This window comes from Ranitomeya imitator, chromosome 3 (assembly GCF_032444005.1).
Source record: "Ranitomeya imitator isolate aRanImi1 chromosome 3, aRanImi1.pri, whole genome shotgun sequence".
NCBI lineage: Eukaryota > Metazoa > Chordata > Amphibia > Anura > Dendrobatidae > Ranitomeya > Ranitomeya imitator.
Window position 1 is genome coordinate 357,233,885 of NC_091284.1, and position 144,179 is coordinate 357,378,063.

Consider the following 144,179-nt stretch of genomic DNA (forward strand, 5'->3'; position numbering starts at 1 on the left):
TAAGATGGCGGTCGGCGGGAACGCCCCTTTATAGCCCCTGTGACGCCGCAGACAGCAAGCCAATCACTGCAATGCCCTTCTCTAAGATGGTGGGGACCAGGACCTATGTCATCACGCTGCCCACACTCTGCGTTCACCTTCATTGGCTGAGAAATGGCGCTTTTCACGTCATTGAAACGCGACTTTGGCGTGAAAGTCGCGTACCGCATGGCCGACAGGGGTCGGATCGGGTTTCATGAAACCCGACTTTGCCAAAAGTCGGCGACTTTTGAAAATGAATGACCCGTTTCGCTCAACCCTAGCAATGACCTCTCTCTAGCAGGTCAATAAAACATAGCTTTTATTGTACTACATTAAAATAGTTATTTTATGGAGTAATGAACTAAAATGATCATCCTAATTTGCCTTAAATAGACAAGATTATACTGATATATTGAATAATCTATTTATGGCAAATTAGGATTATCATTTTAGTTCATTACTCCATAAAATAACTATTTTAATGTAGTACAATAAAAGCTACGTTTTATTGACCTGCGAGAGAGAGGCCATTTCTAGTGGGGCTTGGCACCTGTAGGCCTTTTTGGATTAGACAACATACCCTCCCCAGGTCCTTTATCTCCATTTGGGGCTATTTAAACCTATATTAAATGATGTCATGATTGCAGCGGCTCAGTAGCAGACCTGTGCCCGGCCTGTGGAGGAGATAGTGGGCAGTAGATGCTGGGCACCCTGAGATGTATGGGAGAGCACATGGGGAGTGCGCACTGATGTAGGGAGAAGAGGAGTTAGCTTCTGGCTCAGGTGAATGCCAATCAGGACGTGTGACATAACAGGAGAGACATTACTATGGGGTGTGTTGGAAACAGCCTTGTAGTAACCAAGGAGCGTGCCGGAGAGGAAAGGCAGGATTTCTAGTATTAGTGGTGTATGCACTGTCTATCGGAGGGCCAGCTCCAGCAGACATTTGGTATTTTCAGGCAAGACTAATATAATTACACTTAGGGCCAGAGTTTGCCATTTATGCTCTAGCAAGAGAGCTAATTTGCATAGCTATGTAGGACTGGATATAGACTGTTCTAACATGGTGACTTAGGCTTCTTTCACACTTGCGTCGGTACGGGTCCGTCGCTAAGCGTCGGCGCGACGTACCGACGCACGTTGTGAAAATTTGGCACAACGTGGGCAGCGGATGCAGTTTTTCAATGCATCCACTGCCCATTGTAATGTCCCGGGGAGGAGGGGGCAGAGTTCCTCTGCGCATGCGCGGTAGGAAATGGTGGACCCGACGTACGAAAAAACGTTCCCTTGAACGTTTTTTCGTGCCGACGGTCCGCCAAAACACGACTCATCCAGTGCACGACGTACGCGACGTATGGCTATACAAGTCTATGGGGAAAAAAATGCATCCTGTGGGCACATTTGCAGGATGCGTTTTTTTCCCAAAACGACGCATTGCGACGGATTCCAAACAACGCAAGTGTGAAAGAAGCCTTAGTCTGTATTTACAGCCTATTGTAGCTAATGTAGTCTTGTTTCTCTCCTCTGCTTCCAGTTGTGCATATAGCGAATATATATAGATTGTGGTAATTGCCTTTCTGCCCTTTTATAGTATGGAACATACAGATGTGGCTGTTTCTTCCCTACTACAAGCAGGAGCCATGAATAGGTCTATATAGTACAACAGCGCCACCTAGTGGCAGAGAAAGCAAGCTTCAGGGAGATATATCAGTGCTGTTATTTTTGCCCTCTTGTGGTGGAAAGCTGAACAGCAAGGTGAGTAGAAATGAACCGACTCCGCCTTATTAGTGCAGGGTAGGAAGCAGCTGACTAGGGGAAGTCACAGTCTGGCTATGTGACTGTCGGCGGAGGCTGTTTGGCTCATCTTCCGTAGAGTTGTGAGTAATCATTTTTAGATTATGTTCCTTTGCATCTATGGACATGCTAATCCTGACATACTGGTGCCCCCTTCCGTTCAATCAGGTCAAGTGTCAACACATGTATAGCAAGACAAGCAAAGTATAACACTAGAGTCTTAGGTGCAGAAGTCATTGCACAATGCTAGGATAATCCAGAAAGTGGCTGATCAGTCTGTATCTGACCCCCAGTGATCATTGCAGTGAGGGGGCTGCAGTGCCAGTGATGCACAGTGCCGGTGCTGGGTCATTCCCTCTGCCACCCCACATTGCCTATTACCCTGCACTACCCACTGTGGACCTTAAGGGAGTAATGGACACTGTAACACCAGCCATTGTGCTCTGCATAATACAGAATATTTACTATTTGTTGTGACCACTTATTAGAATATTTAATTCAGTCCTTTCAAGTGATGTATAATGCAGATGACTGAGGAAGAGATTTAGCAGGATCTATAAAGTGGTCTCTGTAGGAGTGTAAAATGCACATACACAGTGTGTATTTGATATGTTCCATCAGTGCAACTGCACAAGGGTTCAATGGCTGTGGGGGGCTCTGTCATTAATATCTATTAGATTGCACATAAGCTGACAAACTGCATAGCTCTGAAATACTGGTGAATTAGGTGCTATATTATGAATTGCTTATATAGCGGCAGCATATTCCACAGCGCCTTACACACATTATCATCGCTGTCCCCATTGGGGCTCACAATCTAAATTCCCTATCAGTATGTCTTTGGAGTATGGAAGGAAACCGGAGAACCCGGAGGAAACTCACGCAAAGATCATACAAACTCCTTACAGATGTTCTCAGTGGGATTTGAACCAAGGACCCCAGCACTGCAACTGCAGTGCTAACCACTGAGCCACCATACTGCCCAAGGAGGACAAACAGTTCTGCACTGATGCCCTCTCCAGGCTGTGTCTGTGTGTATATATATATATATATATATCTAGCAAAAATGAAGAGACCACCACATCGAAACCCTGTCAAGGGCAGCCCAATCTCCAGACCTGAACCCCATTGGAAACCTCTGGAATTTAATCAAGAGGATGATGGATAGTCACTAGCCATGAAACAAAGAAGAACTGCTTACATGTTTGCGCCAGAAGCAGTGTGAAAGACTGGTGGAAAGCATGCCAAGACACATGAAAGCTGTGATTAAAAATCATGGTTATTCCACAAAATATTGATTTCTGAACTCCTCCTGAGTGAAAACATTAGTATTGTTGTTTCTAAATGATTATGAACTTGTTTTCTTTGCATTATTTGAAGGCTGAAAGCAATGTTTTGTTTTGTTTTTATTTTGCCATTTTTCTTTGTCAGAAACAACAAATTCTAAATGTATTGCTTGGAACTTTGGAGACATGTTGTCAGAAGTTTATAGAATAAAAGAACAATTTACATTTTACTCAAAAATATACCTATAAACAGAAAAATCAGACAAACTGGACATTTTGCAGTGGTCTCTTAATTTTTCCCAGAGCTGTATATTCTGCTCTGGTGTATAGATATTGATGGCAGGGGTGGACATATCATGGGTGAAACCTGTGCAGCACAGGAGGTAAGAGAGTCCCATTTCCACCTCTAATACAGGTTAAAATGTGTATTGTGATGAGTTATTGGACTGCAAGGGGCCCATATGCTGTTCTTGCACAGGGGCCCTTTTCTTTCTGTGTCTGCCAATGATTGATAGTATCACATCTAAACGGTGCTAAGTGTGCATAGAATATTTTATTTATTGTGTGAACGTGAAGATGCAGAATGTTTGGTGTGAACATGTTTGAGACACTGTGTGACTTTACCTGTAATTTTAATGACTTTTTTTTTTGTTCCTCATTGCAGACGACAAAATAAAACATCAAATAGGATTTCCTCTTTTCAGCTCATGACTGCTGATAATAGTGAAACTTTACATTTCATCTTCCTTAAAGTCTACCCTTGTATAAGAACTATAAGGCATTATCTATGGCTAAGGCCGACATTGTGTCTCTGGCCATACTTTTCCTACAACTCTCAGCTTGTCTGGGACAGGATTATCCCTTCAGGAATCCCTCACTGTCGTGGGATGTACGTGTGAAGGACCTGATTGATCGGCTTAGCCTTGAAGAAATGGTGCTACAGGTAATGCTTCCTGGTTCTGAGTAAATATATTCTGGACATGTTCTTTTTCTACCATTTAATCCTATAAGAATCAGTGAATTTGTGGCAGACCTGGAAACATTCTGTAGGCTTCGGGCTGTGATGGAAGAAGCGTCATGCAGCATTTCGAAGAGCCTTATGTACTTTGCGTTACCATACATGATGCCGTATTTGGTCTTATTATTTATACTGTTGCAGGTTTCATTTTAATTCTTTTGATCACTCACAGATGGCGAGGGGCGGTGCAATGAACAATGGTCCTGCTCCCGCTATCCCTAAGTTGGGCATCAAGCCCTACAACTGGAATACAGAATGTTTGAGGGGAGATGTCCAGGCACAGGGTTATGCCACTTCTTACCCTCAGGCTTTGGGTCTGGCTGCATCATTCAGGTATTGTAAAAAAAGAACACGCACTACATACACAGAACACAACAGAAATCTTCCCATCCTGTCACTGTTGATCTGGTCTTATCTTTTGCTTTTGGGTTAATTCTTCATGGCTTATGTCTCATACTGTGCTTTTATCTGCAGCCCTGAACTGATATTGAAGGTGGCTAATGCCACAGCCACTGAAGTCAGAGCAAAACACAACTACTTCATGTCAGTCGGGAACTATGATGACCACACTGGTCTCAGCTGCTTCAGTCCAGTGATCAACATTATGAGACATCCTCTATGGGGCAGGAATCAGGTAGGGAAGCAAATACACTGTAAGGAGAAGAGTATTGGACACCTGCCCATTACATCTACAGGAACTTGTTACGTGTCATTCCAAATCCATACTCCTCCCCCTACACTCATCTCGGAATGCTTTTTAGAAGTTTTTGGAATGTATGTGAGAATTTTTGCCCATTCATTCAAAAGAGTAATTGTGAGGTCAGATGTTGAAGGAGGAGACCTGGCTCACAATCTGAATTCTAGTTAAACCTAAAGTGTTTGATGGGGTTCAGGGCTCTATTCTTCCAAACCAAACTTGCCCAACCATGCCTTTATTAACCATGTTTTTGCATTAAAACACAGTAATACTGGAACAAACAAGACCTTACCAGAAGTATTTCAACAAAGTGGAAGCATACAATTTTCTATAAATTTAGAAGCTTACCACTGTCCATCCTGAAAAATAAGTTCATAGAATTATCTCTCCTCCACCTATTGAAGTCAAGCAGGCAACGTTCTCTTGGCTTTTGCCAAACTTGGTCTCGCTGATTATACAGCCATGTAGAGAATTGTGATTTGTCACATTACCAGAGTCCAGTACTGGCAGCTTCACAACACTCTGACACTTGGCATTGTTCTTGGTGATGTAAAGCTTGCATGCTGATGCTCGTTCATGGCCTTCTACCAAGGCTGGTTTCACACTTGCGTTTTTGAACGCATGCATTTAAAAAAAAACGCATGGTGAAAAAACGCATGTAAACGCAGCGTTTTTTTGACGCATGCGTTAAATGCATGCGTCAAAAAACGCTGCGTTTACACGCGTTTACATGCGTTTTTGCATGCATTTGCGTTTTTTTTTTTTAGCATTTCCCAAAAAAAAAATTAAAAAAAAGGTAACCAGACTCAACCAATGGGAATAGAGGGGGCATATATGTTTGTCTCTCAATATATTGACCCTAGGGGTACAGAAATTTTCACAGCTTGCTACTGTTTCCCGTGTCATGATGGATCTTTCCTTGGAGAGTTTTTATTTCAACCTGGATTTCAGCTTCAAGATTTTCCTGGCCTGTGCTTTTGCTTGGGAGCAAGACCGAAACCGCCAAAGATGGAGAAGGAGACAGCGTAGGCGTTTTTGGAGGCACCCCATCATTGAAGTGCGTGAGAGCCGTGGAGCCTATCACACGCTCTATGCGGAGCTGAATGCCAACCCGGAGAAATTCCAGGATTACACGAGAATGTCACAAGAATCGTTCCGGGATTTACTGTCTCGTGTCCAAGGATCCATACGGCGACAAGACACACGGCTCCGTAGAGCGATTCCACCCGAGGAACGTCTGCTAGTGACATTACGGTACGTTCCAAAACTAAACCAATGACAGTCCAAATTTTGGTTATGACATGTATTTTATGTTTTTTTTTTTTTCTTTTTTGTTATTTTTAAACACACCATAAAAAGAGTAGATTTTAAATGTTTTTTTTTTGTTTCTTTTTCTTCTAGATTTCTTGCCACAGGAGAGAGTTTATCTTCCCTCCACTTCCAATACCGCCTTGGAATATCAACCCTGTCCGGAATCGTTGTGGACACCTGTCGTGCGTTATGGAATGTACTCCGTGAGGAGTTTATACCATTACCCACCGTGGACATGTGGCGTGAAATTTCTGATAAATTTTTTAACGTGTGTGATTTCCCCAACTGTTTAGGGGGCGGTGGATGGAAAGCACATCCGCATTATCAAACCTGCCAGAACCGGATCTGAGTTTTTTTAACTACAAAAAATATTTTTCGGTAGTTCTCATGGCAATAGCGGATGCGGAGTGTCGCTTCATCGCCATGGACATTGGAGCTTTTGGCCGTGGCAATGATTCCCAGACTTTTAAGAGCTCGGATATGGGCCGTCGTGTGTATGGCAACAATTTTAATTTTCCCCCTCCACAGCCTCTCCCCAACACTCAAGGCCCACCGCTGCCATTTGTTATGGTTGGGGATGAGGCCTTCCAGATGTGTGAAAATCTCCTGAAGCCATATTCTAGTCGGGACTTGGACCACACTAGAAGGATCTTCAACTACAGACTGACCAGGGCCCTAAGAACAGTAGAGTGCACCTTTGGCATTCTGGTTGCTAAATGGCGCATTCTTGCAACAGCCATAAATCTAAAAGTGGAAACAGTGGACGAGGTGGTCAAAGCCTGTGTGGTTCTACACAATTACCTCATTGCTAAGGAGCGACCCCACATTGAACTGGATGAACCAGTTTCACACCCACTGCCCGATTTTCAGCATCACCCGATGTGGTCAACTGCAGCCGTTGGTCTTATGCGGGACCAATTTGCGGCCTATTTTGTTTCCGATATTGGACGGTTGTCATGGCAGGACAATGTTGTGTAAATGTCCTGTTGTATGTTTATCTTTACCAATTATTAAATACTGATACAAATTTTTCAAATTAATAAACTTGAGTGTTGGTTGTGTTGACCGTGTCTCCTATCTTTTTCCTCTCTAAACAAAGGTTGACCAAAGATGGGCAGTAGATATGTATGTATATCATATTTTGTAATCCAAAACCAGGAGTGGGTGATAGATGATGAGGTAATAGTTATTATTTTAATATCATAATTGACCTCTTATATTGTTGCACTCCCTATTTTGGTTTACAAATAATGATATAAAACACTGGCTGCATACTTATAATAATGGAAACAATGTTGATTTATTGGTAACCATGTTGATTTATTGGTAATCTTATTGACGTCATTGCGTCAAGACTGTCACGCTCTCTATAGCCATCAAGTCAAGTGTAAGAAATAATGAATTCATGATAAACATATACATGCTCATGAATTCACAATTTCTTACACCTGGCCAGGTGAGCATAGATATGTAGCGTGTGACAACCATTGTCACATCAGTGTGACAACCATTGTCACATCATTTGTTAGATATAAATAAGAGAATATGGTGAATATACAAGGCAGTAATCAACTCAATAGGTCAGGTGTCTTAACTTATGAGTTTTTGGACATCTGACCGGTTCAGTTGAGTACTGAACTTGATTTCCACCATTTTCTCTTTGTACAGTCACACTAGGTACAAAAACAAAGAGTATGGAAATAACTAATATTTTTTTGGTCAACTCATATCTGTATACTGAAGAAACACATATAGATGTAGTCTTGTATTTTATACTACTGGAGATATGTTTTGGCCAAAAGAATAAGTGTGTGGCGAAGTTTATAGGTGTGTATTGACAGCGGTGAAAGACACAATAAACCAAACATAATTGTTGCAAATTAAAAAATTTTTTATTGAGCCAACAAAGAAATTTCAAAATTTGTTTTTTTGTACCGCAACGCGTTGTACCGCGACGGCTTGTGGTAGAGTGACGTAACCGGGGGGTATTAAGAACTGAAGCCTGGCTCACCGTGGAGGAGGCAGAGGTGGCAGGAGAAGGGGCAATAAAACTGGAAGGGTCTGGAAGTTCGGGGATGGGGCTTAACACATGAGAGGCTTGAGACACACTGGAAGGGTGAGACACAACAGACAATACAGACACATCGGTAGGTGATGGGGGAGGAATACTCAGAGTTTTTTGTTTATGTGTTTTTTGCGTTTTCCTTTGGGTTTTCCTGGTAGGGGGATGTCTTCTTGGGCTAATAGGATGTTGAGTGTTGGCGGGAGACACGTCAGGATCCGGCTCCACAATTTCACAGTCCGTTTCCATTGTGGAGCGCTCGGCAACGCCAGAGTCCAACTGCATCGTAGTGGGGGGGAAACATAAAGCCCTGCCAGGCTCCTGGTGCATCGTTGGGGGGGGAACATTAAACCCCTCCCAGGGTCCTGGTGCATCGTTGGGGGGGGGACCTAAACCCCTCCCAGGGTCCTGCTGCATTGCTGGAGGGGGGGAACATAATGCCCTCCCAGGGTCCTGCTGCATTGCTGGTGGGGGGGAACATAAAGCCCTGGCAGGGTCCTGCTGCATCGGGGTGGGTCCTGCCCAGAAAGCCATGGCTGGGTCCTGCTGCCTCGTGGGGGGGCCGGTGCGATACGCCATGCCTGGGTCCTGCTGCATGGGGGGGGGTCCTATACGCCAGGCCTGGGTCCTGCTGCATCGGGGGGTGTCCTGCCCGGAAAGCAATGCCTCGGTCCTGCTGCATCGGGGGGGGGGGCCGGTCCGATATGCCATGCCTGGGTCCTGCTGCATCGGGAGGGGGCCGGGCCAATAAGCCACGCCAGGGTCCTGCGTCATCGTGGTGTCAGCGGAGGAGGTCCAAGCCGGAGCAGCGGTTGTCACGGTGGCAGTGGGATGTCCAACAGCACTCGTCATCGTGTTGGCGCTGTAGTGGAGTACACCTGTGGATGGAATAGAGGTGGCCGTGGAGTGGTATGCAGCAGAGGTAGGAATGGTGGTTAATCGTGACAGTGACGGCACAGTTGGATATGCCGCCACTGTCTGCTGTAAATTACGACTCTGACTCTGCTGCATAGCCTGCACAAAAGCAACATTGCAGGCCGGCATCACACTCAGCTGGAGATCAGGGCTAAGGTGTTCCGACATGCCCTGCTGTATTTGGTTAAAAAAATGATGAGCTGGCCTCTGGAAGTCGGCTTTAACTTGATCAAGGCTTTTGGTGACATCCTGGATCCGGCAATTTAAGAGGTTATGTGACACATCCATTCTGTCACCTAAAGCCTTGATTGCTTCGTGTAAAACCGAGCTCAAGTGCAAAAACTCGGGCAGCCCTCTGTCGCTGCCGGGATGAGCCCGCAAAAATGGGTGCAGTGAAAGAGGACTGCGAAAGGGGAATACCTGATGGGCCAGCTCCCTGGTCTCCAGTGAGTGTGGAAGGCCCACCTGCTGCTGGATGGCTGGGACGGGTCCGTGGCTGCCGGCTGAAGGACCGCTCCAGAACCTGTTGCGACAGTCGTGCTGTGTGTGCTGTGAAAAAAGAAAACAGAAAATTAATACCAAAATATAACAAGACGGTACATCCTGTGGAATTTAAAATTACATATTATGTCAATGCAATACAACCGGAAGCATGTGAGAAATACTTACGTTCTCATGAGAAGGACCGGTCTTAAAAAGGCCAGCACACGGTGGTATTTGTATAGACGGTGCCTTGCTCCGGAACCACTTGCTGCACGATTCTCTGCGCGAAGGTCCTTGTTGAAGCGGTCCTTCATGGAACGCCAACGTGTTCTTATTTTGTCCACTGTGAAATAACAATAAAATATAATGGTCAGAAAATGTACTTTTGGCCGTGCTCTCTTGACTGTGTGTGATGACAGAAACTCCGAAAAGTTACTTTCATCACACACAGTCAAGAGAGCCCGGCCAAGGTCTCTGCTGCTTCACACTGCAGTGCAATACTTAACAAATGCATTACGGACCCATGGCGGGGCATTCTCCCAGCCATCCCACAACGCTTGGGCCACCTCACTCCACAACCGACGGAGCGTACTGTTGACTGCGTGCTGTGGATCCCGGCTGTCCCATAACAGGACTCGCTCCTGGACCAGGGTGATCAGGAGGTCATTATCGATCCGGTCATCGTCCCGTTGTGAAACCTAAAATTAAAAGAAAATCATATAAGTTTGCTCAATCACATTGGGAAAAAAAAATACCAGAAGATGAGAAATGGCAGGAATATGAAAGTCAACTTTCAGAAAAGGATCATACCAGAAAAATTAAAAGAAAATCAAGGGTACAGAAGATTCAAGAATATTACAATGAGGACAGTCTGCCTTCTATACATACCCGCTGCCGTCTTAACACCGGACCTTGACTCCGCTGCTCCGTCCCTCTCTGTCCCTCAGTAGAAGTGCTCTATAAAAAAAAAAAAAAAAATTGTCTCATGTGTCCATGTGACAGTCAATACTTACCAAGCTGAAGGACAAAAAACTAACCTCACTGACATGATCCACTTCTGACTGACGTGGCTCAAACTCCTCATCAGATGAAGACTCCGCAGAAGACATTCTGATGCATGTTGAAAGAAAAAAAAGGAAGAAATTAGGACATATAGATCCAAAAAATTGAAAATAAATGCATTGGCTAGGATATACTCACATTGCTCTGGGTCTTGTCCACCAATGCGTCCGGACAGTGTCTTGTTTTCTTTGGAGTCTGATGAGAAGTGACCAGAAACTTCCCCCAACCTTCCTTTTATCACCCTGCTGCTATGGGGGAGGCTTATCAGTGTCTAGACAACCTTATCTACAGTCTAAAGACACAAAAGAGAATAGTAAAACCAAAAACACTCAGTTTGAAAAAATGTTGCAGTAATCCGCAAGTGCTAGTAAAAGATGTAAAAAACAGGGTATTTGGTTGATACGTTTTTTGCAAAAAATGTATACTAAGCTGCTCTACCAATCTTCACGGTATACCCTTATCAGAGCAGTCCTAACTAATGTATGCAATCCCTATCTGATGTATTTAAAAACCTGATTATCTGTATATAACCTGTGTGAACAGGGTTCAGAGAGGAAAAATCCATGTGTGCATACAGGGTAGAACAAGTTATCTACAGTCTAGCCAACCTTTGTTAAAAAAAACGCATGCGTCCAAAAACGCATGCAAACGCAGGCACAAAAAAACGCATGCGTCCCTATTGACTCCAATGTATTTTTTGACCCAAAAAAACGCATGAAAACGCATGCGTTTTTATGTGTCCAAAAAACGCCTCTCAAAAATACTACAAGTTGCATTTCTGAAAATGAACGCATGCAGTAAAAAAACGCATGCGATTGAAAACGCGACCAAACGCGTACACAAAAAAACGCATGCGTTTTCAATGTTAAATATAGGAAAAAAACGCATGCGTTTTTTTTGTGCAAAAAACGCTGCAGACAAAAACGCAAGTGTGAAACCACCCTAAGCAATGTGTTTTCAACTATTACATTTTGTAAGGTTTTATCTGCAGGAAACGTATGGGGAAGATCCTTACCTTAGTGGACTTCTAGCCAGTGCTTTTGTGAAAGGACTACAGGGAGACCACCCTCGTTATATCAAAGCCAATGCTGGCTGCAAACACTTTGACGTCCACGGTGGGCCTGAAAATATTCCTGTTTCCAGATTTAGCTTTGATGCCAAGGTAATGCAGTCTGGCTTTTGGATTTTGCTTTATGCATCAATGATTGATGCTAATATATTAAGTCCAAAAGTAGCTTGTTGATAATTTTCATTTTAGTTTTAGGTACCTCATGAATCTTTACTATTGGTGCGCAACCTGAGTCTCGGTGGTCACATGTGGCTCTCGATGCCCTAGACTATGTCATTCTGCACACCTTAAAGGGTTGTCCACTACTCAGACAACCACTTTTGAATCCTTGTTTTCCCCTTTCTAAAATAATAACATCTCTACTCCTCTTTCTACTTATCTCCAATGCCTTCCCCATTAAATCCCTGTTGGCACTGGCTCTCCCAGGGATCGCATATATCTGGTGGAAGTGAGACCAGCAGCCAGCGCTTTTTTTTATTTTATGGGCTCCAAACATTCAGATCAAGAAATGTTGTTATTTTACACGGGGGAAACATAGGGATTCAGAAAGGGTTGTTTTAGTAGTGAACAACCCTTTTTAACTAGGCATATACTACACACCACACTGACTCCGTCTGCATCATTATTGTTGTGAATTCTGTGGCAGAGCTCCCTCCTGTGGTCACAAGTGGTACTTCGGCTGATTCTCTCTGTGAGCTTCCGTTGGTGGAGGAGAGTGGTACTGCGGCTTCTGAGTTTCCTTCCTCAGGTGATGTGGTGAAGTCGTTAGGTGCTGCTCTATTTAACTCCACCTAGTGCTTTGATCCTGGCCTCCAGTCAATGTTCTAGTATTGGACCTGTTTCCTCCTGGATCGTTCCTGTGGCCTGCTGCTCTGCATAGCTAAGTTCCGCTTTTGCTATTTTGTTTGCTGTTTTTTCTGTCCAGCTTGCTTATTTGTTTTTTCCTTGCTTGCTGGAAGCTCTGGGACGCAGAGGGTGTACCTCCGTGCCGTTAGTTCGGTACGGAGGGTCTTTTTGCCCCCTTTGCGTGGTTTTTTTGTAGGGTTTTGTGTTGACCGCAAAGTTACCTTTCCTATCCTCGCTCTGTTCAGAAAGTCGGGCCTCACTTTGCTAAATCTATTTCATCTCTACGTTTGTCTTTTCATCTTTACTCACAGTCATTATATGTGGGGGCTGCCTTTTCCTTTGGGGTATTTCTCTGAGGCAAGGTAGGCTTATTTTCTATCTTCAGGCTAGCTAGTTTCTCAGGCTGTGCCGAGTTGCATAGGGAGCGTTAGGCGCAATCCACGGCTGCCTCTAGTGTGGTTGGAGAGGATTAGGGATTGCGGTCAGCAGAGTTTCCACGTCTCAGAGCTCGTTCTATGTTTTTGGGTTATTGTCAGGTCACTGTATGTGCTCTGACTTCTATGTCCATTGTGGTACTGAATTACCTTATCATAACAGTACTGGAGGCCCAAAGTACTAATGATTCTCAATAGAAGGAAAAAAGAAGTTCTGAGACCATTTTTTTTTCTCTGCACTGTGTTTTGCCTTTTTTTCCCCTAGACATTTGGGTGGTTCAGGACACAGCTGTAGCAATGGACATTAAAGGTCTGTCTTCATGTGTGGATCAGCTCACGGCAAGAGTACAAAATATTCAAGACTTTGTGGTTCAGAATTCTATGTTAGAACCAAGAATTCCTATTCCTGATTTTTTTTTTGGAGATAGAACTAAATTTCTGAGTTTCAAAAATAATTGTAAACTATTTCTGGCTTTGAAACCTCGCTCCTCTGGTGACCCAGTTCAACAAGTTAGGATCATTATTTCTTTTTTACGTGGCGACCCTCAGGACTGGGCATTTTCTCTTGCGTCAGGAGATCCTGCATTAAGTAATATCGATGCGTTTTTCCTGGCGCTCGGATTGCTGTACGATGAACCTAATTCAGTGGATCAGGCAGAGAAAAATTTGCTGGCTCTGTGTCAGGGTCAGGATGAGATAGAGGTATATTGTCAGAAATTTAGAAAGTGGTCCGTACTCACTCAATGGAATGAAGGTGCGCTTGCAGCTATTTTCAGAAAGGGTCTCTCTGAAGCCCTTAAGGATGTCATGGTGGGATTTCCTATGCCTGCTGGTCTGAATGAGTCTGTCTTTGGCCATTCAGATCGGTCGACGCTTGCGTGAGCGTAAATCTGTGCACCATTTGGCGGTATTATCTGAGCATAAACCTGAGCCTATGCAGTGCGATAGGACTTTGACCAGAGTTGAACGGCAAGAACACAGATGTCTGAATGGGCTGTGTTTCTACTGTGGTGATTCCACTCATGCTACCTCTGATTGTCCTAAGCGCACTAAGCGGTTCGCTAGGTCTGCCACCATTGGTACGGTACAGTCAAAATTTCTTTTGTCCGTTACCTTGATCTGCTCTTTGTCATCTTATTCTGTCATGGCATTTGTGGATTCAGGCGCTGCCCTGAATTTGATGGACTTGGAGTATGCTAGGCGTTGTGGGTTTTTCTTGGAGCCCTTGCAGTGTCCTATTCCATTGAGAGGAATTGACGCTACGCCTTTGGCCAAGAATAAGCCTCAGTACTGGACCCAGCTGACCATGTGCATGGCTCCTGCACATCAGGAGGTTATTCGCTTTCTGGTGTTGCATAATCTGCATGATGTGGTCGTGTTAAGGTTGCCATGGCTACAAGTCCATAATCCAGTATTGGATTGGAAATCCATGTCTGTGTCCAGCTGGGGTTGTCAGGGGGTACATGGTGATGTCCCATTTCTGTCTATTTCGTCATCCACCCCTTCTGAGGTTCCAGAGTTCTTGTCTGATTACCGGGATGTATTTGATGAGCCCAAGTCCGATACCCTACCTCCGCATAGGGATTGTGATTGTGCTATCGATTTGATTCCTGGTAGTAAATTCCCAAAAGGTCGACTGTTTAATTTATCTGTGCCTGAGCACGCCGCTATGCGGAGTTATGTGAAGGAGTCCTTGGAGAAGGGGCATATTCGCCCGTCATTGTCGCCATTAGGAGCAGGGTTCTTTTTTGTGGCCAAGAAGGATGGTTCGCTGAGACCTTGTATAGATTACCGCCTTCTAAATAAGATCACGGTTAAATTTCAGTACTCCTTGCCGTTGTTATCTGATTTGTTTGCTCGGATTAAGGGGGCTAGTTGGTTCACCAAGATAGATCTTCGTGGTGCGTATAATCTTGTGCGTATTAAGCGAGGCGATGAATGGAAAACTGCATTTAATACGCCCGAGGGCCATTTTGAGTATCTAGTAATGCCATTCGAACTTGCCAATGCTCCATCGGTGTTTCAGTCATTTATGCATGACATCTTCCGAGAGTACCTGGATAAATTCCTGATTGTGTACTTGGATGACATTTTGATCTTCTCGGATGATTGGGAGTCTCATGTGAAGCAGGTCAGAACGGTGTTTCAGGTCCTGCGTGCTAATTCTTTGTTTGTGAAGGGATCAAAGTGTCTCTTTGGTGTCCAGAAGGTTTCATTTTTGGGGTTCATCTTTTCCCCTTCTACTATCGAGATGGACCCTGTTAAGGTCCAAGCCATCCATGATTGGACTCAGCCGACATCTCTGAAAAGTCTGCAAAAGTTCCTGGGCTTTGCTAATTTTTATCGTCGCTTCATCTGTAATTTTTCTAGCATTGCTAAACCATTGATCGATTTGACCAAGAAGGGTGCTGATGTAGTCAATTGGTCTTCTGCTGCTGTGGAAGCTTTTCAAGAGTTGAAGCGTCGTTTTTCTTCTGCCCCTGTGTTGTGTCAACCAGATGTTTCGCTTCCATTCCAGGTCGAGGTTGATGCTTCTGAGATTGGAGCAGGGGCTGTTTTGTCGCAGAGAAGTTCTGATTGCTCGGTGATGAAGCCATGCGTCTTCTTTTCCAGGAAGTTTTCGCCTGCTGAGCGAAATTATGATGTTGGCAATCGAGAGTTGCTGGCCATGAAGTGGGCATTCAAGGAGTGGCGTCATTGGCTTGAAGGAGCTAAGCATCGCGTGGTGGTCTTGACTGATCATAAGAACTTGACTTATCTCGAGTCTGCCAAGCGGTTGAATCCTAGACAGGCTCGTTGGTCGCTGTTTTTTGCCCGTTTTGACTTTGTGATTTCGTACCTTCCAGGCTCTAAAAATGTGAAGGCGGATGCTTTGTCTAGGAGTTTTGTGCCCGACTCTCCGGGTTTATCTGAGCCGGCGGGTATTCTCAAAGAGGGAGTAATTGTGTCTGCCATCTCCCCTGATTTGCGGCGGGTGCTGCAAAAATTTCAGGCTAATAAACCTGATCGTTGCCCAGCGGAGAAACTGTTTGTCCCTGATAGGTGGACGAATAAAGTTATCTCTGAGGTTCATTGTTCGGTGTTGGCTGGTCATCCTGGAATCTTTGGTACCAGAGAGTTAGTGGCTAGATCCTTTTGGTGGCCATCTCTGTCGCGGGATGTGCGTTCTTTTGTGCAGTCCTGTGGGATTTGTGCTCGGGCTAAGCCCTGCTGTTCTCGTGCCAGTGGGTTGCTTTTGCCCTTGCCGGTCCCGAAGAGGCCTTGGACACATATCTCTATGGATTTTATTTCAGATCTTCCCGTCTCTCAAAAGATGTCAGTCATTTGGGTGGTCTGTGATCGCTTCTCTAAGATGGTCCATTTGGTACCCTTGCCTAAATTACCTTCCTCCTCTGATTTGGTGCCATTGTTCTTCCAGCATGTGGTTCGTTTACATGGCATTCCAGAGAATTTCGTTTCTGACAGAGGTTCCCAGTTTGTTTCGAGGTTCTGGCGAGCCTTTTGTGCTAGGATGGGCATTGACTTGTCTTTTTCCTCGGCTTTCCATCCTCAGACTAATGGCCAGACCGAACGAACCAATCAGACCTTGGAAACATATCTGAGATGCTTTGTTTCTGCTGATCAGGATGACTGGGTGTCCTTTTTGCCTTTGGCTGAGTTCGCCCTTTAATAATCGGGCCAGCTCGGCTACCTTGGTTTCGCCGTTTTTCTGCAACTCTGGGTTCCATCCTCGTTTCTCTTCAGGGCAGGTTGAGTCTTCGGACTGTCCTGGTGTGGATACTGTGGTGGACAGGTTGCAGCAGATTTGGACTCATGTAGTGGACAATTTGACCTTGTCCCAGGAGAAGGCTCAACGTTTCGCTAATCGCAGACGCTGTGTGGGTCCCCGACTTTGTGTTGGGGATTTGGTTTGGTTATCTTCTCGTCATATTCCTATGAAGGTTTCCTCTCCTAAGTTTAAACCTCGTTTCATTGGTCCGTATAGGATTTCTGAGGATCTTAATCCTGTGTCTTTTCGTCTGACCCTTCCAGATTCTTTTTCCATACATAACGTATTCCATAGGTCATTGTTGCGGAGATACGTGGCACCTATGGTTCCATCTGTTGATCCTCCTGCCCCGGTTTTGGTGGAGGGGGAGTTGGAGTATATTGTGGAGAAGATTTTGGATTCTCGTGTTTCAAGACGGAAACTCCAGTATCTGGTTAAGTGGAAGGGTTATGCTCAGGAAGATAATTCCTGGGTCTTTGCCTCTGATGTCCATGCTCCCAATCTTGTTCGTGCCTTTCATATGGCTCATCCTGGTCGTCCTGGGGGCTCTGGTGAGGGTTCGGTGACCCCTCCTCAAGGGGGGGTACTGTTGTGAATTCTGTGGCAGAGCTCCCTCCTGTGGTCACAAGTGGTACTTCGGCTGATTCTCTCTGTGAGCTTCCGTTGGTGGAGGAGAGTGGTACTGCGGCTTCTGAGTTTTCTTCCTCAGGTGATGTGGTGAAGTCGTTAGGTGCTGCTCTATTTAACTCCACCTAGTGCTTTGATCCTGGCCTCCAGTCAATGTTCTAGTATTGGACCTGTTTCCTCCTGGATCGTTCCTGTGGCCTGCTGCTCTGCATAGCTAAGTTCCGCTTTTGCTATTTTGTTTGCTGTTTTTTTCTGTCCAGCTTGCTTATTTGTTTTTTCCTTGCTTGCTGGAAGCTCTGGGACGCAGAGGGTGTACCTCCGTGCCGTTAGTTCGGTACGGAGGGTCTTTTTGCCCCCTTTGCGTGGTTTTTTGTAGGGTTTTGTGTTGACCGCAAAGTTACCTTTCCTATCCTCGCTCTGTTCAGAAAGTCGGGCCTCACTTTGCTAAATCTATTTAATCTCTACGTTTGTCTTTTCATCTTTACTCACAGTCATTATATGTGGGGGCTGCCTTTTCCTTTGGGGTATTTCTCTGAGGCAAGGTAGGCTTATTTTCTATCTTCAGGCTAGCTAGTTTCTCAGGCTGTGCCGAGTTGCATAGGGAGCGTTAGGCGCAATCCACGGCTGCCTCTAGTGTGGTTGGAGAGGATTAGGGATTGCGGTCAGCAGAGTTTCCACGTCTCCGAGCTCGTTCTATGTTTTTGGGTTATTGTCAGGTCACTGTATGTGCTCTGACTTCTATGTCCATTGTGGTACTGAATTACCTTATCATAACACATTATAGACAATGGCCCTGTCAGCACTTACACCCAAATCCCGTTTTGTGGGGTTCTGATATAAGCCCTGATGGTGATACTGAACATAAGGTAAAATGCGATGTGAACATCGCCTTAATCACTGATCGCAGTATTTCCTTACATACAGAGAACAGAGAGTAGTCGTGGCGAACATTTTAACACCCCTCTTCCATTACACAAATACATTTTATTACAACCCCTGGCAAAAATTATGGAGTCACCGGCCTTGGAGGATGTTCATTCAGTTGTTTAATGTTGTAGAAAAAAAGCAGATCACAGACATGGCACAAAACTAAAGTCATTTCAAATGGCAACTTTCTGGCTTTAAGAAACACTAAAAGAAATCCAGAACAAAAAATGTGGTAGTCAGTAATGGTTACTTTTTTAGACCAAGCAGAGGGGAAAAATTATGAACTCACTCAATTATGTGGGAAAAAATAATGGAATCATGAAAAACAAACAAAAAACAATCCAACACATCCCTAGTATTTTGTTGCACCGCCTCTCGCTTTTATTACAGCTTGCAGTCTCTGAGGCATGGACTTAATGAGTGTCAAACAGACTCTTCATCAATCTGCCTCCAACTTTCTCTGATTGCTGGTGCCAGATCAGCTTTGCAGGTTGGAGCCTTGTCATGGACCATTTTCTTCAACTTCCACCAAAGATTTTCAATTGGATTGAGACCCAGACTATTTGCAGGCCATAACATTGACCTTATGTGTCTTTCTTCAAGGAATTTTTTCACAGCTTTTGTTCTATGGCAGGATGCATTATCTTCTTGAAAAATGATTTCATCATCCCCAAACATCCATTCAATAGATGGGTTAAGAAAAGTGTCCAAAATATCAACCTAAACTTGTGCATTTATTGAAGATGTAATGACAGCCATCTCCCCAGTGCCTTTACCTGACATGCAGCCCCATATCATCAATGACTGTGGATATTTGCATGTTTTCTTCAGGCAGTCATCTTTATAAATCTCATTGGAGCAGCACCAAACAAAAGTTCCAGCATCATCTCATTGCCCAATGCAGATTCGCGATTCATCACTGAATATGACTTTCATCCAGTCATCCACAGTCCACGATTGCTTTTCCTTAGCTCATTGTAACCTTGTTTTTTTCTGTTTAGGTGTTAATGATGGCTTTCATTTAGCTTTTCTGTATATAAATTCCATTTCCTTTAGGTGGTTTCTTACAGTTCGGTCACAGACGTTGACTCCAGTTTCCACCCATTCGTTCCTCATTTGTTTTGTTGTGCATTTCCTGTTATGGAGACATATTGCTTGAAGTTCCCGGTCTTGACGCTTTGATGTCTTCCTTGGTCTACCAGTATGTTTACCTTTAACAACCTTCCCATGTTGTTTGCATTTGGTCCAGATTTTAGACACAGCTGATTGAACAACCAACATCTTTTGCAACATTGCGTGATAATTTACCCTCTTTTAAGAGTTTGATAATCCTCTCCTTTGTTTGAATTGACATCTCATGTTGGAGCCATGATTCTTGTCAGTCCACTTGGTGCAACAGTTCTCCAAGGTGTGATCACTTCTTTTTAGATGCAGAATAACGAGCAGATCTAATTTGATGCAGGCGTTAGTTTTGGGAATTGAAATTTAGAGGATGACTCCACAATTTTTTTTTTCTTTCTGCTTGTTCTAAAAAAGTAACCTTTACTGACTACAACGTTTTTTGTTCTTGATTTCTTTTAGTGTTTATTAAAGCCAGAAAGTTGCCATTTGAAATGACTGTAGTTTTCTGCCATGCCTGTGATCCGCTTTTTCCTACAACATTAAACTGAATGAACATCCTCCAAGGCCGGTGGTTATATACCCGTTGTACTCACCTGCTCCCGGCGTGGTACCTGCTTCTCAATGACAGATGGTCTCAGCGCCAGCAGCTTCCTCCAGTGTTGAGCGGTCACTGGTACCGCTCATGAAAATAATGAATATGCGCTCCACCCCTATGGGAGTGGAGTCACGTCCATAGTCATTACTTTAATGAGCGGTACGATGTGACCGCTCAACTCTGGAAGAAGCTGTCGGCGCCCGGAGACCATCTGTGTGAAGCAGGGACAGCGCCGGGAGCAGGTGAGTATGATTTGACAGCTGCCTCTCCCCCACCGACCCCCTGGGAATGACTCGAGTATAAGCCAAGAGGGACACATTCAGTCTAAAAAAATAGGCCGAAAATCTCGGCTTGTACTTGAGTATATACGGTAATTTTTGTCAGGGGTTGTACAATCACAAGTGTTTAGTCCAAGTTGCTCATCTTTTGTTTTTTCCACAGGTGGAGGAGAGAGACTTGCGAATTACATTTTTACCACAATTTCAGGCTTGTGTTGAAGCTGGGACCTACAGCATTATGTGCAGTTATAACAGGCAAGTATTCAGACACACGCCATTGGCAGTCATTACTGGGCTTTATTATAGATCCAGGATTTTAGGACACTGCATTTTTTCGTTGCTGGTTTTCCACAGGTGTCCACACTAAAATGTGTAATACCAATCTACTGTTTATTGCATTTATGTTGCTTTTCTATGAGTTTTCTCTTTTTAATGCATTTTTTTTTAGATTTGATGCTACCTTTTTATTGTGTTGTTTTAGTGCCAAAAAGATTCAATTCTGTACTTTAATTTTCCTATCAGGCAATTTTCCATTTTTGAACCTCTATTTTATCATCCCTTTCTTCCAAAGTGTTTCAACATTTTTATTCACCCTTTGAGTGCTTATTTTTGGGTGGACAAGATGTAGTTTTGTATGGCACTATCCATTTGACCAGATATTTTACTGGAAAATGGGAAATAATTCCATCTGCAGCGCAAAAAAAATGTGATAATTTTTTTGGGGGGTTTGTTTTTACAAAGTATATTGTGCTGTAAAAATGACGAGGAATTATGATTATACAATTCCAAAATTGTATCGGTTTAGTTTTTAAGTGGTAAAAAAAGTAAAATCGATGTACAATATACGGCAATACCATGGCATCGCAGTATAAAGTGAAAAACATTCTGTTATGAAGTCCACCCAGTGGCTGGGCTTCATAGGAGGACCAATATGATGGCCACATGGTGCCTTCAGCACTCTCTCGACTGCCATAACAGTCCATTGGAAAGAATGAGCTAGAAGACAAAAGAGTGCATTAGGGACTTATCCGATGATGCGGAGGAGTGAGAAAAGTGAGACCACTCACAAGTCAGCAACATGAGATAAGCATACAGTATGTACTCAGGAGAAATTGTGTAACAAATTGCACTTTTTTGTTTATTCCTATTAGTCTTTTTTTTAATTAAAAATTTGATGCTAAAGCAACATTTTAGTGTTGTTTTCATGTACTTAGCCCAATGTTATATAGTCGCATGAGGGATGAAAGTGCTCACTACAACTCTACATAAATTTCTTGAGGGGTGTACTTTTGGGGAGTTTCTATTGTTTAGGCACATCAGGGACTCTGCAAACATGACATGCTGTCTGTTATCTATTCCATGTAGTAAGGAATCACCGCACACTCTTGATGAACATTTGCAGAAAGTTTATTTCACATGTAGTGAGTATGACAAAAGCACTGATATGGAAAAAGGTGCAAGAAATTTAGCGACAAAAAAAAATAATGTTTTAACCCTGCCAGAGTCTTATTCATACTGTTGTTGGAGACAAATAACTGACAAGTCCAATTGTTGATACTAGGAAGCATGTCTAGAAGTAAATGGTACCTTATTTGGCTTGCGTTCCTGGGCTCCTGCGCCTTCATCATGTGCGTCTTGTGTTATCTATTCCAGACAATTTTGTGCTCCGGAATCAAATCGTGCTCCTTCCCTTCTGAGCCAACGCATATGGGGTATTAGTGTACTGAGGACTAATTGCACAACAAAATTTATAGATCATTTTCTTCGGTTATCCTTGCGAAATTTAAAAATTTGTGGCTAAAGCAACATTTTTGTGTGAAAAATAAAATTAAATTTTTATCCTTGCACATGTAAATTACCTCTTCAGAGAAAAAGAGGACTTGAACTCTACAGCGCCACCTATTGGAAGTAGCGATCCTACAAGTCACAGTCAACCCTTTAACGAGTCGTGCAATATGACTTAGGGTAAGAGCCAAATCAGTATCTCATTTCGCAGACATGGTGTTTCAGGCTGTTGGCCCTCATCAGTACGAAGCATGAGAACTGATTTGGCTAGGTGAGAGGCTCAGAACTGAGGTCTAAGGGGTAAGGTTTCTCCTTGTGGAGAGTGACATACCAGCTCTGGCTTGTTAAGGTAAGGATGCTTATTCGCCATGCAATGCTCCTCTGGGAAGTTTAATATGTAAATTGCCTCTTCAAAGAAAAAGAGGACTTGAGCTCTATAGCGCCACCTGTTGGAAGTAGTGATCCTACAAGTCACAATCAACCCTTTAATGAGTCTTGCAATATGACTTAGGATTGGAGCCAAATCAGTATCTCAATTCACAGACACGGTGTTTTGGGCTGTTATAGTTTGTCAGGCATACGTAGCATAGTTGTGTGTGCTACCCTTTGCCCTTATTTTTTGGTGTTTTAAATTCACCGAAATAGGTCAAGTTTGGTCATTGGAGGCCGGTTCCAATTCCAAGGCCACAGATTTGCCAGTGTGGTATTTCCGTTACAGCCGTCATATATCTCTGTCCTCCAAGTTTGGGCATTGGAGGCCGGTGTACTTATTTTTTGGCTGTGTGATACTCAAATTCTATACAGCGCTATTTAGCATAAAAAAAAAATTCCAAGGCCACAGATTTGCCAGTGTGGTATTTCTGTGAGAGCCCTCATATATCTCTGCTACAAGTCTGGACATCGTAGGCCGGTGTATTTACTTTTTGGCTGTGTGATACTCAAATTCTATACAGCACTATTTCACATAAATTAACTTTAAAAAAAAAATTGAGTACAGTCTGTTAGGTCAGGCTGAGGCCTGCCTGGTGTTTGGGTTTGAAAAATTGTAGATTTGCAGGCATACTGATCACATATTATTTAGCTACTAATAAAGACATTTGTGTTGTGCATTTGAAATAGTGCAGTAGTCCATTTAAAATGGTTAAGGCAAGGGGCAAGGGACGGAGAAGTGGATGTGATGCTGATGGTGCATCCAGAGGACAAGGCCGTTGGCAAGGTGAGAATGGGCAACAACAAAGACCCACATCTTTTCACTCGACCTTCCTGTCCCAGTTTCTAGGGGACTGCAGCACACCTCTATTGAAGCCAGAGCAGTGTGAAATGGTTGTTGGTTGGATAGCGGATAATGCTTCCAGTCACTTAGCTACCATCACCACCTTGTCTTCCACACGGTCAAGTCTGAGTAGCCGTGAGTGTGGCCAGGATATTCCTCACGATCCTCCTTCCTCCCACCATGCCGAGTGCCCTGAGACAACTGATCCCACACTTGGACGCTCTGAAGAGCTGTTCAATTTTCCATTTCAAGATTCAGAAATCTCTGCCAGTCAATTTGAAGTGGGGAAAGATGAGATCACATGTAGAGCTGCCCAAAGCTTTGACCAGCCCCGGTCACACGAAGGCCATGGTGGGAAAGTGTCGCAAGAGGTGGACGATGATGAGACACAATTGCCAGTAAGTCAGGAGGAGGAGCAGGGTGCGGATGTGGAAGACGAGGTGATGGATGACATAGTGACTGACCCAACCTGGCAGGAGACATGCATAGCAAGGACAGCAGCACAAATGGGGAAGGAGGCATATCCCCCAACAGGCAGGAAGAAGCAGTGTGGTGGCCACAGACAGAAGGCATGCATCTGTTCCCTGTAACGCCAACATGAGTGAAGTTGCCATTCCACCTGTGAGATCTTCCTGAGTCTGGCTATTTTTTAAAGACTCTGCCGATAACCTCAAACAGGCCATTTGCAGCACCTGCCATGCCCGCATCAGCAGGGTAAGCAAAACAACCAGCCTGACCACCACCAGCATAATCAGGCACATGCAAGCAAAGCACCCAACTTTGTGGGCCGAACCGCAGGCTTCAGGACCACTGCCTGCTGGTCACAGCACTGCTTCTTCCACTGTTTTGCATAGAAGCCAATCCCCAGTACACCGTGCATGTGAAGATGCCTCTAGCCCTGCACCTGTTGTGGCCCACAGTCAAGCAGCAAGCCCCTCTATGTCCTTGTCCCAACACATCGTTCAGTTGTCTATAACCCAGGTCACAGTCCTCAATTCTAATATTTCTCTTCTGCTTGCGCTAGAAATGCTGCCTTTTAGGCTTGTTGAGACGGAAGCTTTCCGCAACCTGATGTCGGCGTCCATCCCAAGGTACTCGGTCCCCAGTCGCCACTATATCTCCCAGTGTGCCGTACTGGCATTACACCAGCATGTGTCCCACAACATTACCCGTGCCCTCAACAATGCTGTTACTGGGAAAGTCCACCGATCCACAAACACGTGGACAAGTGTTTGTGGGCAGGGATGGTACATCTCAATGACGGCACACTGGGTTAACATAGTGGAAGCCGGGACCCAGTTGGATCTTGGGATGTAACACATCCTCCCCACGCCGAGGATTGCTGGCCCTACGTCAATCAGGGTTGCCCCCACAGTCTACAGCTCCTGTACCTCCTCCTCCTCCATGTCTGAAATCAACACATTAGTCAGAAGCTGGAAGCACTGCAGCAGTGCCTCAGCCAAGCAGCAACAGGCTGTGCTGAAGCTAATCTGCATAGATGACAAACCGCACAATGCAGAAGAGTTGTGGACAGCGCTCAAAGTGAAAGAGCAGTCAGATATTTGGATGACACCGCTGAACCTACAGCCAGGCATGGTCTTGTGTGTGACAATGGCCGGAACCTTGTGGTGGCTCTGAGGCAAGGTGACCTCACACACGTACCTTGCTTGGCCCATGTGGTTAACCTCGTTTTTGAACGTTTTCTGAAAAGCTACCTGGAGCTGCCAGATCTGCTAGTGAAAGTACGCCGTCTGTCTGCCCATTTTAGAAAGTCAGCTTCAGCTTCAGCCACCCTTGCCGTGCTTCAGCAGCGTTTTCAGCTTCCAGCTCACCGACTGTTGTGTGATGTCCCCACACGCTGGAACTCTATGCTGCATATGTTGGAAAGGATTTGTGAGCAGCAGAGGGCCGTTGTTAACTACCAACATCAACAAGGCCGTCGAATTTCAGGTGAGACTCCACACATAAGACCTCAGGACTGGACATGGATGTCAGACATATGTAACATCCTCCAAAACTTTGATGACTGCACCAAGATGGTGAGCGGTCATGACTCCATAATTAGCATCACCATCCCACTTCTCAGCATTCTGAAAAACTCTCTGCTCACAATCAAAGAGGATGCATTGCAGGCGGAGCACGAGGACATGGAGAAAGGAAACATACAGGGGGATTACACTCAGCCCAGCCTCATGTCTTTTCAACGTGGATTGGTAGGCAATGAGGAGGAGAAGGAAAAACAGGAGCTACTTTCATGCTCTATAGAGGGTACTACAAACACATCTGTATTAGCTTCTGTTCAGCGGGTATGGCCTGAGGACAGGGAGGAGGAGGACATTCGTCAGTCGTCCTGTTGGTGAGAACACGGAAGTCTTGCCTGTTAGCAGTCTGGCACGCATGGCTGACTTTATGTTGCGCTGCATTTCACGTGACCCTCGGATTATCAAAATTTTGGGTGACAGTCGTTACTGGTTGGTGACACTTCTAGACCCACGCTACAAGGAGAACTTTCAATCTCTTCTGCCTGAGGCAGAGAGGTGTACTAAAATGTTGTAGTACCACAGGACCCTTGTAGCGGAATTACTTAGATAATTCCCATGTGAGTACGCTGGCAGCAGACGTCAGAGTTTGTTGTACAACCAAGGACTCCAAGCGAAAGAGACAGAAGTACAATCCAGCTCAGACAGGGGAACAATGGCCAAGTTCTGGGACAGTTTTCTCAGACCCTCCCATCGTGGCGGCACAGAGGCAAGGGGTGCTGTCACAAGAAGTGCAATGTTTGGGAAGATGGTGAGGGAGTACCTTGCAGATCGTACAAACGTCCTCCGTGATTCCTCTGTGCCTTTTAATTATTGGGTATCGAAGCTGGACACATGGCATGAACTGGCTCTCTACGCCTTGGAGTTCCTGGCCTGCCCTGCTGCTAGCGTTCTGTCAGAGCGGGTTTTTAGTGCCGCTGGTGGAATTATAACAGATAAGCGCATCTGCCTGTCAACTGAAAATGCTGACAGGCTGACTCTTATAAAAATGAACAAGACCTGGATTTGGAAAGACTTCTGTACACCACCAAGTGAAAACAGTGAAACATAACCTCAAATACATTCTCTTTTTTGGGGAGGTGTATTCTCATGCACCTCTTCACAACCACACATGGGTATACGCTTCCAGATTTGGTCTGTTTGTTCTTATCCTCCTTCTTATCCTCATCCTCCTCATCCAGAACCACTATATCACCAGGGTGAACGTGGTCTGTACGGTGCATTTTGGCCAAGGGTGCTGTGATGGTACTCTTTTAAAGGACAACACATTGGGGAATTGGGCATGACATTACATTGGGCCTACTTCTTAACTCGGTCGCCTGCAATCTGTCCTGTACCTGCCAGTAGATCACCACGGTGAAAGTGCTCTGTACTTTTATAGGCCAGTGAATTGTGGGCAAGGGGGCTGTGATGGCACTATTTTTTTAAGTCCAAAAAGGGCAACACATTGGGGAATTGGGCATGACATTCCATTGGGCCTACTTCTTAACTCAGTCGCCTGCAATCTGTCCTGTATCTGCTAGTAGATCACCAGGGTGAACATGCTCTGTACGGTGCATTTTGGCCAAGGGGGCTGTGATAGCACTCTTTTACTCTTAAAAAAAAAAAAGGATCCCACATTTGGGAATTGGGCATGACATTTCATTGGGCCGACTTCTTAACTTGGTCTCCTGCAATCTAAAATGTACCTGCCACTAGATCACCAGGGTGAACGTGCTCAGTACTGTTATAGGCCATTGAAGTTTGGGCTAGGGGCATGCGATAGCACTAGTGTATTTTTAAAAAAAGGTACCCCCAATGGGGAATTGTTTGGCAGATCATGCACTGCATTACAAGTCTCAGAGACCCACACCACTACATTGGTCCTAATTCTTAACTTTGTCTCCTGCAATGTCTCTTCCTTATCTCCGACGACATGACCTGGGTGAACATGCTTTGTACTGTTATAGGCCCGTGAAGTTTGGGCACGAGGGGCTGTGATGGCAATAGTATATTTTTTAAAAAAGGTACCCCCCATTGGTGAAACCACATCCATGATGGCAAACACTTCACATTTGTGTACCTTAAAGCACTCACTTGAAAAGCTCCTTTTTGTGTTGCCTGGTTGCTCAAATTGGACACAATACACTTCATATAAATTTGATAAAGCAATGCTGTTAGTTTGGCTCAGTAGTTCATTAAAATATAGCTTTGTCCACTATATTAGTTTCTCTCCTTGAGAGCCATAACTTTGGTTGCCTCAAATGTACAAATGGCGAATATAAAAATGGCGATTTGTAAACAAGATTGAAATACTGTACACCGAATGCATTCAGACAATCACATAGCTGCATGTCTTGGAAAACATTTACAGATGTGACAGGCAATGCTCATAGTGACATAATCTTGATAAATGTTTGTTTACTTACTCCACAAACAGTTCGAAACCTCTATGTTTGCTGTTTGTCATTGTAAAACATTAAGGTTTACTGATACTCTGCCTGTGGTGGTTTGATCTAAATCCTTGTGACTTTTACTTTCTAGGGGTTTATGGCCCCTCGTCTGATGAGTCCATGATATCTGTTTCATCCAACCTTGAAAAGTGGCCACTTGAAGGTCTGGGTTAAACTAGAGTTACTACATAGTGTAAATCACTATATAAGACCAGAGAAGCATGACTAAGACAGATGCCAAAACTGAGGTACCTGTACATGTAAAGTGTGCTGATACCTGCATAATTGGGGACGCCCATGCAGTGTAGATAATCTCCCAGGGGTTCTCTGTCTTGGTGTTGCTTCTAGGATATTCCAGACGGATGATATTTTAAAGCCTCATGGTGATGATCTAAGTAGACTGTATGAAGTTAATCTTCATATATACGTAATCAGTATATTTATGTAATCCTTGTATGTACTTATAAACCTTTGTATGTTATTGTTAACATCTACAAAAATGTACGCACTCACACTATTCAATCTTAATATTCCTTGAACTTTGTAGTTTGCAATGAAATTGCTTTGTATTGCAAGTATTAGCCTTTTTTAAAGCCGTATCTGAACCTTCGTGTTAAAAACATGGCAAACACAATTGCCAAATTCTCCCATAAATAATTCTGCAAAGAGGGAACAATCATACCATTAAAAAATACGAATGAGTTTTCCTGGGCCCATCCAGTATGTGGGTTCCAAGGCCTAATGGGGTGCATATGACTATGCAGCAGGGCTGGCCTTGCCACCAATGTATAAAACAAAGGAGTACGGAGTACAAAATGCATATTGTGAAGTGGATTTTCATGGGCCCATCCACTATGTGGGTTCAAAGGCTTATTGGGGTGCATATGAATTGGTAGCAGGGCAGGCCTTGAATTTAATGCAACACTTTTTCAGGAGTCCCCCCTGGACATCTTATGACAGGGGTATTGTGGTGCGTCGTAATTCTTGGCAGCCCATCCACTCATAGCATAGGCTACAACAGCTTAGGAGACCCACTGTTTCATAATGGCCCTTTAAGAAGATTAATGCCGCCTGATGCACCAGTAAAAATAGGCTCTGTGACTTTAAGAGTCCCTCCTTCGTAAATGAACAAGATGGGTCTGCTTATGTGTCACACACCGCATGGACAGCTAGGGGTGTTAAATGTTGCAGTGACATTTCCCAGTGAATGCATTTGTAATGGTTGAAAGCAATGCTAAAGTTGAAAAACGCTGCGTCTGAACTAAGCCTAAGTGGGAGAGGAAATTTTCGGTCTGGGGTTAAATATTTGGCCTGACAGGCAAGTCATTAACCTGCAAAGGATGTACCTTGACATATTTCCCAGTAAAACCCGTTTTGGTTTCGTTTTAATGTGTCTTTTGTGGCCCCGGGAAAAATGGCATGAATCTCGGAAAAAAATGATTAAAGCTGTGAACTAGGAGTCAGGAATGCTTCCCGGGGTGATCCCCATGAGGTTCCTGTGTCATTTGAGCAGTGTTTCCATCATTTTCAGACATTTTTATACCTTAAAAGGACCCCCGGGGGGGGTTCGCAGTAAAAATACTCGGGTCTCCCATAGACTTACATTGGGCTCGTTGTTCTGGCCGAGTACCCGAGTATTCCAATTTGCTCGACCCAAGCAACGAGCACCCGAGCATTTTAGTGCTCGCCCATCACTAGTAAGGAGGCTTATTCGCCGTGCAATGCTCCTCTGGAGCATCCTTGCACATTGCTATAATTCATGTGAAGCACCTAAAGGGTTAATAAACTTCTTTATTGTGGTTTTGAACACTTTGAGGAGTGCGGTTTTTTAAATTTTGTCACTTTTGGGTATTTTCTGTCACATTGGCCCCTCAAAGTCACTTCAAATATGATGTTGTCCCTAAAAAATTGGTTTTGTAAATTTTTTTGGAAAAATGAAATATTGCTCATAGACATAAACATTTAATCCTTCTAACTTCCTAATAAAAAAATGTTTAAAAAATTATGCATATGCAAAGTAGGCATGTGGTAAATGTTAGTTATATCACGCAAAATACTTAGTGAATATCTGGTTAAAGGGCATAAAAATTAAAAGTTTGAAAATTGCGAAATTTTCACAAATAAATGCAAAAACCATTGACTTAAATTTACCGCTAACAGTACAACAGTCTCGTTAACCTGCATTCCTTTGTTTACCAAACCTGACAAGAGGAGAAGTGAGTGCAGACTATAGAAGGCGATAACCTTTCTAGCTGACTGAGATTCAACATTTATCTCCTGCTTTAGTCCACACTCCCTCCTCTGCTTGTCCTGTCAGGATCGGTGAACAGAGGAATGAGTGTTGTTAATGATGACTGTCCAGAACTTTGCCCTTACCCAACTGTCTCCAGCAGACGTCTTTATGGAGCTCGTCCAACAATCTCACGAATGGGAAACTGCTGGGAACTGACTTATTTAAACTCCTGATAGTGCACTAACTAAAGATTACCTTTTTTGCTAATTTTTTGCTAAATAAAGGAATTGAGTACAAATTTAAATATTTAAATGTACTTTTATTTTATTTATTTTTATTACATTTTTCGAAGTATTCCTTTAATGTGTGTAGAAGATACAGAAACAGGTTGATTAACACACCTAGTTGTTTCTGTGTCTCCTCGCTTCACAATTTCTTCTCCACCAGAGACTAGGAATCTGGCACACCTATTTTCGATATTGGTGGGGGTAATCTCAGCAGTCAGCCCACCATTTAGATATTTATTGCATCATACTGATATGCCATGAAGGTATTGTGCTGGAAACCCTCCGTAATGTGGTCTTAATTTGGTTTCCCTATAATATAACTTCAAGCTAGAACTATTAAAGGGCTTGAATAGGAATTGGGGATTGTCCTTAGGATAGGTCATCAATTTCAGATTGATAGCAGTGTGACACCCGGCAACCCCACCGACAAGGTTTTCTCGGTGCTGGTAACAGATGGAAGTGAATAACTGCAGAAGAGAAATACACAACTGTCAACTGCACAGTGGCCGTGGCCGAATGCTATACGTCCAACCCTTTTTGAATGAATGGGGGTGAATCTGTAGTACCATGCTGGGGCCACAAAATACTTAACTGAGCTCTGCAGTTCCACTCCGAAGCTGATCATTTCTGGCCAGCACCAAGAACAGTTGATCGTTGGGGGCGCTAGGTGTAGCACCCACACCAATCTAATATTGATCACCTTTCCAAAAGATAAGCAATCAGTAAAGTCATGGTCAACTCCATAAAAGCTTTATTTTCCCACTGATGACGTGATTTAAATTTATTTGTGTTTTGCAGAGTAAATGGAGTTCCCGCTTGTGCTAATAAAAAGCTACTATCTGACATCCTGCGCTCAGAGTGGGGCTTTAAAGGTTATGTTGTAAGTGATGAAGGCGCAGTTGAATTTATTATGTGGGCACACAAGTACACCAGCAGCTTTCTGGAAACAGCCATTGGTGAGTCCTCAGAATAATCATCTACCTGGAAGGCCCCTGATGTTGGTTCAGTCTAATGCAGTGTTTCTCAACTTCAGTCCTCAAGACCCCACAGCAGGTCATGTTTTCACGATTTCCTTAGTATTGCATAGGCGATGGAATTAATGCTTGAGCAGGTGATGAAATTATCACCTGTGCAATACTAAAGAAATCCTGAAAATATGACCTGTTGTGGGGTCTTGAGGACTGGAGTTGAGAAACACTGGTCTAATGTATTTAATGAGGTCCCCAGAAACAAAGATTGCTGTGAAGAGAGTTCTTTAGCTTTGAGCTCTCATTGGTCATTTAAAGATGAAAGGCAACAGACTTGTGTCTTAGACCCTTTGCAATATATTTTTTTTTTATCAACTAAAAATAAATTATCAACAGAATTATGAGTCCAATCCTCAGTTTCAATTCCTACACAACAACAAGGAGAAAATAAGATGGCACTTAAAGTGAGCTGCAGCTGTAAACATGCCCTAGAACATTGACTACTCACTGTATACAGAGTCGTGATTGAAGGAACACCCCTACACACCAAGGACTCAAAGCTGGAGACTGCTGAGAGGAATAAAGTTTTCTTCCGGTAGCCGTGCTTTCAGTTTGGTGGCTTGGCAGCTTTAGAATGCTCTTAACCTGCAAATTAACCCATACCTTCAATTTAATAGCTTTTGGGGACATGACAGGTTCCATTTAAGTTCTTTCTTAATTTGTTACCGAATGGTAACCTCTTTATAGCTGTTACTGTTCGATATCAGTTAAAGTATGCAAAAATGCTGGACTAGTAGAAACAGCAAGATTTCTTTTCTACAAGAACAGCTGCAGAGAGTCGTGTGCGCCTACTGTGCTTTCCAGGATACCATAAACCAGTAGTACGTACACTACTTTGCTAGAAAGTTGGGCCCTCTTGGGGGACGTTAGAGCTGCTTCTGAAGGTTTTGGTAGTGGACTGGAAATTTTAGACAAATCATCAGTCTGGGGCTACCCACGTTTTTACTAAAGGAGCACTCCCATCAACATTTTATCCCCTAAATATATTGCAGTCATCATATTATATAACACTGTGTAATTACAATTGCTAATTTTGCCTTTCTGCCCAGGTAATTCTTCTCCTTTCCATTAGGCATATGACATCATGTAATTAAAAACTGGCTAGCTGAATCCTTCTAAACTCTATGTAGCAACTGAAAATCAATTTCCCCTTCATGAGTCACTGCAAAAGTACCTGGCAGGGGTAGGAGGGATCAGCTGGGTCAGGAGTTGAAGAAGGGGATTGATTTATGCAAGGAAAAGAGACTTCCTGAGATTTTAAAAAGAATTTGAGTGCTTCTTTAACCCCTTCCCGACCCATGACGCCACGTAGGCGTCATGAAAGTCAGTGCCAATCCGACCCATGACGCCTATGTGGCGTCATGGAAAGATCGCGTCCCTGCAGATCGGGTAAAAGGGTTAACTCTAATTTCACCCGATCTGCAGGGACAGGGGGAGTGGTACTTTAGCTTCCCCCCCCCGTGGCTACGATCGCTCTGATTGGCTGTTGAAAGTGAAACTGCCAATCAGAGCGATTTGTAATATTTCACCTCAAAAACTGGTGAAATATTACAAGCCAGCCATGGCAGATGCTGCAATATCATCGGCCATGGCTGGAAACACTGATATGCCCTCCCACCCCACCAATCGCCCCCCCCCCACCCCACCAATCGCCCCCCCCCCCACCCCACCAATCGCCCCCCCCAGTCCACCGATCTGTGCTCTGCTCCCCTCCGTCCTGTGCTCCGCTCCCCCGTCCTCCTGTCCGCTCCCCCCCCCGTGCTCCTATGCCACCCCCTCGTGCTCCGACGCCCCCCCGTGCCCTGATCCCCCCCCCCCCCTTATACTTACCAAGGCTCCCGGTGTCTGTCCGTCCATCCGTCTTCTCCATGGGCACCACCATCTTCCAAAATGGCAGGCGCATATGCAGTGCGCCCGCCGAGTCTGCCGGCCGGCAGATTCGTTCCATGTACATTTTGATCACAGTGATCCAAAAAAAAAAAAAAAGTATAGGTAGGAACAATAATAAAATAAAGAAAAAATTTTTTTTTCCACTACAGTTAGAACTAGGGTTAAGGTTAGGGTTAGGGAATGTGCACACGTATTCTGGTTTTTATAAATCCGCAGTGCAAAACCGCTGTGGATTTATTGCGGATTTAACGCTGTTTTTCTGCGGATTTCACTGCGGTTTTCTATTGGAGCAGTTGTAAAACCGCTGCGGAATCCGCAGAAAGAAGTGAAATGTGCGGAATGTAAACCGCTGCGTTTCCACGCAGTTTTTTCCGCAGCATGTGCACAGCGTTTTTTGTAAATTCATGGGAAACTGCTGCGGACCTGCAGCGGCAGAAACGCTGTGGATCCGCAGCATTTTCCACAACGTGTGCACATGCCCTTAGAATTAGGCTATGTGCACACGGTGCGGATTTGGCTGCGGATCCGCAGGGGATTGGCCACTGCGGATTCGTAGCAGTTTTCCATCAGCTTTACAGTTCCATATAAACCTATGGAAAACCAAATCCGCTGTGTCCATGGTGCGGAAAATACCACGCGGGAACGCTGTGTTGTATTTTCTGCAGCATGTCAATTCTTTGTGCGGATTCCGCAGCGTTTTACACCTGTTCCTCAATAGGAATCCGCAGGTGAAATCTGCGCAAAAAACACTGGAAATCCACGGTAAATCCGCAGGTAAAACGCAGTGCCTTTTACCCGCGGATTTTTCAAAAATGGTGCGGAAAAATCTCACACGAATCCGCAACGTGGGCACATAGCTTTAGAGTTGGGGTTGGAATTAGGGCTAGGGTTGGAAATAGGGTTAAGTTTAGGCTTGTAGTTAGGGTTATGGTTAGGGGTGTGTTGGGGTTAGGGTTGTGGTTAGGGGTGTGTTGGGGTTAGGGTTTGGATTAGGGTTAGAATTATGTTTAGGGTTGAGATTAGGGTTAGGGGTGTGTTGGAGTTAGAATTGAGGGGTTTCCACTGTTTAGGCACATCAGGGGTCTCCAAACGCAACATGGCGCCACCATTGATTCCAGCCAATCTTGCGTTCAAAAAGTCAAATGGTGCTCCCTCCCTCCTAAGCCCCGACATGCGCCAAAACAGTGGTTTACCCCCACATATGGGGTACCAGCATACTCGGGACAAACTGGGCAACAACTATTGGGGTCCAATTTCTCCTGCTACCCTTGTGAAAATAAAAAACTGCTTGCTAAAACATCATTATTGAGGAAAGAAAAATTATTTTTTTATTTTCACGGCTCTGCGTTATAAACTTCTGTGAAGCACTTGGGGGTTCAAAGTGCTCACCACATATCTAGATAAGTTCCTTTGGGGGTCTGGTTTCCAAAATAGGGTTACTTGTGGGGGGGGTTTACTGTTTAGGCACATCAGGAGCTCTGCAAATGCAATGTGACGCCCGCAGACCATTCCATCAAAGTCTGCATTTCAAAACGCCACTACTTCCCTTCCGAGCCCCGACGTGTGCCCAATCAGTGGTTTACCCCCACATATGGGGTATCAGCGTACTCAGGACAAACTGGGCAACAATTATTGGGGTCCAATTTCTCCTGTTACTCTTGTGAAAATAAAAAATTGCGGGCTTAAACATAATTTTTGAGGAAAGAAAAATGATTTTTTATTTTCACGGCTCTGCGTTATAAACTTCTGTGAAGCACTTGGGGGTTTAAAGTGGTCACCGCACATCTAGGTTAGTTCCATGGGAGGTCTAGTTTCCAAAATGGGGTCACATGTGGGAGAGCTCAAATATTTAGGCACACAGGGGCTTTCCAAACGCGACATGGTGTCAGCTAACGATTGGAGCTAATTTTTCATTCAAAAAGTCAAATGGCGCTCCTTCCCTTCCAAGCCAGGCCGTGTGCCCAAACAGTGGTTTACCCCCACATGTGAGGTATCACTGTACTCAGGAGAAATTGCCCAATAAATTTTAGGATCCATTTTATCCTCTTGCCCATGTGCAAATGAACAAATTGAGGCCAAAATAAATTTTTTGTGAAAAAAAAGTACTTTTTCATTGTTAAGGATCAATTTGTGAAGCACCTGGGGGTTCAAAGTGCTCACTACGCATCTAGATAAGTTCCTTTGGGGGTCTAGTTTCCAAAATGGGGTCACTTGTGGGGGAGCTCCAATGTTTAGGCACACAGGGGCTCTCCAAACGCGACATGGTGTCCGCTAAAGATTGGAGCCAATTTTTCATTGAAAAAGTCAAATGGCGCTCCTTCCCTTCCGAGCCCTGTCGTGCGCCCAAACAGTAGTTCCCCCCCACATATGGGGTATCGGCATACTCAGGACAAATTGTACAATAACTTTTGGGGTCCAGTTTCTCTTTTTACCCTTGGGAAAATTAAAAAAATGTTGCTAAAAGATCATTTTTGTGACTAAAAAGTTAAATGTTAATTTTTTCCATCCATGTTGCTTCTGCTGCTGTGAAGCACCTGAAGGGTTAATAAACTTCTTGAATGTGGTTTTGAGCACCTTGAGGGGTGCAGTTTTTAGAATGGTGTCACTTTTGGGTATTTTCAGCCATATAGACCCTCAAACTGACTTCAAATGTGAGGTGGTCCCTAAAAAAATGGTTTTGTAAATTTCGTTGTAAAAATGAGAAATCGCTGGTCAAATTTTAACCCTTACAACTTCCTAGCCAAAAAAATGTTGTTTCCAAAATTGTGCTGATGTAAAGTAGATGTGTGGGAAATGTTATTTATTAACTATTTTGTGTCACATAACTCTCTGGTTTAACAGAATAAAAATTCAAAATTTGAAATTTTCAAAATTTTAGCCAAATTTCCATTTTTTCACAAATAAACGCAAAAATTATTGACCTAAATTTACCACTAACATGAAGCCCAATATGTCACGAAAAAACAGTCTCAGAACTGTTAGGATCCGTTGAAGCGTTCCTGAGTTATTACCTCATAAAAGGACACTGGTCAGAATTGCAAAAAACGGCCAGGTCATTAAGGTCAAAATAGGCTGGGTCATGAAGGGGTTAAGTAAAAAGGGCAACCTCAAATTTGTGATTGGTGCTTGTAATCACTTGCTGACTTTCTTATGTAAAAACACAAAGTTGGAGGAAGCACAGCATTTTAATTTTTGCTATTTGTCTTTAGCTTCCGTGACCTCTGGATGCAATTTGGAGCTGTCCTTCAATCTGAAAGACAATGTTTTCATGAAAATACAAGATGCAGTGAATTTGGGAAACATCACGCTGGAGGTAAAGAATAGCATAAGGAAAGATAATTATTTCTGGCTCAAAATGAAAAGCCCCTTTTTGTACCAATATATTCCATCCAAGAATTACCCTGCTATATTAGATTATGTCAAACAGAAACTAGACGTAACAGCTCATAAAAACCAAAATTATAATCAGAACACTGATTTAAAATAAATATAAAATAATGTGGGCGACTACGTCCAGTAATTTGAATGGCAGACCATTCGGGTTAAACACCAAAAAGAGCCAACAGGACATGCAAAATAAATTAGATAAAAGGGACAAAAACGGAAAATAACTATTGAAAAAATGCCTTTATTGAGGTGAATGGCAAATTGATACAATTTTAGTTATTTTCCGTTTTTGTCCCTTTTATCTAATTTATTTTGCATGTCCTTTGGGCTCTTTTTGGTATATTAGATTATGTGTAGAATTCAGTTAATACCCAAACCTTGCAGTCATTCTCCGAATCCCCATACGCCATGTGCCTTGTAAAAGTTCTTTAATATTTTTATTGTAAGACATTTTTACTGTTTGCTTGTTAAAAAAAAAAATCAACAGAATATGTCATGGCTGGTGATCTATGACATCATCCTTTTCCACTGAGCACCATGATACTACTTTTTACTGTTCAAATTGTATATAGATTCTAAGTGCCAGAAAATAGACAGTAACCTGTCTTCTGACTGTATGATCCACTAGACGGTGAAACAACGCCTGTACCCCCTGTTCTACACCCGAATGCGGTTGGGAGAATTTGATCCTCCAGACATGAATCCTTACAGCTCTTTAGATCTTAGTTCTGTTCAGAGTCAAGAACACAGAGACCTCGCTGTGGAGGCTGCTATTAAGAGCTTCATCCTGCTCAAGAACATTGTGGACACCTTGCCTATGGACTTGCAGAGCATCAAAGGGAAGAAATTTGGGGTGAGAAGCCTTCTTATATTTTGCGCTATTTTTGACACTATGTCTGACCTATTTGCTCTACAAATCAATTTTGTTTTAATACCTTATTCTATCTGCATTACAAAGTATGTACCCCAATTAAAGAGTTATTCCTACAATATCAATCATATCTCAGTAGCTTAAAATCCTGAAATAAAGTTGTCAAATGCAAGCAATTTCCAAAAATGCTCACTGCTCTAAATATATCCCCCCTGAAATACAGCGTGTCAGAAGCTTTGGCCTACGTGGTTGGCCATTGATATGTCCTTTAGTTTGTTCATGACAGGTTACATGTGCCCAATAGATAGTTGCTGTTCTTCTATAGTCGGTATGCTCTTCTTACTTTGCAGTGAGACACCACATGTTTGACTGCACCGCCTTTACCGTAGAGGGTGGACATGGGCACAGAGCGCCAGCTCCATTTAAAAGAGGAACAGCTATTATCCTCCCCAACTGTGCCCTGACTGAGTGATAGACGAAGTAGACTAAGAGCAGGCGCACCAGTTACTAAACCACCAGTGGTTTTTCACTTTAAAAACATGAACATTTTTTTTTACAATGGACATCTCTGATCTATGACTGGATCTTTATTTATATTGTATTAAAGAGATGCCGGCTTTGCTGCTCACAACAACGAACAAATCACAGCTCGACTTTAAATGTTTTAAACCACTTTGGTAATATGAAAGCTGATTCGTGATTGGTTGCTATGGGCAACAAATACAGGTTTTACAGCTTGAAGAGGATATATAAGGGAAACCTATCCAAATCACGTACAGATTTGTAGGGTTAGAAACTTACTCAGGGAAGTAGGGATGGAGAATAATTACCGTACATTTATTCGTATAATATTAGAAACCGTGCACAGCACCTTGTCTCCTCCTGTCAGCGCTGACCTGTGGCATCATTAGACCACAGAGGAGTACCTAAGGATGTTATAGTGGTCATATGGTCAACACTGAAAGACCACCTTTCACACTTCACACTGTGCCCAGACACAATTATGGAGAAGCTGGAAAAAAAATTCACCAGTATCTGAAGCCATAAATTGATTACTTTAGAGGGGTTATTAAAGTACAAGGAATTTGAAAAAAATAGTGGATTCTACAATAAACCCTGTAATTCAGTGAACAGAGCATTTGGATTCCTAGGGTCTGAGAAGTTTTAACCAAGCATGATTTTGACTAATGTCAAATAGATGATAGTTAGGTCAGATTACGTATGAAGATTTGCCATATGGCGCCATGCAGAGTCACATGGATGTCCATGGCTGCACCGTATGGTGCCGTACAGAGTCACATGGAGTGTCCATGGCTGCACCGTATTGTGCCGTACAGAGTCACATGGAGTGTCCATGGCTGCACTGTACGGTGTCATACAGAGTCACATGGAGTGTCCATGGCTGCACCGTATGGTGTCATACAGAGTCACATGGAGTGTCCATGGCTGCACCGTATGGTGTCATACAGAGTCACATGGAGTGTCCATGGCTGCACCGTATGGTGTCATACAGAGTCACATGGAGTGTCCATGGCTGCACCGTATGGTGTCATACAGAGTCACATGGAGTGTCCATGGCTGCACCGTATGGTGTCATACAGAGTCACATGGAGTGTCCATGGCTGCACTGTACGGTGTCATACAGAGTCACATGGAGTGTCCATGGCTGCACCGTATGGTGTCATACAGAGTCACATAGAGTGTCCATGGCTGCACCGTATGGTGTCATACAGAGTCACATGGAGTGTCCATGGCTGCACCGTATGGTGTCATACAGAGTCACATGGAGTGTCCATGGCTGCACCGTATGGTGTCATACAGAGTCACATGGAGTGTCCATGGCTGCACCGTATGGTGTCATACAGAGTCACATGGAGTGTCCATGGCTGCACTGTACGGTGTCATACAGAGTCACATGGAGTGTCCATGGCTGCACCGTATGGTGTCATACAGAGTCACATGGAGTGTCCATGGCTGCACCGTATGGTGTCATACAGAGTCACATGGAGTGTCCATGGCTGCACCGTATGGCGCCATGCAGAGTCACATGGAGTGTCCATGGCTGCACTGTACGGTGTCATACAGAGTCATATGGAGTGTCCATGGCTGCACCGTATGGTGCCATACAGAGTCACATGGGTGTCCATGGCTGCACCGTATGGTGTCATTCAGAGTCACATGGAGTGTCCATGGCTGCACCGTATGGCGCCATGCAGAGTCACATGGAGTGTCCATGGCTGCACTGTACGGTGTCATACAGAGTCACATGGAGTGTCCATGGCTGCACCGTATGGTGTCATACAGAGTCACATGGAGTGTCCATGGCTGCACCGTATGGCGCCATGCAGAGTCACATGGAGTGTCCATGGCTGCACTGTACGGTGTCATACAGAGTCACATGGAGTGTCCATGGCTGCACCGTATGGTGTCATACAGAGTCACATGGGTGTCCATGGCTGCACCGTATGGTGTCATTCAGAGTCACATGGAGTGTCCATGGCTGCACCGTATGGCGCCATGCAGAGTCACATGGAGTGTCCATGGCTGCACTGTACGGTGTCATACAGAGTCACATGGAGTGTCCATGGCTGCACCGTATGGTGTCATACAGAGTCACATGGAGTGTCCATGGCTGCACCGTATGGCGCCATACAGAGTCACATGGAGTGTCCATGGCTGCACTGTACGGTGTCATACAGAGTCACATGGAGTGTCCATGGCTGCTCCGTATGGTGTCATACAGAGTCACGTGGAGTGGCCATGGCTACACCATATGGTGCCAAACAAAGTCACATGGAGTGTCCATGGCTGCACCATATGGTGCCGTACAGAGTCACATGGAGTGTCCATCGCTGCAACATATGGTGCCTTAGGGACTGTTACTGTTCTTTAGCACATGCACTATACATAAAACCTGACAGCCCTAACCTTATTCCTCCAGGTAATTGGCCCTTTCGCTGATAGTGCACATGAGCTGTTTGGAGACTATGAGCCACATCCTGATCCTCAATATATTTCCACTCCCAGGTAGGAAGAAAAAAATTCTGAAAATATAAAAGATTGTTGTAACAATGTAGATCTCATGATTCTAGGTAACAGTGTTTTTATATATTAATGGAAATATATATTGTAGGGTACAAAGGCAAAATTAATGAACCAAACAGGGAGCCATTTTGTCCTGAGCATTATAATGACTGCCACTGATATTCTTTGCTATGGTGCCCCATTTTATGTTCGATTTAGTCACTGTTAAGCTTGGACTTCCACTAGAATAAAACTTGCTGTTCTTGTAATATCAGTTCAGGTATTATTTTGTTCCTACATAAACCATTCAGTGTGAGAATACTTATTCACTGCACTATACACTCCACGTTATGCTAAAGTCCAGCATAAGTGACAACATTTCCTACTGATGAGTTTTATTACTGTTAGTTTTAAATGGAACCTGTCACCCCGTTTTTTCAGTATGAGATAAAAATACCGTTAAATAGGGCCTGAGCTGTGCGTTACAATAGTGTATTTTGTGTCCCCTGATTCCCCACCTATGCTGCCGAAATACTTTACCAAAGTCGCCGTTTTCGCCTGTCAATCATGCTGGTCTGGTCAAAAGGGCGTGGTGAAATGGCTGTTTCTCCCCCACCTCTTGCTTATCTTCCCGGCGTTGGCGTAGTGGTTCTCGCATGTGCAATAGCCGAAAAATAGCGCGATCTGTGCTATTTCCCTGGTTATCGTGGGGGCGGCCATCTTCCTTAGGCCGCGAGTGCGCAGACGGAGTATTCTGCTGCCTGGGGCTTCAGAAAAATGGCTGCGGGATGCCGCGCGTGCGCAGATGGAGATCGCGGCGGCCATTTTCCTGAAGCCGAGATGCGAACAGCACAGCTCAGGCCCTATTTAACGGTATTTTTATCTCATACTGAAAAAACGGGGTGACAGGTTCCCTTTAATCAGTCACTTTTGCAGGATATCAGTACAACTGCATGTTATGTCTTTCATGAAGTTATTAAAACTTTATCCATTCTGCTTCTCAGAGATGGCATTGCACAGCTTCCAGTGGAGGTGAGCTTTGCTGCAGGATGCAGTGATGCAAAATGTAAGACATACTCCTCCGAAGAGATTAAAGGATTGGTCGAGACTGTTGATGTAACCATTGTATGCCTTGGGACTGGTAGGTGCAGACAGTACAAAAAAAGTACATTTGGTACAGGATAATTTGCTTTACAAAAATTCTATAAATGTATATTTTTTTGACCATGAGACTCACTTTTTAGCAAGAAAAAATCTTGCTAAAAAGTGTGAGCATCTTATAGTTCTGAGTCAGCTTCCTGTGATCAAAGAGAATGCTGACACCGCATCATTACTGATCACTGATCCACTGCTCACCCCTGCTAACCTACACTGATCTGATAGGTGCCAGGCAGGGGAGAAAGCTATCAGCACTTGGTACATTCACACAACTTGCTCATCAGCTGCAAGGATGCTTCAAGTTCTGAGTAGCTGAAGGACCTTTCAGATCATATGATCAGTCACAAGCCTGGAAAGAGTTTCAAAATGTAGTATTGTTTACACAGTGTGCACAGAGATGTATGTGTGTGTGTTATTGTACCAGAGCTATGTGTGTTGGTATAGCAGAGCTGTGTATGTTGATGTATGTTTGTGTAACTGAGCTGTGTGTTTATGTAGCAGAGTTATGTGTGCATATGCAGATGAGCTGAATGTGGTTGTACTGTGCATGTAGCAGAGTTGTGTTTATGTGTACGCTGCAGAGAGTGTACATAATGTGTGCTGCAGGGAAACACATTCCATCTGTTACCTCCCTAATCTACCCTAGTGCATTAAAATTAGTTATATTAAATCCTCCACTTCTTTACACTTCCTGGGATCTGGTAATTAGTAGGGAATATGTTTTTCCTATTTTCTACTGTCAAAACCTGGGGTACTTCATTTAGTTAAAAATTATGATAATTGTTAAATTGCATTATATTTCTATCAACAGTATTACAGTCTTCTGCCACTAAGGCTGCGTGTCCACGATCAGGATGGCCGGCGGTATCGTCGGAGCGGCTTAGCCGCTCTGCGGTATGCCCCGCCCCCTTTCTGGGACGCGATGATGCCGGATGTGTTCACAGCACACATCCGGGATCATCGCTCCCCACCATAGGGCCCTGTGCCATATCTTGCGGCGACGGAGCGTCGCCGCAAGATATACGGACATGCTGCGATCTGAAAAGACGCGCAGCATGTCCGGAGTCGCAGGGCCGCCGCGTGCGTGTTACCACGCATAGTGGAGACGGGATTTCATTAAATCCCCTCCACTATGCTGTAACATCTGGACGCTGCGTGTCTGACGCTGCGTCCCTATGCAGCGTCAAACACGCAGCGTTTACTGCACGTGGACACATACCCTAACAGAGTGCACGGATTCCATAATATTGATAATGTTAAAAAAAGACACATGTCCTTCAAGGTCAACCAAGGGGTGAAAGACAATAAATGTAATGGGGTATTGGTACAACTATAATGCATGATCCAGTCTGCCCTAAAAGATTTTACGCTCATAATCCCAAGTGCCCCATACTGGCAACATTTCTGAGCCCCCTTGAGACACCACACAGGCTCCACTTCCACAGAGGTAAGCCAACCGGCATCAGGGGCTTATCTACAGCATTCTCTAATGCTGTAGATAAGCCCCCAATGTATCCAAAAAGATGAGAAAAAGACGTTAGATTATACTCACCCAGGGGCGTTCCCGCTGTTGGTCCTGGTCAAGCGCCTCCCATCTTCATCAGATGATGTCCTCTTCTGGTCTTCATGCTTCGGCTCCAGAGCAGGCGTACTTTGTCTGCCCTGTTGAGGGCAGAGCAAAGTACTGCAGTGCGTAGGCGCCGGGCCTCTCTGACCTTTCCCGGCACCTGCGCACTGCAGTACTTTGCTCTGCCCTCAACAGGGCAGACAAAGTACGCCTGCGCTGGAGCCACAGCATGAAGACCAGAAGAGGACGTCATCTGATGAAGATGGGAGGCGCCGGACCCGGACTAACAGCGGGAACGCCCCTGGGTGAGTATAATCTAACGTCTTTTTCTCATCTTTTAGGATACATCGGGGGCTTATCTACATCATTACAGAATGCTGTAGATAAGCCCCTGATGCCGGTGGGCTTACCTCACCTGCAGTTGACAGGTTCCCTTTAAAATATCCTATACTGTTAAGGTATATTTTTATTTATTTTTCTTTAAGGGAATGAGCCACATACATTTTTTTTTCTTAAATGACCATTAATACCACCTACAAGGATAAATACTTCACAGCATTGCTGGACCACATATTACTACCACATAGTGACCAAATATTACCACATACAAGGAACAAGTACTGTCACACCATGACCAGACCACATATTACCACCACATCGTGACTAAATAATACCACATACAAGGAACAAAAACCACCACACCATGGCTGGACCACATATTACCACCAAATAGTGACCAATAATGCCACATACCGTTGTGCTCAAAAGTTTACATACCTTGGCAACATTTTTGCTTTCTTGGTTTTTTTCACAGAATATGAAATGATAACACCAAAACTTTTTCTCCACTCAAAGTTAGTGGTTTGACGAAGCCATTTATTGTAAAACTACTGTGTTTTCTCTTTTTAAATCATAATCACAACCCAAAACATTTAAATGCCCCTGATTAAAACTTACACACCCAATTTCTTAATACCATGTATTGCCCCTTCTAACATCAATCACAGCTTGAAGTCTTTTGTGGTAGTTGTGGATAAGGTTCTTTATTTTCTCAGATGGAAAGCTGCTCACTCTTCTTGGCAAAAAGCCTCCAGTTCCTGTAAATTCCTGGGCTGTCTAGCATGAACTGCATGCTTGAGATCTCCCCAGAGTGGCTCAATGATATTGAGGTCAGGAGACTGAGATGGCCACTCCAGAACCTTCACTTTGTTCTGCTGTAGCCAATGACAGGTTGACTTGGCCATGTGTTTTGGATTGTTGTCATGTTGGAACGTCCAAGTGCGTCTCATGCGCAGCTTCCGGGCAGATGATTGCAAATTTGCCTCCAGTATTTGCTGATGATGTGGTGCATTCATCTTTCCTTCAACTTTGGCCAAGTTTCCTGTGCCTTTGTAGCTCACGCATCGCCAAAACATCAGCGATCCACCTCTGTGCTTTACAGTAGAAATGATGTTCCGTTCACCATAGGCCTTGTTGACCTCTCTACAAATGTAACGTTTATGGTTGTGGCCAAAATGTCCAATTTTCGTCTCACAATCCAGAAATGTCAGTGGCTGGATAAAAGATGCAAGAGTCTGTCTGGATCTCAGATACTCACTTAGCTTTTATGCACACACACTGATTACAAGCAAACAGGTCACAGGTGAGGATGTTACCTTTAGTAGCCATTCAAATTCAAACCTATTTGTGTCAACTTCTGTGCATGTTATCAGGCCAAAATCACTAGGGTATGTAAACATTTGATCAGGGTCATTAGGATGTTTTGGGTTGTCATTATGATTTAAAAAGAGAAAACACAGTAGTTTAACAATAAATGGCTTCACCCAACCACTAACCATAAGTGGAGAAAAAGTTTTGGTGTTATCATTCATATTCTGTGAAAAAAGGCCAAGAAAGCAAAACTTCTGCTGGGGTATGTAAACTTTTGAACCCAACTGTACAAGAAACAAATACAACCATGTATTACCACCACTTAGTGACCAAAAAATACCACATACAAGGGACAAATACCACCACACAATGACCACACCACCTATTATCACCACATACCAAATACTACAATACTGATCATTATTAAAAAACCACAATGCTAATATTACTATCAGTACCATTATACACAGAAGCGCTGTACATAGTATGCAGTATTTAGCGTCAGTGTACAGGTAACACACTGGGTCACAGGTGATGTCTCTAGTTGGAGTCCTTCATCTTCGCTTTTCTTCTTCAACCAGCGTAGACCGCCATCACTTCTTCCAGCCAGGACTCGTCTCTGCATAAAATAACACAGTTATCTAGAGTACTGCTTCCAGAACACATTCCCCACTTTTTGCCTTTCTTCTACAATACAGTTGAATACAGAAGTGCACACACCCTTAATATATAATTATTTATTATGCAACCTACCATTCAAAATATAAAAAATTTAATCCACCACTGTGCCCCCACTAACTATAAATGGCCAATTTCCTCACCCAATAAATATATAACTTAATTAGCACATGTAATCTTTTCCCCAATTCAATACCTGTCACACTCCTGCATCCTCAATGCCCCCACTCTGTACCTCCTGCTCCCCCCAATTCATTATATTTACATGCCCCCCTCCGCCCCAATTCATTGTCATGTCCTTTCTCTCTCCTACTGCCACTCTCTATTCATCATCATTTGCCATCACCCGCTCATCACAGAAGAGGCGGAGGTACTCCATTGGAGCTGCATGGCCATTCAGTTTTGATGGCCGTGCCGCACCAGGAAGGCTTCCTGCACCCAGATGTGCCCCTCCTATGGCAGCGCGCCAGTGCATGACCCTTTCATACCCTAGGGCTAGATGAGCAGAAGCTCAAGGGGGGGGGGCAGAATTCTGCTCAACAGGCACCATACAGTAGTAAGGGCAATAATGCCCTGATGGCGGTCCTGGTTACTGCTGTGACCTGGTCCTGAGATAGGCTGTGCCACTAATATTTCTCTTGATAAAGAATTCTTGCCTCCTTGTCATGGGGGTACAGGGTAGACTACAGCTGATTACCCGGGCCCCTGCGATATCCCTCAGACTAGAGAAAACCCTGTCTGTCCCTCTCCCAGAGTTTACACTGATGGTGTGCTTGTCTGGGCCGCTAGGCCTGACCCTGACTCCTGTTTCAGCCTTATGCTAAAACCTCCACCCGCCACCCAGTGATAAGACCACACACCAACCTCCACAGAAAGCACAGAAAGGGAAAACTAAAAACGCACCACGCCGCAGACACACAGGAAAACACTATAATGTGCACAGGGCAAAACAAACACAAATATAGGAAGGAGAAATATGACAAAGGATAATACACCACCACCAGATACGATATTTCTTCTCCCAGACCACCACTCCAGACCGAGATCACCAGGCACAAGACACAAGCTATAATCGGCGACGCCCAAAGTCCAGAATGACTATTTAAAGGTCACGGGCGTGACCCAGCCTCCAACCAGATTACCAGCTAAATTAACCCCAGATAACCTGGATAAAATCTAGCCGGCGCCACTGAGCGTATAGTGAACAAATGTGGAATTACCGCTGTCTGTCGGACGCCCTAGTGTGAATAGCGTCCGACATGACACTCATATGGCATCTGAATCCTTTTTTCTCTCCAGAGGAGGGAGTGCCTTCTTGTCTTATGAGGGGGTTTACATGAATAGTAGTAAATAATGTTAGAGGCATGTAGGGACACTGACACAACTGGTCAGACTTAATCTGGACTCTTGAAGTGGCAAGTAGTACCAATCTATTTCTATATTCCCATACACTATTAACCCCCCTTCCCTAATGAACTCCCCTAACATAGGAGGAAGCACGTTGGGTAAATTGTGAGCAGTTATATACTCGGGAACACAAAGTTTTAAAGGAAAAGAGTAATTTCTCCCTCCCCCCTTCAACTACTGTTGTTCCTCTCCTGCTCCAGTCTTGTAAACCTGTGACACAAATCACTACATTGGTGAGATCAAACCAGTTTTTATTACGAGCCCTGGTTACTTTAAGCACTAACACTTTATGTATTGTCTTGCTTGTCTGAGTTATTGACTATATACATTTTATGGCAATAAAAGTTATATTTTATTAATCTCCTTTGCTTTGCTGAATTCTACTGTACTTATTTGGAGGATTACAGAGGTCAGTTATACTTACTGTACCCTTTTTCTTTTTGGGCAGTGGCATACTAGGATGATAGTGTGTGCTCATTCTTATCATGTGTATATGCTTATTGAGTTAGTTTTTAACATAGTGAGTTTGCCGCTAAACCACCTCTTTCTTTTTGCGAGAAATTTCTGGAGTAAATCAGTATTTTTTTATGAACTGGAAAAAACGGAACAGTGGCAATACAATGATTTCAGTATCTTCACTCTTTGTCTCTTAGGTACAACTGTGGAGATGGAGAGCAATGACAGAGAGAATCTATTACTCCCTGGTTTCCAGGCTACATTACTAAAAGATGCTGTTGCTTCAGGTAAATCATCCTATACATTTGTACTTATTAAACTAGCATTGCATAGGTCACACGGAATGAAACCGTGGAATAGCCTCTATACAGAAAATAGTATAAAACAGTAAATTTATTATTTTTTTTTTTTTTTTGAATCAGATATTTTTATTAAACCATCAAAATTGTGCATAAACAATAAAAGGAATAGTTTGTTTTCAGCAATATACAAATACACAATACTTTTTTTTTTTTGTTAGAAAACTTATTTAGTCCCACCCCCCTTCCCCCCACCCACTAGAGACCTGTCAAGAGTCATCCCCCACTAAATTATCACATACAAAAGTACAAGAAGAGGAAGATGACTTGTCAAAAAATATTTCCATAGGGGCAAAAGGTCTTCAGGTCACATTGATTCAAGCCACGGGCTCCACAACCTGTCAAAGAGGTCCATCTTGTTCCTCCTAACATAGATACTCTTCTCCAAAGCAATGATATGGTCCACTTGCTTCATAAAGTCTCTCCTTGTTGGTGGCTCTTCCCTAATCCAGAATTTGGCGATCAACTTTCGCGCAATAAATAACAGTCTAGCTATAACCGTTTTATACAGCTTATCAGTTATTACCTCCTCCACATAGCCCAAAACACATACCAGAGGATCCCGAGGCACATTACAACTATATGCCAAACCCACTTTATTCAACACCACCACCCAAAAGGAGGACAGCCTGGGGCACTGCCACAACATATGAAGGATGCCCGCTTCGGACTGCGAGCATCTAGGGCATTCTGAATTAGGCCTTAATCCGGCTTTAAACAACATGTCTGGGGTTCTGTAAGCCCTATGAATGACAAATAATTGTGACAGCCTACCAGGCTCACTCATTGATATCTTGGGCACGTAATCCAATACTGATTCCCATCGGTCATCATCAATCGCCCCCAGGTCAGCCTCCCATTTCGCCCTTGCTCTAATAGGGTGCTCCGCCAGAAAAGAAAATAGAAGGAATTCATATATTCCCGAAATCACCCCCTTCGTGCCTCCCCCTTCAAGGATAAAATCCAGCATAAGATCCACCTGGATTTCAACAGGCCCTCTCTTACACTGTGCCCGGTAAGCATGAGAAAGACGACGGTATTGGTACATCTCAGACTCCGGGAGTAAAAATTCTTCCTGCAATATCTCAAAGTCTCTAATTCTACCCTGATGTAAAATCTGGCCCATCCGAGAAATGCCTGCCTCCCTCCAAATATGAAATCCCTCCATCTGTCTAAACTCCTGTAGGACACAGTTGTTCCAAATGGGTGAGAATCTAGTGAGTGCCCGTACACCCCTAATTCCTTTAACTTTATCCCACACCTTGTGAATGAGCCTTACAGTGCAAAATTTAGAACCTTTCTCACGGAAATGTCCCCCCTCTAGGCCCTCACTCAACACCTTTGTCCCAATCAATGATCTCAGGCTGCAAGGTGCCCGCATCCCACCTGACCCATCTCCCCATCCCTTGAAATGCTGACACTGTGAGGCCAAAAAATGCAACCACGGATTGGGCAATGCCACCCCTCCCTCCGTCTTTGGTCTCTGTAGGGTTTCCTGTTTAAATCTGGGGCTCTTCCCACCCCAGATCAGCTCACCAAACAAAGATCTAATCCTCCGAAACCTATTCTGCGATATCCATATAGGGGAATTGTGCAACACATAGAGTAACTGCGGCATCACAATCATCTTTATCAGGTTTATCCTACCAATTACCGATAAGTGTAGCTTTTTCCACGCCTGGACCTTGGTACGTATCTTACGCAGAAGAGGTGCCAAATTCAGTTCCTCAAAGCTAGTCAGAGGGAGTGCGATCTGAATCCCCAAGTACTTAAATTTCTCAACTAGCCTCAACCTTGTGACAGAGTCCCCCCCATCACCGTCCCCACTATCCCCATCTATCAACATCATATTCGATTTGTCCCAATTGATCCTTAAGCCCGAATAACTCCCGAATTCCTCAATAATGGCCTCCGTCTTTACCAAGGTCCCCTCGGAATCCTCCAAGAAGAGCAGGATATCATCAGCGTATAACGCTACTTTTTCTTCCGCCTCCCCGTACATAAAACCCTTCACCTCCCGGGACCCTCTGATCTTTGCGGCAAGGGGTTCCACCGCCAAGGCGAAGAGCAGCGGGGACAGAGGGCAGCCCTGTCTAGTACCTCTAGATAAAGAGAAAGTCTCAGAGAGAGCGTCATTCACTCTAATTTTGGCCACCGGAGAATAGTACAACAGCCGCACCCATGAGATAAATTTAGGTCCAAACCCCATTCGTTCCAGTACTGACCACAAATAACTCCACTCCACGCAATCAAAAGCCTTATGAGCGTCCAAGGATACCACAACCCGTTTGCCAACATTGTCAGAAGGGATTTGCAAATTTAAAAATAACCTCAGATTAAGTGCCGTTGATTTATTGGGCATAAAGCCTGACTGATCCGGGTGAACCAGTCTGTCAATCACCCTAGATAACCTGTTTGCCAGAGCTTTTGCCAGTATCTTAATGTCAGCCGTCAAAAGTGAGATTGGTCTATAGGATTCTGGTAATTGTGGGTCCTTGTCGGCCTTAGGGATAACGACCACGATAGCCTCTCTCATTGAAACAGGTAACTCCCCTCTTTCCAATGACCTATTATACACCTCCGACAGTTTGGCCAACAAAGTTTCTTTCAATACCTTGTACATCTCAGCTGGAATACCATCCGCCCCCGGAGCCCTACACCCAGCAACCCCCGCCAAAGCGGCCCCCAATTCTTCCTCCCCAATCGGCTCCTCCAACAACTCACAGTCTTCTTTGCTCAACCTAGGCAGGTCAATCCCCTCCAAGTAGCCCGTCATGTCCTCAGCCCCCCTGTCCACACTTGAAGTATATAGCTTATTGTAGAATTTCCTAAACACTTCCAAAATCTGCTCCCCCTGAGTAACCAATATTCCATCTTCCCTCCTAATGGAGTAGACATGAGAGGAGTCCCTCTGTGCAGACGCCACTACCGAAAGTAAATGCCCCACCTTTTCCCCCTCTGAATAGAAAGACGCTTTTTGAAAGGCCCGCAATCTCTCCGCCCTTCTCAAATATAATTGATTGACCTCCTCTTGGGCCTTCCTCATCCGACTCTGAGACTCCTTAGTACAATGGGCCCCCAATGCTGCCTCAGCTGCCTTCAGTTCTTCCAGAATAGCTTGATCCTGTACTCTAGTCCTAGTCTTGTGTCGTGAAATGTCACGAAACAGAATCCCCCTTAAATACGCCTTCATGGTGTCCCATACTACGTGGCATTCCGCACTCCCGTCATTAATCCTAAAAAACTCCTCTATTTCAGCCCCCACCCTTTCCATGTCCAAGAGTTGTAACCAGGAGGGGTGAACCTTCCATCCCATCTTCCGTGAACCAACCTGTTCAGATAATTTTAATGAGACCCGAACTGGACTATGATCTGATAGAATCCTGGGATTATATTCCACCTCACTTAACAATTCGTTCATCCCATCATTGCCCATGGCGACATCGATACGAGACATAGAACCATACGTGGTCGAGTAACAGGAATAAGAATAAGTATTAGCGTTTCGAACCCGCCATAAGTCAATCCAGCCTATTTCTCTAAGGTAATTCCCAAAAGGAGTGCCATTACCGTCCCTACGTAGCGGAGCGTGATTACTCTTATCCCAATGGTCGTCGGCAATATTGTTCACATCTCCAACCACCAGAAGAGGAACCCCGACCCACCCTCTCATATGCTCCAAAATCTCTTGGATTTTCTTACCAGAATACGGCGGGGGTATATATATTGAAACAATGCAAATCAGACGGTTAAGAATTTTACACACCAAAAGGACATACTGACCATCTTTATCAATTTTAACCTCAACTTCCTCAAATGGAGTACTAGTATGGATCAAAACAGACACCCCCCTTGCATAATTAGAGAAAGTCGAGTGATATGCCCTGCGCACCCATTTTTTCTGTAACATATCTACTTTTTCCTCCACCAAGTGAGTTTCTTGCAGGCATATCACCGAGGGCCTCTGTTTCACTAAGTACTGAAATATTGCCGCACGTTTAGTAGCGTCCGCTAGCCCCCTAACATTCCAACTTATAATATTAACCTTCCCTCCCATTTCCTTAGAAAAAGGTATAAAATAAGAATCGTCTCTCCCAGGTCTCCCCCAATGCCCTCCTCCCCCCCCTTCCCACCCCCCATCCCAACAACTAACCCAACCTTCCCCATCTAAAACTCAAGATAACTCAGATACTCCGAACTTTCTTTCTCTATATGAGAACCGAGGGCACTTAGTATACCCTAGAACTAAGTCTTTTGCCGTCCATCTCTTCCCCCCACACCGCGACCAATATGAAATATTCATTACGCCGCCGAACATAATACTGTAAACGTTAGGTGCAGTTGAACCATCTGCAACAGTAACATTCAGAAAGGACCCCTCCAACGAAGAGAGGCAGAACCAGCAGAGTCACAATCCTTCCGAAACAGTCTTAACGGTTCCGCTCAGTGCCAATCTTCTTGGCGTTGGTGTCCAGCCATTGCATCGCCTCCTCCGGATTTTGAAAAAATTGAACACGGTCCAGCGCCACCACCCTAAGCTTAGCTGGGTAGAGCATTGAATATTTTAGGTCCAGTTCACGGAGCCGTCGCTTGACCTCCCCAAACTTCATTCTAAGTTTCTGCACCGATGCCGAGTAGTCCGGATAAATGGAGATCCGATTCCCATTTATGCTCAGGCCATCACTCAGCCTGGCCTTTCTCAGTAAAGTCTCCCGATCCCGGTAGTCCAGAATTTTTGCCAATATGGCACGAGGGGCCGAGCCGGGCGGCAGAGGGCGAGTGGGGACCCGATGAGCCCTTTCCACCGAGAAATGTTTGGTAAGGTCTGCTCCTCCCACCGAGTTCTTGAGCCATGCCTCAATATATTCAGTGGAATTATTTCCCTCCACCTTCTCCGGCACCCCAATTATTCTTAAATTGTTTCTCCGAGATCGGTTTTCCAAATCGTCTGTCTTAAATTCCAGCTCTGCAATTCGTTGAATATATTTCTTTTCTCTTTTTAACAGTTCGTTTGTCTGATCCTCCACACTGCCCACACGCTCCTCCACCACCTACACTCTTTTCTCCACTTTGCGCATAGCAGAGTTAAGGGACTTTATTTCAACTGTCAGATCATCCACCCTCAGATTCAGCGCGGCCAAGGCAGATTTGCAGTGAATAACGACAGAGAAAATGTCCTGCAGTGTTGGTTCCCCCATCCTTGGCTGCTGTACCACATCAGAGTCATTGGTCTGCACAGGGCTAGCAGCAGGTGTCACACTTTCTGCACTGTGCGCTCCCTGCGCCCTCCCTGGGGAACATTGCACCTCCACTTCACCGGTCCCAGCATCCCCTCCACTTTCTTGCCTCATCAGGGCTTCCTCCACCTCAAGTCCCTCTGGACCCAGCAGCAGGGCTCCCCCCTCCTCCGTGCGGGCAAATCGCTCCAGCCGGGCTATTACCTCCAGCCTCCGGCGGTATGTAGCGCTGGCCCTGGCCGCCTCCTCCTCGGCCACGGCGCCATCTTGAATTTTCGCGCCGGCTGCAGGCGCCGACTGTTTGCGGCGCGGCATCTCCGCTCCTCACCGCTTATCAACTCCGGAGCCTTCTTCCCCTCGCCGGGGACTTGCGGGGTCCCTCTGCCCGGTTTTCGGCGTTCGGCGGCGCCTGAAAGGGTAGGTTTAAGGAGCGGTGCAGGGAGAGAGACCCTTCGCACGTCCGCTCACATTCGTCGCTAGGCCACGCCCCCAAAATTTATTATTATTATACATTTTTATAGCGCCATTTATTCCATGGTGCTTTACATATGAAAAGTGGGCAAATATAGACAAATACAATAAACATGACTAAAAAACAAGGCACACAGGTACATAAGGAGGGAGGACCCTGCCCGCGAGGGCTAACAGTCTGCAGGGGATGGGTGAGGGTACATAAGGATTCTCTATAAGATCAGTAATTCTCTACACTTCCATCGTCATGATCTTCTCTATGAGTTCTGTCAACAGTTCTGTATGTGTCACAGGCTCCGCATTCTCAATGGTGTCCTCACTATTATACAAGGAAGGAGCATCAACTTGTGAGAAATGGTCAGAAACTCAATAGTACAAGCAAATAGAAGGAGCCTATTATTATTATTATTATTATTTATTGTTATAGCGCCATTTATTCCATGGCGCTTTACATGTGAGGAGTATACATAATAAAAACAAGTACAATAATCTTAAACAATACAAGTCATAACTGGTTCAGGAGTAGAGAGGACCCTGCCCGCGAAGGCTCACAATCTACAAGGGATGGGTGAGAATTAGTGTTGAGCGATACCGTCCGATACTTGAAAGTATCGGTATCGGATAGTATCGGCCGATACCCGAAAAATATCAGATATCGCCGATACCGATATCCGATACCAATACAAGTCAATGGGACACCAAGTATCGGAAGGTATCCTGATGGTTCCCAGGGTCTGAAGGAGAGGAAACTCTCCTTCAGGCCCTGGGATCCATATTAATGTGTAAAATAAAGATTTAAAATAAAAAATATTGATATATTCACCTCTCCGGCGGCCCCTAGACATCACGCTGGTAACCGGCAGGCTTCTTTGTTTAAAATGAGCGCGTTTAGGACCTGCGAATGACGTCGCGGCTTCTGATTGGTCGCGTGCCGCTCATGTGACCGCCACGCGACCAATCAGAAGCCGCGACGTCATTCTCATTCACTAAACTCCTAATTCTAGGAATTTAGGACCTGCGAATGACGTCACGGCTTCTGATTGGTCGCGTGGCGGTCACATGAGCGGCACGCGACCAATCAGAAGCCGCGACGTCATTCGCAGGTCCTAAACGCGCTCATTTTAAACAAAGAAGCCTGCCGGTTACCAGCGTGATGTCCAGGGGCTGCCGGAGAGGTGAATATATCAATATTTTTTATTTTAATTCTTTATTTTACACATCCCTATGGATCTGATACCGATACCCGATACCACAAAAGTATCGGATCTCGGAATTCCGATACCGCAAGTATCGGCCGATACCCGATACTTGCGGTATCGGAATGCTCAACACTAGTGAGAATACATTAGGTGAGGATAGAGCTAGTCATGCAGCGGTTTGGTCGATCGGTGGTTGCTGCAGGTTGTAGGCTTGTCGGAAGAGGTGGGTCTTCAGGTTCTTTTTGAAGGTTTCGATGGTAGGCGAGAGTCTGATGTGTTGTGGTAGAGGGTTCCAGAGTAGGGTTGATACGCGAGAGAAATCTTGTATAAGATTGTGGGAAGAGGAGATAAGAGGGGAGTAGAGAAGGAGATCTTGTGAGGATCGGAGGTTGCGTGTAAGTAAGTACCGGGAGACGAGGTCACAGATGTATGGAGGAGACAGGTTGTGGATGGCTTTGTACGTCATGGTTAGGGTTTTAAAGTGGAGTCTCTGGGCAATGGGGAGCCAGTGAAGGGATTGACAGAGGGGAGAGGCCGGGGAATAGCGGGGGGACAGGTGGATTAGTCAGGCAGCAGAGTTTAGAATAAATTGGAGGGGTGCGAGAGTGTTAGAGGGGAGGCCACAGAGCAGGAGGTTGCAGTAGTCAAGGCAAGAGATGATGAGGGCATGGACTAGGGTTTTTGCAGATTCTTGGTTGAGGAATGCACGGATTTGTGAAATATTTTTGAGTTGAAGTCAGCAGGAAGTGAAAAGGGCTTGGATATGTGGTTTGAAGGAGAGATCAGCGTCAAGGATTACCCCGAGGCAGCGAGCTTGTGGGACTGGGGAGAGTGGGCAGCCATGCACTGTAATGGATAGGTTCGTTGGGGGGGGTCGCGTAAGATGGGGGAAAGATGATGAATTCTGTTTTGTCCTTGTTAAGTTTCAGAAATCTAGCGGAGAAGAAGGATGAAATAATGGACAGACATTGAGGGATTCTGGTTAGAAGGGAGGTGATATCTGGTCCAGAGATGTAGATCTGTGTGTCATCAGCATAGAGGTGATACTGAAAGCCATGAGATTCTATGAGCTGTCCCATCTATTGTAAAAGGAAGAAAATCTGGTAAAACGTGAAATAACTTCAGCATGCTTGATTATTTTAATGGAGGCACAGAATAAGTCACTACCATACTACCACATAGTTTTCATGTGCACAACAGATCGAGCCATATTAACATCTAGTATAGCTTTATGCTCCCTTAACATCTACTGTTTGTTGAGAGACAGGAAACGCCAATGCACGTTTGATTATCAGCTGATACTACCATAATGGAGAATTTTGTCTTATAGGATGCTAAACATGCTGCTGTTTTAAACATAACTCTTGTAGCATGGGGCACTGTCCTACTAAAAATGTCCAGTTGCCATGAAGAGAAGAACTTGGTTGATCAAATTGATTAGCTAAAGTGAACCTGTCAGATGATATATGCTGCCTAAACCATGGGCAGCATGTGTCAGCCACTGGCTGTATGATCACAACCATGTAGGTTTGTTTCTGAAACGCTGTGGCATTTCAGAAAAAAATATACTTGTAATAGCTGCTGGGTACTGACCCGCGGTATTGACTAGCCGGTGGCATCTCTCTACCGGCTGACAGTAACTGGCAAGCCTCTGCCTATACGAGCACGCAGGCAAAGGCTTGTTAATACTAGTTAATAGTACGGCTCGGTCCCCGTCAAGTATTAAAAGTATGTTTTTCTCACAAACGCTGCAGTGTTTCTGAGACACACATACATAGCTGTGAACAGTCAGCTACTTATACATGCGGCCTACAGTTTTGGCAGCATGTATCAGCTGTCAGGTTCCTTTTAAGTCCAACTATCCAAATGTCCATGCACAAGTATCACAGGACCCAGTGTGTAACAAGAAAACATTTTCCATACCAATATACTCTAATTCCACTAGTCTGACCTGTTAACACTTAACAAGCAAGGTTCATTAATTCATGCTGTTTAGTCAAAATTTTGATCCTTCCATCAGCATGGTGCAACAAAAATCTGGATTAACATGTCCAGAAAATGTTTTCCCATTGCTCATCGATCCAATTTCTGGACCACTGGAGTCTTAACTTTCTGTCTCGCTTACACAACAATAGCACTTAAACTGTTCGTATCCTGTCATGGCCCATCAGTAATACAGAACGTCGACTTTTCCGTTCAACTCAGTTGGTTAACTAGTGCCATATTCATATACCAGCAGGGTGAGTGATCCCACTAAATTGAGATAGGCGATAGCGGTTGGAAACTAGAAAACTTGACTTTTATTAAATCGTATTAAAAGATATTAATCAAAAAAAGCGACAAAAACACCAAAATATTTGTACAGGGGGAAGGGAACCCTGGTGAAAAAGTGCCCTATACCCAATTTAATAAAAGTCAAGTTTTATAGTTTCCAACCGCTATCGCCTAGTGCCGTATTCAGCCACACCTCGCTTTATCTCTTAGGCAGCCGTCACACTAGCAGTATTTGGTCAGTATTTTACATCAGTATTTGTAAGCCAAGACCAGGAGTGGGTGATAATTACAGAAGTGGTGCATATGTATCTATTATACTTTTCCTCTAATTGTTCCCCTCCTGGTTTTGGCTTACAAATACTGATGTAAAATACTGACCAAATACTGCTAGTGTGACGGCAGCCTTAGTCAGAAGGACCCCACATCCTCCTCTAACCCCTTTCATCAATGAATTATTTACGTACACAGGATCCCCTTTCATTGCATGTTCTCCACAATCACACAATTTATGGTATTTTTTTTGTACCATTGCACAAGATCCCAGAAGGTTGGCAGTTTTTGTAAAATTGGCCTCGGGTAGTCTAGCACTGATGACCATATCTTGTTTGACGTCACTTGGATATGCTTTTTTCAACCTTTTTTAAACTGATCCACAGGATCTTTATTCATTTGATTTTATTCTGCTATCTATAGTGCATCCATTTTTTATACATCAGCAGTTTAAGGCCGGGGTCAGGTAGCTGTAATAAAGCTCGGGCGAGTCATGTTCACTAATTGCGACCATAACTGGCTCTGTGTGCATGTCTACATAGAAGATGAGTGCAGAGACTGTTTATATGCATTAGTCTGGGCCATATATATAACCATAAGGCCGGTTTCACACATCCAGATAATTCCGGTACCGGCTCTCAGCACTGGCAGCTTGTCCTGTGTGAGCGGTCACGTGGTACTGCTCATTTCAGTGATGAATATGCGCATATTCATCACTGTAATGAGCGGTACCATGTGACCGCTCACACAAGACAGGCTGCCGGCGCTGAGAGCAGACATCGCAGGAGCTGGGTGAGTATTTCTCGGCAAGCGGGCGGGCGCACGGGGGATGGGAGGTGGGAGGTGACCCCCAAACTTTATTTTAAACAAAAAAAAACTTGATTTTTCATCTCTTCTCTCCTGCAGGGGTGAAGAGATGAATGCCGCCTTCAGCACCACACGCAGGGGGGACAGCGCTTTCTGTAGCGCTGTCTCTCCTACCGCGGTACGTGCACACGGAGGAGAGTGCACACTGTTCTCCGTGTGCACGTGTGCGGGACGATTTGTGGACCGTGCTGCCGGAGAAAAGCAGACATGTCTCCGTGTTTTCAACACGGACACACGGTCCGTGAAAACACAGAGACATGTGCATAGACCCATTCATTTGAATGGGTCTACGTGTGTTAGTGTCTCCGGTACGTGAGAAAACTGTCAGTACACGTACCGGAGACACTAACGTGTGAAAGAGGCCTAATAGTGCATACTGTGTTTTTTTTTTTCCCACAAAGACCTATGGTCCATGTGGAAAATCAGCCAAATGCACTAGAACACCAGCTATAACGGGTATGTGTGCCATTAATGATGTACTGCAATATATTACATCTGTATAGCGCTCGTCTGAGCGAGACCTCACATGTACTTGATCAAATACAGTTTCCTATGTTAATATTTGCAATCTATTCTTAAAAATAATACGCAGTAAGTATGATACGTACTTTGTATTGGATCTAATTTTTTTTTACACACCTATAGGCGAGCCTCATCCAAGAGACAGAAAGACTAGTACATGCTGCAATTATTTTTTTTCAACATGGAAATTCAGTCTGTCATAAAACTATTATCTGAACAGCTATATTGAATAACATTTAGTCGTGTGCAATCCATTGACAGCACACCTACAGTGGCATGTAAAAGTTTGGGCACCCCAGGTCAAAATTACTATTGTGAATAGTTACGCAAGTGTAAGATGAAATGATCTCTAAGAGGCCTAAAGTTAAAGATTACATTTCCTATGTATTTTAGACCATAAAAAGTACATTTTCATTTTTTTGCATTTTAACACTAGGACTATGGAGCGCCCCCATGGGGCCGTGGGGTACTCGGTACCGGGTCCTGCGGTTCACAGGGGGGATGTCACGGTGGCTGACCCGGTCCGTGGCCCTAGGACGTCTGTGTAAAAGGGAAAGGTCTTTAAAGGGATAAAGTTTGTGTTCGTGATGCCACCTGTGGTATTTGGTCAGGGTGACCGACGCTGCTTTAAGGGGTCCGCTGGGGTGATGTTATGGCAGCTAGATGGTATACCTTCCCACAGGTGAAGTGTGTCCCCAGGGCTTCCCGGTGTGTAAATGGTGAATGATGAATGGCGCAGTGAAGAACAAGGACACAAGGTTGCAGTCTCTTTACCTTTACTGAAGACTTCAGCATCCACAGTCCAGGGAACCAGATCGCAGGGCAGGCAGAGTCCAGCCGGCTTGGAGGCAAGTCCAGAGTCCCCTTGTCCAGGTGGAAATCAGTAGCCTTCCCTTGCGCTGTAGTGGTGTAGTCCCTTACTGCCTATGGCTTCACATAAGGGTCTCACAGATGTGGTGTCTCTCTCTATGTCCCCCATATAGGATAGGACAATACCCGTATGACTGGTGATTTGAGCCTGTTTATAGGGTCTCTCAGATAACCCGGCTCTGTAGGTGTCACCGTGCCTCCTGGGTGTAGGGCGGACAGGTAATTTGCAATTAGCTGTCCTGCCGGTCTCTGGAGCAAAGCATAAAGGTCTTTACTCCCTCGGTGTTCCAGCTACCGGGCTTCTGCGCCTCAGAAGGAGGCAGCCTGTGCCTGGTCCCCTTCTGGTATCCTCTCCTTTGCTGCGACTTCCTTCACGCTCGCTGCAATACAGTTCTGCCTTTCAATGTCTCTTTCTGGTTGCTGCAGCTCTGAGGGCATGCACAGCTCCTTTGGATCCTCTGTCCACCTCAGACTACTGTCTGGAATGTTTTAACTTTCCCTACAGCCTACCAATTATAGATATTAGGTGATATATATATATATATATATATATATATATATATATATATATATCCTAATAAATAGGGTCAGAAGCTCCCCCTGATGGTCTGGAGTGTGAAATGTGTTGCAGGTTCGTGATACATGTATGCAGTTATCATGCTTTGCCTCCAAACGTAGCATCACTCTCCCCAAGAGGAAAGCAATACCACTGTGACGACCAGGACCCTGGGGCGCAGCAACTACCAGACTGGTGACCCCTCTAGAACTACCGAATGGAGTCATTTTGACTCCTGGCTTGTTTTTGTTTATTTGTAGAGTTTCTTGCTCCTGGTATTGTTGTAACTTTAATTTATAGAATGTGTATATATAATGTATAGAATGCAAAATAGCAAGAATATCATCAGGCTTTAGCGCACTTCTTCTAGCCATATTAGCAATTAGCAAAACTGCAGTCCGTATTCTACAGAAATTTTGTAGTCCACTTGAGAGTTCACTGGTTCACTGACAGATGTCCTGTATATGTCCTGTGTATGTCAAGTAGATTTGCAAAAATGCTAATTATTCTAAGTATTAAGCCAACATTTATTCTAAACATGCAAGAAAATGAAAACTAAAAGAAATAATAACATTTAGCGACATAGACTAGCAAGATATAGTAGGGAGTCAAAATGACTCCCTTTGGTAATTAAAGGTAAATTTTTAAAAAAGGGTACTTTTTTTTTTCAAAATTAATTTGTCACAAAATCTTTTTTCGCATCCTAAATGAGTAAAAGTCACCAAGTCTCAAGCCGGAATTCGGAAAAATGTAGTCACAGAAGAGAAATAAAAATTGTGAGGAGTCAAAATGACTCCATCAGTAGTTCTAGTGTCAAACTTTACAAAAAGGAAAATGGGCCGATGCAAAAGCTTGGGCACCCTTTGAGATTTGTGGGCTCAGATAACCTTGAAGAATGTTTCATACCTTAATTAGCCTGTTAGAGTTATTGCTTGTTCACTATCAGTCTTAGGAAAGATTTATTATAAAGATTATTATTATTATTATTATTATAAGATCAGGTGATGAAAGATTCCTAGCTTTAGAAAGACCCACCCTCTTTTTAACCTTTAAACCCTTCATGACCCTAGCTTTTTTCGGTTTTTCGTTTTTCACTCCCCTCCTTCCCAGAGCCATAACTTTTTTATTTTTCTTTCAATATGGCCATGTGAGGGCTTACTTTTTGCAGGACAAGTTCTACTTTCGAACAACATCATTGGTTTTCGCATGTCATGTACTAGAAAACAGGAAAAAATTCCAAGTGCGGTGCAATTGTGAAAGAAGTGTAATCCCACACATGTTTTTTGTTTGGCTTTTTTGCTAGGTTCACTACATGCTAAAAGTGACCTGCTATTATTCTCCAGGTCATTATGAGTTCATAGACACCAAACATGTCTAGGTTCTTTTTTATCAAAGAGGTAAAAAAAAATCCAAACTTTGCTAAAAAAAAAAAAAAGAAATTGCGCAATTTTCCGATACCGGTAGCGTCTCCATTTTACGTGATTTCTGGTCGGGTGAGGGCTTATTTTTTGTGTGCTGAGCTAAAGTTTTTAATGATACCATTTTGGTACAGATACGTTCTTTTGATCGCCCGTTATTGCACTTTAATGCAATGTCGCGGCAACCAAAAAAGCATAATTCTGGATTTTCTAATTTTTTTTTCCGCTATGCCATTTAGTGATCAGGTTAATCCTTTTTTTATTGATAGATTGGGTGATTCTGAAAGCGACGATACCAAATATGTGTAGGTTTCATTTTTTTTTTATTTTATTTTGAATGGGGCGAAATGGGGGTGATTTAAACGTTTATAATTTTTTATTTTTTTCATATTTAAAATTTTTTTTTTTTTTTTTACTTTTGCTGTGCTTCAATATCCTCCATGGGAGGCTAGAAGCTGGCACAACTCGATCGCCTCTGCTACATAGGAGCGATGCATAGATCGCTCCTATGTAGGAGAATTACTGCATTGCTATGAGCTCCGCGCCGACCACAGGATGGGGCTCACAGCAATCTGGCATCAACAACCATAGAGGTCTTCAATAGACCTCTGGTTGTCATGCCGACGCATCGCTGACCCCCGATCACGTGACGGGTCAGCGATGTGCTCATTTCCGGCCCGATGGCCGGAAGCGGTAGTTAAATGCCGCTATCAGCGTTTGACAGCGGCATTTAACTAGTTAATAGTGGCGGGTGAATTGCTATTCCAAGTGCCGCTATTGCGGCTCATGTCAGCTGCTCAAAATAGCTGACATGTCCCAACTTTGATGCGGGCTCACCTCCGTAGCCCACATCAAAGCAGGCGATCTGACCTCAGACGTACTATCCCATCCGAGGTCAGAAAAGGGTTAACCAAAAAACTGCAGCCATTAGTTCTTCTAAGAAGCTGCCTAGCACTCCGAAAATGAAAATGGTGGAGGCCTGCAAAGCAGGAGAAGGCTATAAGAAGACAGCAAAGCGTTTTCTATTTGCGCTTTTCTCAGTTCGAAATGTAATTAAGAAATAGCAATAAACAGGAACAGTTGAAGTCAAATTAAGGTCTGGAAGACCAAGCAAAATTTCAGTGAGAAAGACCTTCGGAAAGATTTAGGAGATTCTGGAGTTGTGGTACATTGTTTACTGTTCAGGGACACCTACACAAAGATGGCCCTCATGGAAGAGTCTTCAGAAAAAAAAAACTCTCCTTCTTCCTCACCATAAAATTCAGCATCAGAAGTATGCCAAAGAACACCTAAACAAGACTGATGCTTTTTGGAAACAAGCCCTGTTGACTGATGAGGTTAAAATAGAACTCTATAGCAACTGTGATTAAAGGTATGTGTAGAGAAATAAAAGCCCAAAATTTCAGGAAAAAAAATCTCGCAAACAATTAAGAATCGTGGTGGGTCAATCATGCTCCGGGGTTGTGTTGCAGCCAATGGTACTGGGAACATTTCACAGGTAGAGGGAAGAATGGACTCAATGAAATTTCAACAAATTCTTGATGCAAACACAACAACATCTGTAGAAAAAAAACTGAAGTTGAAAAGAGGATGGCATCTACAAATGGATAATGATCCTAAATATATGTCAAAATCCACAATACACTACCTCAAAAGGCGCAAGATGAAGGTTTTACAATGGTCCTCACAGTTCCCTGATCTGAGCATCATAGAAAATCTATGGCTAGACCTCAAAATAGCAGTGCATGCAAGTCAACCCAGGAATCTCACAGAACTGGAAGAATTTTCTAAGGAAGAATGGGTGAAAATCCCTCACACAAGAATTGAAAGACTCTTGTATGGCTACAAAAAGCGGTTACAAGCTGTGGATGCTATTATGTACTAACCAAACTTTTGCATCAGCCCGTTGTTGGGGGTCGAGTTCCCACCTATGCACAGGGGGAATCTCGGGCCATCTCCGCTGCGGTCTCCCATTCTTTTCCAGCCGCAGTGGAGCCTGCTCAGCGGAGACGTCGGTCCCAGTGTCTGGCTCAGTCTGATACTGTGCGGATGGTTACTGCTGCCTTTCCAGGCTCAGCCATTGTAGCCAGTACTGGTCAGCGGCGAGCAGACATCTCTGGGACCAAGTCCTGCTTTTCCCCTTCTGAGCATGCCCGGGGTAAGAGCTCTCACTGGAGGTCGGGGGTCACATGCTCAGGTACTGTGGCAGCTCCCATTGGTCCTCTAGGAAGGTCCTGAAGTTGCTGCAGCTATAAAAGGTTTGCGTGGCCGCACGGCCATGCGCTAGTATCAGCTTATGTTATGAGCTTTAGCTACTCAGTGGTCTTGTCTGCTTGTGGTCAGAGGGTCAGGGTCCGGCTGAAATAAGCCACTAGAATACCGGCACCTCCAGTGAGGAGTTTGTATGGTGAATTCAGGGCTGGCGTAAAGCCATTAGAATTCTGGCTCCACCTGAGAGGAGGTGTTTGTGTGCTTGCTACTCCCTGACCACTGAATGCACCAATAATAATATCTAAATATACTCGGTGCGTTCCGAGCCCTAACACCCATTTTCCTTTTTGCAATTTTTAAAATGTAAAAGATGAAGACGTGTGTGTGTGTGTATGTATATGTGTGTATATATATATATATATATATATATATATATATACTAGATGGTGGCCCGATTCTAACGCATCAGGTATTCTGGAGTGTGCATGTCCACGTAGTATATTGCACAGCCCACGTAGTATATTGCCCAGCCACGTAATATATTGCCCAGCCACGTAGTATATTGCCCAACCACGTAGTATATTGCCCAGCCATGTAGTATATTGCCCAGCCACGTAATATATTGCCCAGCCACGTAGTATATTTCCCAACCACGTAGTATATTGCCCAGTGACGTAGTATATTGCCCAGTCATGTAGTATATTGCCTAGTGACGTAGTATATTGCCCAGTTACGGAGTATATTGCCCAGCTACGTAGTATATTGCGCAGCCACGTAGTATATTGCCCAGTGACGTAGTATATTGTGCAGCCACGTAGTATATTGCCCAGTGACGTAGTATATGGCCCAGTAACGTAGTATACAGCACAGAGCCATGTAGTATATTGCCCAGTGATGTAGTATACAGCACAGAGCCACGTAGTCTTTTGCACAGCCACGTAGTATATTGCCCAGCCACGCAGTATATTGCCCAAACACGTAGTGTATTGCCCAGTCACGTAGTATATTGCCTAGTGACGTAGTATATTGCGCAGCCACCTAGTATATTGCCCAGTTATGTAGTATATTGCCCAGCTATGTAGTATATTGCACAGCCACGTAGTATATTGCCCAGTGACGTAGTATATTGCGCAGCCACGTAGTATATTGCCCAGTGGCGTAGTATACAGCACAGAACCACATAGTATATTGCCCAGTGATGTAGTATATTGCGCAGCCACGTAGTATATTGCCCAGTGACGTAATAAATTGCCCAGTGACATAGTATATTGCCCAGTTACGGAGTATATTGCCCAGCTACATAGTATATTGCGCAGCCACGTAGTATATTGCCCAGTGACGTACTATATGGCCCAGTGACGTAGTATACAGCACAGAGCCATGTAGTATATTGCCCAGTGATGTAGTATACAGCACAGAGCCACGTAGTCTTTTGCCCAGCCACGTAGTATATTGCCCAGTGACGTAATATATTGCCCAGCCACGCAGTATATTGCCCAAACACGTAGTGTATTGCCCAGTCACGTAGTATATTGCCTAGTGACGTAGTATATTGCGCAGCCACCTAGTATATTGCCCAGTTATGTAGTATATTGCCCAGCTATGTAGTATATTGCACAGCCACGTAGTATATTGCCCAGTGACATAGTATATTGCGCAGCCACGTAGTATATTGCCCAGTGACGTAGTATATTGCCCAGTGGCATAGTATACAGCACAGAGCCACGTAGTATATTGCCCAGTGATGTAGTATATTGCGCAGCCACGTAGTATATTGCCCAGTGATGTAATAAATTGCCCAGTGACGTAGTATATTGCACAGCGACGTAGTATACAGCACAGAGCCACGTAGTATATTGGGCAGTCACGTATTATATTGCCCATTGACGTAGTATATTTCCCAGTGACGTAGTATACTTCCCAGTGACGTAGTATACAGCACAGAGCCACGTAGTATATTGGCCAGTCACGTAGTATATTGCCCAGCTACGTAGTATATTGCCCAGCCAGGTTTGTCACAGGTGAAAAAATAAAAAATAAACATATACTCTCCTTTCCGAGGGAGCCCTTGTAATCCTCGGCAGCTACCGGTCCCAGGGTTGGTATGAGCGCAGGACCTGTGATGACGTCGCGGTCACATGACTGTGACGTCATGGCAGGTCTTTGTAGCGCAGGCGCGCAGGGCCTGTGATGACGTCGCGGTCACATGACCGTGACGTCATGGCAGGTCCTTCTGCCACCGGAACCTGCAACGGAAGATGGCGGCCGGCGCGAGCTGCTACGGAGGGTGAGTATAGCAGGTATTTTTTTTATTATTATTTTTAACATTACATTTTTTACTATTGATGCCGCATAGGCAGCATCAATAGTAAAAACTTGGGGACACACAGGGTTAATAGCGGCGGTAACGGAGTGCGTTACCTGCGGCATAATGCGGTCTGTTACTGCCGGCATTAAGCCTGTGTTAGCGGTGACCGGAGGGGAGTATGCGGGCGACAGGCACTGACTGCGGGGAGTAAGGAGCGGCCATTTTCTTCCGGACTGTGCCCGTCGCTGATTGGTCGCGGCAGACATGACAGGCAGCTGGCGAGACCAATCAGCGAATGAATAACCGTGACAGAAGGACAGACAGACGGAAGTGACCCTTAGACAATTATATAGTAGATATACACTTTTTATTTTTTTTGCCTAAAATACAAAAGGAAATGTGTCATTTAACCTTAGGTTTTTTAGAGATCATTTCATCTTTAACTTGGTTTACTGTTCACAATAACAGTAATTCTGACCAGGGGTGCCCAAACTTTTACATGCCACTGTGCATATGATTTGCTCATTTGAACGAGCCATTATACAAACAAACCTCCAAATAAACCAGTTTATGCAGCCATTGTCTTATACTTTATCATTGTAATGTATACTGAGATTTAATAAAGAACATAAAGCTTCTTAAAGGATTTGGCTGCATTAAGTTAAGATATAGTTGAATAGTCATGAGTATGGCAGTGGAGTTTTCATCTTTTATTATCTGTTCCATCACTAAATCCTGCTGAATCTTTTTGGTGTTCCCATTTTCTTTATAATGAAGCTGCTATTAGGTTGTCATTGGGAATGAATAGTGAAGCGCCCCATTGGTTAGTTTATTATTGACAACATGGTAGCTGGTGTAATCTGATGCATGTCCATGTTTTAATGTGTATATTCAGATGTCAGTGAATTCATTGCTCTTATTCAACCTCCCAGCGGCAGGCCGTCCACTTGTCTTGTTGCTATTTAATGCCGGCCCTCTGGATGTTTCCTGGGCCCAGAACAGTACCGGTGTCCACGCTATCTTAGAGTGTTTCTTCCCTGCCCAAGCTGCGGGGATGGCAATTGCTAAAGTCTTAACTGGAGCAGAAGGAGCCAATCCAGGTGGCAGACTTCCAGCCACATGGCCAGCAGGGATGGACCAAGTACGTATTAAATGGATGCCTTTCAGTAGTGTTAGGACTAGAAGGTAAAATCAAAGCGCCTACATTTTTGTTCTCTATTTAAGGTGCCAGCAATGGAAAACTACACCATGAATGGGCGGACATACCGCTATTATGGCAACCAGATCCCTCTTTACCCATTTGGGTATGGGCTTTCCTATACTACATTTCAGTACAGTGATTTGGTGGTCACCCCAATCCTTAAGCTTTGTGAAACCCTTGATTTATCTGTACAGGTGAAAAATTCAGGCTTAAGGACCGGAGATGAGGTGAGAATAAAACAACCTTCATTATTTATTTCTTAAAACATAGATTTATATAATCAGGAGCAAAAGGTTTAGCACAATGTGCATATCTTGTAACACATAGGTAAAAAATATAGTGAAAAACATTCAAAAAAATTGAATAGAGGATTGAGAACAGTTATGAACAGCTACCGAGTGAAACTGACTGCACAGAATTGTCACAGCCATGAGAGCACGGTACGGGAACTGAATTCACACTGTCCCAAAGTGTTCAGCTATGTGTAAAGTACTCTCATAGCCATATTGGCCCTGTGATACTGATTAAAACAATACATGGGGTGAAGAAATCCGTTTTGTGGTTCTTGTGTAATCAGGGTTTGAAATTCTCTTCTAATCATAGCTTCGTGCATTGGGGCACGACTGTGGGTAGGGTCCTTGGCTCTGCCACGACCCCTCTGCTACCCATGGCTAGGACAGTGCTGGCATGACTTTTAAACCAGGGGAAGATCAAGGTAACAGGAACAGCAGAGGGGCAGTGACATACATATTAAAACCCCTTTACAAATTTCTTATAAGACCTAAAATAGTAGGAAATATTAAAGGCCAAGACATAGATGACAACTAATATTCTAGAACGTTGACGATTATAGGGAGTGGAAATGGTGTTGACGTTATCCACAATAATGTGCATGTCTAGGGAACCTAAACAGAAAGATGCATTACACAGGCCCTTGAAGCTGCCTTCTGCTTGTATTGTCTTCTATGAACATAGGATGATCTAACTTCTATATCTTTTCCCCAGGTAATTCAAGTGTACATGAGCTGGTCCAATGCAGCTGTGCCAGTTCCCCGCTGGCAGTTAGTGGGTGTTCAACGAGTAACAATTCCGCAGAGTGGATCTGTTAAGTTCTCTTTGTCAGTTTTGCCTCGACAGCGAGCTATTTGGACAAATTACTGGATTCTTGAACCAGGCAAATTCAGCCTTTATGTCGGCGGTCAGCAACCTTTTCAAGTCACAAAAGTGCCATCCAATGTCTTGCAGGCTAGCTTCACAGTCCAGGGAGAAGCTCGCCCTTTAAATACCTGCTGATTGCTAATTTATTCTACCAGATGGCGATATCTTAAAAGAAATCCTACTTAATTCCATTGTGTTGAATCTATTTGAGAAATAGAAAAGGCATTTTTGGGGGTGATTTTGTCAAATTGTTTAATTCTATTTTTTGTAAAAAATAAATAAGAAAATTTTTTATAGCTAAAAAAATGTTGTCACTTCAACATGCAGAAGATGCATTGTGGCCGCACTTGATAATGAATACAACAAGATAAAGAAGTTTTAACAGTGTAAAGAGTTAGCAAACCTTAAATTATTTTTGATAATATTGTCCAGCATGGAAAGTTTGGAATACAGATGAGAAAGTCTTCCTAGCTCTGGAGACAAGGAAGCCTTCTGCAGGAGATTGTCTTGATAAGTAGGACACTTAAGGTACCGTCACATTTAGCGACACTGCAGCGATCTAGACAACGATCCCGATCGCTGCAGCGTCGCTGTGTGGTCGCTGGAGAGCTGTCACACAGACAGCTCTCCAGCGACCAACTATGCGAAGTCCCCTGGTAACCAGCGTAAACATCGGGTTACTAAGTGCGGGGCCGCGCTTAGTGACCCGATTTTTACCCTGGTTACCAGCGTAAACGTAAAAAAACAAACACTACATACTTACATTCCTGTGTCTGTCCCCCGGCGCTGTGCTTCTCTGCACTGACTGTGAGCACCAGCCGGAAAGCACAGCGGTGACGTCACCGCTGTGCTCTGCTTTCCGGCCGGCGCTTACACAGTGCAGAGAAGCACAGCGCCGGGGGACAGACACCGGAATGTAAGTATGTACTGTTTGGTTTTTTTACGTTTACGCTGGTAACCAGGGTAAACATCGGGTTACTAAGCGCGGCCCTGTGCTTAGTAACCCGATGTTTACCCTGGTTACCAGTGAAGACATCGCTGAATCGGCGTCACACACGCCGATTCAGCGATGTCTGCGGGAGTCCAGCGACGAAATAAAGTTCTGGACTTTCTGCTCCGACCAACGATGGCACAGCAGGATCCTGATCGCTGCTGCCTGTCAAACTCAACGATATTGCTAGCCAGGACACTGCAACGTCACGGATCGCTAGCGATATCGTTCAGTGTGATGGTACCTTAAAGGAGATGGTGCTGACCCTTTCACTGCCAGAATCAGTACTCCAAATGTTCAAATATCAGTGCAGTTGAAGGCAAGTAAACTGTGGAAAAGCAGGGGTTTGGAAGTCCACTTATTTGAAAATTTTTCAGGAATGTAGGCAAAATCCCTAATAAAGTGACTTGAAAAGTTTCAGAACTTTCAAGGCTGAACAAAATTATATTAAAAAAAAATAGTTACTTTATACGGGGAAGGTGCTGCAATTTTTATTTTTGCATTAATAATTTTTGATTAGACAGTTATTTTTAATACAAAATTAAATTCACTCATTTAACTTTTTCTTCAGCCACTGAGAGCTGCCATTTGCTGGTATTTAAAGTGTCTGAGAACAACACTTACACATGCATATAAAAAGTGTTGTTCTTACTTTTAAATGTGTTACCACTGCTTTGATATTGATGACTAGGAATGAGCAGACCAATTGAAGTTCGGGTTCTGGTACCCGACCCAAACTTTAGTCCAAAGTTCGGTTTGGGCACTAGGACCATACCTGAACTTGAACCAGAACCCCAAACCCAGTGAAAACAATGGAGACCCGAACTTTGGAGCAGGAAAATATTCTCATGTTCTCGTCCCCAGACTTTCGCCGGAACTCCGAACATTAAAATGGACTTCCAGGGGAAGTCCTTGTTGAGAGTTTAACACTGGACACTAACTATCCGTTACGAACCCCAAACTTAAGTTTAGGTTTGCTCATCTCTATTGATGACCTCTTCTTAGGATAGGTCATTAATATCAGATCACAACCCAAGTGATCAGCTCCAGAGTTGTGCAGATTTGAACAGTATACAGAGCTGAAACACCACAAGTTCCTGCAGATCAGCTCTTGTTCAAGATAAATGTAAATAATAAAATGAACTAAACCTACAATCCAACTATGTAATAGCCTAAAAAGAAACATAACAGATTTTATTGAACTAGTATAGTATTAGAGTAAGTTCACACAATATTTTTGTTCTTGAAAATTTCTCTAACAAATTCAGACTAAACCTCCCCCCATACACATTAGCTGAACGTCAGCCAAACTCTATGACATCGACTGACAATACTTTTGTGTGACCTGAAATAAGCCACCACCAGAGAAGTCTGGCAGTGGCTCCTATAACAAAAGTGCTCCAAATCATACAGATTTTGGTGTAGATTTTCTCGTGGATTTACGACTGTATCGTGTACAGAAAAAAAGGCTATATTTTCCTCTCCAGGTAGGTGATCTGCTAGCTTGGTCATGTCTGCCGATATGTCATGGATGAATCTACAGAAGGTTTGTGGGACCCCTGAGAAGCATTTTCACGGGAATTACAGATGATATTTGGGACCTTAACTGTTATTTGCTGAGCTGTAGCTTCTTAAGTAGTCTGCATGGGTCCCACTTGTATAATATTACCTGTTTTCAACAAGCTATTTTTTGTACGTGTGTTTATACTAAGTATAAGTTTCTCATTTTAAGGCATAATATTCACAATGTATTAATATAATTACTATACCTTTGAGTACCTTCTAGCAAAAACACTTATCTGTGCTGTTGGGTGGACTATAAGTTCCACATAAGCTAAGCAAGGGCTGCTGAGCAGAGAGAGCGCTGTCCTTAAGTCAGGGGCTGCAGATAAGTCCATACTTAACCCCTTAACGACCACCAATACACCTCTTAACGGCAGCAGTTAAGGGTACTTATGTTAGCAGCGGGTTAATCAGCGTGATGTCCACAAGGAGCAACAGAGAATGTTAATTTATTAAAAATTAAGAATATCCAGCTAAAACATGAGAACAGGATCAATCTGGTTTCTGAGAGAAAGAGATCTGCTGTGCTTTCAGTTTCAGCTCCACACAAGAAATGTGCTCACAGGGAAGGGGAGGAGGAACATCCTGTCTGTAAATGAGGACTCTTTTTTTTAACTTTGTTGACATGTGAACAATATGCATGCAGATATATAAATCATATCATATTAAACAAACAATAGTTGTTGCAATACATACAGATCAATATGTATTAGGCCAACACCCCCACTCAACAACTGTTATGTAGGCAATCCAGTGACACAGTGTGCCAGCAATCAGAGCACATACAGTGATCTGACAATAACCCAAAAACAATAGAACGAGCTCTGAGACGTGGAATCTCTGTAGACCGCAATACCTGAACCTAACCTTAACACAACTAAAGGCAGCTGTGGATTGCGCCTAACACTACCTATGCAACTCGGCACAGCCTGAGGAGCTGACTAGCCTGAAGATAGAAAAACAAGCCTGACTTGCCTCAGAGAAATACCCCAAAGGAAAAGGCAGCCCCCCACATATAATGACTGTTAGCAAGATGAACAGACAAACGTAGGGATGAAATAGATTCAGCAAAGTGAGGCCCGATATTCTAGATAGAGCGAGGATAGCAAAGAGAACTTTGCAGTCTACAAAAAAACCCTAAAGCAAAAAACCACGCAAAGGGGGCAAAAAGACCCACCGTGCCGAACTAACGGCACGGCGGTACACCCTTTGCGTCTCAGAGCTTCCAGCAAAACGAAAAGACAAGCTGGACAGAAAAAGTAGCAACAAAAGCAAAAAGCACTTATCTAAGCAGAGCAGCAGGCCACAGGAAGATCCAGAAGCTCAGATCCAACACTGGAACATTGACAAGGAGCAAGGAAGACAGAATCAGGTGGAGTTAAATAACAAAGCAGCCAACGAGCTCACCAGAACACCTGAGGGAGGAAGCTCAGAAGCTGCAGTACCACTTGTGACCACAGGAGTGAATTCAGCCACAGAATTCACAACAGTACCCCCCCCCCTTGAGGAGGGGTCACCGAACCCTCACCAGAGCCCCCAGGCCGACCAGGATGAGCCACATGAAAGGCACGAACAAGATCTGGAGCATGGACATCAGAGGCAAAAACCCAGGAATTATCTTCCTGAGCATAACCCTTCCATTTAACCAGATACTGGAGTTTCCGTCTAGAAACACGAGAATCCAAAATTTTCTCCACAATATACTCCAATTCCCCCTCCACCAAAACCGGGGCAGGAGGCTCAACAGATGGAACCATAGGTGCCACGTATCTCCGCAACAACGACCTATGGAATACATTATGTATGGAAAAGGAGTCTGGGAGGGTCAGACGAAAAGACACAGGATTGAGAATCTCAGAAATCCTATACGGACCAATAAAACGAGGTTTAAATTTAGGAGAGGAAACCTTCATAGGAATATGACGAGAAGATAACCAAACCAGATCCCCAACACGAAGTCGGGGACCCACACGGCGTCTGCGATTAGCGAAAAGTTGAGCCTTCTCCTGGGACAAGGTCAAATTGTCCACTACCTGAGTCCAGATCTGCTGCAACCTGTCCACCACAGAATCCACACCAGGACAGTCCGAAGACTCAACCTGTCCTGAAGAGAAACGAGGATGGAACCCAGAATTGCAGAAAAATGGAGAGACCAAGGTAGCCGAGCTGGCCCGATTATTAAGGGCGAACTCAGCCAACGGCAAAAAGGACACCCAATCATCCTGGTCTGCAGAAACAAAACATCTCAGATATGTTTCCAAGGTCTGATTGGTTCGTTCGGTCTGGCCATTAGTCTGAGGATGGAAAGCCGAGGAAAAAGATAGGTCAATGCCCATCCTACCACAAAAGGCTCGCCAAAACCTTGAAACAAACTGGGAACCTCTGTCAGAAACAATATTCTCAGGAATGCCATGCAAACGAACCACATGCTGGAAGAACAAAGGCACCAAATCAGAGGAGGAAGGCAATTTAACCAAGGGCACCAGATGGACCATTTAAGAAAAGCGATCACAGACCACCTAAATGACTGACATCTTTTGAGAAACGGGAAGGTCAGAAATGAAATCCATCGAAATATGTGTCCAAGGCCTCTTTGGGACCGGCAAGTGCAAAAGCAACCCACTGGCACGTGAACAGCAGGGCTTAGCCCTAGCACAAATCCCACAGGACTGCACAAAAGTACGTACATCCCGTGACAGAGATGGCCACCAGAAGGATCTAGCCACTAACTCTCTGGTACCAAAGATTCCAGGATGACCAGCCAACACCGAACAATGAAGTTCAGAGATAACTTTACTAGTCCACCTATCAGGGACGAACAGTTTCTCCGCCGGACAACGATCAGGTTTATTCGCCTGAAATTTTTGCAACACTCGCCGCAAATCAGGGGAGATGGCAGACACAATGACTCCTTCCTTGAGGATACTCGCCGGCTCAGATGAACCCAAAGAGTCGGGCACAAAACTCCTAGACAGAGCATCCGCCTTCACATTTTTAGAGCCCGGAAGGTACGAAATCACAAAATCGAAGCGGGCAAAAAATATTGACCAACGGGCCTGTCTAGGATTCAAGCGCTTGGCAGACTCGAGATAAGTAAGGTTCTTATGATCAGTCAATACCACCACGCGATGCTTAGCTCCTTCAAGCCAATGACGCCATTCCTCGAATGCCCACTTCATGGCCAGCAACTCTCGGTTGCCCACATCATAATTACGCTCAGCAGCCGAAAACTTCCTGGAAAAGAAAGCACATGGTTTCAACACTGAGCAACCAGAACCTCTCTGTGACAAAACCGCCCCTGCTCCAATCTCAGAAGCATCAACCTCGACCTGGAACGGAAGAGAAACATCTGGTTGACACAACACAGGGGCAGAACAAAAACGATGCTTCAACTCCTGAAAAGCTTCCACAGCAGCAGAAGACCAATTAACCAAATCAGCACCCTTCTTGGTCAAATCGGTCAATGGTTTGGCAATGCTAGAAAAATTACAGATGAAGCGACGATAAAAATTAGCAAAGCCCAGGAATTTTTGCAGACTTTTCAGAGATGTCGGCTGAATCCAATCCTGGATGGCTTGGACCTTAACCGAATCCATCTCGATAGTAGAAGGGGAAAAGATGAACCCCAAAAATGAAACTTTCTGCGCACCGAAGAGACACTTTGATCCCTTCACAAACAAAGAATTAGCACGCAGGACCTGGAAAACCATTCTGACCTGCTTCACATGAGAGTCCCAATCATTTGAGAAGATCAAAATGTCATCCAAGTAAACAATCAGGAATTTATCCAGATACTCACGGAAGATGTCATGCATAAAAGACTGAAACACAGATGGAGCATTGGCAAGTCCGAACGGCATCACTAGATACTCAAAATGACCCTCGGGCGTATTAAATGCAGTTTTCCATTCATCTCCTTGCCTGATTCTTACCAGATTATATGCACCACGAAGATCTATCTTAGTGAACCAACTAGCCCCCTTAATCCGAGCAAACAAGTCAGATAACAATGGCAAGGGATACTGAAATTTCACAGTGATCTTATTAAGAAGGCGGTAATCAATACACGGTCTCAGTGAACCATCCTTCTTGGCTACAAAAAAGAACCCTGCTCCCAGTGGTGATGACGATGGGCGAATATGTCCCTTCTCCAGGGATTCCTTCACATAACTGCGCATAGCGGCGTGTTCAGGCACGGATAAATTAAATAATCGACCTTTAGGGAATTTACTACCAGGAATCAAATTGATAGCACAATCACAATCCCTATGCGGAGGTAGGGCATCGGACTTGGGCTCTTCAAATACATCCTGATAATCAGACAAGAACTCTGGGACCTCAGAAGGAGTGGATGACGAAATAGACAAAAATGGAACATCACCATGTACCCCCTGACAACCCCAGCTGGATACCGACATAGAGTTCCAATCCAATACTGGATTATGGGTTTGCAGCCATGGCAACCCCAACACGACCACATCATGCAGATTATGTAGCACCAGAAAGCGAATAACTTCCTGATGTGCAGGAGCCATGCACATGGTCAGCTGGGTCCAGTACTGAGGTTTATTCTTGGCCAAAGGTGTAGCATCAATTCCTCTCAACGGAATAGGACACCGCAAAGGCTCCAAGAAAAACCCACAACGTTTAGCATAATCCAAATCCATCAGATTCAGGGCAGCGCCTGAATCCACAAACGCCATGACAGAATACGATGACAAAGAGCATATCAAGGTAATGGACAGAAGGAATTTGGATTGTACAGTACCAATGACGGCAGACCTATCGAACCGCTTAGTGCGCTTAGGACAATCAGAAATGGCATGAGTGGAATCACCACAGTAGAAACACAGACCATTCAGACGTCTGTGTTCTTGCCGTTCAACTCTGGTCATAGTCCTATCGCACTGCATAGGCTCAGATTTAATCTTAGACAATACCGCCAAATGGTGCACAGATTTACGCTCGCGCAAGCGTCGACCGATCTGAATGGCCAAAGACATAGACTCATTCAAACCAGCAGGCATAGGAAAACCCAACATGACATCCTTAAGAGCCTCAGAGAGACCCTTTCTGAACAAAGCTGCCAGCGCAGATTCATTCCACACAGTGTGTACTGACCACTTCCTAAATTTCTGACAATATACTTCTATATCATCCTGACCCTGGCACAAAGCCAGCAAATTTTTCTCAGCCTGATCCACTGAATCAGGCTCATCGTAAAGTAATCCGAGCGCCAGGAAAAACGCATTGACATTACTCAATGCAGGGTCTCCTGGCGCAAGAGAAAATGCCCAGTCCTGAGGATCGCTGCGCAAAAAAGAAATAATAATCAAAACCTGTTGAATAGGATTACCAGAAGAATGAGGTTTCAAGGCCAGAAATAGCTTACAATTATTTTTGAAATTAAGAAACTTAGTTCTATCACCAAAAAACAAATCAGGAATAGGAATTCTTGGTTCTAACATAGATTTCTGATCAATAGTATCTTGAATCCTTTGTACATGTGTAACGAGATTATCCATTGAAGAGCACAGACCCTGAATATCCATGTCCACACCTGTGTCCTGAAACACCCAAATGTCTAGGGGAAAAAAAAGACTGAACACAGAGCTGAGAAAAAAAAATGATGTCAGAACTTCTTTTTTCCCTTTATTGAGAATCATTAGGACGGCTCCTTGTACTGTTATGTAGGCAATCCAGTGACACAGTGTGCCAGCAATCAGAGCACATACAGTGATCTGACAATAACCCAAAAACAATAGAACGAGCTCTGAGACGTGGAATCTCTGTAGACCGCATTACCTGAACCTAACCTTAACACAACTAAAGGCAGCTGTGGATTGCGCCTAACACTACCTATGCAACTCGGCACAGCCTGAGGAGCTGACTAGCCTGAAGATAGAAAAACAAGCCTGACTTGCCTCAGAGAAATACCCCAAAGGAAAAGGCAGCCCCCCACATATAATGACTGTTAGCAAGATGAACAGACAAACGTAGGGATGAAATAGATTCAGCAAAGTGAGGCCCGATATTCTAGATAGAGCGAGGATAGCAAAGAGAACTTTGCAGTCTACAAAAAAACCCTAAAGCAAAAAACCACGCAAAGGGGGCAAAAAGACCCACCGTGCCGAACTAACGGCACGGCGGTACACCCTTTGCGTCTCAGAGCTTCCAGCAAAACGAAAAGACAAGCTGGACAGAAAAAGTAGCAACAAAAGCAAAAAGCACTTATCTAAGCAGAGCAGCAGGCCACAGGAAGATCCAGAAGCTCAGATCCAACACTGGAACATTGACAAGGAGCAAGGAAGACAGAATCAGGTGGAGTTAAATAACAAAGCAGCCAACGAGCTCACCAGAACACCTGAGGGAGGAAGCTCAGAAGCTGCAGTACCACTTGTGACCACAGGAGTGAATTCAGCCACAGAATTCACAACAAACAACTACTTATTCTGTCAGTCCCATAGTGGTTCTCAATTCTTGGAACCTAGGTCGTGGCAATGGCTTGGTTAAAATATCAGCTAACATTTTATCAGTTTCACAATAAACAAACTGAATTACGCCACGATCTATTAAATCACGTAGATGATGACATCTGACGTCGATGTGCTTAGTTCTAGCACTGATCTTTTCACTGCATGCAAGTTTAATGCATCCTTGGTTGTCCTCATATATCACCGTTGGCTGAGTTAACGATTTACCAAGATCGTCCATCAGTTGTCTTAGCCAAATGATCTCCTGACTTGCATAGGCTGCGGATACATACTCAGCTTCTGTAGATGACAAAGCAACAGACACCTGTTTTCTACTAGACCAGGAGATTGAACTTTCTCCAAGTTTAAATACATATCCGCTTGTGGATTTACGATCTTGCGAATCACCAGCCCAATCTGAGTCAACATAGCCGGTGAGTTTTAGATTTCCTGCTGCAGATATTTTTAACCCCTTAGTGACCGAGCCAAATTTTTTAAATCTGACCAGTGTCACTTTATGTGGTAATAACTCTGCAACGCTTCAACAAATCCCAGTGATTTTGAGATTGTTTTTTCGTGACACACTATACTTTATGATAATGGTAAATTTTGTTCAACATTTTTTGTGTTTATTTATAAAAAATATCAAACATTTGAGAAAAATGTTAAAAAATTAGCAATTTTCTAAATTTGAATGATTATCCCTTTAATCCAGATAGTCATACAACAGCAAACCATTAATAAATAACATTTCCCACATGTCTGCTTTACATCAGCACCATTTGTAAAATGTTATTTTATTTTGTTAGCATTTTAGGAGGTTTAAAAATGTAGCAGCAATTTTTCATTTTTTCAAAGAAATTTACAAAATTTATTTTTTTAGGGACTTATCCATGTTTGAAGTGACGTTAGGGGTCCCATATATTGGGAAACCCACAAACGTGATACCATTTTAAAAACAGCACCCCTAAACATATTGAAAACTGCTGTCGGGTAGTTTATTAACCCTTCAGGTGCTTTACAGGAATTAATGCAAAGTGGTATGACAGAAATGAAAATGTGTATTTTTACCACCTAAATGTTGCTAACTTCTAAACAGATTACTACAGCCGTCAGACTCTAAGGCCACTATTTGGTCATGAATTGCCATGGCAAACATCAGGACAACAAAATCATGATCTGAGGGCACCAATTGTGACAAAGAAGAAGCCCCCACACTCTGTTAACCATTTATAATGATGTAGTCACTATTGACAGCAGCATCTAAGGGGTTAAACAGATTTAGATGGTGCAAATACTGATCGTGGCTGGTACAGCAAGTTGTCAGCTATAGTGTACAACCGACAGATGCTGGATTGTCCTCTGTATGGGGAGGCTATTCTTATATCTCAGGTCAGTTAAAAGACATATTGGCGGTCATTAAGGGGTTAAATTTACACCTTGTGTCCCTTTTAAATATTGGAGAACTCTTTTAACGGCATTCCAGTTCTTTTGGCGCGGTTTCTCCACATATCTGCACAATATTCCAACTGTTGTTGTAATATCCGGTCGAGTCGTAGTTGATATATATAGAAGTGCCCCCACTGCCTGTCGATATTTCTCATTGTTAGGCAACAGATCATCTTCTTCCAGTTTCAGGTAGGATTATTCCATTGGCGTTGATACACCTTTGGCTTCCGTCATTCCGAACTGATCCAAAATTGAATTAATCTTTGCACTTTGATTTAAAAGAAAACTTCCATCTTCCTCTCTCTGGATGTGGATTCCTAGATAATATGTCACATTTCCTAGGTCTTTCGTTTCAAAATGCTGGTTCAAAATTTTAGTAATTTTCCCAATTTCAGCTTCTTCTTGATGAACTACAATTACATCGTCCACATATAAGAGAATATACATCCATTTTCCATCTGTATATCTCGTGTACAGGCATGGATCCGCTTGACCTCTTTTAAATTCTTCTTCTAACAAGACTTTGTTCATTTTAGAGTTCCATGCTCTCGCGGATTGCTTAAGACCATAAAGAGATTTTTGAAGTTTGCAAACAAGATTCTGTTCACCTTTACATAACCTTCAGGTTGAGTCATGTATAAGTCCTCCTCAATGTCACCATTTAAAAATGCAGTTTTGATATCCAAATGTCTGACAAACATCCTTTGTACTGCAGCTACCGCCAACAATGCTCTAAATGTTGTCTGCTTAGCGACCGGGGAAAAAGTAGCATCATAGTCTTCGCCATATTTTTGAGAATATCCTTTTGCGACCAACCTCGCTTTAAATCTGTGGACTTTACCTTCAGAATCATATTTGGTTTTAAATACCCATTTACACTTAATTGCCTTTTTATCCTGTGGTAACTCAGTGAGTTTCCAAGTTTGAAGTTGATGAAGCGAGTTCATTTCTTCATTCGCGGCATTGATCCACTTTGTTCTTTCATGGACGGGTAGTTTCTGCATTTCATCCCATGACTGTGGTTCTGACTCAGGCAGTGTCTTCACAATGTAGGATAAACGTTTAGCTGGTATTCCTTTGTTTGATCTTGACGACCGTCTAATTTCAGGTTCACTTAGGCCTTTTGTTGTTCCTTCAGTGGTTGAAGAGTCCAGCCAGACTTCTACATTCTTTTCTTCGTTGTCTTGTAATTGTGATTGAGATTGTTGTTGTTGTTGCTTCATCTGGACTACTGGCATAATGTCATAAAACTTGGGTGACACAAAGTTTTCATCAAACACTACATCTTTACTTATTGTGACCTTGTTTGTCTCTGGGTGTAAAATTCTATAACCTTTCTGGGTTTCACTGTAGCCCACCAGGATGCCTTCCTTGGCATGAGATTCCCACTTAGTTCGTTTTTCTTTGGGAACATGTGCAAATGCTTTACTTCCGAAAATCCTTATGTGTTGTAGTTTTGGTTTTGTACCATTCCATTGCTCAAATGGAGTTTTCTCTGTCGCTTTACTTGGTAGTCTGTTCTGAAGATAACAAGCCGTCATAATAGCTTCGCCCCAATATACTGTAGGCATCAAATAACATACTCCTTGCGCTTTCACAGAGTGTCCGGTTCCTTCTTTCTGCTACACCATTTTGCTCAGGGTTGTATGGTACAGTAGTTTGAAATATGATTCCATTTTTCTTTAAAATGCTCTGTGTTTCATTACTTGTATACTCAGTTCCATTATCTGCACGTAAAGTTTTTGGCATTCTTCCAAACTTGTTGTGTACTTCAGCTAGATATATTCCAAGTTTCTCTGGAACTTCATTTTTGCTGTGAAGTAAATAGACAACTGTATATCTTGAATTGTCATCAATAAATGTAAGAAAATATCTCTTCTTTCCAGGGGTCTGAGTACGCATTGGACCACAGATATCCGTGTGCACTAAATCTAGTGGTTGTTCTGTTCTTGTAGTACTTTTCTTAGGAAAGGCCTTTCTGGACATTTTCCCTTTGATACAGCTGGAACACCTCATTGTCTGATTACATGAATCAATTGTAATATTATCAGCTAATTGTTCTTGAAATAACTTTCTTATTGCTTCTGGGTCTCTATGCGCAAGCCGCCTGAGCCATACATGAATACAGTTCTTGTGCAGTTCTTGCTTAGCTGTGCATACACACTCTTTACATTTCAACTGATACAGTTCATCTCTGATTTTTCCTTTTGCTAATGTGTGACCCTCCTTTGAGATGATGCAGCTATCTTCCTTAAATGTAACTTCATTACCTTGTTTTGTGAGCTTTTTCACAGATAATAGATTACTTTCAAGACTAGGCACATATAGTACATCCTTTACATGGATCCTTCTACTTTGTGTTGCAGAGATGTTACAATCAATATAACCGTCTCCTATGCCTTCTGAGTTCATGCACTGACCGTTTGTCATTATCACTTTCTCTGACTTATTATGGTTAAGCTTGGTAAAGAAGTCTCTGTCATTGGTCATGTGACTGGTTGCTCCAGAATCTATACACCACGCATGCTTTGATTTAAATGCATTGACTGATGTGAATGCAGCTTCAGTATTAGCCGAATCATTGTTTCCAGATACAGCACTCTTAACTCTCTGTTGGCTGTTTTGCTTTTTCAACTGACTCATTTTAGCTTTCCAGACTCTGCATTCAGCTTTTAAATGACCTGGCTTCTTGCATACAAAACATTCACGTGTCTCTTTAAGGTGGTTTCTGCTGGTGGGCACATCATGTGTTTGTAAAGCAGTTTCCTTGTTACATATCTTGCTGCTCACATTTTCTGCCTTTCTCGTATATTCATCTACAAGCTTTCCTCTGACGTACTCCAATGTCAGCTCATCATCTGGGCGTGCATCTAGTGCAGTTACCAGAGTGTCATAGCTTTCTGGGAGACCACAAAGTAATAGTGCTGCTACATGGAAGTCCTTCATATCTTCCCCAATGCCCCGCAGGCGCTCTACGGTCTCCAGAATATTTCTAATGTAGTCCTGCATGTCCTGGTCATTGTGTAGCTTAGACTGATACAGCTTTCTCATTAGATAGAGTTTATTACTTAAATTTATTCTCTCATGTACTTTCTGCAACTGCTCCCACATTTCCTTTGCAGATTCACACTTACACACATGCACAATCTGATCATCCTCTATACTGAGTAATATGGTGCTCTGTGCTTTCTGATCCATTTCTAGCCATTCCTGTGGTACTGGGTCAGGCTTAGGGTCCTGAGTGTATTTCCACGTACCTTCTCTTATCAGCAGCATCTTCAACTTGAATTTCCAGGATTGGTAGTTCTGGTTATTCAGGCTTGGCACTGTAAACTTTGTTGAGTTGCTGCTGGTAGCCATTTTACTTCTTCTCAGTTTGCTGTTGTCTTTCTATCTCTGTGCTCTGGAGGTTTGGGATTGCTTTGACTCCTGGGCCCATAACCTGTTAGCAGCGGGTTAATCAGCGTGATGTCCACAAGGAGCAACAGAGAATGTTAATTTATTAAGAATTAAGAATATCCAGCTAAAACATGAGAACAGGATCAATCTGGTTTCTGAGAGAAAGAGATCTGCTGTGCTTTCAGTTTCAGCTCCACACAAGAAATGTGCTCACAGGGAAGGGGAGGAGGAACATCCTGTCTGTAAATGAGGACTCTTTTTTTTTTTTACTTTGTTGACATGTGAACAATATGCATGCAGATATATAAATCACATCATATTAAACAAACAATAGTTGTTGCAATACATACAGATCAATATGCATTAGGCCAACAATTTATTCCTCAGTGGAGCTTTTTAATGGCACTGAGAAATAAGGGTATAGTGCCTCCCAGCAAATCTCCAGGCCAGGGTCTTGGCTACAGGAGGTAGCGGAGATCCTGGAGAACATGATTGGGGCTGGTTTTTACCATCCCCGGTGTTGTGATCGCCGTTATTCACAGAACGGCGACCGCAAAAAAAAAAGTCTGATTTCCCATTTATTTCTCTCTTCTCTAATATGATTTAGCATACCAGAGGCGAGAGAGAAATGGGGTCCCCCGAGCTCTCCCCCAGTACCTCCTGTGTCTTTGGACCCTCCGGCTCTGTCCCCGGCCATCGGCGTCTTCTTCCAGGAAGAAAATGGCGAGCACATGCACAGTGCAATAGGTGATTTTTCCTATTGGTTCATTTTGATCACTGTGATATACCCTGTGGCTTTCCCCCACATACGGGGTAATGGTGTATTCAGGAGAAATTGCACCACAAATTTTGTGGTCCATTTTCTCCTGTTACCCTTGTGAAAATAAAGTTTGGGTCTAAAGTAAATTTTTGTGAAAACATTTCTTAAAATGTTCATATTTTCCTTCCACACTGCTTTAGTTCTCGTGAAGCACCGGAAGGATCAATACACTTCTTGTGTTGTTTTGAGCACCTTGAGGGGTGCAGTTTTTAGAATGGTGTCACTTTTGGGTATTTTCTGTCATACTGGCCCCCCAAACTCACTTCAAATGTGATGTGGTCCCTAAAAAAAATGGTTTTGTAAATTGTTAGAAAAATGAGAAATCGCTGGTCAACTTTTAACCCTTATAACATCCTAACAAAAAAAATTGTTTTCAAAATTGTGATGTAAAGTTGACATGTGGGACATGTTATTTATTAACTATTTTGTGTGACACGACTCTCTGATTTAAGGGCACAAAAATTAAAAGTTTGAAAATTGCAAAATGTTCAAAAGTTTTGCCAAATTTTCCATTTTTTACATAATTAAATGCAAGTCATATCAAAGCAATTTTACCACTAACATGAAGTACAATATGTCACGAAAAAACTCAGAATCCGTAGAATCCGTTGAACCTCATAAAGTGACAGTGGTCAGAATTGTAAAAATTGGCTTGGTCAAATTGGCTCTGTTACTAAGGGGTTAAACGCAATATCATTGTTTAACACAAGAGCATAGTTTGGTGTTTTCCTTACTAGCTTTCATTGTTTTGTTTTTTTCTGCTTTTATCTTGTATCCCCAACGAATATGTGCTCCATGTACAATGCTACCAGGTGTGCATCTTATGAGAGGTTTGCATGCTTTGAACAGCTATTTGAGGGTGAATATGTCTGCACTTGATGCCAGCGAGTTACATGTTTGGAAGCCTAGGTACTGGATCTAAATGTGCAACTTTCAACACTTGGCAGCATTGCAAGCCTGAAGAAGAGTTTAGAGCTCACTGAGCTTGCGTTGGCTGGGGCCAGTGATATGGAGGAGGATGGAGGTGGGGAAGATCAGAACAAAGAAGTACGTAGCTGGGTAAATGTTACATGAAGGGGTAGGGGGGAAGTGCCAGGGAGCCCAGCCCTGATCTGGCACAAACTAGTGAATGCGCCTGTTTGGCTGATATTAGGGATGCAAGCCCAGGACTGGGATCATTGCAGCAGTACGTTGCTCCTAGCAACCAGAAATACAACTGCTGTAGGAAAGAGGGAAATATGAGTGCAGCAAAGGCCAGACAGTTGTTAGTGGTAGGGGACAGTGTGTTGTCTGCTGGGTGCTCGGGTTCAACATATTGCGCATCAGATAGACAGATTGCTGGGTGGGGCTGGGGAAAGCCCAGCGATCATGGTACACATTGGTACCAATGACAAAGTTAGAGGGAGGTGGAAGATTCTTAAGAATGATTATAGGGAACTAGGAGAGAAGCTGAAGGCCAGGACCTCCACAATGGTGTTTTCAGCAATACTTCCAGTGCCATGAGCATTACTAGAACGGCAGCGGGAGCTTAGGAAGATAAATACGGTAAGTGACTTAAAAATGGTGCAGGTAGGAAGGGTTTGGGTTCATGGAGAACTGGTCCGACTTATCTGTCGGCTTCCATCTCTACTGTAGACGGGCTGCACGTCAATGGGGAGGGTGCAGCTGTACTTGGGGAAACAATGGCAAGAATGATGGAGGAGCTTTTAAACTAGGATATGGGGGAAGGGAGGGTAGGTGTGCTAATAAGGGGATAGAGTAGACAAAGTGAGACAGAAGGGGTCAATGAGGATATAGGGGGCTGGGATATGCAAGGAAAGCAGGGAGCTGAATAGGAGTAACAAATGTGCTAATAATATTAAATGGCTGCTGGAAAACGCAAGAAGTCTAGCAAACAAAATTAATCAAATGGGGATTCTTAAGACGGTCACAGAATATAATATGGTGGGCATTACGGAAACCTGGCATGATGAGAGACATGACTGGGTAAGAAACGCTGAGAGTCACAATACATTTAGAAAGGACCGGAAAGATATAAAAAAGGTGGACGGGTACAACATTCGCTCATGTCTAAATAAAACCTGTGTTCAGTGAAGACATTGGGGGGAGTTACAGCAATGTAGAGTCATTATGGGTAAATGTACATGGGGATGGCAATAATATAAAACTGCTAAATGGAGTTTGCTGCAAGCTTCCTACACTGGACACCTTAAAAACAACAGTTCTGCTTCTTGTTCTAGCTGCAATCCACCATTTTTAATCTGCATAAATCCACCTATTTTAACACACCCTCCCCCCTTTGTTCCCATGTGCCTCAACACCAGGAGGAGGAACAAAGGAGCAACTGCCTTCACTTACCTCTCCTGCTGCCGTCTAAAAAAAACCTCCACTATTCTAGACAAAAAAAACACCAGTACACAGGCAGAGATGCCTACCTGTCCAAGGCCTCCAACAATTGCCCTAACCAAGGTGCAGCGGACCCAAGTAAAGATGGGAGATACACAGGTGCAATAATACCAATAAGGCAGCCACCCTACGATCAGGAATTGGCCACTTGGGGCACCGGTGCAAATAAATAGTCTGTATGTGGCGTGTTCACACAGAAATGCAAAGTATATGGCTCAAAGCCTATTACTGACGCCATATAGCGGGCTACCCATAATGCATCCTGTGTGAACAGAGGCCACAGTATACAGAGCCATCTTGGCTAGTGCAATTGTTGGAGGCCTTGGACAGGTAAGCATCTCTGCTTGTGTACTGGTGTTTTTTTTTGTCTAGAATAGTGGAGGTTTTTCCTCTTATGGTGTTTTTTTAGAATAGGACTGCCAATATGTAAGGACCCTTGACGTGGGTTGGCAGCTTAAATATTGTGGCCATAATATCGACCAATACCTTGCATACATTGTTATGTTTTTGGTGCACTGTATATTTTTCCAGGGTGCGGCTGGGCCCTAGATGGCTCTGTATACTGTGGCCACATACAGACTATTTGTTTGCACAGGTGCACCAAGTGGCCAATTCCTGATTGTAGGGTGGCTGCCTTATCGGTATTATTGCACCTGTGTATCTGCCATCTTAACTTGGGTCCGCTGCACCTTGGCTAGTGCAATTGTTGGAGGCCTTGGACAGGTAAGCATCTCTGCCTGTGTACTGGTGTTTTTTTTCCTGCTGCCGTCTACCCAAGCCGTATTTGGCCTTCATGCTGCCCTAGGCACTTTTTGTGGTCGCGCCCCTTACTGACGTCATACACCGAGTCTGTGCACACAACATCTATATAAGGGCAGAGACAGACTGCCGCATTTCTCGTGCGATAATCGCATCGCACTGCATGGACTGGCTGGCAACTATCCTGACCTGAGTGAAGCGATGGCCCAGGGACCACCACGGTGCAGGGAGACTAATGTACACAAGATGAGGTGCAAACAGCAAAGGGTAAATTTATTGGAAGGCAAGGAATGAAGTGGATGAGGAAGGTGCAAACAGGGGTTTGCAATGGCAAAAGATAATTTAAGAGTTGTATTCTTTAACTAGGCCGTCAAATAGCACGGTGCTCCAACTATTACAGACTCAATATATTTCACACAAGCAAATGCAAACAATAAACAAAGAATGATGCTACTCTACGTATAGCCTCCCTGGCGTCTACCATAGACATGAGACAGGGACAAGGGGGCATCCTCTACGTGTGGAGGAAAGAAGGTTTAGGCATAATAACAGATGCGGGTTCTTTACTGTAAGAGCAGTGAGACTATGGAACTCTCTGCCGTATGATGTTGTAATGATGAGTGATTCATTACTTAAATTTAAGAGGGGATTGGATACCTTTCTTGAAAAGTATAATGTTGCAGGGTATATATACTAGATTCCTTGATATGGCATTGATCCAGAGAAGTAGTCTGATTGCCGTATGTGGAGTCGGGAAGGAATTTTTTTCCCCAAAGTGGAGCTTACTATTTGCCACATGGGTTTTTTTGCCTTCCTCTGGATCAACATGTTAAGGCATGTTAGGTTAGGCTATGGGTTGAACTAGATGGACTTAAAGTCTTCCTTCAACCTTAATAACTATCTTACTATGTTACTATGCAGGCCACACGGCTGCCGTGTTCTGTCTATTGAAGCCTACACTAGGCCCTGACATTTGCACATAACAGGAGCAAACTCACAGTGATGTTGAGGACTCAGATCCAGTTTGGGCCGCCAACAGTCTAGTATGGTGGTGCACACGGCTCTCTGCCAGCTCCGTGAAACGTGGTCTCCTTCCTTCTGGGTCCTGGAGGTGCTCCTGGAAACTGTAAATCCCTTTCTCGGTATCTTCGTGGCTTCTCAAGCTAGCACAGGACAGCCATCCTTGCTGCACCCAAAGAGTCGGTCCAATTTCACGAGTCCACTCCGTCCCAGGCTGTGGGTCCTCTTTTACAGGTACAAACTTAGCACAGACGTTCTCTGCAGCAGTTCCTGCTTACACACTCTCAAGGCTCAACTCCTCCCCTTTCACAGGGCAGTTCATTTACACAGTCTATTGCTGGGGGTGCAGACCATTCCATCACAGCAGAAAAGGGGATGCGGTCTCTTAAAGTGGCAGCGTGTTCCTTACTGTCCATAACAGCAACACCCCCCCACATGCCTCTCTACTTAATGATGGCCGTCATCGGCCATCACAACATCAAGGTCACAGTGTAATGAAGGAACGTGCAATTTGGAAACAGCACCTATAGAGGAGGCAACAAAGTTGGAAAAAAAGACAGTACACTGTTCTATATATCGGACTGGTGGAACCCCTGCAGTAGACCTCTGGGATCTCCGGAGCTCTTGGCTGTCAGGCAAGCTTGACTATCTTCCAGAGGAACACTTGCTGAAGGAGTCATCATGGGCTCTTGTCTGGTAGCAGAGCGATAACGGATGGTAAAGTCAAACTTGGCTAGGCAAGCCACCCACCATCGTTCTAAGGCCCCAAATTTAGCATTCTCAAGGTGGGCCAGGGAATTGTCTGTTCTAACTTGAATCATGGTCCCTGTCAGGAATCCCACAAACTTATCTGTCATGGCCCACACCAGGGCCAGGAGCACTAACTGGAAGGAGCTGTAATTGTGGGGGTTTCTCTCGCTGTCTCGCCAGGACCTGTTGGCATACCCGATGACTCTCTCATGCCCATCCTGTATCTGTGAAAGTACTGCACCGAGTCCATGAAGGCTACCATCTGTGTACAACAGGAACGGTTGATCCAACTCTGTGTAGGCCAAAATCGGGGCTGAAGTAAGGGCATTCTTTATACCTGGAAGGCCTCGCCTTGTCCCTGGGCCCAAGGGATGTACTGGGTCTTCGGCACTACGGCGGTCCCCCTCAGCAGCTCATTCAGAGGACCCGCCACCTTCGCAAAGTCTTTGACAAACCGGCGGTATTACCCGGTGAGCCCCAGAAAGGCCTGGAGTTCTCTCACTGTTCGAGGAAGTGGCCACTTCTGGATAGCAGCCATTTTTTCTGGTGAGGGTAGAACTCCATCTTGTGACACTATGTGGCCCAGGTACTCGATCTCTCTCTTGAAGAGGTGGCACTTCTTTGGCTTCACCTTCAGGTTATGAGCCCGCAGTCTTCCGAGTACCTGTCCAAGCCGGGCAAGGTGTTGTTTCGAATGAGGTCAAAAACACAATGATGTCATCCAGATAGATCAGGGTAGCCTCAAAATTTAAGTCTCCCAAACATTTTTTCATCAGCCGTTGAAACGTGCCTGGACTATCGGAGAGCCCGAAGGGCATCTGGTTAAACTCAAAAAGCCCCATAGGGAGGATGAAGGTGGTTTTTTTTTTGTCTTTCTCTGCCACAGCTACTTGCCAGTATCCGCTTGCTAGGTCCAAAGTGCAGAAGTACTTTACTTTCCCCAATGCTGTCAAGGATTCCTCAATGCAGGGTAATGGATACGAGTCTCGAACAGTGCAGGCATTGAGTTTCCTGTAATGTACACAGAACCGGATGGCCCCATCCTTTTTCTTGACGAGCACCAATGGAGCTGCCCAAGGGCTCTGACTACTCTGCACTACTCCTGAATCCAGCATCTACCTCAGTAATGTCTTCACCTCTTGGTACATCTTGGGCAGGATCTGCTGGTATCGGTCTTGAATTGGACGAGCTTCCCCGGTCAGTATCTCATGTGTGACGGCTTCAGTACAGCCGAAATCCTCGGCGTGACCGGCGAATGCGGCCTGATTTTCCCACAGCATATCTTCTATCACTTGCACACGCTCAGGGCCCAGACCCTTCACATCCACTTCCTTTTGATCAAGGATGACCCGTCCACTCCACTCTGGGGATGGCGTCTCTTCGGCCCATGCAGCAACTGCTAGGGTCCACCCCACACCTTCTTTCGGCAATAAAGATATCTCCTTCTGACTCACCACTTCACCCTTATGTAGTTACACAGGGCCAGATCTGTCCCTCGTGGCAAGGTGACCTCCCTGTGGTCCACATTCAAAGCTCTTATGGAACGAGTCCTCGCTGGACCACAGCTATCGTACGAGCTGTCATGACTTCTTGGTCAACTCCTCCACCTACCACAGGCTGAACAATCACTTCCAACCCGTCAAAGTTGCGATGAGTCCCCACTGGAAGGTATAATATAGTTTCTCACTCAGGAGGCAGGATTACAGGCTCTTTACCAGAGGCCCTGATGACCCCTACCCTACCCTGATAAGATGGCACACTCTTCTGCATCCCACAGATGCGGATCAGTTGAAGGGCCTCTTGAGTAGGCTTATGTGTAGTAGCCTTCTTCCAATATCCGGGTCCCTGTTTTGGTAAACATAATCTGATCAAGTTCACGTAGGATATTCATTCCCAGTACTACAGGCATATCTTCTTTGATAGGCTCAGGAACTAGCAGGATCCCTTTTCTCCCCACTTCTTGCCCAGAGATTCGAATATTCATCCACACGATCTCTGTGACCGGGATTGGTTGCTGGTGGGCAGCATACAACTGGATCAATGCCTCTTTTTCTAGCTTGGCCAGGGCCTGGAAATGCTGCTTGAAATAAGTTTCTGGCATCGTCGTCACTTGTGACCCGGTATCTATGAAGCAGTGCACTAGAATGCAGCATGTAGGATGGGACACCCAGCAATCAAGTGTTCGTTATGATACAGAGTGGCCTCTCTCCTCAGCTCCCCCGCAGAGTGCCACACTACTGCGCGGGGTTGGTAGTTTAACGGCGGCTTCCACTGGCCTTGAGCATAGTTCGGACAGTCTCTGGCAAGGTGCCCCCGTTCTCCACATTCCCAGCATTGGATGCCTCCTCCTCATCAGGGGGCACCTCGAGCCTTTCCTCGTGCCTCCGATTCTTGACGGGAGGGGGCTTGCTCCCACTGATCCCTTATCGGTCGGGCCGAAGAATGGTTTAATGAGTACGATGGGTCAGATTGTTGTAGTTCCCCCACTCTTCTCTGCATCTGGGTCAGTTTCTCTTGCACGTTGACAAGGGACTGCTGCAAGTCTTGCACCACCTGGACCAGCACCTCCTGATGGTTTGGGTCCCCCCTGGTATTGACGCCCTGGACACGCATCACCCCAGACGCGTAGCTTTCTTCTTTACTTTGGACCACTGTTTCTGTCAGGATTGATGAAACGTAAGAGCCGGATCTGCCCTGACCCGTTCTGACAGTGCTCGCCTCAAGGATGTGCTGTGCTGTCCCTGAATGAACTGCTCCTGGAGTATCCAGTCTTTAGAGCCCATGCCGCCCAAGTCCATTGGACTCCTTTCTCTGCACCTCTGCTAACACTTCTTGCAGTGCTGTTGCATACTGAGAAACTCCTTCTTCCCGCTGCAGCCTAGAGAAAAATTTGGCGCAAAGGTGTCCGGTGCTAGCAGTCTCACCGTAGATCTCTTCCAGGAACTTCACTAGCTCCTTCAGGGTACTATGGATGAGTTCTGGTTGTAGGCAGATGTTTCTACGGGCTTCTCCCTCTAGGCGGTTAAAGCGATGTCCGCTTCAAGGTCCGGGCTGCTGTTATAAATTTTCAGGGTGCTTTGCAGCTGGGACACCCAGTCGGACAGTGTCATATTATTGTCGTCAAACTTTAGTAGCACACTGTTGTGAATTCTGTGGCTGAATTCACTCCTGTGGTCACAAGTGGTACTGCAGCTTCTGAGCTTCCTCCCTCAGGTGTTCTGGTGAGCTCGTTAACTGCTTCATTACTTAACTCCGCCTGATGCTGCTATCCTTGCTCCTTGTCAATGTTTCAGTGTTGGATCTGAGCTTCTCCTGATTGTTCCTGTGACCTGCTGCTCTGTATAGCTAAGTACTTTTGCTTTTTTGTTGCTTTTTTCCTGTCCAGCTTGTCTTTTGTTTTGCTGGAAGCTCTGAGACGCAAAGGGTGTACCGCCGTGCCGTTAGTTCGGCACGGTGGGTTTTTTTTGCCCCCTTTGCGTGGTTTTGCTTTAGGGTTTTTTGTAGACTGCAAAGTTCGCTTTACTGTCCTCGCTCTGTCCTAGAATATCGGGCCCCACTTTGCTGAATCTATTTCATCCCTACGTTTTGTCTTTTCATCTTACTCACAGTCATTATATGTGGGGGGCTGCCTTTTCCTTTGGGGAATTTCTCTGGGGCAAGTCAGGCCTATTTTTCTATCTTCAGGCTAGCTAGTTTCTTAGGCTGTGCCGAGTTGCCTAGGTAGTTGTTAGGCGCAATCCACAGCCGCTTTTAGTTGTGTTTAGGATAGGATCAGGTGTGCAGTCTACAGAGTTTCCACGTCTCAGAGCTCGTTCTTGTATTTTTGGGTATTTGTCAGATCACTGTGTGCGCTCTGATCGCTAAGCACACTGTGTTTCTGGATTGCCTTCATAACACCTGTCATTAGCAAACATAACAGTACAAGGAGCCAAACTAATGATTCTCAATAGAGGGAAAGAAAAAGTTCTGACATCATTTTTTTTTTTTTTTTTTTTTTTTTTCCTGCTCTGTGTTCACTTTTTTTTTTCCCCTAGACATTTGGGTGATTCTGGACACAGGTGTGGACATGGATATTCAGGGTCTGTGCTCTTCAATGGATAATCTCGTTATAAATGTACAAAAAATTCAAGATACTATTGATCAGAAATCTATGTTAGAACCAAGAATTCCTATTCCTGATTTGTTTTTTGGAGATAGAACTAAGTTTCTAAGTTTCAAAAATAATTGTAAGCTATTTCTGGCCTTGAAACCTCATTCTTCTGGTAATCCTATTCAACAGGTTTTGATTATTATTTCTTTTTTGCGCGGCGACCCTCAAGACTGGGCATTTTCTCTTGCGCCAGGAGACCCTGCATTGAGTAGTGTCGATGCGTTTTTCCTGGCGCTCGGATTACTTTACGATGAGCCTGATTCAGTGGATCAGGCTGAGAAAAATTTGCTGGCTTTGTGCCAGGGTCAGGATGATATAGAAGTATATTGTCAGAAATTTAGGAAGTGGTCAGTACACACTGTGTGGAATGAATCTGCGCTGGCAGCTTTGTTCAGAAAGGGTCTCTCTGAGGCTCTTAAGGATGTCATGTTGGGATTTCCTATGCCTGCTGGTTTGAATGAGTCTTTGTCTTTGGCCATTCAGATCGGTCGACGCTTGCGCGAGCGTAAATCTGTGCACCATTTGGCGGTACTGCCTGAGGTTAAACCTGAGCCTATGCAGTGCGATAGGACTATGACTAGAGTTGAACGGCAGGAATACAGACGTCTGAATGGTCTGTGTTTCTACTGTGGTGATTCCACTCATGCTATTTCTGATTGTCCTAAGCGCACTAAGCGGTCCGCTAGGTCTGCCGTCATTGGTACTGTACAGTCCAAATTCCTTCTGTCCATTACCTTGATATGCTCTTTGTCGTCGTTTTCTGTCATGGCGTTTGTGGATTCGGGCGCTGCCCTGAATCTGATGGATTTGGATTATGCTAAACGTTGTGGGTTTTTCTTGGAGCCTTTGCGGTGTCCTATTCCATTGAGAGGAATTGATGCTACACCTTTGGCCAAGAATAAACCTCAATACTGGGCCCAGCTGACCATGTGCATGGCTCCTGCACATCAGGAAGTTATTCGCTTTCTGGTGTTGCATAATCTGCATGATGTGGTCGTGTTGGGGTTGCCATGGCTACAAACCCATAATCCAGTATTGGATTGGAATTCCATGTCGGTATCCAGCTGGGGTTGTCAGGGGGTACATGGTGATGTTCCATTTTTGTCGATTTCGTCATCCACCCCTTCTGAGGTCCCAGAGTTCTTGTCTGATTATCAGGATGTATTTGAAGAGCCCAAGTCCGATGCTCTACCTCCGCATAGGGATTGTGATTGTGCTATCAATTTGATTCCTGGTAGTAAATTCCCTAAAGGTCGATTATTTAATTTATCCGTGCCCGAACACGCCGCTATGCGCAGTTATGTGAAGGAATCCCTGGAGAAGGGACATATTCGCCCATCGTCATCACCACTGGGAGCAGGGTTTTTCTTTGTAGCCAAGAAGGATGGTTCGCTGAGACCGTGTATTGATTACCGCCTTCTTAATAAGATCACTGTGAAATTTCAGTATCCCTTGCCATTGTTATCTGACTTGTTTGCTCGGATTAAGGGGGCTAGTTGGTTCACTAAGATAGATCTTCGTGGTGCGTATAATCTGGTGAGAATCAGGCAAGGAGATGAATGGAAAACTGCATTCAATACGCCCGAGGGTCATTTTGAGTATCTAGTGATGCCGTTCGGACTTGCCAATGCTCCATCTGTGTTTCCGTCTTTTATGCATGACATCTTCCGTGAGTATCTGGATAAATTCCTGATTGTTTACTTGGATGACATTTTGATCTTCTCAGATGATTGGGAGTCTCATGTGAAGCAGGTCAGAATGGTTTTTCAGGTCCTGCGTGCTAACTCTTTGTTTGTGAAGGGATCAAAGTGTCTCTTCGGTGTGCAGAAAGTTTCATTTTTGGGGTTCATCTTTACCCCTTCTACTATCGAGATGGATCCAGTTAAGGTCCAAGCCATCCAGGATTGGATTCAGCCGACATCTCTGAAAAGTCTGCAAAAGTTCCTGGGCTTTGCTAATTTTTATCGTCGCTTCATCTGTAATTTTTCTAGCATTGCCAAACCATTGACCGATTTGACCAAGAAGGGGGCTGATTTGGTTAATTGGTCTTCTGCTGCTGTGGAAGCTTTTCAGGAGTTGAAGCGTCGTTTTTGTTCTGCCCCTGTGTTGTGTCAGCCAGATGTTTCTCTTCCGTTCCAGGTCGAGGTTGATGCTTCTGAGATTGGAGCAGGGGCGGTTTTGTCACAGAGAGGTTCTGATTGCTCAGTGATGAAACCATGTGCTTTCTTTTCCAGGAAGTTTTCGCCCGCTGAGCGTAATTATGATGTGGGCAATCGAGAGTTGCTGGCCATGAAGTGGGCATTCGAGGAGTGGCGTCATTGGCTTGAAGGAGCTAAGCATCGCGTGGTGGTATTGACTGATCATAAGAACTTGACTTATCTCGAGTCTGCCAAGCGCTTGAATCCTAGACAGGCCCGTTGGTCGTTATTTTTTGCCCGCTTAGACTTTGTGATTTCGTACCTTCCGGGCTCTAAAAATGTGAAGGCGGATGCTCTGTCTAGGAGTTTTGTGCCCGACTCTCCGGGTTTATCTGAGCCAGCGGGTATCCTCAAGGAAGGAGTCATTGTGTCTGCCATCTCCCCTGATTTGCGACGGGTGCTGCAAAAATTTCAGGCGAATAAACCTGATCGTTGTCCAGCAGAGAAACTGTTCGTCTCTGATAGGTGGACTAATAAACTTATCTCTGAACTTCATTGTTCGGTGTTGGCTGGTCATCCTGGAATCTTTGGTACCAGAGAGTTAGTGGCTAGATCCTTCTGGTGGCCATCTCTGTCACGGGATGTACGTACTTTTGTGCAGTCCTGTGGGATTTGTGCTAGGGCTAAGCCCTGCTGTTCTCGTGCCAGTGGGTTGCTTTTGCCCTTGCCGGTCCCAAAGAGGCCTTGGACACATATTTCGATGGATTTCATTTCTGACCTTCCCGTTTCTCAAAAGATGTCAGTCATTTGGGTGGTCTGTGATCGCTTTTCTAAAATGGTCCATCTGGTGCCCTTGGCTAAATTGCCTTCCTCCTCTGATTTGGTACCTTTGTTCTTTCAGCATGTGGTTCGGTTGCATGGCATTCCTGAGAATATTGTTTCTGACAGAGGTTCCCAGTTTGTTTCAAGGTTCTGGCGAGCCTTTTGTGGTAGGATGGGCATTGACCTATCCTTTTCCTCGGCTTTCCACCCTCAGACTAATGGCCAGACCGAACGAACCAATCAGACCTTGGAAACATATCTGAGATGTTTTGTTTCTGCAGACCAGGATGATTGGGTGTCCTTTTTGCCATTGGCTGAGTTCGCCCTTAATAATCGGGCCAGCTCGGCTACCTTGGTTTCTCCATTTTTTTGCAATTCTGGGTTCCATCCTCGTTTCTCTTCAGGACAGGTTGAGTCTTCGGACTGTCCTGGTGTGGATTCTGTGGTGGATAGGTTGCAGCAGATCTGGACTCAGGTAGTGGACAATTTGATCTTGTCCCAGGAGAAAGCTCAACTTTTCGCTAATCGCAGACGCCGTGTGGGTCCCCGACTTCGTGTTGGGGATCTGGTTTGGTTATCTTCTCGTCATATTCCTATGAAGGTTTCCTCTCCTAAATTTAAACCTCGTTTTATTGGTCCGTATAGGATTTCTGAGGTTCTCAATCCTGTGTCTTTTCGTTTGACCCTCCCAGACTCCTTTTCCATACATAATGTATTCCATAGGTCGTTGTTGCGGAGATACGTGGCACCTATGGTTCCATCTGTTGAGCCTCCTGCCCCGGTTTTGGTGGAGGGGGAATTGGAGTATATTGTGGAGAAGATTTTGGATTCTCGTGTTTCTAGACGGAAACTCCAGTATCTGGTTAAATGGAAGGGTTATGCTCAGGAAGATAATTCCTGGGTTTTTGCCTCTGATGTTCATGCTTCCGATCTTGTTCGTGCCTTTCATGCGGCTCATCCTGGTCGGCCTGGGGGCTCTGGTGAGGGTTCGGTGACCCCTCCTCAAGGGGGGGTACTGTTGTGAATTCTGTGGCTGAATTCACTCCTGTGGTCACAAGTGGTACTGCAGCTTCTGAGCTTCCTCCCTCAGGTGTTCTGGTGAGCTCGTTAACTGGTTCATTACTTAACTCCGCCTGATGCTGCTATCCTTGCTCCTTGTCAATGTTTCAGTGTTGGATCTGAGCTTCTCCTGATTGTTCCTGTGACCTGCTGCTCTGTATAGCTAAGTACTTTTGCTTTTTTGTTGCTTTTTTCCTGTCCAGCTTGTCTTTTGTTTTGCTGGAAGCTCTGAGACGCAAAGGGTGTACCGCCGTGCCGTTAGTTCGGCACGGTGGGTTTTTTTTGCCCCCTTTGCGTGGTTTTGCTTTAGGGTTTTTTGTAGACTGCAAAGTTCGCTTTACTGTCCTCGCTCTGTCCTAGAATATCGGGCCCCACTTTGCTGAATCTATTTCATCCCTACGTTTTGTCTTCATCTTACTCACAGTCATTATATGTGGGGGGCTGCCTTTTCCTTTGGGGAATTTCTCTGGGGCAAGTCAGGCCTATTTTTCTATCTTCAGGCTAGCTAGTTTCTTAGGCTGTGCCGAGTTGCCTAGGTAGTTGTTAGGCGCAATCCACAGCCGCTTTTAGTTGTGTTTAGGATAGGATCAGGTGTGCAGTCTACAGAGTTTCCACGTCTCAGAGCTCGTTCTTGTATTTTTGGGTATTTGTCAGATCACTGTGTGCGCTCTGATCGCTAAGCACACTGTGTTTCTGGATTGCCTTCATAACACCTGTCATTAGCAAACATAACAGCACACTAAATATGGTGCCCATAGGGAGTGTCCTTGCAGGGGTTCCACCAATGCCCACAGCATCCCCATTAACATTAGCATTCCCGCCTTGCTGTCTGCTGCCTCCATCTTGGTGACAGTACACTGCTCGCAGCGCCACTTGAAGCGATGGCCCAGGGACCACCACGGTGCAGGGAGACTACCGTACACAAGATGAGGTGCAAACAACAAAAGGTAAATTTATGGGAAGGCAAGGAATGAAGTGGATGAGGAAGGTGCAAACAGAGGTATTCTTTTCCTGGGCCGTCAAATAGCACGGTGCTCCAACTATTACAGTCTCAACATATGTCACACAAGCAAATGCAAACAATAAACAAAGAATGATGCTACTCTACATATAGCCTCTCTGGCCTCTACTAAGTTGGCCACACCGCTGCCGTGTTCTGTCTATTGAAGCCTACACTAGACCCTGACATTTGCACATAATAGGAACAAACTCACAGTGATGTTGAGGACTCAGATCCAGTCCCGGGGGGCCCCCAACAGTCTAGTACGGTGGTGCACATGGCTCTCTGCCAGCTCCGTGAAACGTCTTCTTCCTTCTGGGTCCTGGAGGTGCAGTTCATTTACACAGTCTATTGCTGGGGGGAGCAGAACATTCCATCACAGCAAACAAGGGGTGCTGTCTCTTAAAGAGGCAGCATGTTCCTTACTGTCCATAACAGCACCACCCTCCTACATGAGCATGACAGCATGATGGATTACTATGCAGCTGTCAAGCTCAGGTCAGGAGAGCAGACAGCCAATACGAGTTTTACGATGCGATTTTCACATGAGAAATACGGCAGTGTGTCTCTGCCCTAAGGCAGAACTACTATGTAAAAAGTTTTAAAAAGCGCTAATTAAACACCAAAAGATTGAATGTCTGCACTTGCTGTGCACAGGTTCAGTCTTTTGAGCATTTTTTTTAACACCCTCAGCTTTTCAAAGTCATCAAGACATTAAAATAGGTGACCTAACCATTGCTTCAGTGAGGAGAGGCCTAGTGATATAGAGACATGCTGTCTGCTCGTCACCCCTCCTCTTTACTGAAAGTGTTCAAAGGGAAGCCAAGAGCAGATGGATCGCCCCCAGACACAGGGCCACGAGTTCTCGGTACCGGGCCTCCCTGCTTCGGTTCTGAGGCTGTCACGTTGGCTAGCCCCGGTCCGTGACCCTGCTAAGGGGCGTCCAATAAAAGGGGATAGGAGTCTGTCAAGGTTTCGTGACGCCACCTATGGTACTCGGTCAGGGTGACCGACGCTGCTGTGGGGTCCGCTGGGGTGATGGAATGGCAGCTAGATGGTATACCTTCCCACAGGTGAAGTGTGTCCCCAGGGCTTCCCAGTAAGGTGGATGGTAATGATGTGAGGTGAAGGCAATGACGAGGACACAAGGTTGCAGTCGCTTTACCTCTTTACTGAAGACTTCAGGATCCTCAATCCAAAGCACGATTAACAGGGCTTTCTGAGACCGGCCAGTCCGATGGGCACATCCAGAGTTCCCTTTGCAGGTGGAAATCAGTGCCTACCACTAGCGCCTGTGTGTTGTAGTGCTACCCTGCTGAGCATTCGGAATAATCCTCACAACTTCTGTTCTCGTTCATTCGTTCTTTCTAATTATCTCTCTCTTGTTCCAGATGTTACTAGTTTCTCGTCCCCAGGTATGTTACGGCTAGGTCGCACCGGTATGACGGGAAGGCTCGGAGCTCTTCCGGGACCCTAGAGACGCCCCTCTCCATGCGTTGCCCCCTATGTCTTTGTAGGAAATTTAAGGTAGACAGCCAACCTATAATTAACTGTCCTGCAGAGTTCGAAGTAAGGCCTAGAGTCAGTTACTCCCATGGTGTTCCGGCCACCGGCTACGCGCCTCAGTAGGATGTTGCCTCGGTCTCACGGCATGACTCCTACTGGCTCTCCTTTGTGCTTGATCTCATTTCTCACTGTTCCACAATATCCTTCCCTTCATGTCTCTCTCTTAGGATACCGCCGCGGGGTGTGCAGGCGTGGTTCTGTAACGTTCTGCTCTGTTCGCTAGGCACCTGCCAGATTCCCACACCTGACAGGGACCCCCCTGTGTCTTCTCCCTGCAACACCCCCTGCCACGGGATTTGCCTGAATCCAACCCAGTCAGCTTCTGACTAACTTCCTATCCAACCCCTAGTTTTACCAGTGTGAGGAGTGGCCCAATAAATAAAGCCTTTTTCTCCCCCTACTGGCCGGAGTGTGAAGTGTAATGTGTGCTGGTGATACCTGGTCAGTGGAATTCCTTCAGTGACATCAGACGTACCATCACTCCCCTTAGCGGCAGAGTGTCATACTGCAACGACCAGATCTCTGGGGCGCTGCACAGACAGGAAGCAGGCGTCAGAGTGAGCCTGCAGCCACATTGTGTGCACCCACACACACTTGGGGCGCACTGCTGCACTCATCCAGTTTCGCTGGTTTCACACTTGCGTTTTTTTTTTTTCAAATCGGGCAGAATCTCTTTTTTTCAGCCAAATCCTGATCCAGTTTTTGCCCATTCACTTTAATGCTTCCAGTTGCTTCCTGACACCATTAGTTACTGACACCATTAAAGTGAATGGACAAAAAACTGGATCCTGAAAGGATCTGGAATTGGCTGAAAAACCTGATTTCGCCTGACTTGAAAAAAAAAACACAAGTGAGAAACCAGCCTCTGTGAGTAAGCGCAGACTTGAAAGCTGAATTTAGACAGCACTCACTTTTACTAACAGAGCGCTGACAATAAAGACAAGCTTTAGTATACAAATACGAGACTGCTGCGAAACACCCTCATTTGCATATTAAATAAAGTAGATTTAACTTTATAGCACCAATAAAAACTATTCTATAGGAATATGCCCACTAATTCCCATTCTAAAGCGTCATCCTCCCACAAATCCCCAGCCTGCATAGCACCAGACTCCCCTGTATACCAGTATACAACAGTCTCCCATGCTCACCAGTGTATAGCAGCACCAGCCTCCCATCACCAGTATATAGCAGCACCAGCCTCCCCTGTTCACCAGTATAAAGCAGCAGCCTCCCATCACAAGCCTCCTCTCACCAGTATACAGTACAGCCTCCCGTCACCAGCCTCCTCTCACCAGTAAACAGCAGCAGCCTCCCTTCACCAGCCTCCTCTCACCAGTATACTGCAGTAGCCTCCCGCCACCAGCCTCCTCTCACCAGTATACAGAACAGTCTCCGATCACCAGCCTCCTCTCACCAGTATACAGCAGCAGCCTCCCATCACCAGCCTCCTCTCACCAGTATACAGCACAGCCTCCCCCCCCATCTTCAGCTCTATGAGCGCTCACCTGCTCCTGTGCCTTCTCATGTCGTCTTCCTCCTCTGCTGTGATGTCTGCAGTGAGAGATGATCTCATCCTCCTCACTTGCAGACGCTTCAGCACCTTGGTTGCAGGGACCTCTCTGACCCCAGAAGTTGCAGCGCCACTACTTCCTGGGTCAGGTGCCTGCATGGAAGTGAATATGGAGGAGCGCCCCCTCCCCGTCCCCCCTCCAAAAAGACAACAGATTTCCTGGATTGTCTAATGGAGGGAAGAGGAGGTTGAAAAAAATAAAAAAATGTTCTTCCTCGTCTTGGTGCCACCCCCTGCAGCCCTAGGCACGTGCCCCCCATTGCCTAGTGGCAAATACGGCCCTGCATCTACCTACCTGCTGTCACTTCTTCAGCAGACTAAAGATGGCTGCTGCTGCACAGCCAGATAATGGCCAGGGGCCCATTGTGAAACACGCAGTGCACAAGGCTGGCTACAAACCATTAGGACACTCAGACAAACATAGGCAGCACATTCAAACAGCACCACAGAAACAAACTTTTTTTTATTTAATACACATACACAAAATTTAGAAGTGAATGCTCCACAAGAGGGAGTCATTGTTTCACAAAATAAATCATAGCGTAAAAAAAATGAATAAAAATGCAATACCTACCACATGGGAAACTTGAATTAAAACAGTAAGTACTAGGCCAAGTGCGCTGACTAGGTAGGTGGTGTGTGTGCAACAATGTACAAAAGGCCAAATACATTATTGCAGCTTATCACACCTGTAGCAACCAGAAAAATCCTTGTTAGGCCGACGTCACACTCAACGTATGAAAAATCGGTCCGATTCTCTCAGCCGAAAATGGCCCAAATGTTCTCCGTATGGTCATCCGTATGTAATTTGTTTGCAAAGCAATGATGCGATTTCCTCGCATCTAAGTATCCGTGTGACATCCGTATGACATGTGCAGCGCCCCAGAGACCTGGTCGTTGCAGTATGGCGCTCTGCCGCTAAGGGGAGCAGCGGTACGTCTGATGGCACTAAGGAGTTCTCCTGACCAGGTATCACCAGAACACATTACATTTCACACTCCGGCCACTAGGGGGAGAAAAAGGCTTTATTTATTGGGCCACTCCTCACACTGGTAAAACTAGGGGCTGGGGAGGAAGTTAGTCAGAAGCTGACTGGGTTGGAACCAGGCAACATCCCGTGGCAGGGGGTGTTGCAGGGAGAAGGCACAGGGGGGCCCCTGTCAGGCGTGGGAACCTGGCAGGTGCCTAGCGAACAGAACAGAACGTGACGGAACCGCGCCTGCACACCCTGCGGCGGTATCCTAAGAAAGAGACACGAAGGGAAGGATATTGTGGAACCGTGTAAACGAGATCAAGCACAAAGGAGAATGTTGAATTCAGCTTTTGGGCTCCCTCCGGTGGTTGTAGAGGGTAATGCAGTTGTGTCTGGACTGCAGGATTGGACAGGTGTATCTACTAATTGCAAAACTGACTGGGGTATATAGCCTTGCAGGACTCTTTAGTCCCTGCCAGTTGTCCATTGTTTATAGAGGATTCACATCCCTTCTGGTCTCTCCTGTTCGCTGTGCTTTTCTTCAAAGATAAGTCCTGGCTTTGTTTCTGCTGTCCACCTGCTGTGGACCTAATAGTTCTGTGCATATTCATGTTTTTGTCTTGTCCAGCTTTGTCTGTGAAGGATTTTTTGCAGCTAAGCTGTGTCTCTAGAGATGTAGATATACCCCCCATGTCTTTAGTCAGATGTGGTGATTCGTATTTCCTGTGGTGGATATTTTCTAGTGTTTTTGTACTGACCGCATAGTACTCTGTTCTATCCTTTCTTTTTAGCTAGTATGGCCTCCTATGCTAAAATCTGATTTCATTTCTGCGTTTGTTATTTCCCTCTCCTCTCAAAGTCAATATTTGTGGGGGGCTATCTATCCTTTGGGGATTTTCTCTGAGGCAAGATAGGTTTCATGTTTCTGTCTTTAGGGGAAGTTAGATCTTAGGCTGTGCCGAGGGGTCTAGGGAGTGTTAGGTACCCCCCACGGCTACTTCTAGTTGCGCTGCTAGGTTCAGGGTTTGCGGTCTGTACAGGGACCACCTTCTCCAGAGTCTGTCTCATGCTGCTCTTAGGCCACCAGATCATAACAGGAGAGCCAGTAAGAGTCGTGCCGAGAGAGAGAAAGGCAACATCTTACTGAGGCGCGTAGTCGGTGGCCGGTACACCGTAGGAGTAACTGACTTCAGACCTTACTTCAAACTCCGCTGGACAGTCAGTCATAGGTTGGCTGTCTACTTTCTACACCTACGAAGACATAGGGGGCAACATTGGGAGAGGGGCGTCTCTAGGGTCCCGGAAGACCTCCAAACCTTCCCGCCATACGGGTGGCATCCTAGCCATAACATACCTGGGGGACGTTAGAAACTAGTAACATCTGGAACCAAAGAACGAGAGAGCTGTAGAGAACGAACGAACGAGAACAGCAGTTGTGAGGACTATTCCGAATGCTCAGCAGGATAGGACTACAACACACAGGCGCTAGTGGTGGGCAACGATTTCCATCTGCGAAGGAAACTCTGGATGTGCCCATCGGACCGGCCGGTCTCTGAAAGCCCTGTTAAACGTACTCTGGATAGAGGATCCTGAAGCCTTCAGTAAAGAGGTAAAGAGACTGCAACCTTGTGTCCTCATTATTGACTGTACCTCACACCATCACTATCCACCTTACTGGGAAGCCCTGGGGACATACTTCACCTGTGGGAAGGTATCCATCCAGCTGCCATTCCATCACCCCAGTGGACCCCATAGCAGCGTCGGTCACCCTGACCGAACACCATAGGTGGCGTCACGAACCCCTGACAGACTGCAATACTACTTTCATTGGACGCCCCTTAGCAGGGTCGCGGACTGGGTCTAGCCACCATGACAGCCTCAGAACCGAACCAGAGAGGCCCGGTACCGAAACGCGTGGCCCTGTGTCTGGGGGTGCTCCACATGCGTATGGCTTTACATTTCTCACTACTTTTCCTCATTGAATGTAATGGCCCAATGGGCTGAAATGAGTAAAATGTGTGCGTATTTCTCGCAAGTCACACTGATGGTCCGTATGGTGTGGGATTTTTTTCTTGCACACATAAACTTGCATTGGCGAGACTTGGGCGATATACGCGTACAATCGCAGTATGCTGCGATTTCACTCGCATGCTGAATACGCCCGAGAAAAAAACGGTGATCTGAGTTTCCCCATAGATTAACAGTGGTCCAAGTGCTATGCGATTTTTTTACAGCAGAGCACTCGTCCGTATTATACGGTAGTGTGACTCCGTCCTTAGATTACATTAATGACATTACAAATTAAATACAATACAATGCTTTACATAGGTAACACAATGCACACACAAGATATAGAAAAGTTGGTCAAGTTCAAGCAAAATGCGTTTGGCATCTGAAACATGCAACTTTGAACCTAAAAAAGCAAATGAAGGGAAGAAGAGAGCAAAGAAAGAACTCAAATATCAGTCTGAAAATACGATTTCTTTTCATTTCAAGTCAATCTGTTTTTGGAAATCAGCTTAGGGAAAGGGTGCATCAGTTCTGGATGTACTGCAATACCAAGTCAATGCATGGAGTGGACAGAGCAAGCTCTTTTTCCATCTCCCATTTAATATATGGTCCCCAGATAGGGGACGTAACAGATATTAAACTGATAAGAACAGATACTGTTACAACAAAATTTTATTAACGTTTTTTTCATTTTACAAGGAAACCGTTACATTTCTTAGAAAAGTATAACAATATAGCTACAGAAAAATGACCATTACATTATATACAGTACATTACTAATAAACACGTGAGAAGGTTAAAACATTGCACATGTACAGTAAAAACCCCACATTGCATTAGCTTCTTTCAGAACAAAATCTTTTTTATTTTTTAGGTAGTAAACAAATATTTCTGACAAAGCAACTTTTAGGGTATGTGCACATGTTGCGGATTTGCCTGCGAATCGGCTGCGGATTCGCAGCAGTTTTCCATCCGGTTTACAGTACCATGTAAACTTATGGAAAACAAAATCCGCTGTGCTCATGCTGCGGAAAATACCGAGTGGAAATGCACAACAAACGCTGAAAATCCGCTGTAAATCCGATGGCACTGCGTTTTACCTGAGGATTTTTCAAAAACTTAGCGGAAAAATCAGCACTGAAATCCGCAATGTGGGCACATAGCCTTACCCAGTTTGTGGCATCAATAGTTTCACGTTTAAACAGTAGAATGTTTCTTGCTTTCCATAAGGCTCTTTTGATACAGCTTATTACTTTCCAACATACAATTTGTTGTTTAGCTGAAGGGCAAGTAAAGAGTCCATAAACACATACGTATAGTTAAAGTCTTTGTGTCCTCAAATCCACTTTAAGGCTATGTGCTCACGTCCGGAATTGCCGCTGAAATTTCTGCGGCAATTCCGGAACTACTTGCCGCGGGAAAAATGTATGCGGAATTGGCATGCGTTTTCCCTCTAAACACTAGCGCTTTGCAAGCGTAATTAGCTTGCAGAATGCTAGCGTTTTCCAAGCGATCTGTAGCATCGCTTGGAAAACTGATTGACAGGTTGGTCACACTTGCCAAACATAGTGTTTGACAAGTGTAACCAACTTTTTACTATTGATGCTGCCTATGCAGCATCAATAGTAAAAAGATATAATGTAAAAATAAAAAAAATAAATAAAAAATCGTGAACGGGAGCATCGCGAGGAGCGGGAAGACAGCCGGGGAGGTCGGTAGGTGAGAATATCAAGTTTTTTTATTTTAATTTTTTTTTTTTACAATTATATAGTTCCCAGGGCCTGGAGGAGAGTCTCCTCTCCTCCACCCTGGGTACCAACCGCACATGATCCACTTACTTCCTTAATGGTGGGCATAGCCCCATGCGGAAACTAAGCAGATCAATGTATTTCTATGTGTGCGGAATCCCCGCAATTCCGCACAAGGAAATGAACATGCTGCGTTTTTTCCGGAATGCGATTCCACCGCGGAAAAAAAGTCAACGTGCGCAAAAGTTGCGGATTGCATTCTAATAATAGGATGCTTAATGTATGCTTTTTTCGCAGTTTTATTGTGTTTTTATAGCAAAAAAATTTAAAAAATCCTGAATGTGTGTGCACACAGCCTAAAAGAAGTCCAATTTTCCTCCACACCTCCTGTCAACGGGGCAGTTCCAGAAGGTATGCAAAACATTCTCATCAATAGCACAGGAGGATCTTGGACATTTGGATTGTCTCCCCAGGCCTCTCCTTTGCTGAAAGTGGGGAGGCACTGTGGACTATCGCCCAAGCCAGGTCGTTGTGACTGTTTGCAAGACATTTCCCATACACATTCCTCCTCCATACCTTTTTGAACCTGGCATGGGAAAAGTTAGAAACTTGAATCATTCCTTCTTTTTTTTATCAATACAGACAAGACTTTCTGGTTCTTTAAGATGACAGGGTCCATCTCCTTTAGGCAGTAGACTATGCTTGATACAAAGCCTATACATACAAGGCCTAAATCCACATGCAACACAATTAATGTGGAGGAAGTCAGAAAAAGATTCAGTGCCAAGATAGACAAAACTCAAAATAGAGAGCACGCACCACCACGAATCAATATATAAAAATATACAACTTCATTGAAATAAATACATTAAAGTACATGGGATATGACAGGGGTTTAGCCAAGACATGGGTGGGATCACACAAGGGGGCCAGGCACCAGCAGGTGTATATAGGTATAAAGGGTTAATTAGAGTTGCTCCATAGTGTGCCAGTAACCAGCATAAGTATAAGATCCAAAGTACAAGTGCACACCTTAGAACAAACAGAGATCAGAAGGGCTGTGTACCGCATCTGAAAATAATAGGAGTACAAACCCAATCAAAGAGTCATAATATTTACCTGCTGATGTCTGGAGCCCCGTGCGACCCACCGTCCCCAACGTGCGTTTCGGCGCTAAAGCCTTCTTCCGGGGGAGTGGCTTCCAAAAATGAGGGGCTGTGTTAAAAAGGCCGGTCGGCCAATCAGAATGGACCAGAGTGCGCTGCTTAGAAACGGCGCATGAAGCGTCGGCATCCCTGAGCGTCGGCGTCACCGAGGGCGTCAGAGAGAGGGGCGGTCTGAGTCCGAGGCCCCGCCCACGTGTTGACATCAGCATGGACCCAGAACCCGGAGAGCACCCAACTCACGGAGACACCGTCAGCGGCGCCAGACAAGACAGGGGCCGGCCCACATGCGCACAAGCAGGAAAAGAGGATGCACATTGTGAAAAGGTCCGTGAAAGGTGCAACATGATATAATACGTGTAGTGAAATATAAATCCTGCTGAAGAGGCTAAACATTGTAAAGTGCTTAAGCAACAAGGATTATATCTAGCACGCAAAAAAGGTAAACAGACTTCTCTTTTTTCTATTTTTTCGTGCTGCTTTTCTTATTTTGTTCATATTGTTGGAAGTCATTGGACTACTGGCTGGGAAAGCTTTGCACTGTGCTAAGGTATTTTGTAGATGCTGTTCCAATTTTGTATATATATAGAGAGAGAGAGAGAGAGAGAGAGAGTTTTCGGCAAAGCCAGCTTACCGCTTTGAAGAAACGAATTCATCCAACCTGTGGTTACAGTTCGCACGGAAAACGGACTGGGACAAATCCACACATATGAAGAAAAAACTTAGCTTGTCCAGCGATCAGTCCAATGGTAGAGTAAAATATACCTTTTATTTATCCATTATTTATCCATTAAAAAGTTCCAGGGACCTGGAGGGAGACACATGTGGTGTCGAAACATGTCATCCATTGAATGTATGCAATATTGTAACTGAAGAAATCTGTAACTCTTTAATGGATAAAAGGTATATTTTACTCTACCATTGGACAGATCGCTGGAGAAACAAAAGTTTTTTATAATATATATATATTATATATATATATATGTATATATATATATATATATATATATATATATATATATATATATATATATATATATAGCTCTGTCAAAAACTTAAGAGACCACCACATCAAAACCCTGTCATGGGCAGCCCAATCTCCAGACCTGAACTCCATTGAAAACCTCTGGAATGTAATCAAGAGGATGATGAATAGTCACAAGTCATCAAACAAAGAAGAACTGCTTACATTTTTGCACCAGAAGCAGTGTGAAAGACAGGTGGAAACAGGGGCGGATTATCAGAGGGTCAATATGGGCGGTAGCCCAGGTCCCAGTGGTCTGGGGGGGCCCTGGGCTACCGCACAGATTAACCCTCTGAAAATCATCTGTGAATGCCCGCCGGGCGGCGTTTATGTGCCCCCGGACCCGGTGGGCAGAGAGAGGGGGCCCGCATCGGGTCCCTTCTCATCTGCTCACCGGGCCCCTTCCGGCGCTACGGCGGTTTCCTATTGATGTGCGGGCGCGCGCCCGCACGTCAATAGTTAACAACAACAGCCGCCAGCCAATTGGAGGCTGGCGGCTGAAGTCGGCCGCGCGCACACGTCGCCGGCGTCTGACGTCATTGTCAGTCGCCGGCGAGTGTGCGCTGCAAAAGGGAGCTCGCCGCCGGGAGCGTGGACAGGTGAGGAGACTTTGGTTTTTTGATCAGTTAAACGGTGGACTGTGGACACACTGGGGGGCAATGCTGGAGGGAGGACACACTGGGGGGCAATGCTGGAGACACTGGGGCAGGTTGGAGGACACACTGGGGGGCAATGATGGAGGACACACTGGGGGGCAATGCTGGAGGACACACTGGGGGGCAATGCTGGAGGACACACTGGAGGGCAATGCTGGACACACTGGGGCAGGTTGGAGGACACACTGGGGCAGATTGCTGGAGGACACACTGGGGGCAATGCTGGAGACAGTGGGGCAATGCTGGAGACAGTGGGGCAATGCTGGAGACAGTGGGGCAGATTGCTGGAGACAGTGGGGCAGATTGCTGGAGACAGTGGGGCAGATTGCTGGGGACAGTGGGGCAGATTGCTGGAGACAGTGGGGCAGATTGCTGGAGACAGTGGGGCAGATTGCTGGAGACAGTGGGGCAGATTGCTGGAGACAGTGGGGCAGATTGCTGGGGACAGTGGGGCAATGCTGGAGACAGTGGGGCAATGCTGGAGACAGTGGGGCAGATTGCTGGAGGACACACTGGGGGGCAATGCTGGAGGACACACTGGGGGGCAATCCTGGAGACAGTGGGGCAGATTGCTGGAGGACACACTGGCGGGCAATGCTGGATGACACACTGGCGGGCAATGCTGGAGGACACACTGGGGGGCAATGCTGGAGGACACACTGGGGGGCAATGCTGGAGACAGTGGGGCAGATTGCTGGGGACAGTGGGGCAGATTGCTGGGGACAGTGGGGCAATGCTGGGGACAGTGGGGCAATGCTGGGGACAGTGGGGCAATGCTGGAGACAGTGGGGCAGATTGCTGGAGGACACACTGGGGGGCAATGCTGGAGGACACACTGGGGGGCAATGCTGGAGACAGTGGGGCAGATTGCTGGAGGACACACTGGCGGGCAATGCTGGAGGACACACTGGGGGGCAATGCTGGAGACAGTGGGGCAGATTGCTGGAGACAGTGGGGCAGATTGCTGGAGACAGTGGGGCAGATTGCTGGAGACAGTGGGGCAGATTGCTGGACACACTGGGGCAGATTGCTGGACACACTGGGGGCAGGACTGGAGGCATGGGCAGAATGTAGACACGGGGCATGATTGGAGACATGGGGTAGAATGAAAGACATGGGGCAGGATTGGATCATGGGGCAGGATGGATACGATGGAGACAGATGGGGCAGGATGGGGAGATCATATGGGGCAGGATGGATACTCATGAGTGCAGGATGGGAGAACATATGGCTGGAGCGAGGAATGAGATACATGGGGTGGGGAATAGTATTACCATAGGGGCTAATTAAGGGATATTATTACTGCAGTGATGTATTTATTTTATTTTTTGAGTATACTGTTTTAAATGGGGGGGCGGTCCTGTTACTGTGCAGAGTGACACTATATCGCCTTTTTCTCTTCATGTGGTGTAATGTAGAAGTTGTGAAAAATTAAGTAATGTGTTCTACAAGCGGAGCTCGAGATAACTGTGTTATTTCCTGCAGAAACGAGTCCTGGCTGGAAGAAATGATGGTGGTCTGTGCTGGATGAAAGATGAAGGACTTCACCTAGAGACGTCACTGGTGAGTCAGTGTTACCTATACACTGACACTATACACTGTATACTATATACAGAGGTCCTGTGTACAATGTCACCAGTGATCTCTGTATTACCTCTACACAGACACTGCATACTAAGTACAGATCTCCTGTGAATACTGGCACTTATGGTGATAGTATTGTGTTTTTTTTTTGTTTTGTTTTTTACTGATCAGTATTGTAGTATTCAGTCACTATGTGGTGGTAATATGTGGTCTGGAAATGGTGTTGTGGTATTTGTCCCTTGTATGTGCTATTTGGTCACCAAGTGGTAATATGTGGTCTTGACATGGTGCGGTGGTATTTGTTCCTTGTATGTGATATTATTCGATCACTGTGGTTGTAATTTGTGGTCTGGTCATGGTACGGTGGTATTTGTTCCTTGTATGTGATATTATTGGTCAAGATTAGTGTTGAGCGATACCGTCCGATACTTGAAAGTATCGGTATCGGATAGTATCGGCCGATACCCGAAAAATATCGGATATCGCCGATACCGATATCCGATACCAATACAAGTCAATGGGACATCAAGTATCGGAATGTATCCTCATGGATCCCAGGGTCTGAAGGAGAGGAAACTCTCCTTCAGGCCCTGGGATCCATATTAAAGTGTAAAATAAAGAATTAAAATAAAAAATATTGTTATATTCACCTCTCCGGCGGCCCCTGGACATCAGCGGGAGGATCCGGCGTCCGGCACGGCTTCTTTCTTCAAAATGCGCGCCTTTAGGACCTGTGGAATGACGTCCCGGCTTCTGATTGGTCGCGTGCCGCCCATGTGACCGGCACGCGACCAATCAGAAGCCGCGACGTCATTCCTCAGGTCCTAGAAGGCGCTCATTCTAGGACTTTAGCTGAGGAATGACGTCGCGGCTTCTGATTGGTCGCGTGGCGGTCACATGGGCGGCACGCGACCAATCAGAAGCCGGGACGTCATACCACAGGTCCTAAAGGCGCGCATTTTGAAGAAAGAAGCCGTGCCGGACGCCGGATCCTCCCGCTGATGTCCAGGGGCCGCCGGAGAGGTGAATATAACAATATTTTTTATTTTAATTCTTTATTTTACACTTCCGATACCGATACCCGATATCACAAAAATATCGGATCTCGGTATCGGAATTCCGATACCGCAAGTATCGGCCGATACCCGATACTTGCGGTATCGGAATGCTCAACACTAGTCAAGATATACCTAAATTGTATTGCAGATTTTAACAAATATTGAATAGGTTACAGTAGACCATGAATGGTGGTATGCAATTCAATGATTTCTTTCTTGCTATTAAAAACTTAACATACAAGAGAACACGTTCCTGGTGGAACAGGGCATTCCTGGAGAATTATGTCCAGAGGCAACTTATTCCTAGAGGCCTACGGATTCAGATTACACCCTCCTTCCCTGTCAATGATGAGGATTTTATTAGTAAATGGGAGAATATATGTAATGAAACATCAAAAAAACTGATGGAGCGGCTTATACAATTCAACAATAATAACCTAACGGAGATTGATAAATCCCTTGAAGAAACTCTAACAAAGGCCAAAGGGAATTTAACCACTGAACAATTTGAATCCATTAATCCCCAACTGGAGAAATTGGTGGACAAATGGGTGCGAGATATACAGAATAAACAAACAAATAAATTATCTCGGGATCAGAAAGACCTTGTAAATGGGAAGATCTACAGATGGCGCAAGGTCCAAACAAAGGACACCGCCCAGGAGCGCACTATTTCCACATCCTCTAGTGTAATCAACGGTGATACTTCATGTGCCTCCTCTTCCGCCTCTACATCCATTGTTTCCACCCCCAAACGTAAACGGGAACCTCGTTATATGCCAACAAAGAGAAATTTTAGATATTCTCCCGAAGATGGAAACAATAAGGTAATTAATTTAAGTTCTCATGATTTTTCACAAACAGAGTTGGACATACTTAATAAGGGTTTAATGTTCTGTCCCACAGCCAATTTTAATAAATTTATTGCCATAAAAGACTTGCATTTATTTGCGAGGAAATTACTCTTCAAACGGCATTTTTTTAATGAGGAAACAAACTTATTATTCCCTACTGAGGCGGAACAAGAGGCACTGAATACCTTGGAGGAATTAGCACGTGAACATAGTGAACCAGAGGGAGGTAAGATCCCCGACTCAATAAAACCACATTCACGGAAATTCCCACCCCTGTCCTCCTGCTCGACTCTTGAGGTCTTTGTACAAACTGTTAGTAGGGAGTTTGATAATATTCCATGTTTCCCGGACATTGGTAATCTCAGTAAGAAGGAACAAAAGGCTTTAAAAAGGCTGCAGGGAATACAGGATATTCTGATCAAACCCGCCGATAAAGGCGGAAACATAGTGATCTGGCCCAAATCTCTATATGAAGCTGAAGCATTCAAACAGTTAAGAGTTGAGGTATGCTACAAAAAGCTGACCTTCAACCCTTTGGATAAATTTCGGAATGAACTTTTGGTTATCCTTAAAGAAGCCAGAGAAAGTGGTATAATAACTAAGGACCTTTTTATGGCTTTACAAATTATGGAGCCGACCATACCAACTATATACTTTTTGCCCAAAATCCATAAAAATAAGAATATACCACCAGGGAGACCTATTATTTCGGGGTGTGGCAATTTTATGGAGAATGTCAACAAATTCATTGACTCTAAATTGCAACCATTAGTTGAGGAACTCCCGTCCTTCATCAAGGATACGAACGACTTTCTCAAAAAAATAGACGGTTTACACATCGACGACGACACCCTTTTGGTGTCGTGCGATGTGGAATCGCTCTATACAAGTATACGCCATCATGATGGACTACGGGCAGTTCGCTATTTTTTGGATTGTTCTCTTACATCTACCAATATGAGTAACCTAACGTTGAAATTACTCGAATTCTCTCTATTTCATAACTTCTTTTTGTTCAAGGGGTCCTTCTACCTACAGCTCCAGGGCACCGCCATGGGTGCATCATTTGCGCCGGTGTATGCGAACCTATTCCTGGGGCTGTGGGAGAAGGACCTCTTGATGTCTGACCTGATACCAGCAATGGAGAGTATCCTATTATGGGTACGCTTCATTGATGATGTTTTTATTTTCTGTCGGGGGTCTGTGACATCTCTTGAATCCTTTATGCTTCAGCTTAACCAAAACCCATATAATATACGTCTTACGTATAAATGCGATCGGGACCAAATCGAATTCTTAGATGTTAGTGTCAAGAGGGGGATTGATAATTTTCTTCAAACTTACCTATATCGTAAACCAACAGCGGTAAATTCATCTTTACATGCGACCTCGTCCCATCCTAGGGCCATGATTAACTCCATACCAATTGGCCAATTCCTGCGGCTTCGGAGGGTTTGTTCAAGTGATGAGGATTTTGAGGGACAAGCGGATATCCTAAAGAAAAGATTTTTTGAACGAGGGTATAGCCACCGTTCAGTTAAAAAGGCTTATAATCGTGCAAGATATACTACAAGACATGAGGCCCTATATACCACAAAAACATCTACTGAGAGACAACCCATTAGATATATCACCCAATTCCATGGTCAGGTAGATCAGATGCGCCATTATCTGTTAAAATCCTGGCCAATTCTTCAAGGTGATCCAATCTTGTCTAAATATACTGGCAAACGTCCTGAAATCACGTTTAGAAGGGCACGGAACTTGGGTGATTCTCTTGTGAAGAGTCACTATGTGGGTGATTTGACATCATCCTCTAATTTTTTAACCCAAATTAAGCCTCAGACCGGCTGCAAGCCATGTGGTAAATGCGTGGCTTGCCCTAACGTTATGAGATCTGAGTCCTTTAAAAATGCAAAGGGAACTAAAACATATAAAATTAGACATCAAATTACGTGTACATCTCGTGCTGTAATATACTATGCTATGTGCCCTTGCTCCCTCATATATGTAGGGATGACAACTCGCCAATTGAAAATCCGTACACGTGAACATGTACGGGGAATACAGGCAGCCAGGGACACTGAAGATATAGCAATGTTGAAAACTATCCCTAAACATTTTAAGTTATTTCACAATTGTGATGCCTCCCTGTTTAAGGTATTTGGGATAGACAAAATTGAGCAAAATGAGAGGGTAGGAAAAATCAGTATACCCCTGGCACAACTTGAAACGAAATGGATATGGCTATTGGATACAGTCTCCCCAAATGGTCTGAACGAGAACTTGAGTTTCACTCCGTTTATATGACAGTTTTAATCTCCCTTTTTAAACTTTTTAGGTTGCATATCTCTTCATGGTTAAATATCATTCTTTTATTATATCTCTATATTGTATAAGTGTATATGTTTCTTTTTATTTTTTTGTTTTTAACTTTGACCGATATGGTAATAATTATTTTTAACACCACTATTTTTATATGATTCTAGGCTATTATAATACTCACCTTGCGAGTACCTATGCAATGTTGATTCTGGATGGGCGGTCATCTCTTCTTCCGTTATATGGATGCTGTTACTTGGAAGCTTACCCTGGAAGAAATAATACATAAAAAATACATATGAAGTTTATATATGTGTATATATATGTTTATATTCTCTTAATGTTTATATTCTCTCAATGTTTGTATACATTAATGCTTAACGTATAACGTACATTTTCTCTATGCAACTCTATATTATTATACGCACTCACATATTTTTAATTTCATTATCACTTTTTGTCTGCTACTGCCGGTGTTGTGCCTGCGGTGGAGCATTTGCTCGCTCTACATCCTGCTTTTTGGGGGTGTGGGGAGCTGTGCGCGCTGCGGACACTAACAGTAGGCTATTTTCTAATTATTTCACCCCTATATATATACCTCACCCGCCAACTAGGCCCACATATATATATATATTTTTTTATATTTTTTTATTCATTTTTTATTCATCCAAGTCACTTATGATTAGTCCTTTATCTTTACTATTATTACGGTACATACTTCATTTCAACATTTTTTCTTCCCCCTTTTTGTACACTCATTCACGGAACGCTGCTTCTGCAGAGCTATTTGAGCCTAGATGATTTCACTACCTTCCATTTATCTTTTATATTGCCCAGCTCTTCGGGGCGCGTGCGTGCTCGGAGCCATCGTGTTTGGACTGCAGCGTCTTGGTGACCATGGTTGCGCATTGTGTAGCGGTGGTTATTGTGCGTTGTGGCCTGAGCGCTCTGACGTTCCGTGTCGCGCAGGCGCTCTGTTTGCTATGAGCACTATACATATACAAACATCTCTGCCCATGTCGGGCCTGCGGCAGTGCGCATGCGTGCCCGGCGCTCTGATGTCCGGACTGTGGCGCCGCGGTGTCCTTGGATACGCCATGTCCCATCATGTGCGTCCGGTCACGTGGTGCTGGGTCTGGGGCTTCCGGGTTGTCTGGGCGGCGCATGCGCCATGCATGCTGCAGACGCCGATATCGGCATTTTTCATTTGATATATAAACCCCTCGGTCACGATCCATTACACCCCCTGACAAAGGAACTTTTCTTGGGTCCGAAACGCGCGTCGGGGTACATATCACCACATATTGGCGGTCCTGGAAGCAATTTCCCCAGCTTTGTAAGTAAGTGACATCAGATAGACTGGATCATATGGTCAAACTAGCACCTTTTCTTTTGGAGTGGTTGCAGCAAGGCTTGCATATTTAGCTGCCTGTTAGCTTAATTTTGCACATACCTTTAGAAAGTACCTATTCACAAGTGTGTATTGTTATGTGACATTTATTATTTATTATATGTGATTTATTAATATACGCACATATATATTTTATATATATTTTTTTATCACTTTGGTTTCACATATCTGCCCTTAGTATTTTTTTACATATGATCTTTCTCTCATTTGACATATGATTTCTCTCTCTTTTTTGTACTTTTATATATCCTTTCATTTGGTCCACTGGGGTATCCAGAGTATATATATACGTTTTTTGACCTGCCACATGCCGATTGTATTATATGGTGTGTGATATGTGCATATACATATGAATGTAAAAATATATACATATACATATTTTATCTTTTTATCCCTTTTTTTGCTGTTGCTATATTTAATAATAAAGATCATTTTTTAATATTACTTCCCTGCCATCATCATCTCTTATTTTACCTTTATTACTGGTTTTAGTCCATATTTGGCGTATGTTTTTTCTGTTCTTGTAGTGGTGTCACTATTTTGTCTTGACACAGGTGGTTACCGGTATTCTTATATTTAATTTTTAGCTTATGGGTATTCTATTTTAGTATTTCCTTTTCATAAATAATACCTGGTGTTTTATCCTGTGTCTATTTTATAATATTATACTGTGTTTTGCACAGGCCTCTCTGCTCTGAATATGGATTTTAAAGCCAGGGAACAATCCTGGCAGGGACAAGTCAATGCGGTGTTTGGCAATAGCGGTAATTCAGTAACCATGAATGGTGGTATGCAATTCAATGATTTCTTTCTTGCTATTAAAAACTTAACATACAAGAGAACACGTTCCTGGTGGAACAGGGCATTCCTGGAGAATTATGTCCAGAGGCAACTTATTCCTAGAGGCCTACGGATTCAGATTACACCCTCCTTCCCTGTCAATGATGAGGATTTTATTAGTAAATGGGAGAATATATGTAATGAAACATCAAAAAAACTGATGGAGCTGCTTATACAATTCAACAATAATAACCTAACGGAGATTGATAAATCCCTTGAAGAAACTCTAACAAAGGCCAAAGGGAATTTAACCACTGAACAATTTGAATCCATTAATCCCCAACTGGAGAAATTGGTGGACAAATGGGTGCGAGATATACAGAATAAACAAACAAATAAATTATCTCGGGATCAGAAAGACCTTGTAAATGGGAAGATCTACAGATGGCGCAAGGTCCAAACAAAGGACACCGCCCAGGAGCGCACTATGTCCACATCCTCTAGTGTAATCAACGGTGATACTTCATGTGCCTCCTCTTCCGCCTCTATATCCATTGTTTCCACCCCCAAACGTAAACGGGAACCTCGTTATATGCCAACAAAGAGAAATTTTAGATATTCTCCCGAAGATGGAAACAATAAGGTAATTAATTTAAGTTCTCATGATTTTTCACAAACAGAGTTGGACATACTTAATAAGGGTTTAATGTTCTGTCCCACAGCCAATTTTAATACATTTATTGCCATAAAAGACTTGCATTTATTTGCGAGGAAATTACTCTTCAAACGGCATTTTTTTAATGAGGAAACAAACTTATTATTCCCTAGAGAGGCGGAACAAGAGGCACTGAATACCTTGGAGGAATTAGCACGTGAACATAGTGAACCAGAGGGAGGTAAGATCCCCGACACAATAAAACCACATTCACGGAAATTCCCACCCCTGTCCTCCTGCTCGACTCTTGAGGTCTTTGTACAAACTGTTAGTAGGGAGTTTGATAATATTCCATGTTTCCCGGACATTGGTAATCTCAGTAAGAAGGAACAAAAGGCTTTAAAAAGGCTGCAGGGAATACAGGATATTCTGATCAAACCCGCCGATAAAGGCGGAAACATAGTGATCTGGCCCAAATCTCTATATGAAGCTGAAGCATTCAAACAGTTAAGAGTTGAGGTATGCTACAAAAAGCTGACCTTCAACCCTTTGGATAAATTTTGGAATGAACTTTTGGTTATCCTTAAAGAAGCCAGAGAAAGTGGTATAATAACTAAGGACCTTTTTATGGCTTTACAAATTATGGAGCCGACCATACCAACTATATACTTTTTGCCCAAAATCCATAAAAATAAGAATATACCACCAGGGAGACCTATTATTTCGGGGTGTGGCAATTTTATGGAGAATGTCAACAAATTCATTGACTCTAAATTGCAACCATTAGTTGAGGAACTCCCGTCCTTCATCAAGGATACGAACGACTTTCTCAAAAAAATAGACGGTTTACACATCGACGACGACACCCTTTTGGTGTCGTGCGATGTGGAATCGCTCTATACAAGTATACGCCATCATGATGGACTACGGGCAGTTCGCTATTTTTTGGATTGTTCTCTTACATGTACCAATATGAGTAACCTAACGTTGAAATTACTCGAATTCTCTCTATTTCATAACTTCTTTTTGTTCAAGGGGTCCTTCTACCTACAGCTCCAGGGCACCGCCATGGGTGCATCATTTGCGCCGGCGTATGCGAACCTATTCCTGGGGCTGTGGGAGAAGGACCTCTTGATGTCTGACCTGATACCAGCAATGGAGAGTATCCTATTATGGGTATGCTTCATTGATGATGTTTTTATTCTCTGGCGGGGGTCTGTGACATCTCTTGAATCCTTTATGCTTCAGCTTAACCAAAACCCATATAATATACGTCTTACGTATAAATGCGATCGGGACCAAATCGAATTCTTAGATGTTAGTGTCAAGAGGGGGATTGATAATTTTCTTCAAACTGACCTATATCGTAAACCAACAGCGGTAAATTCATTTTTACATGCGACCTCGTCCCATCCTAGGGCCATGATTAACTCCATACCAATTGGCCAATTCCTGCGGCTTCGGAGGGTTTGTTCAAGTGATGAGGATTTTGAGGGACAAGCGGATATCCTAAAGAAAAGATTTTTTGAACGAGGGTATAGCCACCGTTCAGTTAAAAAGGCTTATAATCGTGCAAGATATACTACAAGACATGAGGCCCTATATACCACAAAAACATCTACTGAGAGACAACCCATTAGATATATCACCCAATTCCATGGTCAGGTAGATCTGATGCGCCATTATCTGTTAAAATCCTGGCCAATTCTTCAAGGTGATCCAATCTTGTCTAAATATATTGGCAAACGTCCTGAAATCACGTTTAGAAGGGCACGGAACTTGGGTGATTCTCTTGTGAAGAGTCACTATGTGGGTGATTTGACATCATCCTCTAATTTTTTAACCCAAATTAAGCCTCAGACCGGCTGCAAGCCATGTGGTAAATGCGTGGCTTGCCCTAACGTTATGAGATCTGAGTCCTTTAAAAATGCAAAGGGAACTAAAACATATAAAATTAGACATCAAATTACGTGTACATCTCGTGCTGTAATATACTATGCTATGTGCCCTTGCTCCCTCATATATGTAGGGATGACAACTCGCCAATTGAAAATCCGTACACGTGAACATGTACGGGGAATACAGGCAGCCAGGGACACTGAAGATATAGCAATGTTGAAAACTATCCCTAAACATTTTAAGTTATTTCACAATTGTGATGCCTCCCTGTTTAAGGTATTTGGGATAGACAAAATTGAGCAAAATGAGAGGGGGGGAAAAATCAGTATAACCCTGGCACAACTTGAAACGAAATGGATATGGCTATTGGATACAGTCTCCCCAAATGGTCTGAACGAGAACTTGAGTTTCGCTCCGTTTATATGACAGTTTTAATCTCCCTTTTTAAACTTTTTAGGTTGCATATCTCTTCATGGTTAAATATCATTCTTTTATTATATCTCTATATTGTATAAGTGTATATGTTTCTTTTTATTTTTTGTTTTTAACTTTGACCGATATGGTAATAATTATTTTTAACACCACTATTTTTATATGATTCTAGGCTATTATAATACTCACCTTGCGAGTACCTATGCAATGTTGATTCTGGATGGGCGGTCATCTCTTCTTCCGTTATATGGATGCTGTTACTTGGAAGCTTACCCTGGAAGAAAGAATACATAAAAAATACATATGAAGTTTATATATGTGTATATATATGTTTATATTCTCTTAATGTTTATATTCTCTCAATGTTTGTACACATTAATGCTTAACGTATAACGTACATTTTCTCTATGCAACTCTATATTATTATACGCACTCACATATTTTTAATTTCATTATCACTTTTTGTCTGCTACTGCCGGTGTTGTGCCTGCGGTGGAGCATTTGCTCGCTCTACATCCTGCTTTTTGGGGGTGTGGGGAGCTGTGCGCGCTGCGAACACTAACAGTAGGCTATTTTCTAATTATTTCACCCCTATATATATACCTCACCCGCCAACTAGGCCCACATATATATATATATTTTTTTATATTTTTTTATTCATTTTTTATTCATCCAAGTCACTTATGATTAGTCCTTTATCTTTACTATTATTACGGTACATACTTCATTTCAACATTTTTTCTTCCCCCTTTTTGTACACTCATTCACGGAACGCTGCTTCTGCAGAGCTATTTGAGCCTAGATGATTTCACTACCTTCCATTTATCTTTTATATTGCCCAGCTCTTCGGGGCGCGTGCATGCTCGGAGCCATCGTGTTTGGACTGCAGCGTCTTGGTGACCATGGTTGCGCATTGTGTAGCGGTGGTTATTGTGCGTTGTGGCCTGAGCGCTCTGACGTTCCGTGTCGCGCAGGCGCTCTGTTTGCTATGAGCACTATACATATACAAACATCTCTGCCCATGTCGGGCCTGCGGCAGTGCGCATGCGTGCCCGGCGCTCTGATGTCCGGACTGTGGCGCCGCGGTGTCCTTGGATACGCCATGTCCCATCATGTGCGTCCGGTCACGTGGTGCTGGGTCTGGGGCTTCCGGGTTGTCTGGGCGGCGCATGCGCCATGCATGCTGCAGACGCCGATATCGGCATTTTTCATTTGATATATAAACCCCTCGGTCACGATCCATTACACCCCCTGACGAAGGAACTTTTCTTGGGTCCGAAACGCGCGTCGGGGTACATATCACCACATATTGGCGGTCCTGGAAGCAATTTCCCCAGCTTTGTAAGTAAGTGACATCAGATAGACTGGATCATACGGTCAAAATAGCACCTTTTCTTTTGGAGTGGTTGCAGCAAGGCTTGCATATTTAGCTGCCTGTTAGCTTAATTTTGCACATACCTTTAGAAGGTACCTATTCACAAGTGTGTATTGTTATGTGACATTTATTATTTATTATATGTGATTTATTAATATACGCACATATATATTTTATATATTTTTTTTTATCACTTTGGTTTCACATATCTGCCCTTAGTATTTTTTTACATATGATCTTTCTCTCATTTGACATATGATTTCTCTCTCTTTTTTGTACTTTTATATATCCTTTCATTTGGTCCACTGGGGTATCCAGAGTATATATATACGTTTTTTGACCTGCCACATGCCGATTGTATTATATGGTGTGTGATATGTGCATATACATATGAATGTAAAAATATATACATATACATATTTTATCTTTTTATCCCTTTTTTTGCTGTTGCTATATTTAATAATAAAGATCATTTTTTAATATTACTTCCCTGCCATCATCATCTCTTATTTTACCTTTATTACTGGTTTTAGTCCATATTTGGCGTATGTTTTTTCTGTTCTTGTAGTGGTGTCACTATTTTGTCTTGACACAGGTGGTTACCGGTATTCTTATATTTAATTTTTAGCTTATGGGTATTCTATTTTAGTATTTCCTTTTCATAAATAATACCTGGTGTTTTATTCTGTGTCTATTTTATAATATTATACTGTGTTTTGCACAGGCCTCTCTGCTCTGAATATGGATTTTAAAGCCAGGGAACAATCCTGGCAGGGACAAGTCAATGCGGTGTTTGGCAATAGCGGTAATTCAGTAACCATAAATGGTGGTATGCAATTCAATGATTTCTTTCTTGCTATTAAAAACTTAACATACAAGAGAACACGTTCCTGGTGGAACAGGGCATTCCTGGAGAATTATGTCCAGAGGCAACTTATTCCTAGAGGCCTACGGATTCAGATTACACCCTCCTTCCCTGTCAATGATGAGGATTTTATTAGTAAATGGGAGAATATATGTAATGAAACATCAAAAAAACTGATGGAGCTGCTTATACAATTCAACAATAATAACCTAACGGAGATTGATAAATCCCTTGAAGAAACTCTAACAAAGGCCAAAGGGAATTTAACCACTGAACAATTTGAATCCATTAATCCCCAACTGGAGAAATTGGTGGACAAATGGGTGCGAGATATACAGAATAAACAAACAAATAAATTATCTCGGGATCAGAAAGACCTTGTAAATGGGAAGATCTACAGATGGCGCAAGGTCCAAACAAAGGACACCGCCCAGAAGCGCACTATGTCCACATCCTCTAGTGTAATCAACGGTGATACTTCATGTGCCTCCTCTTCCGCCTCTATATCCATTGTTTCCACCCCCAAACGTAAACGGGAACCTCGTTATATGCCAACAAAGAGAAATTTTAGATATTCTCCCGAAGATGGAAACAATAAGGTAATTAATTTAAGTTCTCATGATTTTTCACAAACAGAGTTGGACATACTTAATAAGGGTTTAATGTTCTGTCCCACAGCCAATTTTAATACATTTATTGCCATAAAAGACTTGCATTTATTTGCGAGGAAATTACTCTTCAAACGGCATTTTTTTAATGAGGAAACAAACTTATTATTCCCTAGAGAGGCGGAACAAGAGGCACTGAATACCTTGGAGGAATTAGCACGTGAACATAGTGAACCAGAGGGAGGTAAGATCCCCGACACAATAAAACCACATTCACGGAAATTCCCACCCCTGTCCTCCTGCTCGACTCTTGAGGTCTTTGTACAAACTGTTAGTAGGGAGTTTGATAATATTCCATGTTTCCCGGACATTGGTAATCTCAGTAAGAAGGAACAAAAGGCTTTAAAAAGGCTGCAGGGAATACAGGATATTCTGATCAAACCCGCCGATAAAGGCGGAAACATAGTGATCTGGCCCAAATCTCTATATGAAGCTGAAGCATTCAAACAGTTAAGAGTTGAGGTATGCTACAAAAAGCTGACCTTCAACCCTTTGGATAAATTTTGGAATGAACTTTTGGTTATCCTTAAAGAAGCCAGAGAAAGTGGTATAATAACTAAGGACCTTTTTATGGCTTTACAAATTATGGAGCCGACCATACCAACTATATACTTTTTGCCCAAAATCCATAAAAATAAGAATATACCACCAGGGAGACCTATTATTTCGGGGTGTGGCAATTTTATGGAGAATGTCAACAAATTCATTGACTCTAAATTGCAACCATTAGTTGAGGAACTCCCGTCCTTCATCAAGGATACGAACGACTTTCTCAAAAAAATAGACGGTTTACACATCGACGACGACACCCTTTTGGTGTCGTGCGATGTGGAATCGCTCTATACAAGTATACGCCATCATGATGGACTACGGGCAGTTCGCTATTTTTGGATTGTTCTCTTACATGTACCAATATGAGTAACCTAACGTTGAAATTACTCGAATTCTCTCTATTTCATAACTTCTTTTTGTTCAAGGGGTCCTTCTACCTACAGCTCCAGGGCACCGCCATGGGTGCATCATTTGCGCCGGCGTATGCGAACCTATTCCTGGGGCTGTGGGAGAAGGACCTCTTGATGTCTGACCTGATACCAGCAATGGAGAGTATCCTATTATGGGTATGCTTCATTGATGATGTTTTTATTCTCTGGCGGGGGTCTGTGACATCTCTTGAATCCTTTATGCTTCAGCTTAACCAAAACCCATATAATATACGTCTTACGTATAAATGCGATCGGGACCAAATCGAATTCTTAGATGTTAGTGTCAAGAGGGGGATTGATAATTTTCTTCAAACTGACCTATATCGTAAACCAACAGCGGTAAATTCATTTTTACATGCGACCTCGTCCCATCCTAGGGCCATGATTAACTCCATACCAATTGGCCAATTCCTGCGGCTTCGGAGGGTTTGTTCAAGTGATGAGGATTTTGAGGGACAAGCGGATATCCTAAAGAAAAGATTTTTTGAACGAGGGTATAGCCACCGTTCAGTTAAAAAGGCTTATAATCGTGCAAGATATACTACAAGACATGAGGCCCTATATACCACAAAAACATCTACTGAGAGACAACCCATTAGATATATCACCCAATTCCATGGTCAGGTAGATCTGATGCGCCATTATCTGTTAAAATCCTGGCCAATTCTTCAAGGTGATCCAATCTTGTCTAAATATATTGGCAAACGTCCTGAAATCACGTTTAGAAGGGCACGGAACTTGGGTGATTCTCTTGTGAAGAGTCACTATGTGGGTGATTTGACATCATCCTCTAATTTTTTAACCCAAATTAAGCCTCAGACCGGCTGCAAGCCATGTGGTAAATGCGTGGCTTGCCCTAACGTTATGAGATCTGAGTCCTTTAAAAATGCAAAGGGAACTAAAACATATAAAATTAGACATCAAATTACGTGTACATCTCGTGCTGTAATATACTATGCTATGTGCCCTTGCTCCCTCATATATGTAGGGATGACAACTCGCCAATTGAAAATCCGTACACGTGAACATGTACGGGGAATACAGGCAGCCAGGGACACTGAAGATATAGCAATGTTGAAAACTATCCCTAAACATTTTAAGTTATTTCACAATTGTGATGCCTCCCTGTTTAAGGTATTTGGGATAGACAAAATTGAGCAAAATGAGAGGGGGGGAAAAATCAGTATACCCCTGGCACAACTTGAAACGAAATGGATATGGCTATTGGATACAGTCTCCCCAAATGGTCTGAACGAGAACTTGAGTTTCGCTCCGTTTATATGACAGTTTTAATCTCCCTTTTTAAACTTTTTAGGTTGCATATCTCTTCATGGTTAAATATCATTCTTTTATTATATCTCTATATTGTATAAGTGTATATGTTTCTTTTTATTTTTTGTTTTTAACTTTGACCGATATGGTAATAATTATTTTTAACACCACTATTTTTATATGATTCTAGGCTATTATAATACTCACCTTGCGAGTACCTATGCAATGTTGATTCTGGATGGGCGGTCATCTCTTCTTCCGTTATATGGATGCTGTTACTTGGAAGCTTACCCTGGAAGAAAGAATACATAAAAAATACATATGAAGTTTATATATGTGTATATATATGTTTATATTCTCTTAATGTTTATATTCTCTCAATGTTTGTACACATTAATGCTTAACGTATAACGTACATTTTCTCTATGCAACTCTATATTATTATACGCACTCACATATTTTTAATTTCATTATCACTTTTTGTCTGCTACTGCCGGTGTTGTGCCTGCGGTGGAGCATTTGCTCGCTCTACATCCTGCTTTTTGGGGGTGTGGGGAGCTGTGCGCGCTGCGAACACTAACAGTAGGCTATTTTCTAATTATTTCACCCCTATATATATACCTCACCCGCCAACTAGGCCCACATATATATATATATTTTTTTATATTTTTTTATTCATTTTTTATTCATCCAAGTCACTTATGATTAGTCCTTTATCTTTACTATTATTACGGTACATACTTCATTTCAACATTTTTTCTTCCCCCTTTTTGTACACTCATTCACGGAACGCTGCTTCTGCAGAGCTATTTGAGCCTAGATGATTTCACTACCTTCCATTTATCTTTTATATTGCCCAGCTCTTCGGGGCGCGTGCGTGCTCGGAGCCATCGTGTTTGGACTGCAGCGTCTTGGTGACCATGGTTGCGCATTGTGTAGCGGTGGTTATTGTGCGTTGTGGCCTGAGCGCTCTGACGTTCCGTGTCGCGCAGGCGCTCTGTTTGCTATGAGCACTATACATATACAAACATCTCTGCCCATGTCGGGCCTGCGGCAGTGCGCATGCGTGCCCGGCGCTCTGATGTCCGGACTGTGGCGCCGCGGTGTCCTTGGATACGCCATGTCCCATCATTTGCGTCCGGTCACGTGGTGCTGGGTCTGGGGCTTCCGGGTTGTCTGGGCGGCGCATGCGCCATGCATGCTGCAGACGCCGATATCGGCATTTTTCATTTGATATATAAACCCCTCGGTCACGATCCATTACACCCCCTGACGAAGGAACTTTTCTTGGGTCCGAAACGCGCGTCGGGGTACATATCACCACATATTGGCGGTCCTGGAAGCAATTTCCCCAGCTTTGTAAGTAAGTGACATCAGATAGACTGGATCATACGGTCAAAATAGCACCTTTTCTTTTGGAGTGGTTGCAGCAAGGCTTGCATATTTAGCTGCCTGTTAGCTTAATTTTGCACATACCTTTAGAAGGTACCTATTCACAAGTGTGTATTGTTATGTGACATTTATTATTTATTATATGTGATTTATTAATATACGCACATATATATTTTATATATTTTTTTTTATCACTTTGGTTTCACATATCTGCCCTTAGTATTTTTTTTACATATGATCTTTCTCTCATTTGACATATGATTTCTCTCTCTTTTTTGTACTTTTATATATCCTTTCATTTGGTCCACTGGGGTATCCAGAGTATATATATACGTTTTTTGACCTGCCACATGCCGATTGTATTATATGGTGTGTGATATGTGCATATACATATGAATGTAAAAATATATACATATACGGTACATATTTTATCTTTTTATCCCTTTTTTTGCTGTTGCTATATTTAATAATAAAGATCATTTTTTAATATTACTTCCCTGCCATCATCATCTCTTATTTTACCTTTATTACTGGTTTTAGTCCATATTTGGCGTATGTTTTTTCTGTTCTTGTAGTGGTGTCACTATTTTGTCTTGACACAGGTGGTTACCGGTATTCTTATATTTAATTTTTAGCTTATGGGTATTCTATTTTAGTATTTCCTTTTCATAAATAATACCTGGTGTTTTATCCTGTGTCTATTTTATAATATTATACTGTGTTTTGCACAGGCCTCTCTGCTCTGAATATGGATTTTAAAGCCAGGGAACAATCCTGGCAGGGACAAGTCAATGCGGTGTTTGGCAATAGCGGTAATTCAGTAACCATGAATGGTGGTATGCAATTCAATGATTTCTTTCTTGCTATTAAAAACTTAACATACAAGAGAACACGTTCCTGGTGGAACAGGGCATTCCTGGAGAATTATGTCCAGAGGCAACTTATTCCTAGAGGCCTACGGATTCAGATTACACCCTCCTTCCCTGTCAATGATGAGGATTTTATTAGTAAATGGGAGAATATATGTAATGAAACATCAAAAAAACTGATGGAGCTGCTTATACAATTCAACAATAATAACCTAACGGAGATTGATAAATCCCTTGAAGAAACTCTAACAAAGGCCAAAGGGAATTTAACCACTGAACAATTTGAATCCATTAATCCCCAACTGGAGAAATTGGTGGACAAATGGGTGCGAGATATACAGAATAAACAAACAAATAAATTATCTCGGGATCAGAAAGACCTTGTAAATGGGAAGATCTACAGATGGCGCAAGGTCCAAACAAAGGACACCGCCCAGAAGCGCACTATGTCCACATCCTCTAGTGTAATCAACGGTGATACTTCATGTGCCTCCTCTTCCGCCTCTATATCCATTGTTTCCACCCCCAAACGTAAACGGGAACCTCGTTATATGCCAACAAAGAGAAATTTTAGATATTCTCCCGAAGATGGAAACAATAAGGTAATTAATTTAAGTTCTCATGATTTTTCACAAACAGAGTTGGACATACTTAATAAGGGTTTAATGTTCTGTCCCACAGCCAATTTTAATAAATTTATTGCCATAAAAGACTTGCATTTATTTGCGAGGAAATTACTCTTCAAACGGCATTTTTTTAATGAGGAAACAAACTTATTATTCCCTAGAGAGGCGGAACAAGAGGCACTGAATACCTTGGAGGAATTAGCACGTGAACATAGTGAACCAGAGGGAGGTAAGATCCCCGACACAATAAAACCACATTCACGGAAATTCCCACCCCTGTCCTCCTGCTCGACTCTTGAGGTCTTTGTACAAACTGTTAGTAGGGAGTTTGATAATATTCCATGTTTCCCGGACATTGGTAATCTCAGTAAGAAGGAACAAAAGGCTTTAAAAAGGCTGCAGGGAATACAGGATATTCTGATCAAACCCGCCGATAAAGGCGGAAACATAGTGATCTGGCCCAAATCTCTATATGAAGCTGAAGCATTCAAACAGTTAAGAGTTGAGGTATGCTACAAAAAGCTGACCTTCAACCCTTTGGATAAATTTTGGAATGAACTTTTGGTTATCCTTAAAGAAGCCAGAGAAAGTGGTATAATAACTAAGGACCTTTTTATGGCTTTACAAATTATGGAGCCGACCATACCAACTATATACTTTTTGCCCAAAATCCATAAAAATAAGAATATACCACCAGGGAGACCTATTATTTCGGGGTGTGGCAATTTTATGGAGAATGTCAACAAATTCATTGACTCTAAATTGCAACCATTAGTTGAGGAACTCCCGTCCTTCATCAAGGATACGAACGACTTTCTCAAAAAAATAGACGGTTTACACATCGACGACGACACCCTTTTGGTGTCGTGCGATGTGGAATCGCTCTATACAAGTATACGCCATCATGATGGACTACGGGCAGTTCGCTATTTTTTGGATTGTTCTCTTACATCTACCAATATGAGTAACCTAACGTTGAAATTACTCGAATTCTCTCTATTTCATAACTTCTTTTTGTTCAAGGGGTCCTTCTACCTACAGCTCCAGGGCACCGCCATGGGTGCATCATTTGCGCCGGCGTATGCGAACCTATTCCTGGGGCTGTGGGAGAAGGACCTCTTGATGTCTGACCTGATACCAGCAATGGAGAGTATCCTATTATGGGTATGCTTCATTGATGATGTTTTTATTCTCTGGCGGGGGTCTGTGACATCTCTTGAATCCTTTATGCTTCAGCTTAACCAAAACCCATATAATATACGTCTTACGTATAAATGCGATCGGGACCAAATCGAATTCTTAGATGTTAGTGTCAAGAGGGGGATTGATAATTTTCTTCAAACTGACCTATATCGTAAACCAACAGCGGTAAATTCATTTTTACATGCGACCTCGTCCCATCCTAGGGCCATGATTAACTCCATACCAATTGGCCAATTCCTGCGGCTTCGGAGGGTTTGTTCAAGTGATGAGGATTTTGAGGGACAAGCGGATATCCTAAAGAAAAGATTTTTTGAACGAGGGTATAGCCACCGTTCAGTTAAAAAGGCTTATAATCGTGCAAGATATACTACAAGACATGAGGCCCTATATACCACAAAAACATCTACTGAGAGACAACCCATTAGATATATCACCCAATTCCATGGTCAGGTAGATCTGATGCGCCATTATCTGTTAAAATCCTGGCCAATTCTTCAAGGTGATCCAATCTTGTCTAAATATATTGGCAAACGTCCTGAAATCACGTTTAGAAGGGCACGGAACTTGGGTGATTCTCTTGTGAAGAGTCACTATGTGGGTGATTTGACATCATCCTCTAATTTTTTAACCCAAATTAAGCCTCAGACCGGCTGCAAGCCATGTGGTAAATGCGTGGCTTGCCCTAACGTTATGAGATCTGAGTCCTTTAAAAATGCAAAGGGAACTAAAACATATAAAATTAGACATCAAATTACGTGTACATCTCGTGCTGTAATATACTATGCTATGTGCCCTTGCTCCCTCATATATGTAGGGATGACAACTCGCCAATTGAAAATCCGTACACGTGAACATGTACGGGGAATACAGGCAGCCAGGGACACTGAAGATATAGCAATGTTGAAAACTATCCCTAAACATTTTAAGTTATTTCACAATTGTGATGCCTCCCTGTTTAAGGTATTTGGGATAGACAAAATTGAGCAAAATGAGAGGGGGGGAAAAATCAGTATACCCCTGGCACAACTTGAAACGAAATGGATATGGCTATTGGATACAGTCTCCCCAAATGGTCTGAACGAGAACTTGAGTTTCGCTCCGTTTATATGACAGTTTTAATCTCCCTTTTTAAACTTTTTAGGTTGCATATCTCTTCATGGTTAAATATCATTCTTTTATTATATCTCTATATTGTATAAGTGTATATGTTTCTTTTTATTTTTTGTTTTTAACTTTGACCGATATGGTAATAATTATTTTTAACACCACTATTTTTATATGATTCTAGGCTATTATAATACTCACCTTGCGAGTACCTATGCAATGTTGATTCTGGATGGGCGGTCATCTCTTCTTCCGTTATATGGATGCTGTTACTTGGAAGCTTACCCTGGAAGAAAGAATACATAAAAAATACATATGAAGTTTATATATGTGTATATATATGTTTATATTCTCTTAATGTTTATATTCTCTCAATGTTTGTACACATTAATGCTTAACGTATAACGTACATTTTCTCTATGCAACTCTATATTATTATACGCACTCACATATTTTTAATTTCATTATCACTTTTTGTCTGCTACTGCCGGTGTTGTGCCTGCGGTGGAGCATTTGCTCGCTCTACATCCTGCTTTTTGGGGGTGTGGGGAGCTGTGCGCGCTGCGAACACTAACAGTAGGCTATTTTCTAATTATTTCACCCCTATATATATACCTCACCCGCCAACTAGGCCCACATATATATATATATTTTTTTATATTTTTTTATTCATTTTTTATTCATCCAAGTCACTTATGATTAGTCCTTTATCTTTACTATTATTACGGTACATACTTCATTTCAACATTTTTTCTTCCCCCTTTTTGTACACTCATTCACGGAACGCTGCTTCTGCAGAGCTATTTGAGCCTAGATGATTTCACTACCTTCCATTTATCTTTTATATTGCCCAGCTCTTCGGGGCGCGTGCGTGCTCGGAGCCATCGTGTTTGGACTGCAGCGTCTTGGTGACCATGGTTGCGCATTGTGTAGCGGTGGTTATTGTGCGTTGTGGCCTGAGCGCTCTGACGTTCCGTGTCGCGCAGGCGCTCTGTTTGCTATGAGCACTATACATATACAAACATCTCTGCCCATGTCGGGCCTGCGGCAGTGCGCATGCGTGCCCGGCGCTCTGATGTCCGGACTGTGGCGCCGCGGTGTCCTTGGATACGCCATGTCCCATCATTTGCGTCCGGTCACGTGGTGCTGGGTCTGGGGCTTCCGGGTTGTCTGGGCGGCGCATGCGCCATGCATGCTGCAGACGCCGATATCGGCATTTTTCATTTGATATATAAACCCCTCGGTCACGATCCATTACACCCCCTGACGAAGGAACTTTTCTTGGGTCCGAAACGCGCGTCGGGGTACATATCACCACATATTGGCGGTCCTGGAAGCAATTTCCCCAGCTTTGTAAGTAAGTGACATCAGATAGACTGGATCATACGGTCAAAATAGCACCTTTTCTTTTGGAGTGGTTGCAGCAAGGCTTGCATATTTAGCTGCCTGTTAGCTTAATTTTGCACATACCTTTAGAAGGTACCTATTCACAAGTGTGTATTGTTATGTGACATTTATTATTTATTATATGTGATTTATTAATATACGCACATATATATTTTATATATTTTTTTTTATCACTTTGGTTTCACATATCTGCCCTTAGTATTTTTTTACATATGATCTTTCTCTCATTTGACATATGATCTCTCTCTCTTTTTTGTACTTTTATATACAGTGGGGCAAAAAAGTATTTAGTCAGTCAGCAATAGTGCAAGTTCCACCACTTAAAAAGATGAGAGGCGTCTGTAATTTACATCATAGGTAGACCTCAACTATGGGAGACAAACTGAGAAAAAAAATCCAGAAAATCACATTGTCTGTTTTTTTATCATTTTTTTTGCATATTATGGTGGAAAATAAGTATTTGGTCAGAAACAAACAATCAAGATTTCTGGCTCTCACAGACCTGTAACTTCTTCTTTAAGAGTCTCCTCTTTCCTCCACTCATTACCTGTAGTAATGGCACCTGTTTAAACTTGTTATCAGTATAAAAAGACACCTGTGCACACCCTCAAACAGTCTGACTCCAAACTCCACTATGGTGAAGACCAAAGAGCTGTCAAAGGACACCAGAAACAAAATTGTAGCCCTGCACCAGGCTGGGAAGACTGAATCTGCAATAGCCAACCAGCTTGGAGTGAAGAAATCAGCAGAGGGAGCAATAATTAGAAAATGGAAGACATACAAGACCACTGATAATCTCCCTCGATCTGGGGCTCCACGCAAAATTCCACCCCGTGGGGTCAGAATGATCACAAGAACGGTGAGCAAAAATCCCAGAACCACGCGGGGGGACCTAGTGAATGAAATGCAGAGAGCTGGGACCAATGTAACAAGGCCTACCATAAGTAACACACTACGCCACCATGGACTCAGATCCTGCAGTGCCAGACGTGTCCCACTGCTTAAGCCAGTACATGTCCGGGCCCGTCTGAAGTTTGCTAGAGAGCATTTGGATGGTCCAGAGGAGTTTTGGGAGAATGCCCTATGGTCTGATGAAACCAAACTGGAACTGTTTGGTAGAAACACAACTTGTCGTGTTTGGAGGAAAAAGAATACTGAGTTGCATCCATCAAACACCATACCTAATGTAAAGCATGGTGGTGGAAACATCATGCTTTGGGGCTGTTTCTCTGCAAAGGGGCCAGGACGACTGATCCGGGTACATGAAAGAATGAATGGGGCCATGTATCGTGAGATTTTGAGTGCAAACCTCCTTCCATCAGCAAGGGCATTGAAGATGAAACGTGGCTGGGTCTTTCAACATGACAATGATCCAAAGCACACCGCCAGGGCAACGAAGGAGTGGCTTCGTAAGAAGCATTTCAAGGTCCTGGAGTGGCCTAGCCAGTCTCCAGATCTCAACCCTATAGAAAACCTTTGGAGGGAGTTGAAAGTCCGTGTTGCCAAGCGAAAAGCCAAAAACATCACTGCTCTAGAGGAGATCTGCATGGAGGAATGGGCCAACATACCAACAACAGTGTGTGGCAACCTTGTGAAGACTTACTGAAAACGTTTGACCTCTGTCATTGCCAACAAAGGATATATTACAAAGTATTGAGATGAAATTTTGTTTCTGACCAAATACTTATTTTCCACCATAATATGCAAATAAATTGTTAAAAAAACAGACAATGTGATTTTCTGGATTTTTTTTTCTCAGTTTGTCTCCCATAGTTGAGGTCTACCTATGATGTAAATTACAGACGCCTCTCATCTTTTTAAGTGGTGGAACTTGCACTATTGCTGACTGACTAAATACTTTTTTGCCCCACTGTATCCTTTCATTTGGTCCACTGGGGTATCCAGAGTATATATATACGTTTTTTGACCTGCCACATGCCGATTGTATTATATGGTGTGTGATATGTGCATATACATATGAATGTAAAAATATATACATATACACATTTTATCTTTTTATCCCTTTTTTTGCTGTTGCTATATTTAATAATAAAGATCATTTTTTAATATTACTTCCCTGCCATCATCATCTCTTATTTTACCTTTATTACTGGTTTTAGTCCATATTTGGCGTATGTTTTTTACTCTACCATTGGACAGATCGCTGGAGAAACAAAAGTTTTTTATAATATATATATATTATATATATATATATGTATATATATATATATATATAGTATATATAGCTCTGTCAAAAAATTAAGAGACCACCACATCAAAACCCTGTCATGGGCAGCCCAATCTCCAGACCTGAACTCCATTGAAAACCTCTGGAATGTAATCAAGAGGATGATGAATAGTCACAAGTCATCAAACAAAGAAGAACTGCTTACATTTTTGCACCAGAAGCAGTGTGAAAGACAGGTGGAAACAGGGGCGGATTATCAGAGGTAGCCCAGGGCCCAGTGGTCTGGGGGGGCCCTGGGCTACCGCACAGATTAACCCTCTGAAAATCATCTGTGAATGCCCGCCGGGCGGCGTTTATGTGCCCCCGGACCCGGTGGGCAGAGAGAGGGGGCCCGCATCGGGTCCCTTCTCATCTGCTCACCGGGCCCCTTCCGGCGCTGCGGCGGTTTCCTATTGATGTGCGGACGCGCGCCCGCACGTCAATAGTTAACAACAACAGCCGCCAGCCAATTGGAGGCTGGCGGCTGAAGTTGGCCGCGCGCACACGTCGCCGGCGTCTGACGTCATTGTCAGTCGCCGGCGAGTGTGCGCTGCAGAAGGGAGCTCGCCGCCGGGAGCGTGGACAGGTGAGGAGACTGTTTGGTTTTTTTTTTTGATCAGTTAAACGGTGGACTGTGGACACACTGGGGGGCAATGCTGGAGGGAGGACACACTGGGGGCAATGCTGGAGACACTGGGGCAGGTTGGAGGACACACTGGGGGGCAATGATGGAGGACACACTGGGGGGCAATGCTGGAGGACACACTGGGGGGCAATGCTGGAGGACACACTGGAGGGCAATGCTGGACACACTGGGGCAGGTTGGAGGACACACTGAGGGCAATGCTGGAGGACACACTGGGGCAGATTGCTGGAGGACACACTGGGGGCAATGCTGGAGACAGTGGGGCAATGCTGGAGACAGTGGGGCAGATTGCTGGAGACAGTGGGGCAGATTGCTGGAGACAGTGGGTCAGATTGCTGGGGACAGTGGGGCAGATTGCTGGAGACAGTGGGGCAGATTGCTGGAGACAGTGGGGCAGATTGCTGGAGACAGTGGGACAGATTGCTGGAGACAGTGGGGCAGATTGCTGGGGACAGTGGGGCAGATTGCTGGGGACAGTGGGGCAATGCTGGAGACAGTGGGGCAATGCTGGAGACAGTGGGGCAGATTGCTGGAGGACACACTGGGGGGCAATGCTGGAGGACACACTGGGGGGCAATCCTGGAGACAGTGGGGCAGATTGCTGGAGGACACACTGGCGGGCAATGCTGGATGACACACTGGCGGGCAATGCTGGAGGACACACTGGGGGGCAATGCTGGAGACAGTGGGGCAGATTGCTGGGGACAGTGGGGCAGATTGCTGGGGACAGTGGGGCAATGCTGGGGACAGTGGGGCAATGCTGGGGACAGTGGGGCAATGCTGGAGACAGTGGGGCAGATTGCTGGAGGACACACTGGGGGGCAATGCTGGAGGACACACTGGGGGGCAATGCTGGAGACAGTGGGGCAGATTGCTGGAGGACACACTGGCGGGCAATGCTGGAGGACACACTGGGGGGCAATGCTGGAGACAGTGGGGCAGATTGCTGGAGACAGTGGGGCAGATTGCTGGAGACAGTGGGGCAGATTGCTGGAGACAGTGGGGCAGATTGCTGGACACACTGGGGCAGATTGCTGGACACACTGGGGGCAGGACTGGAGGCATGGGCAGAATGTAGACACGGGGCATGATTGGAGACATGGGGTAGAATGAAAGACATGGGGCAGGATTGGATCATGGGGCAGGATGGATACGATGGAGACAGATGGGGCAGGATGGGGAGATCATATGGGGCAGGATGGATACTCATGAGTGCAGGATGGGAGAACATATGGCTGGAGCGAGGAATGAGATACATGGGGTGGGGAATAGTATTACCATAGGGGCTAATTAAGGGATATTATTACTGCAGTGATGTATTTATTTTATTTTTTGAGTATACTGTTTTAAATGGGGGGGCGGTCCTGTTACTGTGCAGAGTGACACTATATCGCCTTTTTCTCTTCATGTGGTGTAATGTAGAAGTTGTGAAAAATTAAGTAATGTGTTCTACAAGCGGAGCTCGAGATAACTGTGTTATTTCCTGCAGAAACGAGTCCTGGCTGGAAGAAATGATGGCGGTCTGTGCTGGATGAAAGATGAAGGACTTCACCTAGAGACGTCACTGGTGAGTCAGTGTTACCTATACACTGACACTATACACTGTATACTATATACAGAGGTCCTGTGTACAATGTCACCAGTGATCTCTGTATTACCTCTACACAGACACTGCATACTAAGTACAGATCTCCTGTGAATACTGGCACTTATGGTGATAGTATTGTGTTTTTTTTTGTTTTGTTTTTTACTGATCAGTATTGTAGTATTCAGTCACTATGTGGTGGTAATATGTGGTCTGGAAATGGTGTTGTGGTATTTGTCCCTTGTATGTGCTATTTGGTCACCAAGTGGTAATATGTGGTCTTGACATGGTGCGGTGGTATTTGTTCCTTGTATGTGATATTATTCGATCACTGTGGTTGTAATTTGTGGTCTGGTCATGGTACGGTGGTATTTGTTCCTTGTATGTGATATTATTGGTCAAGATATACCTAAATTGTATTGCAGATTTTAACAAATATTGAATAGGTTACAGTAGAGTAGGGCCCGGCCATTTTTCTGGAATAATCTGGTTCGGGTATAACATGACCCCCGTCACATGACCCCCATCACATGACCCCCGTCACATGACCGGGGGGGCCCACAGTGTGTGAACAGCCCGGGGCCCTGGCTACCCTTAATCCACCCCTGGGTGGAAAGCATGCCAAGACGCATGAAAGCTGTGATTAAAAATCATGGTTATTCCACAAAATATTGATTTCTGAACTCTTCCTGAGTTATTGTTGTTTCTAAGTGATTATGAACTTGTTTTCTTTGCGTTATTTGAGGTCTGAAAGAAAGCATTGTTGTTTTTTTTAAATTTTGACTATTTTTGTTTGTCATAAAAAAATAAAAAAATTATTGCTTGGAAATTTGGAGACATGTCAGAAGTTTATTGAATAAAAGAATAATTTACATTTTACTCAAAAATATACTTATAAAGAGAAAAATCAGACACACTGAACATTTTGTAGTAGTCTCTTAATTTTTGCCAGAGCTGTATATATATACAGTGAGTATGGAAAGTATTCAGACCTCTTTTTTTCACATTAATGTACACTCCATAACCCATCTTGCTTGAAAAAACAGAAATGTAGAAATTTTTGCAAACTTAATAAAAAAGTATAACTGAAACATCACATGGTCATAAGTATTCAGACCCTTTGCCCAGACACTCATATTTAAGTCATAGGCTGTCCATTTCCTTGTGATCCTCCTTCAGATGGTTCTACTCCTTCATTGGAGTCCAGCTGTGTTTAATTAAACTGATAGGACTTGATTTGAAAAGGCACACACCTGTCAATAAGGCTTCTTTCACACTTTCGTCGTGTGACGTACGTCGCAATCTGTCGTTTTGAGAAAAAAACCGGATCCTGCAAATGTGCCCGCAGGATGCGTTTTTTCCCCATAGACTTTTATTGCTGACGGATCGCAACGTATGGCCATACGTCGCGTCCGTCATGCACTGGATCCGTCGTGTTTTGGTGGACTGTCGGCACAAAAAAAGTTCAATGTAACGTTTTTTCGTAAGTCGGATCCGTCATTTTCTACCGCACATGCGCGACTGGAACTTCGGCCCCTCCTCCCCGGACTTGAGAATGGGCAGCGGATGCATCGAAAAACTGCATCCGCTGCCCAGGTCGTGCATAATTTTCACAACGTGGGTCGGTACATTGCGCCGACGCTTAGCGACGGACCTGTACCGACGCAAGTGTGAAAGTAGCCTAAGACCTCACAGCTCACAGTGCATGTCAGACCAAATGAGAATCATGAGGTCAAAGAAACTGGCCAAAGAGCTCAGAGACAGAATTGTGGCAAGGCACAGATCTGGCCAAGGTTACAACAGAATTTCTGCAGTATTCAAGGTTCCTAAGAGCACAGTGGCCTCCATAATCCTTAAATGGAAGAAGTTTGGGACCACTAGAAGTCTTCCTAGACCTGGACGTCCAGCCAAACTGAGTAATAGTGGGAGAAGAGCCTTGGTGAGAGAAGTAAAGAAGAAACCCAAAATCACTGTGGCTGAGCTCCAGAGATGCAATAGTGAGATGGGAGAAAGTTCCACAAAGTCAAATATCACTGCAGCCATCCACCAGTCAGGCCTTTATGCAGAGTCTTTCGCTGTGTTCTGGGTTGTAGTTTACCAATGCATGCGTACTAATGCTTTTCGGCTTTGCCTGCAGTTGGGCAAAGCATACTGCGGACGCGTAGAAGGCAATTTGAAGGCGCACTCGTGGGGCCTGTACGCGAACAACGCTATTCACATAACGGAATGCGTACAGCACGCCGATTTGGGGTGGGGAGAGGGGCCAGAACCAATGTCCATCTGACCGGACCGAGGATATTTCCATACAGCGCGGGAGCAATATAAAAGGTTCTAATGAGGGATTCATGGGGTTTCACAAGTAGTTGGGGAATATATAGCTCACACTCTATTAGATGATATTTTTAGTTGATAGGCAAAAAACTGGTGACAGGTTCCCTTTAATTTTTTACCTTGTGACCTCCCACCAGCACAGCACAGACTCATGGGGATTTCTATTTTTTTTTGCCAGTGCTGGTAGGTATGCACAAAGCTTTGACAAATTTGAGGATCATCTAGGAGAGTGGTATTAAGCCTTCACTCACCTCTTTTTGTTCTGGCTTCATCAATTATTTCCAAATCTATGGATAAGAACTTGTGACCTGAAAATACATTGCTCAAAAAAATAAAGGGAACTCTTAAACAAGAGAATATAACTCCAAGTAAATCAAACTTCTGTGAAATCAAACTGTCCACTTAGGAAGCAACACTATTTAACAATCAATTTCACATGCTGTTGTGCAAATGTAATAGAAAAAAGATGGAAATTATTGGCAATTATCAAGACACACTCAATAATGGAGTGGTTCTGCAGGTGGGGACCACAGACCACATCTCCGTACCAATGCTTTCTGGCTGATGTTTTGGTCACTTTTGAATGTTGTTTGTGCTTTCACACTCGTGGTAGCATGAGACGGACTCTACAACCCACACAAGTGGCTCAGGTAGTGCAGCTCATCCAGGATGGCACATCAATGCGAGCTGTGGCAAGAAGGTTTGCTGTGTCTGTCAGCGTAGTGTCCAGAGGCATGAGGCGCTACCAGGAGACAGGCCAGGAGATGTGGAGGGGGCCATAGGAGGGCAATAACCCAGCAGCAGGACCGCTACCTCAGCCTTTGTGCAAGGAGGAACAGGAGGAGCTCTGCTGGATCCCTGCAAAATGACCTCCAGCAGGCCACAAATGTGCATGCATCTGCAGAAATGGTTAGAAATTGACTCCATGAGGATGGTCTGAGTGCTCGATGTCCACAGATGGGGGTTGTGCTCATAGCCCAACACCGTGCAGGATGCTTGGCATTTGCCACAGAACACCAGGATTGGCAAATTCGCCACTGTGCTCTTTACAGATGAAAGCAGGTTCACACTGAGCACATGTGACAGATGTGACAGAGTCTGGAGATGCTGTGGAGAGCAATCTGCTGCCTGCAACATCCATCAGCATGACCGGTTTGGCAGTGGGTCAGTAATGGTGTGGGGTGGCATTTCTTTGGAGGGCAGCACAGCCCTCCATGTGCTCGCCAGAGGTAGCCTGACTGCCATTAGGTTCCGAGATGAGATCCTCAGACCATATGGTGGTGTGGTTGGCCCTGTGTTCCTCCTAATGCAGGACATGCCAGACCTCATGTGGCTGGAGTGTGTCAGCAGTTCCTGCAAGATGAAGGCATTGAAGCTATGGACTGGCCCGCCCGTTCCCCAGACCTGAATCCAATTGAACACATCTGGGAAATCATGTCTCGCACCATCCACCAAGGTCACATTGCACCACAGACTGTCCAGGAGTTGGCAGATGCTTTAGTCCAGGTCTGGGAGGAGATCCCTCAGGAGAACATCCGCCGCCTCATCAGGAGCATGCCCAGGCGTTGTAGGGAGATCATACAGGCACGTGCAGGCCACACACACTACTGAGCATCATTTCCTTGTCTTGAGGCATTTCCACTGAAGCTGTAACTTCATTTTCCACTTTGATTTTGAGCATCATTCCAACTCCAGACCTCTGTGGGATATTAGTTGTGATTTACATTGATATTTTTTAGGTTTTATTGTTCTCAAGACATTCCACTATGTAATGAATAAAGATTTACAACTGGAATATTTCATTCAGTGATATCTAGGATGTGGGATTTTAGTGTTCCCCTTATTTTATTGAGCAGTGTACATTGCTAAAAAGCTTAACATCTGCCAATTACAGCCCTCTGATAAAAATATATAGTCAATCCTGGAGTTCACACCCCACCCGGACCACGTGTCACCCTGCTCCCCCGGACGGAGATCCCTCCAGGTATTTTAATTTAAAATCAATTAGAAAATGTTTAAGCTGGTAAGCAGTCTTCTCACTTTTCCTGTTAGGGTCACCTCCCTGCCAGTGTTCTCCTGCAATAGCATAATTGAAATCACCACCTACCAGCAGAGGAGATGACCCCACACAGAACAGGGCCAGGATTTCAAATAGTTATTTCCTGTTTAGAAGAAGAAGCATATACATTTAAAATGCGGAACACATCACCTTTAAAATCCACATGAACTAAAATTGTTGTACCAGGCATTATGTCGATCACTGATATGATGGTAATGTTGTGACACTTGCACAATAGCCCCACTTCGGCAGAGTGGTTGTCATTAGAGCCAGACCATACAGACTGACATTGACGCGAGTCCTTTTTGGGGCTGCTATAGTCCATGCAATTCTGTATGCCACATTCTAGCAGAAGACAAAAGTCAAATGATAAAGAACCAATGTAATCAAGTAAAGCAGCCCTTGTACTTGGACTCTTTAAGGATCTCATATTAAGTGAGAGTATGTGAAGCAGAACCATTTTAAAGTCAAGGTGACAAATTACCCTTCTCACTGTTACTGTCTTGAATAAAGTTGGACTCCCTCTCGATCTCGTGGGAACTGAAGTCCCCTATATTGGCCGTTGGGGGTACAGAAGCACGGTGTGCCTCCCCACTGGCAGAATCTTCTCCAGAGCTTCTCCTTTTCACGTTCAGGCCTCCGCACTTGACATTTTTTCTGTGTTTCCTGGCTTTCGGTGCTGTCATTACAGCTGTAAGCGGCATCTCTCGAACCCTCCGGGTCCTCTGGAATCCATGGCAGATGGACTCTGCAGGTGGAACACTGGTTCCTGGACCCCTGTTGATGGCTCCTCTTCCTGGTTCTGCGAGACCCTCCGCTTCCTCATTTCCATCAGATCCATGCCCTCAGTAATACTCTGGTCAGGGTTCCTCTGGGACTTTTTTGGACTCGCCTGCTCAGTCGTACTCTGCGAAACCCTGTGAAAAAGTCTGGGGGCTTGGACGATGGGCCTAAAAGTGTGCCTGAAAAAGGGCCCATCCTCCATGCCTTTTGCTTTGCCCTTATTTTTACCAGTAAACATAGTGCATACTGTGCCATCTTTCCCCTTGGGGCCCGCAATGGGACTCCCCTGGGTTAACAGTGGCTCCAGCCTATCACCAAGGCTTAGCCTACAGTTAGCATTACCAGGACTTGCAGGTGGTATTGCAAGGGGATTTTGTCCTGGACCATCCAGACGTGACCTTTTCCACCACACAAATTGCAGGTCCGGTCTGCCTCACAGTCCTTGGTTTCATAACGCAGTTGGTTGCAGTTCTTACATCGGGTTCAGGTCTCCTTGAAGTCAGCCTTGACATGGCCAAAAACACCACACTTCTTGCAAAAGAAAGGCATCGCAGTGAAGAAAAGGTACCCTCTACTTTTCCTGATAAAGAAGCTGGAAGGAGGGTGTGCCTCACCACCATAGCCCTCTTTGTCCTTTTTGAAATGCACCATAAATTTCATTTTCCAGTTCCAGTAACCGACTTTGTTGAAGACTGGTCCAGTATACAGTAGGTGGCGATAGTGCAATATTTCTTATGGAAAGTCTCTATGTCTTCCAAAGAAAGACAACTTGTCTTATCTTTCTACTAATTCCAGGCCAAAAGATGCAGACATCCACCTATTTGATCACTGCTTGTTGCTCTGGACTAAGCCCATCCCCCAATAGCAACAGCTGGGTGAAACCTTCACGAAGAGAGACAATTCCACCAGGTCAAGGGAAGGGGTACTGTCATGATCCCAATGGCAGGGGATCACAAAAGGACAAGCACAAAAACAAAACAAGCTCTAGGGTGATGGAACCTGAGCTGACCGCGATCCTGAACCTAAACACACAACTAGCAGTAGCCGGGGAACGTGCCTACGATGATTCCTAGACATCTCGCGCCAGCCGAAGGATTAACTTCCCCTATTAGAAGAAACACAGACCTCACTTGCCTCCAGAGAAACACCCCACAGAAATAGCAGCCCCCCACATGTAATAACGGTGAAATGAGAGGAAAGCACATACGTAGTTATGAAAATAGAATCAGCAAAAATGAGGCCCGCTAAAGCTAGATAGCAGAGGATACAAAAGTGAACTGCGCGGTCAGCGAAAAACCCTTCAAAAAACCATCCTGAAATTACTTGAACTCATGTGCCAACTCATGGAACATGAGGAGTAATTTCAGCCCACTAGAGCAACCAGCAGCAAGGAATCACATATCTGCAAGCTGGACTAAGACAAAAATTAAGCAAAACGTGGAACAGGAAAATCAAAACTTAGCTTGTCCTGAAGATAACAGACGCAGGGAGCAGAGGTAAAAAGACACGCTGATTACATTGATAGCCGGCGAGGAAATGACAAAAAAGCCAGGTTAAATAGGAAACTCCCATAACCTGATGGAACAGGTGGACACCAGAGACCGCAGAGAACACAAGTCACCCAGTACCATCAGTAACCACCAGAGGGAGCCCAAAAACAGAACTCACAACAGTACCCCCCCCTTGAGGAGGGGTCACCGAACCCTCACGAGAACCACCAGGGTGACCAGGATGAGCCCTATGAAAAGCACGGACCAAATCGGCAGCATGAACATCAGAGGCAATCACCCAAGAATTAAGCTCCTGACCATAACCCTTCCACTTGACCAAATACTGGAGTTTCCGTCTGGAAACACGAGAATCCAAGATCTTCTCCACAACATACTCCAATTCACCCTCCACCAGCACCGGAGCAGGAGGCTCAAGCGAAGGAACAACAGGTACCTCATACTTCCGCAATAACGACAGATGGAACACATTATGAATAGCAAACGATGTCGGGAGATCCAAACGAAACGACACAGGGTTAAGAATTTCCAAGATCCTATAGGGACCGATGAACCGAGGCTTGAACTTAGGAGAAGAGACCTTCATAGGAACAAAACGAGAAGACAACCACACCAAGTCCCCAACAAGAAGTCGAGGACCCACGCGGCGACGGCGATTAGCAAACTGCTGAGCCCTCTCCTGGGACAACTTCAAATTGTCCACCACATGACTCCAAATCCGATGCAACCTATCCACCACCATGTCCACTCCAGGACAATCAGAAGGCTCCACCTGACCAGAGGAAAAACGAGGATGAAACCCCGAATTACAAAAGAAAGGAGAAACCAAGGTAGCAGAACTAGCCCGATTATTAAGGGCAAACTTGGCAAGCGGCAAAAAGGAAACCCAGTCATCTTGATCAGCAGAAACAAAACACCTTAAATAAGTTTCTAAAGTCTGATTAGTTTGTTCCGTCTGGCCATTCGTCTGGGGATGGAATGCAGACGAAAAGGACAAATCAATGCCCATCTTAGCACAGAACGTCCGCCAAAATCTAGACACAAACTGGGATCCCCTGTCAGAAACGATGTTCTCCGGAATGCCATGCAAACGGACCACGTTTTGAAAAAACAGAGGGACCAACTCAGAGGAGGAAGGTAACTTAGGCAAGGGTACCAGATGAACCATCTTAGAAAAGCGGTCACACACAACCCATATGACGGACATTTTTTGAGAGACAGGGAGATCCGAAATAAAGTCCATGGAAATGTGCGTCCAAGGCCTCTTTGGGATAGGCAAAGGTGACAACAATCCACTGGCCCGAGAACAGCAAGGCTTAGCCCGAGCACAAACTCCACAAGACTGCACGAAAGAACGCACATCCCTCGACAAGGAAGGCCACCAAAAAGACCTGGCCACGAAGTCTCTAGTACCAAATATTCCAGGATGACCTGCCAACACAGAAGAATGGACCTCGGAGATGACTCTACTGGTCCAATTATCCGGAACAAACAGTCTTTCTGGCGGACAACGATCAGGTTTATCCGCCTGAAACTCCTGCAAAGCACGTCGCAAGTCTGGGGAGACAGCCGACAAAATCACCCCATCCCTAAGGATACCAGTGGGCTCAGAATTTCCAGGGGAGTCAGGCACAAAACTCCTAGAAAGAGCATCCGCCTTCACATTCTTTGAACCTGGCAGGTATGAAACCACAAAATTGAAACGGGAGAAAAACAGTGACCAACGAGCCTGTCTAGGATTCAGACGCTTGGCAGACTCAAGGTACATCAGATTTTTGTGATCAGTCAAGACCACCACACGATGTCTAGCACCCTCAAGCCAATGACGCCACTCCTCAAATGCCCACTTCATGGCCAAAAGCTCCTGATTACCAACATCATAATTCCGTTCAGCGGGCGAAAATTTTCTAGAAAAGAACGCACATGGCTTCATCACTGAGCCATCGGAGCTTCTCTGTGACAAAACCGCCCCCGCTCCGATCTCGGAAGCATCAACCTCAACCTGAAAAGGAAGCGACGTATCTGGCTGACGCAACACAGGAGCAGAAGAAAACCGGCGCTTAAGTTCCTGAAAGGCCTCCACAGCCGCAGGAGACCAATCAGTAACATCAGCACCCTTTTTAGTCAAATCCGTCAAAGGCTTAACAACACTAGAAAAATTAGTTATGAAGCGACGATAAAAATTAGCAAAGCCCAAGAACTTCTGTAGACTCTTAAGAGATGTAGGCTGCGTCCAGTCACAAATAGCCTGAACCTTAACGGGATCCATCTCAATAGTAGAAGGGGAAAAAATATACCCCAAAAAAGAAATCTTCTGGACTCCAAAGAGACATTTAGAACCCTTTACAAACAAAGAATTGGCTCGCA

General features: G+C 44.2%; 2 protein-coding genes and 1 pseudogene across 2 annotated transcripts; 2 read left to right on the plus strand and 1 right to left on the minus strand.

The window, feature by feature from the left end:
- The first annotated feature begins 1,821 nt into the window (after window positions 1-1,821).
- On the plus strand, window positions 1,822-68,650 carry LOC138669956 (uncharacterized). The gene is made up of 15 exons (XM_069756860.1): window positions 1,822-1,898; window positions 3,766-4,044; window positions 4,292-4,452; window positions 4,594-4,753; window positions 11,641-11,811; window positions 20,480-20,571; window positions 31,164-31,321; window positions 36,493-36,596; window positions 37,299-37,523; window positions 40,483-40,568; window positions 41,570-41,706; window positions 47,679-47,768; window positions 66,976-67,184; window positions 67,268-67,471; window positions 68,250-68,650. The coding sequence occupies exons 2-15, from the start codon at window positions 3,889-3,891 to the stop codon at window positions 68,535-68,537; spliced, it is 2,241 nt and encodes a 746-aa protein (XP_069612961.1). The 5' UTR covers window positions 1,822-1,898; window positions 3,766-3,888; the 3' UTR covers window positions 68,538-68,650.
- Window positions 5,624-6,617, plus strand: LOC138669957 (uncharacterized). Its single transcript, XM_069756862.1, has 2 exons — window positions 5,624-6,070; window positions 6,218-6,617. Exons 1-2 carry the CDS (start codon window positions 5,721-5,723, stop codon window positions 6,474-6,476), a joined length of 609 nt encoding a protein of 202 aa, XP_069612963.1. The 5' UTR covers window positions 5,624-5,720; the 3' UTR covers window positions 6,477-6,617.
- A 35,188-nt stretch (window positions 68,651-103,838) lies between the features above and the next one.
- Window positions 103,839-104,008, minus strand: LOC138673316 (U2 spliceosomal RNA; annotated as a pseudogene).
- Between the last annotated feature and the right edge of the window lie 40,171 nt (window positions 104,009-144,179).

Bases quoted from the DNA above. Each gene is read 5' to 3' on its own strand.
- LOC138669956 (XM_069756860.1), top strand. From the start codon at position 3,889: ATGGCTAAGGCCGACATTGTGTCTCTGGCCATACTTTTCCTACAACTC. The intron at 11,812-20,479 runs GTAATGCAGTCT...TTTTTTCCACAG, and splicing joins GATTTAGCTTTGATGCCAAG to GTGGAGGAGAGAGACTTGCG. The intron at 47,769-66,975 runs GTAAATCATCCT...TCAACCTCCCAG, and splicing joins AAAAGATGCTGTTGCTTCAG to CGGCAGGCCGTCCACTTGTC.
- LOC138669957 (XM_069756862.1), top strand. From the start codon at position 5,721: ATGATGGATCTTTCCTTGGAGAGTTTTTATTTCAACCTGGATTTCAGC. The intron at 6,071-6,217 runs GTACGTTCCAAA...TTTTTCTTCTAG, and splicing joins CGTCTGCTAGTGACATTACG to ATTTCTTGCCACAGGAGAGA.